Source organism: Pteronotus mesoamericanus, unplaced genomic scaffold (assembly GCF_021234165.1).
Source record: "Pteronotus mesoamericanus isolate MK-2021 breed Mesoamerican mustached bat unplaced genomic scaffold, CSHL_Meso_final contig_256, whole genome shotgun sequence".
Classification (NCBI taxonomy): domain Eukaryota; kingdom Metazoa; phylum Chordata; class Mammalia; order Chiroptera; family Mormoopidae; genus Pteronotus; species Pteronotus mesoamericanus.
In genome coordinates this window covers 1,569,298-1,713,476 of record NW_026555108.1, presented here as the reverse complement: position 1 = coordinate 1,713,476, position 144,179 = coordinate 1,569,298, and the positions used below count along the sequence as shown (strand labels likewise).

Genomic DNA, 144,179 nt, shown 5'->3' with positions numbered 1-144,179 from the left:
GATCTACCTAGCTATATACTGTCATCAAAAAAAAAATTCTGTTGCTTTAAAATCTACTTCAGATTAATTTTCTCTACCCCCATGTCACTGTAGCACCCAAGCACAAGGGGTTGAAGACATAAAATCCTAATAACATTGAAACCAGTAGTTTTTGGTAATGATATTAAAATAACTGCCTATGGCTAATATTGCTTGAAGTGTACTCTGCGCTGGTTATTAAAAGACAGTGTAATATAAGAAACTGAAAATACCATGTGATTCCATTGAAACAGATGTGATGCCCAAAAGATAATTATGACTACTTTCCTTTTGCGATGCTAGGGAGGTATCAGCTGTTGCTATTGTTGTGCCTGCTTGTCTGAACCGCTACCACCACTGAAGTTAGTAGCCAGAGAGACATATGAGACATGTGTTCGAACCCTGGCTATGTCACTTACTGGTTGGGTGAACTTGGACGAGTCATTTCTTATTCTTAAGTCTCTCCTCATCTCTCAGATGGAGATAATAATACTTAGAAAGTTGCTGTGAGAACTAAGTGAGATTGTATTATATACAACTCCTAGCACCAGACTTCACACAAATTAGGTACTCTAATATTAGTTCCCTCTTGTCTTGTCCACTAAAACATCTACCCCATTTCAGTGAATGAATTTAGGTGCAAATATGAACACTCTCAGTGTGTAATTGACTGGATCCTAAGGTATTGTAGCATTCTTAGTTTCAAAATGATGTGGTCCTCAATCCTTATTTAAATTCACTCAATCAGGGCTCAGCAAACTATGGCCTGCCAGGCCATATCCAGCTCTGTGCCTGTTTTGGTATGGCTTATGTCCTAAAAATGGTTTGCAAATGTTTAAAGATTTGTACAAGAAAGAAGAAGAGGAGGAAGTAAAAGAGACAGCATATGGCCCACAAAGCCTAAAAACAGTTACTCTCTTTGGCCCTTGGCACAAAGGTTTGCCTAACCCTGCACTAGACCCTAATGCAGTGGGAAAAGCACATATAGTGGTTAGTCTGAGGGATTTACTTTTTTTCCTGCCCTTTCTTATCCCTCTTCTTCTGGTATCAGTTTCTCCCTATTCTGGGTGAGCATGTGATCCAGGCCTGTCCAAACAAAATATTTCACTTCTTCTGGCAACAGTGACTGGTCCAGTCCAAACAGGGTTAGTCTGTATCCTTCTTTGAAATATGTGGATGTTAGGAGAAATAAGCTGTTTTTCCACTGAAGTTGCTAAACCTAGGTTATTGACAGTCATGTTTTTTACCAAGTGGACAAGTGAGAGGATATGAAATCAACTTGCATAAAGAAACAAAGATGAGAGAAGCAGAGTAACAGTGTCCTAAAAGCTTTGATTCCCTAGTTGCAGTCACCAAAGACTTGCTTCTGACAGCTCTTTCTTTGATTCTGAGTTATCCTAGTACTTCCTAGATTATCCCAGTAATTTCCTCCCAGAAGAAAGCCAATAAATACATTATTTGTTTAGTTGGGGTTTTTTTCCTGTAATCTAGACTGAGTTGGGTTTCTGCACTTTTATAACTAAAATAATCCTGCTCCAATATACAACACGGGTTTGAAACTGAGTACACCTAGAATTAAATCATTATCCTATGGATCTTTTCCTATGAATGTGACCTTTGACAATTTATATCATTCGCTCAGAACTTCAGTCTTCTTCCTTGTAAAACTGGGATAATAATACTTCTATAGTAGATTTTGTGAGAAAAATAAGATAGATGTATACAATAGAAGTCACAGTGCATGGTGCAATAGATACCAGTTGATGTGAGCTCCCTTACCCAATAAGATTCAAAAGGCCAGCTTACCTGCAAACAGGGAAAAGTCTCTTGATTCCTAACTTCTCATACATTTTGGGTGACTCTTAAGCATAATAAGCATTTCAAACATCCACCCTATAAATTAAATCCTGGACCAAACAGTCAGTATGGCAGGTATAGTTTAGCAGTTTGTGATTAACAAGCCACTGAAACTCCTCCAATCCCTCTTCAGACAAGTCATTCTCCTCTTGCTGCAACTATTCAGCATCCTGAACTACACTCTGTAGCCCTCCCAGGTTTTCCAATGTGTGAAATATGCTGACTTCCAATTAAGATGAAAGGATGTATTGGCCAATCTGACTGGGAAAAAATCCAAGATCAGCAAACCTGTCCAAGGGAGGAGTTTCATTAATCTTAAGAAACTCTGTTAGCCTTAAGAGACAGCTAGGTGGAGGGAGAGTAAGCAGTGGCCTCAGGTTTCTCACTTGCCCCAAGATAAGTCTGATATACCAGAAGGGAGCTGAATCTGTCTACCCTGCTCTCAGGCCAGGCTCCCATTGATTAGGTGGGGTCAGAGAAACCCTTTTCCTTGTACTACCTGGCTGGAACCTGAGAGAAGGAACTCTGCTGGCTGTGAGTGTAAGGAAGGTAGAGGGATCCACAAGGGACAAGCAAATCCAGCCTCAAATCTGCCAACAACAACAAAAAAATGAACTCTCTTACACAGGAGACAAGACCATGAACAGTAGTCCTTTTATGCTCCCCTCATTTCCACTGAGGAGCATTTACACCCAGGAGATTACTGAAAGGTACAGCTGAAAAGAGGGAGTAAACAACAACAACAACAAAAAAAAAAAACAAGGCCTTTTCCTGGTAAAACTTCTGAGCCTGCAACACCACATATGGGCACATAAGACTGTTTAGTGAACAAGTCCTAGCTGACATCCCAAGGAATGAGACAGACTTCCATGGGAAATGGTTCACTGATTTAGTTTTTGTGCCACTGGCACAATATAAAAAGCAAATCAAGAAAGACATTATAAGAAAACAATACTACAGAAAAAGTAGAACCTCTGGCCAAGATGGAGTCATAGGTAGATACACTTTGCCACCTTGCACAACCAAAAGAAGGACAACAACAAATGTAAAAACAAAAAACAACCAGAACTTCCAGAAAATTGAACCGTATGAAAGTCTGACAACCAAGGAGTTAAAGAAGAAACATTCATTCAGACTGGTAAGAAGGATAGAGAGGGGCAGTCAGGTAAGAGAAGACGTGTGGCAAGGTGGCAGCTGGAGGACTGGGTGGTCCCACATTTGTGTGCAGATAAATCAGGAGGAACAACTGGGGATCAAGACAGATTGAACAACCCACAGTTCCAACACAGGAAAAGAAAGCCTCAAAACCTCTCTCTGTAAAAACCTTTTGGGTCTGCATTGGCGGGAGAAACTCCCAGCCTCACAGGAGAGTCCTTTGGAGAGACCCATAGGGTCCTAGAATGTACACAAACCCATACACCCAGGAGGCAGCACCAGAAGGGCCCAATTTGCTTGTGGGCAGTGGAGGAAGTAACTGAAACAGGGCAAGAGCTGAACAAGCAGCATAGTTCCCTCTCTGACACCTCCCCCATGTATAGTGCCACAATGAACCAATGTAGGTTGCCCTGCCCTGGCAAATACCTCAGAGTCCACCCCTTACAATGTAAGAAGAGTGCCAAAACATAGAAATATGGCCCAAATGAAAGAACAGATCAAACTCAATAAAAAATACAACTAAGCGATGAAGAGATAGCCAGCCTATCAGATGCAGAGTTAAAAAACGCTGGTAATCAGGTTGCTCACAGAAATGGTGGAGTATGGTTGCAAAATGAAGGAAAAAGTGAAGGCCATACAAAGTGAAATAAAAAAAATATATACAGGGAACCAACAGTAAAGAGAAGGAAGCCAGGACTCAAATCAACAATTTGGAGCAGAAAGAAGACATAAACATTCAACCAGAACAGAATGAAGAAACAAGAATTCAAAAAAATGAGGAGAAGCTTAGGAATGCCTGGGACAACTTTAAATGTTCCAGCATCTGAATTATAAGGGTGCTAGAAGGAGAAGAGGAAGAACAAGAAAATGAAAACTTATTTGAAAAAATAATGAAGCAGAGATTCCCCAATCGGCCCAAGGAAATAGACTTCCAGGAAGCCCAAGAAGCTCAGAGAGTCCCAAAGAAGTTGGACCCAAGGAAGCACACATCAAGTCATATCATAACTGCATTACCCAAGATTAAAGATAAAGAGAGCATCTTTACTTTTTTATTGTTCAAATACATTTGTCTCCACCTTCCTGCCACCACTTTCCCCAGCCCTCCTTCCCCATCTCCCTCCCTAAAATCTTTCCCACTTTGTCTTTGTCCATGTGTCCTACATACATGTTCCTTGACTTGACCCTTACCTTCTCTTTCCCTGCACCCCACTCCTTCCTTCACTATTGATTTTGTTGGTTTCTTCTTTCTTTCAATGTTACTGGTTATATTTTCCTTGCTTGTTTAGTTCGATAGGTTCCCCTTATAGGTGAGATCATGTGTTGTGTGTGTCTTTCGCCCTCTGGCTTATTTCACTTAGCATAATGCTCTCTAGTTACATCCATGCTGTCATGAAACATGGTAGCTCTTTCTTTCTATCTGCTGCCTGGTATTCCATTGTGTAAATGTACCATAGTTTTTTGATCCACTCATTCACTGATGGGCACTTAAGTTGTTTCCAACACTTGGCTATTGTCAATTGTGCTGCTATGAAAATTGGGGTGCGTAGGTTCTTTTGAATTGGTGTTTCAAGATTCTTAGGGTATAGTCCCAGCAGTGGAATCACTGGGTCAAAAGTCAGTTCCATTTTTAGCTTTCTGAGGAAATTCCAAACTGTTTTCCACAGTGGCTGCACCTGTCAGCATTCCCACTAACAGTGTACTAGGGTTCCCTTTTCTCCACAGCTTCGCCAGCACCCGTTGTTTGTTTATCTGTTTATGATGGTCATTCTGATTGGTGTGAAGTGGTATTTCACTGTGGTTTTAATTTAAATTTCTCTGATAGCTAGTGATGCTGAACATCCTTTCATATGTCTCTGCTCTCTTTGAATCTCTTCCTTGGAGAAGTATCTGTTCAGGTCCTTTGCCCATTTCTTAATTGGATTGTTTGTCTTGGAGTGGAGTCAGGTGAGTTTTTTATATATTTTGGAGATCAAACCACTATCTGATGTATCATTGGCAAATATATTTTCCCATACGGTTGGTTCCCTTTTCATTTTGCTGATGTTTTCTTTAGCCATGTAGAAGCTTCTTATTTTGATGAGGTCCCACTTGTTTATTCTTTCTTTTATGTCCCTTGCTTTAGGGGACATATTGGTTAAAATATTGCTGCATGAGATATCTGAGAGTTTCCTGTCTATGTTCTCCTCTAGGACTTTTATAGTGTCGCAACTTATATTTACATCTTTTATCCATCTTGAGTTTATTTTTGCATATAGTAGCAGTTGGTGATCAAATTTCAGTTTTTTCCATGTAGCTGCCCAGCTCTCCCAAAACTATTTGTCGAAGAGGCTATTTTTACTACAGTTTATGCTTCTGCCCCTTTGTCAAATAATAATTGACCATAGAGACATGGGTTTATTTCTGGGCTTTCTAATCTGTTCCACTGATCTGTGTGTTTGTTCTTGTGCCAGTACCAGACTGTTTTGATTACAGTGGCCTTGAAATATAGTTTTATGTCCAGTATTGTGATCCCTCCTGCTTTGTTTTTCTTTCTCAAAATTGCAGCGGGTATTCACGGTCATTTATGGTTCCATATAAATTTTTGAAATGTCTGTTCTATGTGAAATGCATGATTGGTATTTTAATAGGGATTTCATTGTATCTATAAATTGCTTTGGGTAGTATGGGCATTTTGATGATGTTAATTCTTCCAATCCATGAACGCGGTATATGCTCCTATTTATTTATGTCTTCCTTAATTTCTTTCTTCATTGTTGTACAGTTTTCTGCGTACAGGTCTCTTACCTAAAGATAAGGAGAGAATCTTAACACCATCAAAAAAAAAAAGTAAGAAAGAGACAGTTACCTACAAAGGAGCTCCCATAAGACTATCAGCTGATTTATCAAAAGGAACCTTGCAGGCAAGAAGAGGCTGGAAAGAAGTATTTGAAGCCATGAAAAGCAATGACCTCCATCCAAGATTATCTTATTCAGCAAAGATTCCTTTAAAATAGAAGAGCAGATAAGGTATTTCCCAGATAAGGTGAAGTTAAAGGAGTTCATCATCACTAAGCCCTTATTATATGAAATGTTAAAAGGATGTATCTAAGAAAAAGAAGAAGCTCCAAACTATGAACAGTAAAATGACAACAAACTCACAACTATCAAAAACTGAACCAAAAACCAACAACTAAGCAAACAACTAGAATAGGAATGGAAACACAGAAATGGAGATCACATGGAGCATTATCAGTGGGGAGGGAGAGGGGGAGCATGACAGAAAAGGAACAGGGAATAAGAAGGATAATGGTGGGTACAAAATAGACAGGGGGACGTTAAGAATAGTTTGGAAATGGAGAAGCCAAATAACTTTTATGTACAACCCATGCATATGAACTAAGGGGAAGGGGATGTTGGTGGGAGGGGGGTAGAAGACAGAGGAGAATAAAGGGGAGAAAATAATAGAACAACTGTAATAGGATAATCAATAAAATATACTTAAGAAATAAAAATTAAAAAAAGAAAACAAAACTGCAGAACAGTCTCAGAAAGATGAATACAAAAATACTAAGCAAAACATTGTTAAATTAAACCCAACTTCATATAACATAAAATGTGGAGGAGACTTCAAGATGGTGGAGGAGTGAGTGGAAGTCATAGTGACTTTCTCCCAGGACCAACCTGGAATTACAACTAAATTCTGGTGAAATCACCTGGAAAACAACTGAACAATAACAAGAGAGGAGCCTTAAAACCTTGGACAGACAAAAGAATCGGCTTTAGCACAACATAACTCGTAAGGAGTGCAGTAGAGGTTCGAGAACCTGAGCTAGCCACCCACGGGTGGCAGTGCCAGAGGGATATTGAAATGGTCAAGTAGATCCCCCTGAGAAGAGCAGGGTCTAAACCATAAGCAGGGATCACTAGCCTTTAGCACCAGAGCCCAAAAAGCACACAGACAACAGCCAGCTACAAAAAGCAGCAGGGTTGCTCTCTGCCAGAGACAGGTGGCTGGAGATGCAAAGAGATGCTGAAAGGGCCAAACAAAAATTTGTAGTGGCAGCAAATTACCCTGGACTCCAGCAAAGGCAGGGACAGAGTGGGCTGGAGCTGCCTGAAGAGAGACTGGGGAAGGAGGCTTTGAGAAGAGGACTGAGAAAGTTGCCGGTGGGTCCCAGTGCTGACTTTCCCACCCCTTATGCAGCTGCCATCTCGCTTAGGCAGACCACTCCCCTGAGCAGTAGCAGCATGAAAGGACACAATGGTCCTGCCCCCAGGAGGGCCTGTGCCCTTGCCCAGTGTTGTGCAGGTCCAGGTGCTGAGTGCAGAATGGAAGTACCAGATAGTAGATCCCTGGCTAAAGGGCACACAGAGGGGTCTGGAGACACTTTGGGAAAGTCTGGCGACATAGGCATTGGGGACAGAAGTAAGGGAGTAGCTGAGGGGAACCCAGTGCTCACTCCTCCCCCATATGAAAGCAGTCATATTGCTCAAGTAGACTTCTCCCATGAGTGGCAGGAGCATTAAAGGACATAATAGCCCCACCCACAAGAGAGACTCTACCCTGCCCTGACTATTGAGGACAGAGTCACTAGATTAACAACTGGAGGAAACAGACATAGAGAGTATATTCCTGAAAGTCTCTTAAAGACTGCCTAAGGTCAGAAGGGGTGAACAGTTCACATCATCAGAGGCAGATCCAGAAAAAAAGGGAAAAAAAGCAGTCTACTACCAGAGAAGTTGACACCACAAAGTCAGGAAGTCAAGACCGATCAATTTCAGAAGCAGAAGGAAAAAAGAAGAGTCTCACAAATAATGGGAAGTAAAAGAAACACCCCCCAATCAAAAGGAAAGGAGAAACCCCCAGAAATAGAACTAATTGAAATAGAGGAAACTATCAGATATTGTGTTCAAAACAACAGTTCTAAGGGAGCTTTGTGAGCTCAATGAGCTCAAAGAGAATTACCAAAAACTACAGCGAAACTATGAGGAACTTATTGCAAACTATATCAGCATGAAAAAAGACATACAGACTACAAGTAAGAAGCAAGAGGAAATGAAGGATAGAATTGTGAGTTGAAGAACACAGTAGAAGGAATCAAAAGCAGGCTGGATGAAGCAGAGGATTGAATCAGTGACCTAGAGGACAAGATAGAAAAAAGCTCCCAGAAAGAGCAAAAACATGAAAAAAAGGCTAAAAAAAAAATGAAGAGGCATTCAGAGAAATGCAAGATAACCTGAAATGTAATAACATCTGTCTAATAGGGATACAAGAAGGACAAGAGGAACAAGGGATAGAGAACCTGTTTAAACCTATAAGTGGAACCTAACCAACAAAAAAAAAAAAAAGCAAGGAAAATATAACCAGCAACATAGAAAAAAAAACCAACAGAATCAAGAGGGAAGAAGGGGGTGGACATGGAACAGGAAGGGAAAGGTTAAGTCAAGTAATATGTGTGGAGGACCCATGGACAAAGTCACAGTGCGAAAGACTTGAGGGAAGGAGGTGGGGGAGGGGGGCAGGGGAAAGTGATAGTGGAAAGATGGAGACAAATGTATCTGAACAATAAAAAAAAAAACAAATAAACTAATGATGGAAAACTTCCCTAATTTGAGGAGAGAAAAAGTTATGCAAGTCCAAGAAGAACAGAAGAATCCATTCAAGAGAAACCCAATGAGGTGCACTCCAAGACACATCATCATTACAATGGCAAATATCAAAGACAAACAAGAAATCCTAAAGGACACAAGGGAGAAACAGGTAATAGCATATAAGGGAGCCCCACAGAGCTAGCAGCTGACTTCTCAACAGAAACACTACAAGCCAGAAAGGAATGACAAGAAATATGCCAAGTAATGAAAAGCAAGCACCAGAAGCCAATATTAGTCTACCTATCAAGGATCTCAATTAAAATGGAAGACAGAATAAGGACTTTCCCAGACAAAAGAAGGCTCAGAGAACACACCTCCAACAAACCAGCACTGCAAAATATAATAAAGGGACAGCTTTAAGAATATGAAGAAAAATTGTGAGAAAGGGAGGAACACAGGTACTAAGGGAAAAAATTAATAAGTACCTATCAATAATAACTTTAAATTTAAATAGATTAAATGCTTCAATAAAAAAAAATAGGGTAGCTGAATGGGTAAGAAAACATGACCTGTACATATGCTGTCTACAAGAGACCCACCCCAGAACAAAGGATCTACACAAACTGAATGTAAAAGGATGGAAAAATATATTCCAAGCAAATGGACAGGAGAAAAAAAAGTCAGGGTAGCAATACTTATATCAGACAAAATAGATTTCAAACAAAGGCCATAAAAAGAGACCCATAATACTCAAAGGAAGAATCCATCCAGAAGACATAAACATTGTAAACCTATATGTACCCAACATAGGAGCACCCAAATACATAAGGAAAATCTTGGAAGACTTCAAGAAAGATATAGGCAGTAACACACTGATAGTAGGGGATTTTAACATACCACTGTCAACAATGGATAGATCTTCCAAACGAAACATCAGCAAAGATATTGTGGAACTGAACCACACATTAAATCATGTGGACTTAACTGACATACACAGAAACTTTCATCGCAAAGAAGAAAAATACAGATTCTTTTCAAATGCACATGGAACATTTTCAAAGATAGACCACATGATAGGACACAAAACAAGCCTCAACTAATTCAGGAAAATTGAAATCATAACAAGCATTTTCTCGGACCACAAGGGCTTGAATCTTGAAACCAACCTCAAGGAAAAAACACAAAAACATTCAAACTCATGGAAACTGAACAGCATGCTGTCAAACAGTGAATGGGTCAATAATGAGATCAAAGAAGAAATCAAAAAGTTTCTGGAAACAAATGAAAATGAACACACAACAGTCCAAAACCTATGGGACACAGTGAAGGCAGTCCTGAGAGGGAAGTTCATAGCAATACAGGCCTCCCTGAAAAACATAGAAGCATTTCAAATAAACAACCTAACCCTACATCTTCAAGAAATGGAGAAACAACAAGGAAAGCCCAGAGCAAATAGAAGAAAGGAAATAATGAAGATCAGAGCAGAACTTAATGACATGGAAACTAAAAGAACAATTCAAAGCATCAATAAATTCAGGAGCTGGTTCTTTGAAAAGATAAACAAAATAAACAAGCCTTTAAGCAGACTCATCAAGAAAAAGAGGGAGATGACCCAAATAAATATCAGAAATGAAAGAGGAGAAGTAACAACTGATACCACAGAAATACAAAGGACTGTAAAAAATTACTATGAACAATTATATGCCAAGAAATTTGAAAACCACGATGAAATGGACAAATTTCTAGAAAAATATAACCCTCCAACACTGGATGAAGAAGAAGCGGAAAGCCTGAACAGACCAATAACAGCTGGTGAAATTGAAGCAGTAATAAAGAAAACCTCCCAGCACTCAAAAGCCATGGACCGGATAGTTTCACAGGAGAATTTCACAAAACATTTAAGGAAGAGCCAACCCCTGTCCTTCCCAGACCATTCCAAAAAATCCAAGAAGAGAGAAGACTCCTAAATTCTTTTTATGAGGCCAACATCATCCTAATCCCAAATCCAGACAAAGACACAACCAAGAAAGAAAACTACAGGCCAATATCACAGAGACACTAAAATCCTCAACAAAATATTGCTGCACATCACCGCATCCAGCAATACATTAAAAAGATTATTCACCATGATCAAGTATGATTCATCCTGGGGATGCAAGGATGCTTCAATATTCACAAATCAATAAACATGAATACATCACATAAACAAAAGAGAGACAGAAACCACATGATCATATCAATAGTTGTGGGGAAAGCATTTGATAATGTATCGCACCGATTTATGATAAAAATGCTCAGCAAAGTGGGAGTAAGGGGTGCATATCTCAACATAATAAAGGCCATACATGAAACACCTACAGCCAACCTCATACTTAATGGACAAAAACTGAAAGCTTTCCCACTAAGATCAGGAACAAGACAAGGATGTTCACTTTTACCACTTCTATTCAACATAGTATTGGAAGTCCTAGCCACAGTGATCAGACAAGAAAAAGAAATAAAAAGCATCCAAGTTGGAAAGGAGGAACTAAAACTGTCATTGTTCGCAGATGACATGATAGTGTTCATAGAAAACCCTATAGACTCCACCAGAAAACTGCTTGACCTAATAAGTGAATTTGGCAAAGCAGTGGGATACAAGGTCAATATTCAGAAATCGAAGGCATTTTTGTACATCAAAAATGAAATATCAGAAGCAGAAATCAGGGGAAAAAAACCCTTTGCTATAGCAACAAGAAAAATCAATTACCTAGGAATAAACTTAACCAAGGAGGTAAAAGACCTGTATGCAGAAATCTACACAACGCTGATGAAATAAATTAAGGAAGACACAAATAAATTAAAGCATATACCATATTCATAGATTGGGAGAATTAACATCATCAAAGTGTCCATACTACCCAAAGTAATTTATAGATTCAATGCAATCCCTATTAAAATACCAATGATAGATTTCACAGACATAGAACAAACATTTCAAAAATTTATATGGAACCATAAATGACCCAGAATAGCTGCAGCAATTTTGAGGAAGAAAAACAAAGTAGGAAGGATCACAATACCTGACATCAAACTATATTAGAAGGCCAGTGTAATCAAAACAGTCTGGTACTCACATAAGAACAGACACATAGATTAATGGAACAGAATAGAGAGCGCAGAAATAAACCCATGTCTCTATGGTCAATTAATATTTGACAAAGGAAGCAGAAGCATAAAATGGAGTAAAAATAGCCTCTTCAACAAATGGTTTTGGGAGATCTGGACAGCTACATGCCAAAAATTGAAATTCGACCACCAACTTACACCATACGCAAAAATAAACTCAAGATGGATAAAAGACTTAACTATAAGTTGGGACATCTTAAAGTCCTAGAGGAGAACATAGGCAGGAAACTCTCAGATATTCCATGCAGCAATATTTTCACCGATATGTCCCCTAGAGCAAGAGACATAAAGGAAAGAATAAACAAATGGGGATTCATCTGAATAAGAAGCTTCTGCATGGCTAAAGAAAACATCAGCAGAATGAAAAGGGAGCCAACCCTATGGGAAAAATATATTTGCCAATGATTCTTCAGACAAGGGTTTGATCTCCAAAATATATAAAGAACTCACACGACTCCACTCCAGGAAGACAAACAATCCAATTTAAAAACGGGCAAAGGACCTGAACAGACACTTCTCCAAGGAGGACATACAGAGGGCCCAGAGACACAGGAAAGGATGCTCAGCATCACTAGCCATCAGAAAAATGCAAATTAAAACCACAATGAGATACCACTTCACACCGGTCAGAATGGCCATCATAAACAGATCAACAAACGATGGGTGCTGGCGACACTGTGGAGAAGGGAACCCTAGTACCCTGTTGGTGGGAATGCAGACTGGTGCAGCCACTGTGGAAAACAGTTTGGAATTTCCTCAGAAAGCTAAAGATGGAACTGACTTTTGACCCAGTGATTCCACTGCTGGGATTATACCCTAAGAATCCCAATGAACCAATTCAAAAGAACCTATGCATCCCTGTGTTGATAGCAGCACAATTGACAATAGCCAAGTGTTGGAAACAACTTAAGTGCCCATCAGTAAATGAGTGGATCAAAAAACTATGGCACATTAACACAATGGAATACCATGCAGCAGAAAGAAAGAAAGAGCTACTACCCTTCATGACAGCATGGATGGAACTGGAGAATATTATCTTAAGTAAAATAAGCCAGGGGGTGAAAGACAAATACCATGTGATCTCACCTATAAGCGGAACCTATCCAACAAAACGAGCAAGGAAAATATGACCAGCAACATTGAAAGAAAAAAAAAACAATTCAACAGTAACGAGAGGGGAGGAGAGAGAGGTTAACAGAGAAAAGAGGGGAAAGGTCTAATATAGGAACATGTATAAAGGACCCACGGACAAAGCCAAAGTGGAGAAGGTTGAAGGGGGGATGTGGGGGTGGGTGAGTCAGGGGAAAGTGGTGGTGGGAAAATGGAGACAATTGTATTTGTACAAAAATAAAATACAATAAATTAAAAAATAAAAATAAACCCTAAGACATATGAGACTCTGAAGATTTGGTTGTATAACTTAGTATGTCATTGCGATTGTTGATAACTATCTGTGCAGCTTCAAATATATTTTAATATATTTACATGTATTAATGCTTAATATCATATGCTTTATATGGTAAACATTGTTAAATATGAATTTTATCATTTGCAACTGAAAATTGGGCAACTGTGTCCACGTCCTGAATTAAAATATTTCCCTTTGAAAAAGAAAGAAAAATATAACCAGTAATACTGAAAGAAAAAACAAACTGAGAGTAACGAGAGGGGAGGAGGGAGGAGGGTAATGGGAAAAAAAAAAAGAGGAAGGGTCAAGGAACACGAATAAAGGACCCATGGACAAAGCCAAAGTGGGGAAGGATTGAGGGTGGGAGGGTGAGGGTAAGAATTTAAAAATTCTTAAATATGTCTTTTAATGAGTACATATACCCATTTCTGTTGGCTATATACCTAGGAGTAGGATATGACTATGTTCAATTTTAGCAGATGCTATAAGTTTTTCCAAGTGTTTGTACCAATTTTCACTCCCACTAATAGTATATGAAAGTTTCAGCTGTTCCCTATCTTCACCCAAACATAGTATTTTCTTTCTTTTTTATTTGCCATTCTGGTAAATATTCAGTGTTATTTTACTATAGTTTCAATTTGTATTTAACTGATATCTAATAAAATTGGGTACTTTTTGTATACTTATTGATAATTTGGATATCATTTTTGTTAAGGGTCTTCAAGTCTTTTCCTTATTTTTCTAAAAGGTTGCCATTTTCCCGCCACCACTTTCCCCTGCCCCACCCACCGCTACCTCCCACCCTCAATCCTTCCCCACTTTGGCTTTGTCCATGGGTCCTTTATTCGTGTTCCTTGACCCTTCCTCTTTTTTTTTTTCCCATTACCCTCCTCCCTCCTCCCCTCTCGTTACTCTCAGTTTGTTTTTTCTTTCAGTATTACTGGTTATATTTTTCTTTCTTTTTCAAAGGGAAATATTTTAATTCAGGACGTGGACACAGTTGCCCAATTTTCAGTTGCAAATGATAAAATTCATATTTAACAATGTTTACCATATAAAGCATATGATATTAAGCATTAATACATGTAAATATATTAAAATATATTTGAAGCTGCACAGATAGTTATCAACAATCGCAATGACATACTAAGTTATACAACCAAATCTTCAGAGTCTCATATGTCTTAGGGTTTATTTTTATTTTTTAATTTATTGTATTTTATTTTTGTACAAATACAATTGTCTCCATTTTCCCACCACCACTTTCCCCTGACTCACCCACCCCCACATCCCCCCTTCAACCTTCTCCACTTTGGCTTTGTCCGTGGGTCCTTTATACATGTTCCTATATTAGACCTTTCCCCTCTTTTCTCTGTTAACCTCTCTCTCCTCCCCTCTCGTTACTGTTGAATTGTTTTTTTTTCTTTCAATGTTGCTGGTCATATTTTCCTTGCTCGTTTTGTTGGATAGGTTCCGCTTATAGGTGAGATCACATGGTATTTGTCTTTCACCCCCTGGCTTATTTTACTTAAGATAATATTCTCCAGTTCCATCCATGCTGTCATGAAGGGTAGTAGCTCTTTCTTTCTTTCTGCTGCATGGTATTCCATTGTGTTAATGTGCCATAGTTTTTTGATCCACTCATTTACTGATGGGCACTTAAGTTGTTTCCAACACTTGGCTATTGTCAATTGTGCTGCTATCAACACAGGGATGCATAGGTTCTTTTGAATTGGTTCATTGGGATTCTTAGGGTATAATCCCAGCAGTGGAATCACTGGGTCAAAAGTCAGTTCCATCTTTAGCTTTCTGAGGAAATTCCAAACTGTTTTCCACAGTGGCTGCACCAGTCTGCATTCCCACCAACAGGGTACTAGGGTTCCCTTCTCCACAGTGTCGCCAGCACCCATCGTTTGTTGATCTGTTTATGATGGCCATTCTGACCGGTGTGAAGTGGTATCTCATTGTGGTTTTAATTTGCATTTTTCTGATGGCTAGTGATGCTGAGCATCCTTTCCTGTGTCTCTGGGCCCTCTGTATGTCCTCCTTGGAGAAGTGTCTGTTCAGGTCCTTTGCCCGTTTTTAAATTGGATTGTTTGTCTTCCTGGAGTGGAGTCGTGTGAGTTCTTTATATATTTTGGAGATCAAACCCTTGTCTGAAGAATCATTGGCAAATATATTTTTCCCATAGGGTTGGCTCCCTTTTCATTCTGCTGATGTTTTCTTTAGCCATGCAGAAGCTTCTTATTCAGATGAATCCCCATTTGTTTATTCTTTCCTTTATGTCTCTTGCTCTAGGGGACATATCGGTGAAAATATTGCTGCATGGAATATCTGAGAGTTTCCTGCCTATGTTCTCCTCTAGGACTTTAAGATGTCCCAACTTATAGTTAAGTCTTTTATCCATCTTGAGTTTATTTTTGCGTATGGTGTAAGTTGGTGGTCGAATTTCAATTTTTGGCATGTAGCTGTCCAGATCTCCCAAAACCATTTGTTGAAGAGGCTATTTTTACTCCATTTTATGCTTCTGCTTCCTTTGTCAAATATTAATTGACCATAGAGACATGGGTTTATTTCTGCGCTCTCTATTCTGTTCCATTAATCTATGTGTCTGTTCTTATGTGAGTACCAGACTGTTTTGATTACACTGGCCTTCTAATATAGTTTGATGTCAGGTATTGTGATCCTTCCTACTTTGTTTTTCTTCCTCAAAATTGCTGCAGCTATTCTGGGTCATTTATGGTTCCATATAAATTTTTGAAATGTTTGTTCTATGTCTGTGAAATCTATCATTGGTATTTTAATAGGGATTGCATTGAATCTATAAATTACTTTGGGTAGTATGGACACTTTGATGATGTTAATTCTCCCAATCTATGAATATGGTATATGCTTTAATTTATTTGTGTCTTCCTTAATTTATTTCATCAGCGTTGTGTAGATTTCTGCATACAGGTCTTTTACCTCCTTGGTTAAGTTTATTCCTAGGTAATTGATTTTTCTTGTTGCTATAGCAAAGGGTTTTTTTTCCCCCTGATTTCTGCTTCTGATATTTCATTTTTGATGTACAAAAATGCCTTCGATTTCTGAATATTGACCTTGTATCCCACTGCTTTGCCAAATTCACTTATTAGGTCAAGCAGTTTTCTGGTGGAGTCTATAGGGTTTTCTATGAACACTATCATGTCATCTGCGAACAATGACAGTTTTAGTTCCTCCTTTCCAACTTGGATGCTTTTTATTTCTTTTTCTTGTCTGATCACTGTGGCTAGGACTTCCAATACTATGTTGAATAGAAGTGGTAAAAGTGAACATCCTTGTCTTGTTCCTGATCTTAGTGGGAAAGCTTTCAGTTTTTGTCCATTAAGTATGAGGTTGGCTGTAGGTGTTTCATGTATGGCCTTTATTATGTTGAGATATGCACCCCTTACTCCCACTTTGCTGAGCATTTTTATCATAAATCGGTGCGATACATTATCAAATGCTTTCCCCACAACTATTGATATGATCATGTGGTTTCTGTCTCTCTTTTGTTTATGTGATGTATTCATGTTTATTGATTTGTGAATATTGAAGCATCCTTGCATCCCCAGGATGAATCATACTTGATCATGGTGAATAATCTTTTTAATGTATTGCTGGATGCGGTGATGTGCAGCAATATTTTGTTGAGGATTTTAGTGTCTCTGTGATATTGGCCTGTAGTTTTCTTTCTTGGTTGTGTCTTTGTCTGGATTTGGGATTAGGATGATGTTGGCCTCATAAAAAGAATTTAGGAGTCTTCTCTCTTCTTGGATTTTTTGGAATGGTCTGGGAAGGACAGGGGTTGGCTCTTCCTTAAATGTTTTGTGAAATTCTCCTGTGAAACTATCCGGTCCATGGCTTTTGAGTGCTGGGAGGTTTTCTTTATTACTGCTTCAATTTCACCAGCTGTTATTGGTCTGTTCAGGCTTTCCGCTTCTTCTTCATCCAGTGTTGGAGGGTTATATTTTTCTAGAAATTTGTCCATTTCATCGTGGTTTTCAAATTTCTTGGCATATAATTGTTCATAGTAATTTTTTACAGTCCTTTGTATTTCTGTGGTATCAGTTGTTACTTCTCCTCTTTCATTTCTGATATTTATTTGGGTCATCTCCCTCTTTTTCTTGATGAGTCTGCTTAAAGGCTTGTTTATTTTGTTTATCTTTTCAAAGAACCAGCTCCTGAATTTATTGATGCTTTGAATTGTTCTTTTAGTTTCCATGTCATTAAGTTCTGCTCTGATCTTCATTATTTCCTTTCTTCTATTTGCTCTGGGCTTTCCTTGTTGTTTCTCCATTTCTTGAAGATGTAGGGTTAGGTTGTTTATTTGAAATGCTTCTATGTTTTTCAGGGAGGCCTGTATTGCTATGAACTTCCCTCTCAGGACTGCCTTCACTGTGTCCCATAGGTTTTGGACTGTTGTGTGTTCATTTTCATTTGTTTCCAGAAACTTTTTGATTTCTTCTTTGATCTCATTATTGACCCATTCACTGTTTGACAGCATGCTGTTCAGTTTCCATGAGTTTGAATGTTTTTGTGTTTTTTCCTTGAGGTTGGTTTCAAGATTCAAGCCCTTGTGGTCCGAGAAAATGCTTGTTATGATTTCAATTTTCCTGAATTAGTTGAGGCTTGTTTTGTGTCCTATCATGTGGTCTATCTTTGAAAATGTTCCATGTGCATTTGAAAAGAATCTGTATTTTTCTTCTTTGCGATGAAAGTTTCTGTGTATGTCAGTTAAGTCCACATGATTTAATGTGTGGTTCAGTTCCACAATATCTTTGCTGATGTTTCGTTTGGAAGATCTATCCATTGTTGACAGTGGTATGTTAAAATCCCCTACTATCAGTGTGTTACTGCCTATATCTTTCTTGAAGTCTTCCAAGATTTTCCTTATGTATTTGGGTGCTCCTATGTTGGGTACATATAGGTTTACAATGTTTATGTCTTCTGGATGGATTCTTCCTTTGAGTATTATGGGTCTCTTTTTATGGCCTTTGTTTGAAATCTATTTTGTCTGATATAAGTATTGCTACCCTGACTTTTTTTTCTCCTGTCCATTTGCTTGGAATATATTTTTCCATCCTTTTACATTCAGTTTGTGTAGATCCTTTGTTCTGGGGTGGGTCTCTTGTAGACAGCATATGTACAGGTCATGTTTTCTTACCCATTCAGCTACCCTATTTTTTTTTATTGAAGCATTTAATCTATTTAAATTTAAAGTTATTATTGATAGGTACTTATTAATTTTTTCCCTTAGTACCTGTGTTCCTCCCTTTCTCACAATTTTTCTTCATATTCTTAAAGCTGTCCTTTTAGCATATCTTTCAGTGTTGTTTTGGTCAATAATGCCATTCTCGAAGGTGTCTTCATGCTCATATTTGTAAGGGTATTTTGCTCAATGTATTGGTATTAATTATTGTGCAGAAGAACTGTTGTTGGCAGAATAGGATGAGCCAGAATGGTTGTATCTGTTAAGGAAAATATGACATTATTGAAAAGGTCCTTAGAATAACTGAAGTTCTGGTTCATGACCGACTTAGGTGCATGCAAATATCATTACAAATGAGCCATATAGCTACAAAGTTATTCCCCTAGCCAAGAGACAGTGACACCTGAACCTAAGTTCACTTTGTTCTCTTCATTCTGATATTTCCCCTTGGTGGTTGATAGGAATCTTGAACCTAACATTGTGAAAACACAATACTCACCCAAAACAGTCCTTCTCTCATTTTTACTGATTTCAGTATTCGGCATACACTTCCAACGAGCTTCTCAAGTCCAAAACCTAACAGTCATATTTGACTTGTGTTTTACCACATACATTCAATTGGCATGTCAAGTCAATTTTACCTCTAAAATAAAGTGTCTTCTGAATTGAACTCCTGATACTATGTACCGCTACTGCTACCAACCTGATCCAGGCTTCTTTTATGTCTGATCTGGATTATAGCAGCAATCTCCTAACCAGTCTTCTGATTTCTACTTTTGCCTGTACAATCTATTACACAGACACCAGAGTGATCTATTTTAAATACAATATGTTACAGGATCATGAAAGTGAATTTTCCTGTTGATCTGATTGTTATAATGTATGTCTAAAGAAAAAGAACAAAGAAAAGAGTAAGAGCTGAGGCTCTGCACAGTGACCTGGGAAGGGATGAAACACAGAAATGCATTTTTTGTTGGGCAGTCAGCATTCCAGAGAGAGAAACAAAGCCACAGGACCTGGCCGCTCATTAACCTCGCAGAACTCCCCTCCCTTCACCTTCCATGCAGAACACACTATCTGCAAACTTGAGAACTGGTACTACAGAATAACTTTTACCATGAGCAACAATCGCACTCTGTGATTTATCCCAGGTTCAGGTAGAGGTGCAAGGCAGATGCTGTGGAGGGTCACTGGTTGCCATTGCCAGGAGGCCAAAACAAAAGAGATGGCCAGGTTGCTCCACTGTACTGCATCCCCATGCATCACTGCTACACTGCTGGTGGCATTTGCATGCTGAGGGAAGCACTGAGATTTCATGGATTTGGATCCACATTGCTCACCACATTCCCTGGGATGAAGGTGACCTGATCACAAGGGAGGTACCCACCATCCTGAGTAGCACAGTCCATTTTCTATCACTCCACAGAGATCCAAAAAGCCAGAAAAGTGCAAGAGCTAAAAAATATTCTAATTCAGCATCACCTTCTGAAGAACAATAGAAAGACTTCTTATTAGTTTTTTTTTTAACTAAGAGAAATACTTCTTAACAGTCTACTAGACAAGTACCACTCATACATAATTGCCTACACAGAGAAGGATCCATCAAATACCATAAATAACCAAGGTAATGAGGCAGCTCAGAAACAAAATTTTAAAATCTTCAGAAAATACACTTAAATACATGGAAATATGTGATTTAAATGACAGAGAATTCAAGATTGTGGTTATGTAAAAAAGCTGTAAAAAAAGGTGCAAGAAAACACAGGAAATTTAATGAACTCAGAGAACAAACCAATGAACAAAATGAGTACTTCACCAAAGTGACTGACATTTTTTAAAAGAACCAAACAAATTCTGTAAATGAAAAACTCAATAAAAGAGATAGTGAGCATAGGAAATAGAGGTGACCAGATGGAGGAAAGAATTAAGGATATCAAAGACAGAAATCTAGGAATGATACAGAGGGAAGAAGAGAGAAACTGAAATGTAAAAGAAAAATTAAAGAGCTCTTGGAGAACCATCTGGCTCCATCAAAAAGAGGAATATAAGAATAATAGGTGTACTAGAAGAAGAGAGGGACAAGGGAACAGAGAGCCTATTCAAACAAATAGTTGATGAGAAATTCCCACATCTATGGAAAGAGCTAGGTCCTCAAATCCAAGAAGTAAACAGAACACCTAGTTACCTAAAGTCAAAGACACCTTCTCCAAGGCACATTGTATTAAAACTATCAAAAAATAATGGCAAAGAAAGAATTCTCAACACACCCAGGGAAAAGAAGTGAAGTAACCAGAAGAAAGTAGCCAATAAAGGAAAGCCCATTAGGTTAACATTGGATTTCTCAGCAGAAAATCTACAAGCCAGAAAAGAGTGGAGCCAAATATTCAAACTACTAAAAAAGAAAAATTAACATACAAGAATAATATATCCAGAAAAGTTATGCTTTAGATATGAAGGAGAAATAAAGACTATTTCATATATACAGAAGCTAAGGGAATTTATCATCGGAAGACCTCTATTGCAAGAAATACTCAAGCGTATTATTCTATTTGAAACAAAGAACAAAAGGTCACAAAATTATGAGTAAGATCATCAACCAACTTACAGAATAAATGGGATAATTTGTAACAGCAAAAATATAAAAGGGGAGTAGGTAAAGTTCTGAATTTGCAAAGTAGGATGGAGATCGGATACATTAAAAAGAGGACTACTGTGTATGAAACATTCTTTTTTGTAAACCTAATGGTAATCACACACACAAAAAGAAGAAGAAACCCTGAAACTGAAACACATAGCTTAAAAAAAGGAAACAGAAGAAAAAAGTATGGAATACCACCAAAAAAAACAACAGACAGAAATACAAGGGAAAGGAACCAATAGAGACACAGAGCTAACAGAAAACAAAATACAAATTGGCTATAGGAAATCCACATATTTCAATAATCACCATAAATGTAAATAGACTGAATTCATTAATAAAGAGGAACAGGGACCTCTGGCCAAGATGGAGGCATAGGTAGGCATAGGTAGATACTCTATGCCTCCTTGTACAACCAAAAAAAGGACAACAACCAATTTAAAAACAATAAATAATGAGAACTGCTAGAAAATAGAACTGTATAGAAGTCCAACAAACAAGAAGTTAAAAAAGAAACATTCATCCATACCATACCAGGAGGAGGGGTGGAGATGGACAGCCGGGGTTGAGAGGGTGCACAGCAAGGTGGTGGCTGGAGAACTGGGTGAGTGTGGTGGTGGCTGGTGGACCAGACAGTCCCACATTTGTGTGCAGATAAAACAAGAGGACCAGCTGGGGAGGGAAACCGACCACTCATCCCATCGTTCCAGCTCAGGGAAAAAAAAGCCTTGAAACCTCTGGAGGTAAAAACCTGTGGGGGTTGCAGCAGCAGGATAAACTCCCAGCCTCACAGGAGAGTCTGTTGGAGAGACCAATGGGGCCCTAGAACATACACATACCCACCCACCTGGGAATCGGCACCAGAAGGGCCCAATTTGCTTGTGGGTAATGGTGGAAGCGACTGAAATCCACCTGAGAGCCAAGCAAGCAGCATTGATCCCTCTCAGGCCTCCCCCCACACACAACGTCACAACGCAGAGACCTGGGTTGCCCTACCCTACTGAATACCTAAGGCTCTGCCCCTTCTAATGTAACAGGCACAATGAGACAAAGAAATATGGCCCAAATGAAAGAACATATCAAAGCTCCAAAAATAGAATTAAACAATGAACAGATAGCCAACCTATCAGATGCACTGTTCAAAACACTGGTAATCAGGATGCTCACTGAATTAGTTGAGTATGGTTGCAAAATGGAGGAAATAGTGAAGCCTATGCAAAGGGAAATAAAGAAAAATATACAGGGAATCAACAGTAAAGGGAAGGAAACTGAGACTCAAATCAACGATTGGGAGCAGAAGGAAGAGGTAAACATTCAACCAGAACAGAATGAAGAAACAGGAATTCAAAAATATGAGGAGTGGCCTAGGAACCTCTGGGACAACTTTAAACATTCCAACATCTATATCATAAGGGTGCTAGAAGGAGAAGAGGAAGAGGAAGAAATTGAAAAATTACTTGAAAAAAAAATGAAGAACTTCCACCAATCTGGTGAAAGAAATAGACTTCCAGGAGATCCAGGAAGCTCAGAGAGTCTCAAAGAAGTTGGACCCAAGGAAGCACACACCAAAGCACATCATAATTACATTACCCAAGATTAAAGACAAGGAATCTTAAAATCAGCAAAAGGAGACAGTTACCTGCAAAGGAGTTCCCATAAGACTGTCAGTCGATATCTCAAAAGAAACCTTGCAGGCAAGAAGGGGCTGGAAAAAAGTATTCAAAGTCATGAAAGACAAGAACCTCCATCCATGATTACTCTACCCAGCAAAGCTATCATTTAGAATGGAAGGGCAGATAAAGTGCTTCCCAGATAAGGTGAAGTAAAAGGAGTTCATCCTACCCAAGCCCTTTTTACATGAACTGTTAAAGGGATTTATCTAAGAAAAAGATCAAAAACTATGAACGTTAAATTACAACTATCAACAACTGAACCTAAAAAAAAAAAAACTAAACAAACAACTAGAACAGGAACAGAATCATAGAAATGGAGATCAGACGAGAGGAGGAGGGGGAAGAATGGGGGAAAAGGTACAGGGAATAAGCAGCATAAATAGTAGGGACAAAGTAGACAGGGAGAGGTTAAGAATAGTATAGGAAATGGAGAAGCCAAAGAACTTATATGTATGACCCATGGACATGAACTAAGTGGAGGGGGGAATGCTAGTTGGAGGGGGGTGCCAAGTAGAGGGGAATAAAGGGGAAAAATGAGACAACTGTAATAGCATAATCAATAAAATATATATTTTTTAAAAAGAGGAACAGACTAGCAGATTGAGTCAAAAAGCAAAATCCAACCATATGTGGCCTTCAGTAGACACATCTAAGCTGCAAAGACACAAACAGATTCAAAAGGAAAGGGTAGAAGATGATTCTCCAAGCAAATAGCATCCACCAAAAAGCAAGTGTAGCCACACTTATATCTGACAAAATAGATGTTGAGATAACAAAGGTAACAAGAAGGAAAGATGAACATTTTATAGTGATAAAGGGGACACTACATGAAGAAGACATACTGGTCAGAATGGCTATCAGAAACAAATCAACAAACAAGTGCTGCCAAAGCTGTGGAGAAAACGGAACCCTAGTACATTGGTGTTGAGATTGCAGACTGGTGCAGCTACTGTGGAAAACAATTTGGAATTTCCTCAAAAAATTATAAATGGAACTGCCTTTTGACCTGGCAATTCCATTGCTGGGATTATACCCTAAGAATCTTGAAACACGAGTTCAAAAGAACCAATGCACCCCAATGTTCATAGCAGCACAATTTAGAATACCCATGTGCTGGAAACAGCCTATGTGCCCATCAGTAAATGAGTGGATCAAAAAACCGTGCTACATTTAGGGAGATCAAGATGGCGGAGGAGTGAGTGGAAGTTACACTGACCTCCTGCCAGGACCAACCTGGAATTACAACTACATTGTGGAGAAATCACCTGGAACAAACAACTGAACAATAGCGAGAGAGGAGCCTTGTAACCTCGGAGACAGAAGAATCGGCTTTAGCGCAATCTAACTGGTAAGGAGTGCGGTACAGACCTGAGAAGGCAGGTGGGGCGCCCACGGGTGGCAGCACCAGAAGGATATTGAAATGGCCAGTGGGATCCCCCTGAGAAGAGTGGAGTCTAAACCAAAAGTGGGGATCTCTAGCCCACAGCACCAGAGCCCAAAAAGTACATAGAAAACAGCCAGCTGCGAAAAGCAGCAGGGTTGCTCTCTGCCAGAGACAGACAGCTGGAGACACAAAGAGCATTCTAAAGGGCCAACACAGGATTTCTGTTTGCAGCCACTTACCCTGGTCTCCAGCAAAGGTCGGGGAAGAGTGGGCTAGGACACCTGAGGAGAGATTGGGGAAGGAGGCTTTGGGGAGATAATTGAAAGAGTAGCCGGCAGGATCTTGGTGCTGACTCATCCCCCATGCGGCAGCAGCCATCCTGTTCAGGCAGAGACCACTCCCTCTGAGTGGCACCAGCGTCAAAGAACCCCATAGCCCCGCCCCCAGGTGGGATTCCACCCCACCCTGTGCTGTCTGAGCTGCATACTGAGTACAGAGTGGCAGCCACAGATGGTAGATCCCTGGCTAAAGAGGGCACAGAGAGGTCTGGAGACACTTGAGGAAAGACTGGGTATGGAGGCTTTGGGGAGAGAATGCAGAGAGTAGCCGGTGGGATCCCAGTGCAGACTCTTCCCCCATATGGCAGCAGCATGAGAAGACCCAATAACCATGTCCCCAGGAGGGACTCCACCCCACCCAGAGCTGTCTAAGGCACCCTGCTGAGTGCAGAGTGAATAGATTAACAGCTGAAGGAGAGAGCCACAAACAGGAGATTACTGGAAGTCTCAAACAGACTGTCTAAGGTCAGACAGGGTCAACATGTGACATCATCAGAGGCAGATCCAGAAAGTAAAAACAGCAGTCTCCAACCATAGAAGTTCACACCACAAAGTCAGGAAATCAAGACAGATCAACTGAAGAAGCAGAAGCAAAAGAGAAGAGTCTCACAAATAATGGGAAGACAAAGAAATATGCCCCACTCCAAGGGAAAGGAGCTATCCCCACAAAGAGAACTAAATGAAATAGAGGCAAGTAAACTATCTGATTCTGAGTTCCAAACAACGGCTCTAAGGAACCTCAATGAGCTCAGTCACCTCAGAGAGAATTACCAAAAACTACAGGGAAACTATGGGGGACTTACTGCAAACTATATCAGCATAAAAAGGACATAGAAACTGTCAATAAGAGACAAGAGGAAATGAAGAATACAATTTCTGAATTGAAGAACACAGTAGAAGGAGTCAAAGGCATGTTAAATTAAGCTGAGGACCAAATCACGAAGCTGGAGGACAAGGTAGATAAAAGCTCCCAGAAAGCAAGAAAATGAAAAAAAAAAACTCAAAAAGAACGAAGAGGCATTTAGGGAAATACAGGACATTTATTATAATTATAATAATACATACATACACACATATATGTGAATACACACAAACACACACATATAACATACTGTTTCTCAGTACATATGCACCTAATCAAGGAGCACCAAAATATATAAAGCAACTGCCAATACAGCTAAAGGGAGAAACTGACAAAAACTCAATTTGACACTCAAGGTTTTTGTAGGCTTAGTATCAAAGTTACTATGGTGATTCCTAAGAACACAAATTCAGATCCTTTCCCCAATTGGGACTTTCATCTTGTGAATACACTTCTCAGTGTATGGCATTTTATATCTGATGCAATACCCTGATTAGGAAGTTAGAATAAGTTGGATATGCTTTGGACTTCTATGTATTGATATTGATGTCTCTTTCTAATATGGTAATGAAGATCGGCCAGTACTATTGATATACCAGAGCTCTAGGTTGGCGAAAGCACAGGGCTGATAGGAGGGAATGATGTGAATAGTAGGGAAGACACATTTAATGGAAACAGAGTAGTAAGGGGCCAACATGTGAATTTAGCAGAATTATTTTTTCAAGTGATGAAAATGGATAGCTTCAAAGCCTAGAGTGAATTTATTATCTTTATCACTGAAAGTGATTAAAAAGAGGCTGGATTAATTTGTATGGATGATAAAGATGAGATTCCAGCATCAAATGGCAAATGGCAACAGAGGGCCTTTAATTTTCCTGTGAGTTTTAATGTTTTTACTTGATGGTTCTATCATTTGCCATTCTAGTACTCTTTTCTCTTTTTTCTCTAAGGGTCATATCAGTCAACTTATGATTATCTGGGGATTCTCATTTCTTTGACTCTTGCTTCTGTCTGACCCCAGTTAGTCAGTGGGCATGGCTTCTGAATCAGTGTATGCTTCTAGGAAATTGAATAGGCAGATTAAAATTTAATACATGGAAAACTACACACTTGAACTTCTAGCCTCATAAAATTTGCCCCTCTCCTGGTATCTCATCTGAATAAATGGCATTACCATTCATCCACTTGCTCAGGACTAAAACTTAAGAATCATTCTTGATTCCTATTGTTCTGTCACTCTCCATGCCAAATCCAGTAGCAAATTAGTAGCAAATTCTAAATCTTACCTCCAATGCAATTGTAGAATTCAACTATCTTTTTTTAAAACTTTAATCCAAGTCCAAACCAATATTATCTCTTGCCTGGGCTAATGTTATAGCCACCTAACATTTGTCCTCATATCTACTATGGAGGTCTGTTTTCCACAGAGAAAACAGTCATCCTTTTAACATGGAATTCACATCATGTCTCTTCTCATACAAATACGCTCCAGTGGCTTCTCATCACACTTAAAATAAAATCCAAACACCTCATCATGGCCTATACAAGGCCCTAAATGATCTGCCACCTGAAAATATCTTGACCCATATTTCTAAGATTGGCATCCTTATTATTATTTGAACATCTCTATGCTTTTGCATTGGCTTTCAGTCATCCTGAAATACTCTTTCTTCAGACCTTTTTATGGTTTGATTTCCTGTGTGGTTCAGGTCTCTGCTCAGATGGCCCTGGCTCAGAGAGGCCTGCTCTGACAATTTTATCTGAAATAGATATTCCTCATCATATTCTTCCTATCTATATTTTATTTTTATTGCCAGTGCTTATCAGTACTTAAATTGTGTTGTATATTTGTCATTTGTTTATTTCTATATCTATTCAAAATAATAATAGGTATACTTTGATCTGTCAGAGATATATGACAGATCTCAAGATGAGATTAGGCTCCACTGTCTTTTCTCCTATCAAGGAAAATACATGGGGATCAGAAAAAATCTATTTCAAGCCAATGACACACACATTGAATGTGTCTAAAATAGGGCTCTTTACAACTCATTCTGTAAGGTAGACCCAGAAGAGACAACGATTACAGGATTATTATTTCACAAAAACTGCAAGGACGAGGTCATATGAACAGAGAATATATGCTTTCCTCATGTGGGACTAGACTGCGTCCTGGGAAAAATTAATGTTCTGGTTGATAAGATGTGCTTACTTCTTTGGTAACTAATTATGAAATTATCTGTGGCTTTTACTGGTGGTATGAATCAATTGGAATTATAACACCTATCACTCAGACACAGGATCAAAGCCCACTTCTTTTCCTTTAAACTAGATAAAGAGCAGAAAAATAGTTTTTATTATGAACAAGCCAAAGCCTGAAAAACAAGAATTTCAGGACAGTACACCGGCATGAGCTGTGTATTGGGTAGGGAACCAGAACTATAGATATTGAAAAAGAGGACTCTAAAAGCAATAGGAGAAGAATGATTGGAGAGAAAGTGAGGTCAGAAGAGAAGAGACAGCTACTTGGGGCATGTGCTCGAACGCATAAGTGGTAAGGCTTTTGCCCATTGAATGGTGCAAGGAAACCAGAAGGTTGCTCAATAAAAGCACACTGTAGCCCTTCTGTACTCTGTGGAGTCCAGTGCATTTACCTTTTTCATTGTCAAATGTATGTTTGGTCAAGGGAAAATGAGCAAGGCAGGACATATTGGTGAGGGGATGGTTGCTCTAGAAGAGCATTCAGACCATACTCAGGAATATTCAGTGGCATCACCACTGAGTATCTGTAGCTGTGGAGGGGCCCATGAACCAGTAGCTGTAGAGAAACAACTGACCAAGTGATGAAATTCTCTAACCACCCATCAGCCCCCACCAAACAGCTCATCACTGTCTAATGAAATCACTGTCTAATAATGTAGTATGTGTTTTGCCATATTCACTTTGAACATAGTAGTAGGACTAGCTGTCATTTATGAAGAACTTTATTTTTTTTCAAGTTCATTAATTTGTAAAGAATTTCCATTTCAGCCACCATTTCTCAACTACTAGACAATGATCAAAAACTTTAACTATAACTGTGTTGGTAAGTGTATGGGGAAATAGGCAATATCATATTGTTAGTGTGAATTGGATCAACCTCTGCAAAATGCAATTTGCAATATATATCAGGCAATCTACTCCTTTTTTTTTCTTATTATTTTTATTGTTGTTTAAGCACAGTTGTCTCTTTCTTGTTGCTACCACTTTCCCCCACCCCACTTACCCCCACCTCCCACCTTCAATCCTACCCCCATTTGGGTTTGTCCATGGGTCATTTATACATATTGCTTGATGACCTTACCCCTTCTTTCTCCTGTTGTCCCCCTCTCCCCTCCCCTCTGTCAGTTTGTTCTTTATTTCCAAGTCTCCAGTCCTATTTTGCTCATTTGTTTGTTTTGTTGATTAGGTTCCACTTATAGGTGAGATCATATGGTATTTGTCTTTCGCCCCCTGGCTTATTTCACTTAGCATAATGCTCTCCAGTTCCATCCGTACTGTAGCAAAGGGTAGGAGCTCCTTCTTTCTTTCTGCTGCATAGTGTTCCATTGTGTAAATGTACCCTAGTTTTTTGATCCATTCATTTACTGATGGGCACTTAGGTTGCTTTCAGCACTTGTCTATTGTAAATTGTGCTGCTATGAACATTGGGGTGCATAGGTTCTTTTGAATTGGTGTTTTAGGATTCTTAGGGTATAATCTCAGCAGTGGAATTGCTGTATCAAAAGGCAGTTCCATTTTTAGCTTTCTGAGAAAATTCCATACTGTTTTCCACAGTGGTATAGAGAACTTTATGTGTGCCCTATGCTACGTTTAGTCCTTTCCATGCATTATTCCATTTAATACAATTACACGGTGAGACAGATCCCATATTATTATTTCATGAATCATACAACTAGGACTTGACTTGGGAAGTGACAGGACTAAGACCAATAGGCTAGAGATTACATAAAGCTGAGCTTGGAACCAGGTGTTTCTGACTGAAAAACCTTTGTTCTTTCAAGTGCGGCATCTTGGCTCTTATTGATCAATAATGAGATGGTATTAGAATACAGTAAAAAGGGCAAGAGTCTTTACTGAGCAGATTCCTGAGTTCAAACACTCAGTTGCCCACCTACTGTGTGAGTTTCATCATTTCTTCATCTGAAACATATTATAAGAACTAAGTTCTAGAGGTTTTTGATAATCACATGTGTTTGTAAATGCTCAATAACTGTGACTATCTATTGCTTATCTCTTAAACTATTACCTTTCTACCTCATAAATTTCTTATTGGGTGAAGTAAAGTCCCTTATTTAGATTTCTTAGGGATTCTTCCTGCTACCTATAGCAGGAAGTCTGTTAAAGAGGTTATGTTTAAATCTTGAAGTTGATACCACTTAATTGCATATTGTTAGATAAGTCATTTAACCTCTCAGAATCTGAATTTGATTATTTTTAAATAAGGCTTGAAAACAAATTAAATAAAGAAATAAATAAACCTTTGGATAGTTATACCTCGATTCCCTTCAGCCTCGTATAATTCAGTTAAAGTACTTAATATAGTCCTAGGCAATCAGTTGATCAAAAATATAGCTATTGCTGTTATTGTCAGTACAATGCATTTAAATACTTCAGAGTTTTTGCCACATGCAGTGGAAAGCTGCCATACAAGTACTTGGGGAAAATGATGGTAAAGGAAGTGGGTGAATGCTTAATTTCAAATCTTAAGTATATAGGTCCACCGCAGGGGCAACATGACAACTAGTGTCTTGGTGTTGAAGAGTGGTTTCTAGATGGGTCTGGAGGGGCCTCTGATCTTAGCGAAGACAGTTTTTCGTAGGTTGAGGCAGGGGTGAGTGAGATGAGGTTGTCAGAGGGAAATGGTTGGGTGGAGGCATATATAGGGTTATTGCTGGAGAATATTAAAGTCTCTTGAAATAAATCTAGAGACATAATAATTCCAGGAATCAAAGTAGAAGAAAGCCCCCACCTACTGTACAAAGAATTCAAACATAGTTGTGAGTAGAAGGGCTGGACACAAAAGGGGAAGTCAGAGTGGGGTAAAAACTAAAGCATGATCCATAGGGGGCAGGGGACAGGGAGGAAGCTCATGCTCTTTTCTCCTCCAAGATGAAAGGCCAGGGTGGGTGGAAAGAAAATTATAGGTGTAAGGGAAAGAAGTGAAAGGACTTTATGCCCATCAGCATCTCTTTTCTTGATGGTATGGAGAAGAGTTGGTTTTTATGGACTGATAAAGTTCAAAAGTAGGGACTTTTGAAAAGAGTAAAAGTGTAGAATAGCTGTGAATGGAGGATGGAAGAACCTTTGACTGGTAAGGAGAGAAAAGATTTCACTTAAAGAGTGCTTTATAACAATGATATTCAAACTTGAATTAGCATAAGAATCGCCCTGGAGAGCATGTTAAACCACAATTTTTTGGGCCTACCTCTGGAAATATATGATTCATTACATTTGGGGTGGGAATAGAGAATTTGCATTTCAAATAAGTTTTCAAGTAATGGTGGTTCTGCGGGTTGAAGACCTGAATGAAGTTCTTGAATCTATTCTTGTTTTCTGGCAGCATGACCGTGAACAAGCTCCTTGGTCTCTTTGTATCTTGGTTTTTCATCTGAAAGATAAGGATGATAAATATTACCTATTTCATAAGGCTGTTGTGAAAGTTAAATTAGGGAAGATACATAAAACACTTAGAATGGTCTGATAGTAGTTTGGCAGCAGGTTGAGGACTCAAGAACGGTTGGAAATACAAAAAGACTAGACAGTTATTTTTTTCTGGCAACCTCTCCTCTCTGCCCGACCTCTATCTCTAAATTCAGACCCCAAGACTGCCTTCACTCCTCTCCTAGGTGCTGGCACATTTCTTTTCTATTGAATTTATTGGGTGACATTGGTTAATAAAATTATATAGGTTTAACGTATACAGTTCTATAATGTATCAGCTATATAATGTACTGTGTGTTCACCACCCCAAGTCCTATCTATTTCCATAACCATTTATTCCCCCTTTACCCTCTCCTGCCTTTCCCCACTTCCATTTCCCTCTGGTAGTCACCATACTCTTCCAACTAGTTTCTCGGGATATCTCTGGAGAGGCCTGCTCCCTAAAGCTCAGGAGTAACTCTGCCAGTAGCTTCTATACCTAAATTGTCTGCATCCACTGATTCATTAGATCAGCCATTAAAATTTCCCCAGAGCAGACTGAAAGCCCCAGCCTGCCTAGTTAACCTTCACTTTCACATGAAGGGCCAACTTGCACCTCACTGAGTGAAGATACAGCCAAGTCCCACAAAGCCATTTGAGGAGAGGCCTTGAGAGGTGGTTGGAGGGAAATATTAGGTCTAAACTCTCCCCTGGAGTGATCAATCACTTTAATTTCAGACAGTCTGGAGGTATACACTAAGGAGAATGACCCTGGATGCCCAACTGCAGGCTGTTAATATTATTTTAGTGAAAATAAATGGAAGATACTGTTATCTGGAGCCCTGGAGACTAATCTGACCCTTCACTGTAATTATTTGAAAATCATTGCTTATATTGAGCACAAATATCTCTGCCTGTACATTCTACCCCCTGAAGATGTGCCCCTTATGTTTACAAATCTTGTCCATTTTTTCTACCCTGTGACAGCTCTTTAGATTGGCAGAAAGTGACAAAGTCCTCCTGAGTCTTCCTAAATCAGACACAATTTTAGAGAGGTAGGTGTGCAGTGGGTGTCTGGATGTCTTACCAATTCTAAAGGTAATAAGAATTTTAGAACCTGTCGTCTGAACACTAGATAAATCTCTTATATGCCTATGAATCTTTTTTAATGATTATATATTCCTTAATGTTGCCACTCACCACAGTAACTTTCCCCCTTCAGAATTCAGAACCACTCTACTGCTTTACCATGTTCTTACTCACTGGAGCAAGACAAGGATAATGTAGCATGCTGAGAATCAGGTCCTGGTTATAGTTTTGAATTAATGTTGTATTTGTTGTGTGTCCTTAAGCAATCCAGTTAACTTCTCTTCTCTGATCCTGAGTTTTCACATGTGTACAAAAAATAAAATGATATCTAATTCAAAGGATTGTTCAATGAGATAAATTAGATTCTGTGTTTAAAGTGTTGTGAGGGTCCCAGCCTCACTAATGTCATGGAGTGGGATAAGGGAGAATATCTAATAATGCAATGTGAGAAAGAAGGATTAGATAAATGCAGGTAAAGCAGGAGAAAGTGGTGTTTCCAACACAAGAAAAAAACATTTCCCAAAGAAAAGAGTGGCCAGTGTTGGGGGGTGGAAATCTAAATGAATAAGAAAACTATTTAAAATATTCCCTACAATATGGCAGTAAAGACATCATATGTGACTTCAGGGAGAGACCATTGGACTAAAAGCCATTTTATAATAGATTAGGAAGCTAATGGAAAGTGAAGACATGGAAATATTGAGTGCAGATTACTCTGGCCAAAAGTTTGGCTGAGAAAGAAAGAGATATTAGGCTGTTATTTGAGGAGGAGGTGTTGTGGAAGGTTTGATTTTGTGTTTAATTTGGAGGAATTTAAATATGTTTGGGGGTAGAGAGGGTGGACACAAGAAGGAAGGTGAATATTACAGATATCAGTGAGAAGCAGGTTAACAAATGAAGCGTGGTCCATAGTGGGCAGGGGAGGAAGGAGAGGCTTCTGCTCTCCTCTTCCCCTTCTATAGGAAAAGCCAAAAATGGGTGAAGGGATAGAGAGAACATTATAGACATAAGGGAACAATTTAGAGGAAATTCATGCCTAAATTTCGTAATTTTTAAGGGAGCTCCTTAAAGAAGAATGAATTCAAAGGTGAGCATTTTTCTTCATGAATCCACCCATTCAGTTATTTATTCATTCATTTACTCAACAAAGACATATTGAGTACTCAGTATGTTTTATTACACACACACACACACACATACACACATATTATTGACTATGCTATTACAGTTGTCCCATTTTTTTCTCCCCTTTATTCCCCTATACCCTGTACCCTGTGCCCACTATCATCTCCCCTCCTTAGTCCATGTCCATGGGTTGTACATATAAGATCTTTGGCTTCTCCATTTCTTATACTATTCTTAACCCCCCCCCCCCGTCTACTTTTTACTTACTATTTATGCTTCTTATGCTCTGTACCTTTTCCCCCATTCTGCCCCCTCCCCCTCCCCGCTGATCTCCATTTCTGTGATTCTGTTCCTGTTCTGGTTGTTTGCTTAGTTTGGTTTTGGTTTTGTTTTTTTTCTTTTATTTTTAGGTTCAGTTGTTGATAGTTGTGAGTTTGTTGTCTTTTACTGTTCATAGTTTTGATCTTCTTTTTCCTAGATAAGTCCCTTTAATTTCATATAATAAAAACTTAGTGATGATGAACTCCTTTAACTTTACCTTATCTTGGAAGCATTTTATCTGCCCTTCCATTCTAAATGATAGCTTTGCTGGGTAGAGTAATCATGGATGGAGGTTCTTGTCTTTCATTACTTTGAATACTTTTTTCCAGCCCCTTCTTGCCTGCAAGGCTTCTTTTGAGATATCAGCTGACAGTCTTATGGGAACTTCTTTGTAGGTAACTGTCTCCTTTTCTGTTGCTGCTTTTAAGATTCTCTCTTTATCTTTAATCTTGGGTAATGTAATTATGATGTGCCTTCACGTGTGCTTCCTTGGGTCCAACTTCTTTGGGACTTTCTGAGCTTCCTGGATCTCCTGGAAGTCTATTTCCTTGCCAGATTGGGGAAGTTCTCCTTCATTTTTTTTCAAGTAATTTTTCAATTTCTTCCTCTTCCTCTTCTCCTTCTGGCACCCCTATGATTCGAATGTTGGAATGTTTAAAGTTGTCCCATAGGTTCCTAAGCTTCTCCTCGTATTTTTGAATTCTTATTTCTTCATTCTGTTCATAAATTGTTGATTTGAGTCCTTATTTCCTTCCCTTCACTGTTGGCCCTGTATAGTTTTCTTTATTTTACTTTTCATAGCCTTCACTTTTTCCTGTATTTAGAGTCTCTTAAGGGACCAACACATACATTTTTATTTGCAGGTACTTACCCTGGTCTCCAGCAAAGGCTGGGGCAGTGGGGGCTAGAGATCCCTGAGGAAAGACTGGGGAAGGAGGCTTTGGGGAGAGAACTGAGAGAGTGGCTGGTGAGTTCCCTGTGCAGACTCATTCCCCCATACGGCAGCAGCCATCTTGCTCAGACAGACCACTCCCCTGAGCAGCAACAGGGTGAGAGGTCACAATAGCCCTGCCCCCAGGAGGAACTTTGCCCTGGCCCGGTGGTACTAAAGCCTGACAGATGAGTACAGAGTGGCAACCACTGATAGAGGATCCCTGGATAATGGGGGCACAGAGTCGTCTAGAGACACTTGCGGGGAGACTGGAGACAGAGGCTTTGAGGAGAAAAGAGAGAGAGTACCTGGCGGGATCCCAGTGCTGACTCTTCCCCCATGTGGCAGCAGCATGAGAGGTCCCAATAACACTGCCCCTGGGAGGGACTCTGTCCGCCCTGTGGTGCCTAAGCCTGACTGCTGAGTGTGGAGTGACTAGATTAACAACTGAAGGAGACGGCCATAGACAGTAGATTCCTGGTAGTCTTGAACAGATGGCCTAAGGTCAGACAGGGTCAACAGCTGACATCATCAGAAGCAGATCTAGAAAAGAGAAACAACAGTCTCCTACCATAGAAGTTCACATCACAAAGTCAGGAAATCAAGACAGATCAACTTAAGAAGCAGGAGAAAAAAAGAAGAGCCTCACAAATAATGGGAAGACAAAGAAACACCCCCCAATCAAAGGGAAAGGAGAAATCCCCACAACTAAATGAAATAGAGGAAAGTAAATTCTCAGATACTGAGTTCCAAACAACGGTTCTAAGGAAGGTCAATGAGCTCAGTCACCTCAGAGAGAATTACCAAAAACTACAGGGAAACTACAAACAACTTACTGCAAACTATATCATCATGGAAAAGGACATAGAAACTGTCAATAAGAGACAAGAAGAAATGAAGAATACAATTTCTAAATTGAAGAACACAGTAGAAGGAATCAAAAGCAGGCTTGATGAAGCAGAGGATCGAAATCAGTGAGCTGGAGGATAAGGTAGAAAAAGCTCCCAGAAAGAGCAAGAAAATGCAAAAAGACTCTAAGAGAATGAAGAGGCATTTAGGAAAATGCAGGACAACCTGAAACTTAATAATATCCATATAATAGGGATACCAGAAGAAGAAGAGGATGAGGAAGGGATAGAGAACCTGTTTGAAAAGTAATGATGGAAAACTTCCCTAATTGCAGGAGAGTAAAAGGCACACAAGTCCGGGAAGCACAGAGGGTCCCATTCAAGAGGAACCCAATGAGGCCCACTCCAAGGCGCATCATCATTAAAATGGCAAATATCAAAGACAAACAGAGAATTCTAAAGGCAACAAGGAAAGAACAGGTAATAACATACAAGGGAGCTCTGATATGGCTAGCACCTGACTTCTCAACAGAAACACTGCAAACCAGACGAGAATGGCAATAAATATTCCAAGTCATGAAAAGCAACAGCCTGCAACCAAGACTGCTCTACCCTCCAAGGTTCTCGATTAAAGTGGAAGGCGAAATCAGGAGTTTCCCAAACAAAAGAAGGCAAAAAGAATACACCTCCACTGAACCAGCATTGCAAAATATGCTAACGGGACTGCTTTAAGAAGATGAAGAAGAAGGGGCAAGGGAAAGTGGTGGGGGGTAGGCGGAGACAAATGTATTTGAAAAAATAAATTAATTAATTTTTTAAAAAAAGAAGATGAAGAAAGAGTCTACGAATACCCAGTTCCTTTCACAGTCACCAATACTTGATATTACCAATATTTTTAGTACTTATTAATCTGATTATGACAATGATGTGTTATTTTAATTGTTCCTTGATTATTTCTTGAAACTAAGCCTGTTTTTGTATATTTTTTGCCTATTTCTATTATTTCTAAAAAGCTTTAAATGACTTTTTGGTATTCTTTATCCATTTTTTGATTAAATGTTTGTAGAATTTTTCCCTAAGAACAAAACCTATTAACCTTTTTTTAGATTTATTGCAGATACTTTCCTATTCTATTACTTGTCCTTTAACTTTTTTATATGTATATTACTGTATAGTCTTAAATGTTTAATATAGTCATATTGTCGATATCTTTATAGATTCTGGGTTTGAATATTTTACTTCAGGGTAAGTAAAATATTATTTTGTATTTTCTTCTAAAACTCCTTAGATTTTACATATTGATTTTCAACTCACCTAATTTTTTTTTGTATAATGTATGAAATAAGGCTCTATATTTGTTTATTTCACATAATAGTGGTCCATGCATCTTATTTGTTGAATAAGCCTTATTTTCTCCATTGATGTGAAATATCAATTTAATCATACATTGCACTGTTAGACAGAGACATACATTTGTTTCTAGAATGCTCATTTTATTTCATTGATTTATTTGATTTTTTTTTTGTGCTGGTGTCATGTTTTAATTGCTGAGACTTTATAATGGATTTAAATTTTTTTAATATTTTATAATGTGGATTTTGACATTTTGAAATAAATAAATAAATAAATAAAATCTACATTTTAAAAAGAAAGGAAGAAGGAACTCCTATCTTTTGCGACAACATGGATGGAACTAGAGAATATTATGCTAAGTGAAATTAGCCAGTCAGTGAAAGACAAATACCATATGATCTCACCTATAAGAGGAATCTATTCAACAAAATAAACCACAGGCATGGAAACATGGAGCAGACTGATAGTGACCAGAGGGGATGGGGAAGGAGGACAGTAGTGGAAAGAAGGAGAAGGGACTAGACAAAGAACATGTATGAATGACTCATGGACATGGACAACAGAGTGGGAGTTGACTGTGGGGGGGGGATGTGTGGAGGAGGGCAAAGACGGAAAAATTGACACAACTGTAATAGAATAAACATGATTTTTAAAAAAAGGAATGAAGAGATGGAAGGGAGAATATGATGGTTGTAGAGATCCCTTTCCATAATCTTGGCCCAGAATGCAAAATCAGGGATAGGGGAGACAGCCAGAGAAAGACTGAGTAGATACAACATAAAGCAAAGCAGAGTAAACGGGAAGAGTGGGCAGAGATAAAGAGGTTAATCCAGGACTGCAGGAAACTCTGTAATAAGAGACAAAGATAAGCTTGAAGGTGAGAGAGATCAAAAGTTGTTTAGAATGTTTTAGCCTGGTGAGCTTTTATAGTCCCACTGAAACTGGAGGTAAAGTCATATATTAGGATTTCAGGGTAGGATGTATTCATGTTGGGTGACTGAAAACAAGGAATGAGTTTGAAACAGCTACCTTAGGCAGGTGGAAAGAACGATGATTAAGGATGAGAGAAAAGACTGTTAAACCAAGCTAAAATCCAAGTGAAGTTCGAAAAATCCCAGGATGGGAGTAACTCTTTCTTAATCCCAGCTTTCTAATCCAGAAGATCCAAGCCTGTATAGGCCTTTGCCTTGGAAATACATGGCAGAGGTTGTCCACACACATCCCACGGGCTGACTAAAGGGCACCAGGAGCTGATCTTGGTATTCAGAGACTTTCCTAGAGATGATGGATTCCATAGGGACTGACACACAAGCCTCAGTATTCCCTGGTGCCTCCAATTTGTGCTTCTCTTTGTTCCCAGATTCCAGAAGGTCTCTATTCTGCCTGGATAACACGGAGGCTCTCCTATGAGAGGTCCCTTTACCTCTTTTGAATCCTGAAATTAAAGATTTTCAGGCTCCTCTAAGACACAGCCAAGGCCAATAGTCTCCTGAGTGACCATAGGTGACCTCTGAGAGAGTCATGGTGGTGGCATCAGAGAGCTCTGCATTTTTCACTGGGCTTCAAAAGAATGTCTCTGGCTCCAGAAATAGGTGCGGTGTGGTGGGGAGGCTGACCCTATCTATCAAGCTGTCAGGTCGGGCTAATTCCAGCAGGGAAGTATAATCAGAGGAACACTTTACCTGGGAGTGGGTAGGGAGAGCTCCCACGTAATGAGCTGATTCAACCTCATTTCTAATGCCCTGACACATAAGGCCAGAGTGGCTCTCCCATAGAGAGCAATGCTGAGAGCCTTAACTCTACTGACCCATACATTGTACTTCAGGTCCTTGGGGCTAGTTCTGAGGAAAAGCCAAAATGGCCCTGGTACTCCAATTATCAGGATATTTAGGAGAGTCCTCTCTGATGAGGTGAAATTTAAGCAGAGACATGGAGGAAGTAAAGGAAGGAGACACACAGATATCATGGGGAAGAGCTGCCCAGGATGAAGGGACAGCAAGTGCAAAGACTGAATTTAGAGGATGCTATGAGTGTTCAGAAAAACAGCAAGGATGCCAGTTTGATTGAATATGATGGTCCACTAGTAGTGTGTTAGGAGATGATGTTAGAAGTAAAGGGGTAGGGTGCTTGGAGGTGGGATGGAGCAGACTGGAGTGTAGACTCTTGTTAAAGATTTTGGCTTTTAGTCTGACTAAAAATTCTGCTGGCTTTTGGAATGGTTTAGACAGAGTTGGGGCAATTTACATTTTCAAAGGATTACTTTGGTTGCTGTGCTGAGAATGACTGGAATGGTGTAAAAACAAGAGCAAGAAGACCCATTGGAGACTATGATAATAATCCAGGTGAAAAGTTAATGGTGGTTTGCGATGGAGTGATTGCAGTGAAGGTGGAGAGAAGTTCTGGGATTCATAGTATATTTTGAAGTGATCAGTTTTGCTGATGGATTAGATGTGAAATGTGAGAAAAAGAAGAGACAATGACGATTCCAATGTTTTCAGCTATATTAAGTCTCAGTAAGGATGAGTTTAATTAATCCATGTAAAACACTTGGAAAAGTGTTTAGCAAGTTCTTGTTGAGTTTTAGCCATTAGTATAGTGGCAAGTAGTGGAGGGTAGTAGTTTCATACTTGCTGCTAGAGGTTATTTTCCAAGTAATACAGCAATAGTTTTTGGACTCTGAAGTTTCCCTGGTACCTTTACCTCAGGCTCCTCCTGTCCTAAAGGAAGCATAATGGGTTACAAGGAGCTCCTCCATCTGTAAGATGTGGATAGTAATCCCTATCTCACAGGACTGTTGTAAGCAATGAAGGGGAACATCTGAATGATTTATAAATGCTTATTAAATGTTGTTCTTTCCTACCTTTTCTTCAAAGAAGAATTCTGATGGTGCTGTCCCCTTGCCAATGCACCAACAAATGCCCTTCCAATTTAATTTACTCAGATTAAGTGTTGCCAGTAGCATAGCATGGCTCTCTGTTCTTGCACTCAGATTGCTGAGAAGGATCAAAGGAGGTGAAACAGTGCATCTGAGAGCAGAAAGGATGGGTGAGCCTTTGAGGCTGGGGTTGTTGAAAGGTCTCTAATCCTAGTCTTGAAGGATGTTCCCATGTCAGTTAGAAAGGAATTGTGTTTTAAAAATAAAAGGCAGTGTGGTTGTTCCAGGTGGGAGAGTGTCTCCAGGCTAAAGGGACCTTTTGGCCTCAGTTTACATTTCTTTACCTGCAAAACATTTCATCATGCAGGCTTTCTTGGCAACTAAATTTAACATTCGAAGTCTTCCTGATATTTCCCATTTGGGCCTTTGCACCGTGACCCACTTGTTAATTTGTTTATTCTTTCATCTGTATACCAGAGACTCCTTCCAAACCCTTCCACTTTCTAGTTGTTTGGCATTGGGCAAGTCAGTCTGTGCCTCAGTTTTCTCATCCCTAAATTCTGAATGAAACTAGGGTAGTTACAAGGATTAAATAAGTTAATATGTGTAAAATATTGAGAAGAGTGTCTGGCAGATAGCAAGTGCTTTATAAGTGTTAGCTATTAAGTATTAGCTCATTGTATTTGCTGATTAGTGGAAGGGAAAGAACAGACATTAAACAAGTAATACAATTAATTTATTAAATGATTAAACATTGTAATTGAGTACCAGTAAGGAAATAAACACGGTATAGGGAAAAGAGGGAGGCCTGGATCAGTGAGGCTTATATGAGAAAGTAACTCTGCCATGAAGAAAGAAAGTCCTCCCTTGACACCATATATAGTAACTTCACAATCTTAACTGCACAATCTCTCCCGCTTCCATTCCCTTTTTTCATCATCACAGATCAGTCCCTTATTACCTCTTGCCTTCATCACAGCAGTAATCTACTACTCCATATTTACCACCAGTCTTGACCAACCTATTGCCTACTCTGTAGCCACACCCATCTTCCAGAGCTCTAGGACCTAGAGTATCCTTTGAGCACCTACTGTATTCTACCTGCTTTGTGAACATTAGCTTCTTCCACATTCACAACAACATGAAGAAAGTATTACTGGCTTCTATCTGCAGAGGAGACAACTGAGGCTCAAAGACCATAAGTCCTCTGCTGAAGAGCCAACAGCAAGTAGATGTTATAGCCAGAGCTGGAATAGAGCTCTCTGGATTCTAGAATGTGTATACCTTCCAGCTGTCTCCCTGGACATTTATTTTATTCATCATGTGATGACTATGGACCCAAAAGCATAATGATAGCAGATACTTACATAACATTTGCCATATGCAAGGCACTGTTACATGCATTAGTTCATTTAATCCTCAAAACAACTCTATGAAATAGGTACTACTATAATTTCTATTTTAGATATGAGGAAATTGAGGTACAAAGAAGTTTTAAAACATGCCTAAAGTTGAACAAGGGGTCCAGGGAAATGGCATGACCACTTCCCCCGACTCCTGTGTGCTTAGAATGCATATATAATGATAGACATCATTCTAGGCTGTTGCTACTATAAGTATAGTCTGTGGTCCAGTAGCAAAAGCATCACCTGGAGATTTGTTAGAAAGTCAGAATGTTGGCTCCACGCCAGAGTTACTGAATCAGGATCTAGTCTTTAATGATATCCCTGGATGATTTGTGTGCACATTAATATATGAGAAGCACTGCTGTGGAATTTCAAGGTCATCTAGTTTAACAATCTCTCCAGGGACAGGGCAGAATGAAGAGATACAATAGATTAGCTATTTTCATTTTAGTGTCATAGATCACACAAAGGGCCATAAAAGTGCTTGATGGCATTTATTTATTTATTTATAAATTTATTTAAATTCAATAAACACTTATATGTTAGTATGTCCCAGACACTCTTTTAAGCTTCTTATACATATTATTGCTATTTTGTATATTAACTCATGTAGTCCTCAAAACAACCTTATAATGAAGGGATTATTATTGTTCCCATTTTACAGACGAGATTACTGAATCACAGAGCAGTTAAGTAACTTGCCCAAGGTCACACAGCTTAGCAGAGGAAAACCCAGGATTCCAGCTCAGGCAGTTTTCCCTCCTTCTAGGCCTCAACTCACAGTAAGTGTAAGAGACCACATTCTGGGCCCAAAACTAACCAGGGACCATATGTGGAGTTCACTTGGGACTTATTCAAAATCATCTCAGGGCCTATTCAGCCTCTTCTTCCACCAAAAACTTTGCAGCCTCTGTAGTGAGACTCTACCCTAAACTCCTAGCATACAGCTTTTGTTCATACAGGGTGGGGAGTCTGATCATGGCACATTGCTTGGTCCCCTTCCCCACACCTTGGCTAAAACTCTTCCCCTCTACCCATAATGCTATTTGCTTTTCCATGTTTTTTTTTTGCCCTCCTTCCACCCCCATCTATCAAACAGCATGTCTTGCCTGCATCTTATCATGCCTGCCTACCTCTACATTCTCTCTCTCTTCCTGCTTCCTCACTGCCCTTCTAGCCTGTACCCATAGTTAGCTGCTCATTATTCTATACTGTGTGCTGTTCTTTAACTATGCAGTTTGTCTTATCACCCCAATTCCCCTGTAAGTTCTTCAAGATCAGGGCCTACTAATATTCCAGGACTTCTTTACTGCTGCCTCTGAGACTCATAAATCCCCAGATTATCATTGCTGGAAGAGCCCTTAGGGGCTATCTAGCTCAATTCCTACTTTGTGCAGAGACTCTGGGACCCAGAGAAGGTGATTCAAATCCAATCCTCCTTTATTTTTAGTGGTATTTCCCCTGATTTATGTCTCCTCTCCTCCTCCTGTCTAAATCCTACCTACCCTCTAAAAGGGGTTTGTTTTTTTTTTTTAAAGTCAGGGCCAGACCTGGGACGTGGTTTTTCCACAAGTTGAAAATTGTTAATTTTTCAACACTAATTTTCCCTGTCAAACTCCAGTCCTGCTAAGACCAGTGTACAGAATTTTGAAGAGCTGAGTTTCATCCCACTGTGAAATAGTCACAAGAAGTGGAATCTGCAAGATGCCTCCAACCACTTGACCTTTCCTCTGTTTCCACAGACTAAGCAGGACCTGACTCTCTGCCCATCTACCTTCTCACCCATGCTTCAGTCCTGGAACTTTTCAGTTCCTGCCATAGGAGTGGCTTGGTCACTATTTACCACCTCCCATTTTCCACCCTCCCCACAGTGTTCCTCTCAGGGGCGGCACCTCTTTGTGTAGCCACGCCTAGACACTTGAGTAGTCCAATAGCTGCCTCCTGATCCTCACAGAGGTGGAGAAGTAGGCAGTAACATGAAAGGAAAAGAGGATGGGTTTGGGCTGTTGTTGCTACACGTGGATGTGAACTGACTCAGAGAGGAGCTTTGATTTCAACGGATTTCATCTACTGTGAGTGTGGTATGCAGCCTGGAGACTGAGGGGTGGGGGGTTGGTGGGATGGCTGGCCTGCACTGAAGTATATCTGTCTAGGAATTCTATTGCTCGAGCAAGATCCATCTATCCATCCATTTACCCGGTAAATATGGGAACACCCCCTGGCATGGCAAGGAAGTTTAGACCTGTGAGAAATAAGGGTGGAAGTTGAAGATCAGGTTAGGATGATCCTGTTTAGACACTACAAAGTCAGAATGACTAGGAAAGCATCCCTGGCCATCTGTCAGTCTATCCATCTGTATCCAGAGAGTGCTGTTTCATGTGCCAGGGACCTGGGATAGTGTTCTGATGGCCTTGGCAGCAAGTTCCTTCCTGTGTAAGCTTTTACTGGACTCCTGTGGCTTCTGGGAACATGCCTGGATGTGCCCAACCACCGTGAGCATCTGAAGTTGGGAGATAAAGAAGAGAGGGAGGCTGAGAGCTTAGGAGTGGGAGGGAGGGGTTGGATCAGACATGTGAAACATCCAGAGGGAAGTTGAGCTGCCAGCCCACCCATGTGGCCCCTGGGCAAGTCAGGGCTTGTGGAAAGAGCGCACAGGCTCTATTTGGGGTTTTTCAGTCTTGCCCCTCACCCAGCCAGCTGGATTTCACTTGATCCCTCACTCCTGGAATCTAAGCCCAGGGCAGTGATATTTTGATCCTGCCTTACCCCAAACATTGGCCAAGGCTGAGGCAGCTGTGAGAACTGGGAGACAAGAAGAGACCCGCCAGAAAACAGGCTGGGAAAGCAAAGACATCCAGGTCTGATTTGGACAAGTGTTAGCATGTCATGCAGAGTGACTAAGGCAGGATAGTGAGGGACATCTTCTACATAACTCTCCTGTTCCCTCCTTCATCCCAACATACCTTTAATTCAATATAACAGACTCATTGAACACCTAAACTATGTCATCCTTATGTGAGACAGAGAAATGTTTAAGACATAGGCTGTACTCACTGAGACCTGATAGTCTCAACATGGGTATACGAAAAAATAAACATAACACAAGATAGTCTTTAAAGGTTCAGTCAAAATTATTTGAGATTGTCAAGTAAGGATTATATCAAGTTGAGCCAGGGAAAATCAGAAGGGTTTTTTTTTTTTTACTGTTTTTTGAAATTGTAACACCTTTCAGGGTTCCAGAGCTAGATTACTTAAGTTCATATCTAATTTCTACCTTTTGTAAACTTGTATGACATTGGACAAGTAAAATTACTTCTCCTTCTCTGAACTCTGCTTTACTCTAGGCTCAGATGAAGATAATAATAGAGCTTACTTCATCACATTTTTGTGAGGATTAAATTAGATAATCCATGTAAAATACTTGTACACACTTAGCACAGTAGCTGGACCAAAATAAATACTCAATAAATGTTAACTATTATTATTATTTAAGATGGACCATGAAGCACAGATAGGATTTCAACAGGTGGAGATAAGAAAGAAAGCAGTCTAAGTAGAAAAAACAACAGGAACAACTGTTTGGAGGCAAGGAAGCTCAGGGCACGTGAAAAGAACACTGACTGAATGAGATTTTAAAGTACAATTAGGGAAAAAGTGGAAGTTAAAGTTGCCATGGTTAGATTGAGGCAAACTGGAAAATTTTGGATGCTGTACTTTCTGTTTGATTTGGCAGATAGTGGAAAGGCATTGTAAGTATCTGAGCTAAAGAGTCAAATCTGTGTTTCAGGAAGAATAACCTGGTAAATGTGAGTCAACTGGACTAAAGTAGGGAAACATGAGAGGTGGATACACAAGATGCAGAAAGAGAGTAAGTTCCTGGAACTGAAGTGGTGGCTGTGGGAATAGAAAGGTGGCAGTGAATTTCACAAGGCATCACATAACTTTAATCTACAGAACTTAGAAGTTGATAAATTATATGAGACTGAAAAAGAAGGAATGAAAACTCAAGAGTCTCTTGGGATTGGCTTAGACTTTGAAAGGCTGTGCATTGCAATCACACTTTCATCCACTTCTGTGGATAGTGCAATAGAAAGGATATCCACTTTCAGAATTACACACAGCTTTGTATAAGTCCTGGGTCTGCTGCTTACCTGCTGTTTGTGATCCTAAACATTAATCTTTCTTTCCTGACCAGCATTGCATTCCCATAGGGCATTTAGAAATATGTGTGAAGAGCGTGATTGTTTTTTGCACAAATACTGACGTACTACTGCATTTAGTGCCAATGAGTTTGATGCAACAAAGAGCTATTCCTCCTACCCACTTTACTAGTAGTAAGCCCAGTGAGAAATACTGCACTTCTCTGATCCTCAGTTTTCTATACTGAAAAAGAGGGAGAGTAGTACCCATGTCATAGTGTTGATGGGAGGATTAAATGAAATAATCTCTATAAAGTATCTAGCACAATATCTTACACATAGTAGGCTTTCATGAATCATAATGTCCTTTCACCCTAATTGACTTCACCTTAAAAACACCCTTGATAGTCTCTGCTTTGAACACTCCCAGAGGGAGTGTTACTTACTGATCTCTGAAATCCATTCCCTTTGTGAGAAGCCTTGACTCTTCAAAAGTTCTTCCTTTTGTTAAGGAGAAAACAGTCTTCCTGTGGCTTTTATCCAGAGATCCTAGTCATTCTCCCTGGGGTCACTTATGATAGTTTTTTAAAGATCTAAAGACCAGAGACCACATCTTCCTGAATCCTCCACTCTGAAGTCAAGAAGCCCAGCTCTTCCACCATTTCTCATATGGCATGGTGTCAAGTCAAATAAGACTCTGAGGTTTTGAGCTATATAAGTTGGAGCAATGGTCATGATTTCAAAATGATGACCAACATTGCAAAAGGAGCAGAATGGGTGAATGTGACAAGTTGCTGTGTAATGTACTTTTCTTTTTTTGTAATATACTATTTCTTAAGTCCTACAATGTGCCAGTTTATTTCAAATCCATCTCTCAACTGACTCCTTACCCCAGCTCGGTAAGGTGCAAGTGTTCATGTCTTAACTTTACAGGTGGCAAAACAGGCCCAGAGAAAATGAAATTTGCTGGGGATTGTTTAGCTTAGTAAGTGTCTGAGCCAAAACTGGAAGCCATATTATTCTTACTCCCAGGTCAGTGAGGTTTTTTTCCATTTTCTATGGCTCTTTGGATTTAAGGTGCAGACTGGGCAATTATGCTAACTTTGGCAATAGAGAAGGGACCCACTAATTACCTTACACTGATTATTCCTTCTTTGAAGGAACTCATTTAGAGAAGTTGTTTAAGGGGGACAAAAGACCCTAGTTTCAGAGGAAAGTCAAGCAATACCTCTCTACTTGAGAACACAAGCCAAGCCAAAAAACCCTACTTTAGATGTCTTGAGCTGTCCCTACCTCAATGCCTCCTGCAGAAAGAGAGAGTCATATTTTGTAGCTATTCCTCAGAGTTGAATCTTGATATTAAAGGATAAGCACTTTTTTTCTCTGGAAACCAGTCCCATTTATCAGTTGTCCCTTTGGGTTCTTAACAAGAGGGGTGTGAGTCAATTTTACCATCAGTCAGTAAACTAGAAGGAATATTCTTCTGTGCTCATGTGAGTTATAAGGATGGCTAAAGTTTGTATTGGATTACAATTAACTGTATCTGTTTTATTACAAGACTATGATTTCCTACAGGTAAAGAAGATGATTTATTCAGCTCTTGTTTTTCCTCTTGTCACCAAGTCCCAATAGAATGACTAAAATAAAAGGTTCTTTCCAAGGTTTGTTGTCTTTTTTTTGAGTTCCCATATAGCCATTCTTCCTATCCCGGTGTGACTACAATTATGATATCTCTAAAGTACCCCAAAATACATAATACTATTCTAAAAAGTAAAGGAATTATTGAGTAGCATGTGGGAGAATCAAAAAGTAAGATGTTTTCACTTTTAGGAGGTTGTTAGTCACCATGTACGTTAGCCAAAGGGAGTGGGCAGCACCACTTTCTTTCCATGGGCCACCTCTCCCTGACCCAGCCCGCCCTTTGAAATCATTCCGATTGAGGGTAAAATAAGCCAAGATTAGGCTTTGGAAGTGCAGAAAAAAGAGAGAAGCTAGAGCCATGGCAATATACTCACTGAGTGATCAGTCTTGAACTTGGGCCTACCCTTCTCTTTAATTATTTTTCAGTACACAATCCACTGGGCCCTGAATTTGGAAACTTGGATTCTAGTCCTGGCTCTGTCACTGACTAACTATGGTACTTTAGGAAAATTCTAGCCTTTCTCTGAGCCTCAGTTTCCCCGTCAAGATCATCAAGGAATAAGATTAGGTTATTTTGAAGAAGTCTTTTGGGATTTCATGATAATATGTTTCCAATTATCTGTTGGTTTTTTAAGTTTTAACCAGTTCCTGAAGAGAAGAAAAATAAGCCATTATGAAATGTGTTGTCTTGTGAACTCTGATATGGCAGTTACTGAAAGAGTTCAAGTAGAGCTGAGTGATATTTTATTATTGGACAACAGGAAGCTGGGACTAAGATGAGTTTTCAACTCCCTTCTAATTCCAATATTGTAGGATTTTGTAAATTGCCTTATAGAATATGCACTTATATATGAGACTATAGGTTTTTTATTACATCAGTTTCACCTTTCCCCCACTATCCTGCCAATTATTATAGCTTTCTTTCTTTTTTTTTTTTTTTTTGGTAATCCTAAAAAATAATGCAAGGATTATTTTAGTATCAGTATCCCATCATGTACAGGCAGGCTTCATTCTATGGACTGACTCTCACATTACAGTTGGAAGGATAACTGGTGCTGAGCTATGCTTCCATATGTCCATTCATTTGTGTTCGCTTCTTTAGAATATTTCATTTCCTGGCCCATGAGGAAAAAATGGTGTGCTTGATAGAATTTAGATTGTTATGGGAAGAAAGGCACTGTTCTTACTGACATCTTCAAAGAGATAGAGCTATTCCAGATTGCTTGGTAAATTAGACAGGGTGGAGAAAATGTGGGGCAAGACCAAAAAACTTTAATAGATGTCACAAATTAGTGCTCATGACTGAGTTTTATCCAGTTCCAGCCCTTCAAAAAAAATCATACCATGAATTCAATTTCCAGCTGGGACAACTCAGCCAAAAGCATCTTGGGAAGTCAACTAATATCCACTCCCAGAGCTGCTTGTGGGATAGCTAATTTTTGATGATACCATAATTTTATGGTTCCTTGTCATGCTAGATACATGAATAAGCAAAGCACTTTGGCAAGGGCCACAGAAGAGCAAAGCAAGTGCTTCAGGTATTGTGTGAGTGTTCATCTGGCCTGTGGCTTGTCTCCAATGTCCTTTGCTCCCCTGCTCTGGGTGGGATAATAACATCACATCAACCCGTTACATGTGTAGCACAATCCAGAGTTTCCACAGCACTCTCACATACATTATCTCATTCTTCCCTTGAACATCATCCAGGGGAGTTTCTGTGCCTTTGCTCCCACTAGGGAAGACTGTTTCAGCAATCACTAAAAGAATATTTTTCCATCAAATTCAGCCCAAAGTTTGCTTTTATTAATTATATCACTATAGTCTTGGCTACACAGTGTTTTTTTCTCCTCCCTTTCACAATTCTTCCTAAGCCATTGCCAAGCACTAACCAAATATTTATATACTTGTTAGCTCTTTGTCCTCCTCAATTTAGAGTTTTTTAAGTTATGTTTGTCTCTTTAGGTTTGTACTTTTTTGTTGTGAATGTTTGTGCTCACACATGTTTTGAAGGAGAAAGAATTTAACTCATATGGTTAGCATTTGCTTTTGGCTGAATGCAAATGGCCTGGTTCAGTTGGTTATTATTTGTATCTGTACAGTGAAAACTGCTTTTAATAATTTTTTTTCTTTTTCTACCCCAGCACCTTTATCATTACCTGTTGGCCCTGTACACTCAAATAAAGGACAAGGTAAATAGGTGAAGCTTCTTTAATTTTGCAAAGCCTCCTTCATACTCTTCTGTTGATATAGTAATCCTAATATTACTGGAGCAGATGATGCTATCATTATCATTCAAAATTCTTCAGCCACTTTGGAAATGGAAAGAGAAGGCTGTTGTAAATTGTAATAGCCATCTGTAGTTTCTTTTTCTTTTTTTTAAATTTTATACATTTAAAATTTATTTTTTATTAAATCATTTTTATTGTTAGTCTATTAAATTTGTCCCAATTTTTCCCCCTTTGCCCTCCTCTGCCCATCCCAGCCCCACCCACTCTCATAGTCAATTCCCACACTGTTGTCCATGTCAATGGGTCATTCATACATGCTCTTTCTCTAGTCCCTTCTCCTTCTTTCCACCATTATGCCCCTCCCCCTCCCCTCTGGTCACAGCGATTCCACTGCTGGGATTATACCCTAAGAATCCTGAATCACCAATTCAAAAGAACCTATGTACCCCTATGTTCATAGCAGCTCTATTTATAATAGCCAAGTGCTGGAAACAGCCTAAGTGCCCATCCATAAATGAGTGGATCAAAAACTGTGGCACATTTACACAATTGAATACTCCACAGCAAAAATAAAGAAGGAGCTCCTACCTTTTACAACAGCATGGATGGAACTGGAGAGCATTATGTTAAGTGGAATAAGCCAGGTGGTGAAAGATAAATACCATGTGATCTCACCTTTAAGTGGAACCTGATGAACAAAATAGAACCACAGGCATGGAAACATGGAATAGACTGACAGTGGTAAGAGAGATGGGAGTAAGGGGGCAATAGTAGAAAGAAGAGTAATGGACTAAACAAAGAACATATATGAATGACCCATGGACATGGTCAACAGTGTGGGAATTGACTGGGAGCAGGGTGGAGGTGGAATGGGCAGAAGAGGGCAAAGGGGAAAAATTGGGACATCTGTGGTTTCAGAATTGTTTGTATTCCATGAACATATAATATATGTGAACATTAAAAGACAGTCTACTTTTAGTAGATGCCTACAGAGCAAAATCAAAATAATGCATCCTTAACCTTGATGCTATTTCACCTCCCTGTACCAACAACTGACAGTGTTGATGCTCACCCCCTTCTTTTTAATTAATTAATTTATTTTTTCAAATACATTTGTCTCTGCCTACCCCCCACCACTTTCCTGTGCCCCCTCCCTCCCTCAATTCTTCCCCTTTGGTTTTGTCCATGAGTCCTTGCTATATGTTCCTTGACTTTCCCCTTCCCTTCCTTTTCCCCCACCCTCCCTCCATCCTTCCTTCTTGTCTCTGCTCGTTTCTTTTCCTTTCAGTGTTGCTGGTCTTATTTTCCTTGCATCTCTGTATTGTTGCTTAGGTTCCACTTATAGGTGAGATCATATGGTATTTGTCTTTCGCCCCCTGGCTTATTTCGCTTACCATAATGCTCTCCAGTTCCATCCATGCTGTCGCGAAGTTTAGTAGTTCTTTTTTTCTTTCTGCTGCATAGTATTCCATTCTGTATATGTACCATGGATTTTTGATCCAATCATCTACTGATGGGCATTTAGGTTGCTTCCAACACTTGGCCATTGTCAATTGTGCTGCTATGAACATTGGGGTGCATAGGTTCTTTTGAATTGGCGTTTTGGAATTCTTAGGGTACAGTCCCAGCAGGGGAATCACTGGATCAAAAGGCAGTTCCATTTTCAGCTTTTTGAGGAAATTCCACACTGCTTTCCACAATGGCTGCACCAGTCTGCATTCCCACCACAGTGGACTAGGGTTCCCTTTTCTCCACAGCCTCGCCAGCACCTGTTGTTTGTGGATCTGTTTATGATGGCCATTCTGACCGGTGTGAGGTGGTGCCTCATGGTGGTTTTGATCTGCATTTCTCTGATGGCTAGTGATGCTGAGCATCCTTTCAAATGTCTCTGGGCCCTCTGCATCTCCTCCTTGGAAAAGCGTCTGCCCAGGTCCTTTGCCCATTTTTTGATTGGATCATTTGTCTTCTTGGAGTGGAGTCGAGTGAGTTCTTTATATATCTTGGAGATCAAAACTCTATCTGATGTATCATTAGCGAATATATTTTCCCATAGGGTTGGCTCCTTTTTCATTTTCCTGATGTTTTCTTTTGCCGTGCAGAAGCTTCTTATTTTGATGAGGTCCCACTTGTTTATTCTTTCCTTTAGGTCCCTTGCTTTAGGAGACATATCAGTGAAAAAATTGCTGCGTGGGATATCTGAGAGTTTCCTGCCAATGTTCTCCTCTAGGACTTTGATGGTGCTGTGACTTATATTTAAGTCTTTTACCCATCTTGAGTTTATTTTTGTGTATGGTGTCAGCTGATGATCCAATTTCAATTTTTGGCATGTAGCCGTCCAGCTCTGCCAACACCATTTGTTGAAGAGGCCATTATTGCTCCATTTTATGCTTCTGCCCCCTTTGACAAATATTAGATGCCCATAGAGACCTGCGCTTATTTCTGGGCTTTCTATTCTGTTCCACTGGTCTATGGGTCTGTTCTTGTGCCAGTACCGGATTGTTTTGAGTATAGTGGCTTTGTAGTAGAGTTTGATGTCCAGTATTGTGATCCCTCCTACTTTGTGTTTCTTTCTCAAAATTGCTGCGGCTATTCGGGGTTGTTCATGGTTCCATATAAATTTTTGAAATGTCTGTTCTATTTATGTGAAATATGTCATTGGTATCTTAATAGGGATTGTGTTGAATCTATAAATTGCTTTGGGTAGTATGGACATTTTGATGATATTAATTCTTCCAATCCATGAGCACAGTATATGCTTCCATTTATTTGTGTCTTCCTTAATTTCTTTCTTCAATGTTGTATAGTTTTCTGTGTACAGGTCTTTTATCTCTTTGGTTAAATTTATTCCTACGTACTTTATTTTTCCTCTTGCTATATCAAATGGTATTTTTTTCTGATTTCTTCTTTTTCTATTGCATTGCTGGTATACAAAAATGCCTTTGATTTCTGAATATTGACTTTGTATCCTGCTGTTCTGCCAAATTCACTTATTAGGTTGAGGAGTTTTTTGGTAGAGTCTACAGGGTTTTCTATGTACACTATCACGTCATCTGCAAACAATGATAGATTTACTTCCTCCTTTCCCATTTTGATGCCTTTTATTTCTTTTTCTTGTCTGATCACTGTGGCTAGGACTTCCAATACTATGTTGAATTAAAGTGTTGAAAGGAGACATCCTTGTCTTTCCTGATCTTAGTGGGAAAGCTTTCAGTTTTTGTCCATTGAGTATGATGTTGGCTGTAGGTTTTTCATATATGGCCTTTATTACATTGAGGAATACCCCATTTATTCCCATTTGGCTGAATGTTTTGATGATAAATGGGTGCTGTATCTTATTGAATGCTTTTTCTACATTTATTGAGATGATCATGTGGTTTTTGTATTTTCTTTTATTTATGTGATTTATTACATTTATTGACTTACATATATTGAACCATCCCTGCATCCCTGGGATGAATCCCACTTGATCGTGGCGGATAATCTTTTTAATGTATTGCTGGATGCGGTTTGCCAATATTTTGTTGAGGATTTTAGCATCTATGTTCATCAGTGAAATTGGCCTGTAGTTTTCTTTCTCTGTAGGGTCTTTATCTGGTTTTGGGATTAGTCACCCCCGTTTTTTTTTTAAATCAAGGACATGGCTTTATATAACCACAATACAAATGTGTCAAAATCAGATAATTAACATTGATAAAAGCAGTTATCCAACCCACAGACATTATTCAGATTTCACCCATTGTCCTACTTGTCTTCTATAGTAAGAATATTTCAGGTCCAGGATCCAGTCCAAGATTACCTATTACATTTTAGTTGCCATGTAGCCTTCCTTCATCTGGATCAGTCTTAGACTTTTTTTTTTTTGTTCTCTCAACTTTGACATTTTGACGAGAGGGGCCAGTTATTTTGTCGAATGTATCTGAGTTTGGGTTTGTCAGATGCTTCATTAGATTCAGATTATGCACAAATGGCTGGAGTACTCCAGAAGTGATGTGATGTTTTTCTCATTGATCCTATCAGGTGGCAGGAGATTGTGACTTGTTCCCATATTGGTGATGTCAACTTTGGTTGCCAAATCCTAGACATGTCCTCCAAGTTTCTCTAATGTAAAGTTACTATTTTCTACTTTATATTAAATAACTAACCTGCGGGGAGATTACTTGAAGTTATGTGAATATCATGTTCCTTATGGTAATTGATGGCTCATGACTGAATCAAATAATGATTGCCAAATGGTGATTTATAAAGTATATTATTCCTCCTGCATTTATTGTTGACATTTCACTGTAGAAGTCTTTTCTTCTCCCTTATTTATTTACCTCTGTCACTACAGATCTGTAGATTCTGATTTTATTCAATGTATTATAATCCTCTACTATCATTACTTATTTTGATACTCAGATTGTCCCGGATTTGGACAGCTAGAGCTCCTTCAGGCTGGCTCCTGTGCCTGCCATTCTTGAGCACATTCTTACTTCTGGCACATGATGGTCCAAGCTCACTTTCCCAGCCCCAGCCCTCGAGACTCAGCCATTTTGCTAAGTACCCCAGGGTCTTTTTAATGGGGAGTGATGTTAGAATCGAAGATCTGGAAACTAAGTATGCTAATTGCCACTGAAGTGTCATGTCCTTCCAGTGAGCAGATTGGGGAAAATAGCTATTTCATATTATCTTTGTTTTTCACCATTTTATATTTATAGCCCTTTTCTCTTACCGCAAGAAGTCTGACTCTCAAGAAAATCAATATATTTACTCCTTTGCTCAGTTCTACAATATACATAAACTTGTTTCAGAATTACTACACCCACACTACTATTAACAATAAACCTACTCAGCTGTTAAGTCAAATTGAAGTTTTCTTTGCAGTTCTTTTGGTCCTTTTATCTTCAAACTGAGAGAAGTGAAAGTACTATAGCTAAACGTCACTCAGATTCTTTTCCACTTTTTAAAATATGGTTGTTACCCACTTGGTATATAGTTAAGTTTATTTGTTTCTGTTGTTTTCAACTTTGAAGTTAAGAAATCCTTGTTGATTTAACCTTTGGCATTTTTATTATGATGTGTCTTGGTGTGGGCCTCTTTGGGTTCATCTTGTTTGGGACTCTCTGTGCTTCCTGGACCTGGATATCTGTTTCCTTTACCAGGTTAGGGAGGTTTTCAGCCATTATTCCTTTAGATAGGTTTTCTATCTCTTTCTCTCTTCTCCTTCTGAGCTCCCTGTTATTTGAACATTGTTACTCTTGATGTTGTTCTAGAGGTCCTTTAAACTCTCCTCATTTTTTAAATTCTTTTTCTTTTTGCTGTTTCAATTGGGTGTTTTATAATACCTTGTATTCCAAATTGCTAATTGGATCCTCTGCTTCATCTAATCTGGTGTTGATTCCATCTAATGTATTTTTTATTTCAGTTAGTGTATTCTTCATTTCTGACTGGTCCTTTTTTATGTTTCCTATCTCCTGTTTTGTTTCCTATCTCTTTGTTGCAGTTCTCACTGAGGTCATTGAGCATCCTTGTAACTAGTGTTTTCAACTATTTATCTGATAGATTCCTTGTCTCTGTTTAACTTAGTTCTTTTTCTAGGGTTTTGTCCTGGTGTTTCATTTGTAACATATTTTTTTGTCTGCTCATTTTGGCTGTCTCTCTGTTTCTATGAATTAGGCAAAACAGCAACCTTTCCCAGTCTTGAATAAGTGACCTTGTATAGGAGCTACACCTTTGTAGACTGCTTGTGTCAGGTGTCTTTGGCAGGCCAGCTGAAGTGTGCATGGGCCGCAGGAAGTGGGGAGGGGGGTCCAAGGCTTACTAGGGCCTAGTGCTGTGGGTAGAATGGGCTCAGGTTTCAGGTAATCCCAGGGGCAAGCCACACCAGGATCTGGAACCAAAGATGGAGCAGGTGCAAGCTCTAGGGATTCCTAGAGGTAAGCTGCTGGGGAAGTAGCCGACATGGATTTTATCTGCAGGAAGTCCTGAGGACCAGCCACACCTGAGTGGAAGCTTAGGTAGGGCAGATATGAGCTGAGGGGAGACCCAGGGGCAAGTCACTTGGCTGGAAGGTAGAGCTGAAGCAGCCTACAGAGAGACCTGTTTCTGTGTGATCTCTTTCTATCTCTCTTTCTCTCTTTCTCTCTCTCTCTCCCCTCCCCCTCCTTTATTGTGCAAAAGCTATTAAGTCAGCCTTCAGTTCTTCTTCAGGGGGAATTGCTCTGTCTATAAGTGTAAATTTGATGTGTTCCTGGGAGGAGCTGAGTTCAGAGTCTTCTCGTGCTACCATCTTCAACAACAAGCTAAGCAGTGAAGAAATGTGCTCCCAGTGTTGACCTCTCCACTCTAAGATAAGTTTAGATGGACATATGCCTTGGGAGACTCAGATGGGCCTCGCCCCTTAATTCTTAAAATGTTGTCTTGTATTACCCTATTCAAGTTCTATTATGTCTTTCTTGGGTTACCCTTCTTGGTTGCTGCTGCTTATTCTTTCTCTTCTAACTTCAAATATGTATGTCCCTCAATGTTTTGCTTTTGGCATTTTTTGTGCTCTAGGCCAGCAGTTTTCAGGTAGTGTGCCACAAGAATTTTTAAAACATACAAGAACTGACTATTTAGTCAGGGGCACTGACCTTTATTTCCCTAGATTGTCAAATAAAAAAATGACTATAGCTAACACAACAGTAGCTGTCAGGTGTGAATTTATCAAAATTATACCTATTTTATTTTTGTAGAATTGGCAAATATATATATATATATATATATATATATATATATATATATATATATATATGGTGCGCTACGGAATTTTAGTAATTATGTGTAGCATGAGATGAAAAAGGTTGAAAATTGCTACTGTAGGCCAGTGGTTCTCAATTTCCCAGAGGTTTTGGTTTAATGTGTCTTAGGATATAAGTATTATTTTAAAGTTCCCCAGATGATTCTGATGTACACCCATGACCTAGTCTTTGTATGCATTTGACTTATCTCTAGCCCTAACCTATGTTCTATGTATTTTAATTGCCTGCTGGGCACCAGCACTGACATGCTCCTCTGCCGCCTCTAATGCCACATACTTAAAATAATTTCAAAAACTGAGTCTCTTGTCTTTTAACAAGCAACTTCTCTTTTATACTCTTCATAGCCCTGAGGTTCTCCTGGTTTTCTGAGCAAAAAATTCTCAGAATCTTCTCTGACTCATGTCTTTCCCTTGGCTCTCACACCCATAGAATTGCAAGGTCTTATTGACTTTGTAAGGTCTATATCTCCCATCATCACTTCCTTTCTATTCCTATCACTACCTTTGTCCTGGCCTTTATTTCTTAAGGCTTGGACAGTTACTCTGCATAGGCATTATTTAAAGCATACTCAGATTAATGTTCAGAAAATACTTTTTTTCCAACTTAAAATATTACTGATGAAAAATTAAAAATTTTAAGATTTTATTTATTTATTTTTAGAGAGAGAGGGAGAGAAATGTCAATGTGACAGAAACATCAATTGGTTGCCCCTCATAAGCGTGCCGACCAGGGACCGAACCGGCAACCCAGGCGTGTGTCCTGACGAGGAACTGAACCGGTGGCTTTTCAATTTTGCTGGATGACACCCATCCAACTGAGCCACACCAGTCAGGATGACAAGTTAAATTTCAATGACAGGCTAGGAGGACCTCCATTCCCTATTTCAGGGTTCACTGCTACCTTGGAAATCACATTAAACTCATGGATCTTTTTTCTTTAAACATTTTATTTATTTACTTCTGTTAGAGAGGGGGAGGGAGGGACAAAGAGAGGAAGATAAACATCAATATGTGAGAGATACATCAATTAGTTGTCTCTCGCGTGCATGCCCCCAACTGGGGAACCTGGCCCACAACCCACTCCTGTACCCTGACTGGGAATTGAGCCTGCAACCTTTTGGTTCACAGGCCAGTACTCAATCCACTGAGCCACACCAGCCAGGGCTAAACTCATGGATCTTAAATTACCTTTGTTTATTACTAGTTAAATAAATTTAAGGGAATGTTTTCTCTTCAAGCTTTTTTTTTTTTAAATCTATTAAGTGGTGCTAATAATCTCTGGTTTACTCTTAGGGTTATTCTAAGTATCTACTGTGCGAACTGATGTGAAACCCTTTAAAATATGTGAAACCTTTCACTCAAGCAGAAGATTGTTACCACTATTTTGCATATTTTCACCATCTACTCATCCAATGTATGTTTACTTAGTGCCTATTATGTGTCAGGCACTGTTCTAAACAGGAAAGATAAAGTAGTGAGCACTACATAATAGTTGGCAGAGGAACCAGCGACAAAGAAGTAAATATGATATGTTATGTCACATTGTCATAAGTGCTACTGAGAAGAATGAAATAGGAACAAGAGATAGGGAATATGGAGGGCAATTGCAGTTTTATTTTTCCTACTTTATTTTTTATGATTTATTCTATTACAGTTGTCCAAATTTTTGTCCCTTTTGCCTCCCACCACTTAGCCCACCCCTCTTTCCCACAGCCAATCCCCTGTCTGTTGTCCATGCTTATGAGTCATTCACACATCTTTTTTGACTAATACTTTCCTCTTCCTTCTGCCATTCTCCCATCCCCCTTTTCTGCAGGCATCAGTCTGTTCCTTGTTTCCACGTCTCAGCTTCTATTGTCCTTGTTAGTTTATTTTGTTCATTAGATTCCAGTTATAAGTGAAGTCATATGGTATTTGTCTTTCACCACCTGGCTTATTTCACTTAGCATAATGCTCTCCAGTTCCATTCACACTGTTGCGAAGGGTTGGAGTTCCTTCTTTCTTTCTGCTGGGTAGTATTCCATTGTATAAGTGTACCACATGTTTTAAATCCACTCATGTATCAATGGGTACTTGGGCTGCAGTTGCAGTTTTAAAAGACTGGTTAGAGAAGCCTCACTAAGACAATGGTATGATAACAAGTACTGAAGAAGATGAGGGGGGTAACCATATGGATATCTGGAGAAAAAACATACCTGACTGAGGGAATAGCAGATGTGAAGGCTTAAAGTGGGAGCATTCTTGGTTAAGTTTGAGGAATAGCAAAAAGGTCAACATGACTGGAGTTGGAGAGAATAGAGGAAAAGTAGTAGATCATGAGGTCAAAGAGGTAATGGGTTAAGAGGAGGTAGGCAGATCATATAAGGCCTCATTGGTCATTATAAGATTTCTTTTTAACTGACCTTCTGGATTTATGTAACAGTCTCAAGAGTATGGTTAATAGATTTTCCCCTGGGGCACAGATTAGCTCCTGGTGTGCTGCCTGCAAAGTTGATAGCTAGGGCATGGACCTGGATGAATTCACAAGTCACCCCATGGGGTTCCTTGGAGACTGACTGCTGGCTTTATAAGATCTTTAGTGTTATTGAGTGATGTGGAGAGCCATCAATGGACTTTGAGGTTGGAAATTATATGATCTAACATGTTTTAGAAAAACCACTTCACCCTTAGCACCTTTATCACCCATTCTTTCTAGAAGAAAAATGGAGGTGCCCCAGGTTACTTCCCCACCAAGTTCCCTCTGAATTTGGGGAAACAGAAAAATGTTTTTCTGATTGTACCTTGCATTCAGACAAAATAAACAAGAGCCAAAAAGAACCCTCAAAATAGTGACTTTCAAAGTTCCCTGCCCATGAGAATAACGAATTTTAAGATTCCAGAGTTTCAGGTTACACCTCTAATTACGTCGGAATCTCGGTAATATGTCCCAAGTATCAGTATTTTTGAAGCTCTCAATGTGCAGCCTATACTGAGAATTAGTAGTCAATGAGATTGGCCAAATCCTCATGGTACAAATGGGAACCTTGAGTCCACCACTGAGGAGGAACATGCTTCCAATGGCAGAATTGTGCCTGGGACCACTCACCATACTGAGGAATGCAAAATTTACAAATACTGGGGCATAGAGAAGGTAGGTTGTTTCATAGTTTGGAAGTAGATTATGGGCAAGAGAAATCCTTCCAGATCTAGGCCAGGAAAGGGAAATCTGAGAACAAGCACCAAATGAAATAGCAACATTTGGATTGTAGGCCAAACATCTATAAATGATGAGGGCACTGCACAGATTGGAAGCCTGATTCTGAAATAAAGTAGCATTTTCAAGACAAGGCTAAGCAACTGCTTTGATTTGTGCCAGCCCTGTACACGTGGGAAATTGAATAGGCTCACAGGAGAGGAATGGACAAGGCTTGGACCAGCCACCGTCTTCCTCACCCTCTTTAATCCTGTACCTCCTGTATTGCCCAGGCAAAGCAAATATCTTCGCTGAAGGCCTAAATTCTTAATTTAGCCCTGTCGTCCTGCTCTGTCCACCCGTCCTAGATAGAGATAGCATGTTTCATCCCACTGGCATGTGCAAATTGAGAAGAGCAGCAGCCGCAAGCTGCGGCCAGAGGCAGCTGCACCAGCAGCAGCCTAAGTACCTTACATCCAGCAGAAACTTGGCCAACATTGATTATTCAGGGCAGAGTGAGCTAATGTGGGGATTATTATTAAGGTCAGCCTCATTGCTTTTCCTCTTCCCTGTCTACTTGCATTCTTACTCTTCTAGGTTATTTTTTTTTTTTTTGAGTGAATCAGGACAGATGGATGGGCAGGGAGAGCTGCAACATGACAGAGATAAATGAAATGAGCAGACACTAGTAATTTTGCCATTTGTCAGCCTCTTTGGTTAAACCCAATCAGAATACCCAAATAGCACTTACTAGCATCCATGTTATAGCATGTATTGAAACTTCATTTCTTTTTCTTGTTGAATTATATTTCATTCTATGGAAATACCACATTTTGTTTATCCATTTATTAGTTGATGGATATTTGGGTTGTTTCAACTTTTTGGCTATTATGAATAATGCTGCAAGGAATGTTCATGTACAATTTTTTGTGTGGATATATATTTTCAATTCTTTTGGGTATACACTTAAAAAGGAAATTGCTGGGTCACATGGTAACATTTTCAGGAACTGTAAGACCATTTTCCAAACTGTAAACCACTCTACAGTTTCACCAGCAATATATAAGGGCCCCAATTTTTCCACATGCTTGTTAAAACTTAACCACCCCCCCTTTTTACTATAGCCACTCTAGTGGGTGTGAAGTAGGATTTTATTGTGATTTTGATTTGCATTTCCCTAATCACTTACTAATGATATTGAGCATCCTTTCATGTGTACTGGCCAATTATTTAACTTTTGGGGGTAATATATATTCACTTTGGCCATTTTTAATTGGGTTGTGTCTTTTTTATTGTTGAGTGGTAAAATTTCTGTATATATTTTTTCTCCCATTATGTGGATTGTCTTTTTTTTATAGTATCCTCTGAAATGCAAAAGTTTTAAATTTTGATTAAGTATAATTTATCTATTTTTTCTTTTGTTGTTTATGCTTTTTGTGTTGTATCTTTTTAAAAAGGATTATGTAATCTGAGGTCACAAAGATTTAAACCTACATTTTCTTATCAGAAAAAATCTAAAATGTATGAAGACTTTAGTTTTCTTATAATAACATTCATAGGAAATTTAACACTTAGAGGTTTGTTCCATTTTGAGTTAATTTTGTATATAGTGTGACATAAAGGTCCAATTTGATTCTTTTTTTTTTTAATGTGGATAGCCAGTTGTCACAATATCTTTTTTTTTTTTTTGAAAAGCCTATTCTTCCTCCATTGTAGTGTCTTGGCACACTTTTTGAAAATCAATTGAGCATAACATAGCAACTTTTTTTATAATGGCCACAAGTTGGAAATAGCCCAATATCCATTAACCAAAAAAAATGTATAAATATATTATGGAATATCCATAGAATAGGCTAGCTACATGGCAATGGAAAAGAACAAATGTTACTACACACAGAATGGATAAATCTCACAGATGTTACATTGAGCAAAGAAAGCCAGAAACAAAAGTATGCTCTTATATGGATCCAATTTATATGAAGTTTAAGGACAGTTAAAACTAATAATGGCTATAGAAGCCATTAGAAGAATAGAAATTACTTGGGAGAATGTGATGGCATTGATTGGGAAGGGTCATGAGAGGTCTTTCTGAGGTAATGGAAAGGTTTTTATATCTTTATCTGGATGGGGATTATATGGCTGTAAACAAAAAGCTTGCCTATATTAGTGACTTATCCAGCAGTTTAAAGGATTCAGCCATATCTCTGTGACACTATAGATGATTACCTAGCTGCAGTTATGAGACATCTCGGAGTAACTCTGGTTTTCTTAAAACTTAATTATTCTCCTAAAATAAAAGGCAGTAATCTGCCAAAGCACACTGCTGACCACAGGAGAGAATTTTGCATAAATTCTAAGATTGTCCCTGAATAATGACATTTAACCATTATCAGACAATTCTACCCATATGCCAGATTTCTTGAGAACCAGAATCTATGTGATTTTGTTCTCTTTAATAAAGGTAATTTGTTAAGCTTATAATGACAGACAACTTAATTTGTTTGCTTTAGATCAACTGTTTGACAAAAAAGAGAGAGATAAGCCCTCTGTTCATTTCCTGGGTCATGATACAGGGATTTGGCAATAAGCCTACCTTGCTTAGATATAGGTCTCAAAGCCAGGGATAAAAGGAATGTGTTAAGATTCATGCCACATGATGTTTATTAGATGGATGGGGCTCTGGAAACCAAACAAAATAGGGTGTCTCAGACACCCAAAGGCCAGAAGCAGCTGCTATGGAGATTTCAAATACCTATGTCAGGAGCTTATCTCAAGGGCAGGGCTGCACTTTGGCTTCTGTCAATGTTTTTCTGTTTTTTTGTGGGCAAGAAAAGAATACAGGGGAGTTGTTCAGACCAGTATGCTGGACCTGTGCCCATGACACTTAATTCCCTTGTCATGAAGGCTATCAGACCACTGATGGTTTTGTTCCTTAATAAGAAGGGTGGTTAGGGAGGGGAACATGCCTACTGAGGCTAATAGTACAAGCCAGTAGTCAGAACAACACAGGAGAAAGCATATTCAGCTTGTGAAGAATGGGTTGTATACTCTACTTTCTTCTGAATAAAGAATGGGAAAGAATGGCTCTGTTGAGGATGGGAAGAGGTTCAAGCTTGCCAGACAGGATGACATACTCCATTGCCATTGGGGAGTTTTGAGGGGAGGAGTGATGGCTTCAAAAGGTCTGCATGCACACTATCCTGTGTCCTGACTGGAAGTACACACTTAGGATGTTCGTAATTTGAGAAGCCACCTGAGGTTCACCTTGGTATGAGGTTAAGGAGTGAGCAAAAAAACCTCACCCCAACTTCTTCTTTGAGCAGTGCAAACCCTTTGTATAAATTACTTGAGTCTTCTTCATTAAAATTCATCATTGTAGAGATCTATCTCTCTGCATACTTAACTCAGTCTTATTTTGCATAGTTTTTCAAAGACTTCAGAATGGTTTGATGGACCTAAGATCATTTGATTCTCCCAAGAGCTATATAAGTTAGGTGAGAAACATATTGTTCTCTTTATTCAGATTAATTGAAGCCAGAATAAATTAAGTAACTCATGCAAGGTTATAGTTTGAAAGAAGAAAAGCTAGGTAAGTTGACCAAACATTCCCAGGTTGCCAAATACTGTCCCACTTTTAGCACTGAAATTCCTACATCCTGGGCCATTTATTCCTGTGCAAACCTGGATGATTGGTTCCCCCTATAGCCAGGATTAGAACCCATATCTCCCAACTCTCAGACCAATGCTAGTGCTACTGCCCTATGGGGGAACTCCAGCCCACGAAGTCCCCATTTTGCCACGGATGAAAGAATGAGTCATTCCAGACGCTATTTGCCTGTCAAGGAAAGGGGAAGGTGATTCTCTCTAAAGGAGAATGCTCTGAGCCCCCGTGCTCAATGGCTTTTATTGAAAGGGTTACAAGCCAGGGATAGGTAGCAGGAACATATAGGTAATCTAATTATATCAGTAACTTAAGCTTACAGAGAATAGGTGTCGTTTAAAGAAGACAATGGCAGGAACACACTGAACTTCTCGGGTCTGAGATGAGCAAACATTATGGCACCAGGTGGGATTTGGGTCATGGTCCAGAAATTTTGTAAATTTCTTTCCCAGCCTTAAGCTTGTTATCTGGTAGAACTTGAGGGAGAAACAAAGCGTGCTTCAAGGAGTGTAATTTACTTCTAGGCCTGATTTCTCCCAGGGGCCCTCAGGGTTATTGTCTAATCTTGCCTAGCAACCACATTACCAGTGTTCCGGCCAAGTCTTATGGGTCCTTTCCCAGATCCCAGCTTGCCGGGACTACAGGTCCCGATACCACTCAAAACGGCCCCCTACACTGCCCTATGCCGTCTATATTCCAAGAACTGTTATCTGAGTAGTGTTTCCCTTCCTCTACATCCTAGTGCACCTGGACATTTATTCATGCTGGGTCTTTTTCCCTTTCTATTCTGCCTAGGACAGAAGCAATAGCAGTTAGATGTCCTCAAGGCACTTCACACAATTTTGATGAAAGAATCATGCTTCAGCTCTCTCAGGCACAAATGAAAGATAATAACCCTTATATTGCTTGGAACAAATAATATTGAATGCAAAAGTGCTTTCTAAACTGTTGATAGCTAGTGACATGTGAGAGATTGTGGTTATTTTCTGCTCCCCTCCAGGCAGAAGCTAGCTTCTTGTTTTATCATTCTCTTTCCAGTTAAGCAAATGATATAGCCACCAACTATGAGAACTTTGGCCAGTTCTTTGGCCTCTGTGCTTCAGTTCCCTCATATTGAAAGTGGGGTTAATAATCATCCCTGCTATGGTTGTTTTAAAGATTTAATTAATTATTACACATAAAGCATTTAAAAAGGTTGCTGACATGTGGTTAGAACTATATAAGCATTAGCTGTTTTAGGTTGTCTTCCCCAACCTTTCTACCTCAGAGACAGAGACAAGATTAAGAGGACACTTAAATCAAGTGACATGGAAGTTACTACTTATCTTGAAATCTCTTTCTAGTAGCTCCCTAGTTTTTGTGTTCTGTACCCACAGTCCTCCCATCATGGATTGCCAAGAAAATGAGTACTGGGACCAATGGGGACGGTGTGTCACTTGCCAACTCTGTGGGCCTGGACAAGAGCTTTCCAAGGTAAGTCCCATGGCCAGAATATTCTTTTTTCTGTTACATCTTAGAAACCATTTGGCAATTGAGAGTCCAAGATTAGGAGAGCCCCACCTGTGGCTAATACAGTTCAATGGGCAAAATTTGGAATCCAAGGATTATGACAATAGAAGTCACAGCTCCAACAGGAAGTCACCCTGGCAAGCTGAGGGTCAGAGGATGGCTCCATGAGATAATGGGATACCTCAAGAGGAGATGTGAAATTCAGAGGTCTAGGAAGAATGTTTGGCGTTAGGAAAATCTGTCAACTAAAGCAGGGCCCACCAACTTGAGGTTCAGGAGCCAGATATCAGGGCTTGGGAATGAGAGAGAACTAAGAAGGCTGAGGAAGTTGTTCAAAGGAGGATTAAGGAGTGGGGAAGTAGGGATGGTCTATAATCTCAATTGGAAGAAAGGGTCAGAACAAAACAACTACCAAATTGGGCACCTTTTGCTCAGCCCTAGCTTGCAAAGATGGAACTGTTGTTTGTTTGTTTTTTTGTAGGGGGGGCAGGGCTCAGGTCTCTGTTGGTCCCATAACATGGAGGTGATGTTAGGCTGCAGTTGAGCCAAAAAGTGTGGAAGTAGACATCCAGCAGATGTTGTCTTCACACACATCTTTTTATATATTTTTATTGAATTTATTGGGGTTATATTGGTTAATAAAATTATACAGTTATCAAGTGTACAATTCTATGAGAGATAATCTGTACAGAGTGGGGACAAAGTATGTTTACAGCTGTTCACATGGAAAATGATTCAATAATGAATAAATAATAAGAATAAACTCTGTTTTACATACAGCTGTAGACCCACCTTTGTCCCTCCCTGTATATTGTATTGTCTGTTCACCACCCAAAGTCTAGTCTCTTTTTGTCACTATTTATTCCCCCTTTACTCCTTCTACCCCACCCTCCTTCTCTCTGGTAATTACCATACTGATGTCTTTCATGCTCACATCTTATTTTTTGCAGTTGTTCAAAATTCGGCCATCATGTATTGAACACCTTCCAAGTAGCACACATGATTGTAGGCACAGTACATATGGTAAAACAGATTCAAACCTTTGCCCTCATGGACCTTACCTTTTACTTAGTGAAACAAACAGTGAATGAGACACATTTATAAATAAATGAAGGATTTAAATATGGAGGTACAATGAGAATTAAATTGGGGTGATGTGATACAGAATGACTTGATGCCTCCTTTAGATGTAGTGGCAGGGGAAGGCCCCTTTAAGGAGGTGCCTTCTAGGGAAAGGATATAGCTAATGTAGAATCCCAAGATGAGAATGAACTAGACATGCTGAAGGAAAAGGAAGATTAGTGCAACTGATGAGTGAGAGGTAAGTTAGGTAGAGAGTGGTAATAATGAGATCGCAGAGGGAGATGTGGACCAAACCATGTATAGTATTAAAGTCAATGATTAGAATTTTTTGTTTTCTTCTACGTGTGTGAGGAAAGCTTTGAAATGTTTGGAGTAGGAAAGTGGCATACTCTTCTAGTTGAAGGAAAATATAACTATTATTTAGCCCACCTCATTCTACCTACGTATTTCACAAATGAAGATGCTGATGCTTAGGGATGTCAACAGATACAAGCACTAACTCTATACTTTACCCCTTTACACATAACATTCTGTACCATGGTGGTGTGTCTAAATGATTGAAAATGGATCCCAGGACCAAGGAAAGATCATCAGAGGTTAGGTCATGCTGGACATTAGGATGGACCTGATGAAATCTTTTATTTTTTTTTTGCTTTAACTTTATAATTTTAAAATGTTTTTAAAGCTTTCCCCATAAGGTCAGGAACAAGATAAGGGTGTCCGCTTTCACCACTCTTATTCAACATATTACTGGAAGTTCTAGCCACAGCGATCAGAAAAGAAAAAGAAATAAAAGGCAGACAACTTGGAAAGGAGGAAGTAAAACTGTCATTGTTCTCACAAGACATGCTAGTGTACTTAGAAAACCCTATAATCTCCACCAAAACCTATTCAATCTATGTTTTTCAATTACAGTTTACATTCAATATTATCTTGTATTACTTTCAGATGTACAACATAGTAGCCAGACAATCATGTACTTTACGAAGTACTTCTCCTGATATTTTCAGTACTCACCTGGCACTATACATAGTTATTATAATATTATTGACTATATTCCCTATGCTGTATTTTATATTCCCATGACTATTCTGTAACAACCAGTCTGTAGTTCTCAATCCCTTCATCTTTTTCACCTAACTCCACCATACCCCCTCCTCTGGCAACTATCATTCTTGTTATCTGCATCTACGAGTCTTATTCTGTTTGATTTGTTTATATAGTTCTTTAAATTCCACATATATAAGTGAAATCATATGGTATTTGTTTTTTCTCATACTGACATTTCATGTAGGATACTACCTTCTAGGTCCATTTATGCTATTGCAAATGGTATTATTTCATTCTTTTGTATGGCTAATATACAATTGTATGTATGTACCAACACTTTCTTATCCACTTTAGTGTCTATAGATGGGCACCTGGGTGCCCATCTATATTGTGGCTGTTGGAAATAAAGCTGCAATGAACATGGGGCTGCATATAGTCTTTCAAATTAGCATTTTGAGTTCCTTCAGGTATATACCCAGAAGTGTAACCACTGGGTCATAAGGCCACTCCATTTTTAATTTTTTGAGAAACTTCCACAGTTTTCCATAGTGGCGGCAAAAACCTGCATTCCCAGCAACAATGTATAAATGTTCCCTTTTCTCTACATCCTTGCCAACACTTATAATTCACTGACTTATTAATGATAGCCAGTCTGACAGATGTGAGGTGATACTTTTTTGTGGTTTTAATGTGCATTTCTCTAATGATTAGTGACATTGAGCATCTTTTCATACATCTATTGTCCATGTGTATGTCCTCTTTGGAGAAATGTGTATTCAGGTATTTTGCCCATTTTTAATTGGATTGTTTTTGTTGTTGAGTTGTGTAAGTTCTTTACAAATTTGGGGTATTAAACTTTTATGAGATGTATCACCAGTGAATACGTTCTCCCATACAGTGGGTTGTCTTTTCATTTTATTGATGGTTTCTTTTACCATACAAAATATTTTTAGTTTGATGCAGTGCCATTTGTTTAGTTTTTCTTTTTTCCCTTGCCAAGGAGATATATCAGAATAATATCGCTATGAGAAATGTTCGATATTTTAGTTCCTGTTTTCTTCTAGGAGTTTTATGGCTTTGAGACTTACTCTCCTAAAGATTTAAGTCTTTAATTCATTTTGAATTTATTCTTTTATATGATGTATGAAAGTGATCTGGATTCTTATTTTTGCATGTATCTGTCCTATTTTTCAAACACAAATTATCGAATACACTATCATTACCCCATTGTATGTTCTTGCCTCCTTTATCAAAAGTTAATTGACCATATAGGCAAGTGATTATTTCAGGGCTGTATATATCCTGTTCCATTGAATTATGTCTCTGTTTTTATACCAGTGCCATATTGTTTTGATTACTGCAGCCTTGTAGCATAGTTTGACATAGTTAGAGAGAGAGGAAGGGAGAGAGAAAAATCAATGTGTGATGTCTCCAACATAGTTATTTCTAAATATTGCTGTGTCTATTATAGGTCTTTTGTGGTTCCATATAAATTTTTGGATTATTTGTTCTAGTTCTGCAATATACACTATTTGTATTTTGACAAGAATTGCATTGAATCTATAGCTTGCTTTGGGTACTGTGGACATTTTAATGATATTAATTTTTGTATCCATGAGCATGGTATATATTTGTATTTATTGGTATTGTCTTCAATTTCTTCACTGTCTTATAATTTCTCAAGTACAGGTTTTTTAAAAAAGATTTTATCTATTTATTTTCAGAGAGAAGGGAAGGGAGGGAAAAAGAGGGACAGAAACATCAATGTGTAAAGAGAAACATTGATTGGTTGCATGCCTCCAACTGGGGACCTGGTCCACAACCCAAGCAAGTGCCCTGAAGGTAATCAAGCCAGTGACTTTTTTGTTTGCAGACCAGCACTTCATCCACTGAACCATACCAGCCAGGACTCAAGTACAGGCTTTTTACATCTCTGGTTAAATTTATTCCTAGGCATATTATTTTATTTTATTTACCCTCACCAAAGGACATTTTTTCATTGCTTTTTTTTCCCTTAGAGACAGAGGAATGGAAAGAGGAAGGGAGAGAGAGAGAAAAAAATCAGTATGAGAGAGAAACGCTGATTGGTTGCCTTCCCATATGCACCTGGACCTGAGATTTTATGTGCTGGGATTGGGACCAAAGCCACAACCTAGGTATGTGCCCTGACTGGGAATGGAACTCACCCCCATTTGGTTATGAGACAATGCTACAACCAACTGAGCCACGCCAGCCAGGGCTTAATTTTATTTTCTTTGATACAATTGTAAATGGGATAGCTTTTTATTTTGCCTTTCTGATAGTTCATTTTTTAGTATAAAAATGCAACCATTTGTTTATTTTCTGCTTTGTTTCTGGTGCCTCAGGAGATATATTGGCAAAAATATGCCTATGTTCAATATCTGAGATGTTATTCCCATGTTTTCTTCTAGAATTTTTATGGTTTTGTGACTTCCATTTAAGTCTTTTATCCATTTTGAGGGTGTGTGTGTGTGTGTGTGTGTGTGTGTGTGTGTGTGTGTGTGTATGGTGTAAGTTGTTTGTCTAGTTTCATTTCTTCACATGTATCAATCCAGTTTTCCAACCCCATTTATTAAAGAGATGGTCTTTGCTCCATTGTATGGTATGACCACCTTTGTCAAATATCAATTGCTCATACAGGTATGGGTTTATTCCTGGGCTCTCTGTTCTATATCATTGATCTGTATGTCTGTTCTTGTGCCAATACCAGGCTCTTTTTATTACAGTGGCCTTACACAAGTTCTGTCCAGAAGGTCTACAGCCATGTAATATGGAAAATTGGGACATTTACTGAAAAAAGATACAAGATACAGGAAACATTGTACATAGGACAATGACGCCTCAGTCCCCTTCAAAGTAGGCACCTTGGGACCTCACACAGTTCTCTCCTAATTGCCATCAGCTGCCCTGTTGTATTTCCTGAATCTCATTGACAGTCTGAAATCTCTTCCTTTTCAAAGGTTATTTTAGTCTTGGGAAAATTCAGAAGCTGCAGGGTGCCAAATCTGGGCTAAAGCCGGTGGCGGGGGAGGGAAGAAATAATGCATGAGAGGGCACATTGTCATGATGAAACTGCCAATCACCAGTTGCCCATAGTTGCAGTCTTCTGAATGAGCCAAATAGTTTCCACAGAGGAACGTTCAAGCTAAAGGCAAAATTTGATGCAGATTCGTCACTCTACTCACACAGTCATTTTGAATGTGATGGCCACAGAATTCATGTGCTCACTCAGCAGCACCTACTGCCCCAACTGACTAGTAGAGTGAAGTCATCATTGTTCACACATGCACATTCCAGTCCACAGTTCTTGGCTGCCAGGTTACATTGAAGTCATGCAAACCATTCTCATTATATATTAACAATGGCTGGACTTTTTCCGGACATACCTCATAATATAGTTTGATATCAGGAGTTATGATACCTCCAGCTTTGTTCTTTCATAAGATTGCTGAGCCTATTCGGGGTATTTTTTGGTCTGTATACATTTTTGAAGTATTTGTTCTACACGCATGCCTTTGGTATTCTAATAGGAATTGTACTGAATGTATAGATTGCTTAGGGTAGAATAGCCATTTTAATGATTTTAATTATTCCAATCCATGAATATTGTGTATGCTTCCACTTATTTGTATCTTACTTGATTTCTTTCTTCATTGCGCTATGGTTTTCAGAGTATGTCTTTTACCTCCTTGTTTAAATTTATTCATAGATATCTTTTTCTGTTGTTGTTGCAATAATGAATGGAATTGTTTGCTTAGTTTCTCTTTCTGATAATTCATTATTGGTATATAAAAATGCCATCGATTTCTGGGTATTAATTATGGATCCTGCTACTTTTCCAAATTCATTTATTAGGCCTAGTAGTTTTTTGGTGGAGTTTTTGGGGTTTTCTATGTACAATATCATGTCATCTGTGAATAATGACAACTTTACTTCCTCCTTTTCAATTTGGATGCCTTTTATTTCTTCTTGTCTGACCACTGTGATTAACAGTTCCAAAACTATAATAGGACTACATGAGATTAAGTTTCTATGCCTTAACTGGTGTGGCTCAGAGGGTTTTCCTGCATACCAAAGGTTCACAATTTTGATTCCCCTTCAGGGTACATGCCTGGGTTGCGGACCAGGTCCATGGTTGGGGGTGTGCAAGAGGCAACCAATCAATGTTTCACTCATACATCAATATTTCTCTGTTTCCATACCTTCCCCACTCTCTAAAAGTAAATAAATAAAATCTTTAAGAAAACATCTGTACAGCTAAAGAAACCATCAGCCAGACAAATAGTGAACCCACTCTATGGGAGAACATGCTATCAATGATACGTCTGACAAGGGTTTAATCTCCAAAATGTATAAAGAACTAATACAACTCAATGCCAGAAAAACAAACAACTCAACTAAGAAATGGACAAAAGACCTAAATAGCCACTTCTCCAAAGAGTACATACAGACAGCCCATAGATATATGAAAGAATGCATCGCTAGCCATCAGAGAGATACAAATTAAAACCACAATAAGATATCACCTCACACCTCTCTGAATGACTATCATCGATAAATTAACAAACAACAGGTGTTCACAAGGTTGTGTAGAAAAGGGAACCCTAATGCACTGTTGGTGGGAATGCAGTCTGGTGTAGCCATTATGGAAAATAATATGGAGTATCCTTAAAAAATTAAAAACAGAACTCTATTTTGGCCCAGCAATTCCACACCAGGGAATATACCCCAAGGATCCTGAAACACCAATACAGAAAAATACATACACCCTTATATTTACAGCAGCGTTATTTACAACAGTCAAGATTTGCAAACAGCATACGTGCCCATCAGTAGATGAGCAGATAATAAAGCTATGGTACCTTTGTGTAATGGAATACTCTGCAGCAGTGAAAAAGAAGAAACTCTTACATTTTGCAACAGCATGGATGGTTTGGAGAAAATTATGCTAAATGAATTAAGTTACTCAGTGAAAGAAAAATACCACATGATCTCATTTTTATGTAAAAACTAATGAACACAATAAACCAAGGAACAAAATAGTAATGGAAGCTTAGATACATAAGACAGACTGACAACTTCCAGAAAGGAGGGGCTGGGATGGTTGAAAGACTGTGAAGTGATTAGCCAAAGAACGTGCATGCACAACCCATAAACACAGACAGTAATATGGGGATTGACTTGGGGTGGGGCTGGGTGGAGGTAGGGAAATAGAGGAAAAGCAGAAAACAACTGTAACAGCTTCCAAAATAAAAATACAACAAAATTCTGGATATTTGTTTTGTATCCTGCTACTTTACTTAATTTATCAGTTCCAGTAGTTTTTTGTTGGAATCTTTAGGGTTCTCTATATACAGTATGATGTCATCTGCAAATAATGACAATTTTAGTTCTTCCTTTCAAATTTGAATGCCTTCTATTTTTCTTCTTGTATGATTGCTGTGGCTAGGATTTCCAGTAATATGTTGAATAAAAGTGGTGTAATTTGACATCCTTGTCTTGTTACTGATCTTGTTACTGATGCTTGTAGTTTTTGCCCATTGAGTATGATGTCAACTATGGGTTTGTCATATATGGCCTTTATTACACTGAGGTATGTTCCCTCTATTCACGCTTTGCTGAGTGTTTTTATCATAAATGGGTGCTGGATTTTGTCAAATGTTTTTTCTTGATCTGTTGATATAAGTTTTATCCTTCTTTTTTTTTACGTGGTATGTCATGGTTTTTGATTTGCGGATGTTGTACCAACCATGCATCCTAGGAATAAATCCCACTTAGCATGGTGTATGATCGTTTTAATGTATTGCTGGATTTAGTTTGCTAATATTTTTTTGAGAATTTTAGCATCTAAGTTCATCAGGAGTACTGGTTGGTGATTCTTTGTAGTATTTTTATCTTGTTATAGATTGAGGATAATGCTGGCTTAATAAAATGAGCTTGGAAGTCTTTCTCCCTCCTGACTCTTGTAGTTGTTTCAATATGATAGGTGTTCATTCTTCTTTGAATATTTAATCCGTGAAGCCATCTGGTCCTAGACTTTTGTTGGTTGGGAGTTTTTTGATTACTGCTTTGATTTCATTACTTGTAATCAGTCTGTTCAAATTTTGCATTTTTTCCTGATTCAGTTTTGGAAGAATGTATACTTATAGGAATTGGTCCATTTCATCCAGATCACCAATTTGTAGGCATATAATTGTAATATTTTCTCATAATCCTTTGTATTTCTGTGGTGTCAGGTTTTACTTCTCTTTTATATCTGACTTATTTATGTGGGTCCTCTCTCTTTTATTCATGATGAGTCTGGTTAAAGTTTTATCAGTCCTCTTAATCTTTTCAAGAACAAGCTCTTGATTTCATTGATGTTTTGTGTTGTTTTGTCTGACACTATTTTGTTTATTTCTGCATTGATTTTTATTATTTCCTTTCTTTTACTCACTCTAGGCTTTGTCTGTTGTTATTTTTTCTAGTTCCTTTAGGTGTAAAGTTACAGTTTGAGTTTTTTTTCTTTTTTTTTCATTCTTTTTAAAATTTTATTTATTTTTATTTTTTATTTATAAATCATGTTTATTCTATTACAGTTGTCTCAAATTCCCCCCATTACCCCCCTCCACCCATCCCACCCCCACCCCCAGCTCCCACAGTAAATTACAACCCTGTTGTCCCTGTCCATGGGTCATTCATATGTGTTTTTTGTCTAGTCCCTTCCCCTTATTTCCACCATTGTCCTCCTTTCCCATCCCCTCTGGTCACTCTCAGTCTGCTCCATGTTTCCGTGCCTGTGGTTTATTTTGTTCATTAGTTTATTTTGTTGAATAGAGTCCACTTATAGGTGAGATCATATGGTAATTTCATCAACTGGCTTATTTCACTTAGCCTAATATTCTCCAGTTCCATCCATGTTGTCACAAAGGGTAGGACTTCCATCTCTCTCTCTCTCTCTCTCTCTTTCTTAAATGCAGATTGATTTTATTTATTTTTCAAATGTGAAAGTTAATTATAAAATATTTTTAAAAAATTAAAATCATTATAAAGTGTCAGCAATTAAACCAACATGACACCAGCACAGAAATAATCAAGTAGATAAATGAAATATAATAAGAATTCTAGAGACAAACGTATATATCTGCCTAACAATATAATGTATGAATAAGTTGATATTTCAAATCAATGGGTAAAATAAGGCTTATTCAACAAATAAAGTGAATGGACCATTATTACTTGAAATAAAACAAATATAGAGCCCTATTTCACACATTATACAAGAAATATTCAGGTGAGTTAAAAATCAATATGTAGAATCTAAGAAGTTTTAGAAGAAAATAGAACTAATATTTCTCATGACTTGAAGTAAAATATTCAAACCCAGAAGCTATAAAGTAAAATATTGACAGTATGACTATATTAAACATTTAAATATATAGTAATATACATATAAAAAAGTTAAAGGACAAGGAATAGAATAGGAAAATATTAGTAACACATCTAAAACATAGTTAAGTTTTTTGGGTTTTTTTAGGGAAAAAAATTTCTACAAACCTTCAATCAATAAATGGATAAAGAATACCAAAAAGTCATTTAAAGCTTTTTTTCCTTAAAAATATAATAGAAATAGGCAAGACATATACTAAAACAGGTTTAGTTTCAACAAATAGTAAAGGAAAATTAAAATAACATCATTGTCACAATCAGATTAATGAGTATTAAAAATATTGGTAATATTAAGTATTGGCAACTCTAAAAGGAACTGGGTATTCATAGAAACTTTGTCTCCATCTTAAAGCAGTTTCTTTAGCATATTTGGCAGTGCTGGTTTGGTGGAGGTGTATTCTTCTAGCTTTCTTTTGTTTGGGAAACTTCTTATTTTGCCTTCTGTTTTAATGCAGAGCCTTGCTGAGTAGAGCAGTCTTGGTTGCAGGCCTTTGCTTATTATTACTTAGAATATTTCTTGCCATTTCATTCTGGCTTGCAGTGTTTCTGTTGAGAAGTCAGCTGCTAGCCGTGTTGGGGCTCCCTTATATGTTACTACCTCTTTCTCCCTTGCTGCCCTTAGGATTCTCTGTTTGTTTTTAATATTTGCCATTTTAATGATGATATGTCTTGGAGTGGGCCTCATTGGGTTCCTCTTGAATGGGACCCTCTGTGCTTCCTGGACTTGTGTGACCTTTTCTCTCCTCCAATTAGGAAAGTTTTCCATCATTACCTTTTCAAACAGGTTCTCTCTCCCTTCCTCAGCCTCTTCTCCTTCTGGTATCCCTATTATACGGATATTATTATGTTTCAGGTTGTCCTGTATTTCCCTCAATGCGTCTTCATTCTTTTTGAGTCTTCTTTCATTTTCTTGCTCTTTCTGGGAGCTTTTTTCTACCTTGTCCTCCAGCTCTCTGATTCGGTCCTCAGCTTTATCTAACCTGCTTTTGATTCTTTTCTATTGTGTTCTTCCAGTCAGAAATTGTATTCTTCATTTCCTCTTGTCTCTTATTGATAGTTTCTATGTACTTTTTCATGCTGATATAGTTTGCAGTAAGTTTCTCGCAGTTTCCCTGTAGTTTCTGGTAATTCTCTCTGAGCTCACTGAGCTCATTGAGGTTCCTTAGAACCATTTTTTGGAACTCAATATCTGAGAGTTTACTTGCCTCTATTTCATTTAATTCTCTTTGCAGAGATTTCTCCTTTCCCTTAGATTGGGGTGTATTTCCTTGTCTTCCCATTATTTGTGAGACTCTTCTCTTTTGCTTCTGCTTCTTAAGTTGATCTTTCTTGACTTCCTGACTTTGTGGTATGGGCTTCTATGGTTGGAGACTGCTGTTTTTACTTTCTGGATATGCCTCTGATGATGTCACATATTGACCCTGTCTGACCTTAGACAGTCTGTTCAAGACTTCCAGTAATCTCCTGTTTGTGGCTGTCTCCTTCAGCTGTTAATCTATTCATTCTGCACTCAGCAGGGCACCTTAGGCAGTTCAGGGTGGGGCGGAGTCCCTCCTGGGGGTGGGGTTATTGGGTCTTTTCATGCTGCTGTCATATGGGGGAGGAGTCTGCACTGGGATCCCACTGGCTACTCTCTCCATTCTCCCTCCAAAACCTCCATTGCCAGTCTCTCCTCAAGTGTCGCCAGACCTCTCTGCTCCCCCTTTAGCCAGGGCTCTGCTGTCTGTGGCTGCCACCCTGCACTCAGCAGACAGCTTAGACAGCACTGGGCAGTGTGGAATCCCACCTGGAGGCAGGGCTATTGGGTCCTTAGATGTTGGAACCGCTCAGGGGGAGTGGTCTCTTCCCGAGCAAGATGGCTGCTGCTGCATGGGGGATGAGTCAGCCCTGAGATCCCATTGGCTACTCAGTTCTCTCCCCAAAGCCTCCTTCCCTAGTCTTTCCTCAGGCATTTCTAGCCCATTCTGCCCCTGCCTTTGCCGGAGACCAGGGTAAGTAGCTGCAAACAGGAATCCTGTGTTGGCCCTTTAGAAGGCTGTTTTCATCTCCAGCTGCCTGTCTCTGGCAGAGAGCAATCCTGTCACTTTTCACAGCTGGCTATTTTCTGTGCACTTTTTGGGCTCTGGTGCTGTGGGCTAGAAATCCCTGCTTTTGGTTTAGACCCCACTCTTCTCAGGGGGATCCAACTGGCCATGTCAATATCCTTCTGGTGCTGCTGCCCGTGGGCACCCCGCCCACCTTCTCGAGTCTCTACTGCACTCCTTACCAGTTAGGTTGTGCTAATGCCAATTCTTCTGTGTCAGAGGTTACAAGGCTCCTCTCTCACTACTGTTCAATTGTTTGTTTCAGGTGATTTCTCCCCAATTTAGTTGTAATTCCAGGTTGGTCCTGGGAGGAGGTCAGTGTGACTTCCACTCACTCTTCCGCCATCTTGATCTCTGAGTTTTTCTTTTTTTAATTTATATCTTGATGTAGGCCTTTATGCAATGAATTTTCCTCTTAGGACTTCTTTTACTATGTCTCATAGATTCTGATCTCATTATGCTTTCTTCAGTAAATTGTTGGTTATAAGACTTCTGTCTAGCTAGTCTTCACTTGGTTATTCAGGTTGATTTTTCTATATTTCTGTTGTAATTACAGTTTTGTCCTGAGAGGTGGTGAATGTAACTTCCACTTATTCCTCACCCATCTTGGATCTCTGACAAAATCTATTTTAAATATTACATTGATCTTTATGATAAAAATTATCTAACTCCCATAAGAACAATCTCTTTCAAATGTTTCTGACATGTACATGGTCATTACCTGTTAAGGTATCTGAGCTTCTCCAAGGGAGAAAAATAAGTTTTTCTATCTGTCAGACTGCTATTATCAGACTCTCCAAAAGTGCTCCATGATGAAATGTACCTTTTCCTAAGCAACTGTGTGGTTCCCATTTTTTTCTGCATCACTAGAAAACTCAGAGAAAAGTAATGATTTGCAATATTGTTCTCCTTTATATATAAACAGGTTATACTTACATACAATCTATACCTTTTAAAGAACTTTAATGTGCATTATCTCATTAGGCTCTCAGTCCTACCAAAAAGGTATTATCAGCCTCACAGGTTTTAGATGACAAAACTAAGACTCAAAGAGAATAAGTGACTTGCTGAAAGTCACAATGGTGAGTAAAAATAAATATGAGCCAGATACACATGGATTTGAGTCTCAGGTTTGCTATGGGCAAATAACTCAGTTAGAATGTACTAAGTTAAAAGCAACATAAAAAAAAAAACTTAATAACTTGGACCAAAGCACATTTATTTATATAATGAAGTTTGGAGACAGGGAGCATTGTGGTTGGTTGGGCAGATCCACAACTTTGTTAGGGACCCAGGCTCTTTTTATCCTTAATCTTGAGCACCTTGCTATTTTATCCTTATGCTTGTGGCCTCTTGATTGCCACAACTCCAAGCATGACACCTTCACATTACAGTCAAAGTCAGGAAAAACATTCAGGGAGAAAGTAGCTTGACTTATATTAAGGAAGAAAGGTTTTTCTACGAGCTTACAGAATATTTCCCTTTATATCTTATTGGCCAGAACTGAGTGTTGTATCTTTACACTGCAAGGGAGACTAGTATATGAATATCTGCCAAACAGAAATGGGATTTCCACAATTGACTAAGACCAATCAGGAATCAGTTCTTGAGGTTGGTGACCTTGTCATCCAGAATGAAATCAATGTTCTCTTAATAAGAAAAAATGGGCAATGACTTTTGAATAAGCAGCTAATAGCATCTGACACAACCTTGCTTTTTATAGTCATTTTTATTTAGTTTTAAAGTACACTCATATGACTTGTAAATATAAAAGTAAATCATTCTTTACAGAAAAAAGAACACTATTTCTTCAAGACATATTTCTGGCAGTATATAATTACCAAGCTAAATAATGTATATAGTTTTAAGATTCTTGAAATATATTGGCAGATAACACTTCTGAGTTTTTACTAATTTCCATTGCATTTACATTTATATTCAACTGGGCATAGAATTCTTAAATCCCAGAAACTTAACCACACATGAATAATGCATTTTTGGTCATCTGTTAATTTTATGCCTCATAAATTAAATTACTAATTTATGAAGGCTTTATGAAATTTTTAAAACTTTTTGATAGAGAAAAATCCCAACATTTTTATGCTTGTCTAGTTGCATTTTCAACTCTGTGAAATGTTTCTGATTGCTTGCTTTTCCGCTTTTCTCAGTTTTTATAGTTCATTCGTGACTCATTTTAGGCACCTGGATAGAAAGACATGAGGCAAAATAAAAGAGTATATTTTAAATAATTTATACAATATATAAGAATTTTTTAAATCAGTTATGGTTTTGTATTTTATTCCATTTTATCATTTTTGACTATTTAATACATTTTCCATTTGACACATTAATTTGATGACATATATTACTACATTCCAAAAATTAAAATATAGTCCCAGGATACAACATTTTTATTATAATTTGAGATAAATACACTTTTATGTTTTATAAATTAATATTTTTATTATAAATACTCATAGCACTATACAAATCAAAATTTGTATCAGAATTGTGCTAACATGGTAAAATTAACTAAGATTAATGTTTTTCTGGTTAAAAACTGGTTACTAGCAAAAGAATTTTGGGGGCTTTGATTATTTGGGAGAATTGCCATTGTCTCCTAGTTAGGAAAGAGGATTCCCAATATAACATTTTCATGATAATTGGTTCATTTTTTAATTTTTTAAAGAAATAATTCATCTATTTATTCAAATAATTATTGAGGACAACTTGTTGCTGTTTATTTTATCCAACATGCAAATCTCTGCTTTTAATTGTCTACATAGACCATTTTTTAAAGATTTATTTTTTTTTTTGAGAGAGGGGAAGGGAGCAAGAGAGAGGGAGAGAAACATCAATGTGTGGTTGTCTCTCATGCACCCCCTACTGGGAACCTGGCCCACAACCCAGGTATGTGCCCTGACTGGGAATCGAACTGGCAACCCTTTGGTTTGCAGGCTGGCACTCAATCCACTGAGCCACACCACCCAGGGCTGACCATTTATATTTAAAGGCAAATATTAATATAGTAAAGCTTATTTCTGCTATTTTATTGTTTTATTTTGTTTTTTTGCTTGTCTTTTCTTTCTTTTCTTTTTTTTAAAGATTTATTTATTTTTAGAAGGAGAGGAAGAGAAAGAAAGAGGGAGAGAAACATCAGTGTGTGGTTGTCTTTTATACACCCCCTACTGGGGACCTGGCCCACAACCCAGGCATGTGCTGGGACTGGAAATCGAATCAGTGACCCTTTGGTTCCCAAGCCTGCACTCAATCCACTGAGCCACACCAGCCAGGACTGTTTGTCTTTTCTTGACTTCCTGCAGTATACATGAACATTTTTTTTTAAGATTCCACCTTGATTTATTTGTAGTGTTTTTCTATAGCATTCTTTTAAAGTGGTAATTAATATTCTTATTTCTATTATATCATTTATTTTATTTTTATTCATGTTTTTTCATTTTTACTGAATTTATTGGGGTGGCATTAGTTAACAAAAATTACATGGTTTCAAGTGTACGGTTCTATAATACATCATCTTTACATTGTATTGTGTGTTCACCACTCCAAGACAAGTCTCCTTCCAATACCATTTATCCCCCTTTAACGTCTATTACCTGCCCCTACCCACTTTCCCCCCTGGTAATCACTATACTGTTTTCTGTGTCCAGAGTTTTTTTTTTTCTAGTCCCTTTACTTATTTCACTCAATACCCAACCGTCCTCCACCTGAGAGCTGTCAGTCTGTTCTCTGAATCTATGAGTCTGTTTCTATTTTCTTTGTTTCTTTATTTTGTCATTAGATTCCACATATAGGTGAAATCATACGGCATTTGCCTTTCTCTGAATCATATATTTTTGTGTGTTTCTTGTTCATTAATTTGTTGCTTTCAATTTTATATTTCACATATATGTGAAAGCACATGGTTCTTAACTTTTTCTGTCTGGCTCACTTCACTTAGCATGATATTCTCAAGGTCCATCCTATTGCCCAAAGTGACAATATTTCATTTTTTCCTGTAGCTGAGTAGTAATATCTGTTGTATAGATGTACCACATCTTCTTTATCCACTCATCTATTGAGGGATACTCCAGTTGTTTTCATGTCTTGGCCACTGTTAATAATGCTGCAATGAACATAGGGATGCATATATCTTTGCAAATAAATGTTTCCAAATTTTTTGGAACGATAACCAGAAGAGGAGTTTCTGGTCATATGGTGACTCTATGCTTAATTTTTTGACATATCACAAATGAAGCCAGTGGTATTAAATTCCCTGACTTCAAATTATACCACAAAGAAACAATAATCAAAAAGCATAATATTGGAGATCCAAGATGGCAGAGAAGTACATGAAAGCTACACTAACCTCCTCCCAGGACCAAATTGGAATTACAACTAAATTATAGAAAAAATCACCTGAATTACCAACTGAAGACTTGCTGAAGAGAGGTCTTATAACCAAGGACTTACAGAAGAAACAACATCACCACATCGAGACTAATAAAGATTTCAGAGGTGAAAGAGGGCCAACTAGACTCCCATGAAAGGCAGCTGAAGTTCCACAGGGATATTTCAGCGGCTGGGGAGTTCTCCATGAAGTGTGGGGCATAAGCCCCAAGTTGGGCTCCTCATCCTAGAACACCAGAAGCTGAAAAGTTGCCCACATAACATCTGGCTGTGAAAAGTAACAGGGTTTCAGTCCACGAGGGAGAGACAGGTATAGGCACAGCCACACTCGTAAAGGGCCAAGACACAAAATTTCATTTACAGCCACTTACCCTGGGATCCAATGGAGGAAGGGCAGAGCAGACTAGAGCCACGTGTACAGCTGGAGACTCTTTCAGTGACTAGGCATAGCAGGCATCCTGTAGGTGGAGATAAATCTCTAGGTTTTTTTGACACTTTACCTGGTCCTCCACCAGGCCAGGTGCTAGAAAAAGTCAGCCTTAGTATGCAGCTTGGTTCTTTCCACACACACCCAGGCCCAGCAGAGGGAGCCACAAGCTGTGGATCACTGATAGGTCCAAACAGGTTTCCTAGGGCCAGTCACAGGCAGCATCTGACATAGTTCTACACCAGGGTCTTTACAGATCTACCTAATACATAGATACAAAAACAAAAAGGAAGCCAATATGTGAAAACAAAGAAGCAATCCCCAAATAAAAGAACAAGAGAATCTTCCACAAGAAAAGCTAGATGAACTGGAGGCAAGCAATCTATCAGATGCAGAGTTCAAAACACTGGCTATAAGGATGCTCAAGGAACTTAATGAGGACCTCAGCAGCATAAAAAAGATCCAGTCAGAAATGCAGGATACACTAATTGAAATAAAGAACAATTTACAGAGAAACAACAGTGGAGTGGATGAAGCTGAAAATCATATCAATGATTTGGAACATAAAGAATCAAAAGGCAACCACATAGAACAAGAAGAAGAAAAAAGGAATTTTAAAAAATGAGTATATATCAGCAGCCTCTGGAAGAACTTCAAGAGGTCCAACATTCACATCATAGGGGTGCCAGAAAGAGAAGAGAAAAGGCAAGAAATTGGAAGTCTATCTGAAAAAAATAATGAAAGAAAACATCCTTAATTTGGTGAAAGAAATAAACCTGCAAGTTCAGGAAACAGTGTCCCAAACCAGATGGATGCAAAGAGGCCCACTCCAAGACACATCATAATTAAAATGCCAAAGGTTAAAGATAAAGAGAGAATATTAAAAGCAGCAAGACAAAAGAAGTTAGTTAATGGATGGTTGCCAGATGGGAGGAGGTGGGGGAGAATGAGTGGAGAGGTGAGGGGATTAAGAAGTACAAATAGGTAGTTAAAGAATAGCCATGGGGATGTAAAGTACAGTATAAGAAATGTAGTAGTCAAAGAACTTACACTCATGACCCATGGACATGAACAATGATTGGGGGATTGCCTGAGGGAGTAGGTGGTACAGGGTGGATGGGGGAAAAGGGGAGAAATTAGGACAACTGTAATAGCATAATCAATAAAATATAAAATAATTATGCACACAACAGAGGAGCACCCAAATATGTAAGGCAAATCTTGTTGGCCATAGAAGGAGAGTCTGACAGAAAAACAGCCATAGTAGGATATTTCAACACTCCATTGACATCAATGGCTAGCTATATCTTCAAGACAGAAAATAAACAAGGAGACAATGGCCTTAAATGACATACTAGATCAAATGGATTTAATTGATATCTTCAGAGCATTTCACCCCAAAGAAGCAAAATGTATATACTTTTCAAGTGCACATGGAACATTTTCTAGGATAGACCACATGTTAGGACACAAATCAAATCTCAATAAATTTAAGAATATTGAAATCATAGCAAGCATCTTCTCTGACCATAATGCTGTGAAACTAGAAATCAACCACAAGAAGAAAATTAAAATACACAAAGACATGGAAGCTAAATAACATTTTATTTAACAATGAATGGGTTTACAATGAGATCCAGAAGAAATTTAAAAACCCTTAAAACAAATGAAAATAAGAACACAGCAACCCCAAATCTGTGGGACACATGGAAAGTAGTCCAAAGAGTGAAATTCATATCGTTACAGGCTTATCTCAAAAAAAAAAAAACAAGAAAAAATTCAAATAAACAATCTAACTTCACACTTAAAGGAACTTGGAGGAAAAAAAAAGTCCAAAGTGAGTAGAATAAAGGGAATAATAAAGATCAGACATAAATGAAATAGAATCTAGGAAAAAAAACAATGCAAAAGATAATGAAACTAAGAGCTGGTTATTTGAAAAGATAAACAAGATAGGTGAACTTTTATACAGACATCAAAAAAAAATAAAGAGAGAGGATTCAAATAAATTAAATCAGAAATACAAAAGAAGTAACAACTAACACCAAAGAAATACAAAGGATTGTAAGAAAATATTATGAAGAACTCACTATATGTCAAAAAATGGATAAATTCCTAGAAACAACCAATCTTCAAAAACTGAATCAGGAAGAATCAGAAAATCTCAATACACAGATTACAACTAATGAAGTTGAAGCTGTAATCAAAAAACTCCAAACAAGCAAAGGCACTGGACCTGATAGCTTCACAGGTGAATTTTACTGGACATTCTGAGAACTAAAACTCCTTCTCATACTGTTCCAAAAAACTCAAGAGGTGGTGAGACTCCCATGCTTATTTTATTTATTTTGAAGATTTTATTTATTTATTTTTAGAGAGGGAGAAGAAGGGAGGGAGAAAGCAAGGGAGGGAAACATCAATGTGTGGTTGCCTCACACACATCCCTTACTGGGGACCTGTCCCACAACCTAGTCATGTGCCCTAACTGGGAATTGAAACAGTGACCCTTTGGCTCACAGGCTGGCACTCAATCCACTGAGCCATGCAAGCCAGGATCCCATGTTCATTTCATAAGGCCAGCATTATTCTAATTCCAAAACCAGATAAAGACACCACAAAGAAAAAAAATTACAAGCCAATATCCTTGATGAACATGGATACTAAAATCCTCAATAAAGTATTAGCAAACTAAATATAACAATACATCAAAAAGATCACACACAACATGATCAAGTTGGTTTTATTCCACAGATGCAAGTTTGATACAATATCTGCAAATCAATAAATGTGATACACCACATAAACAAAATGAAGGATAAAAACAACATGATCATATCAATATATGTGGAAAAGCATTTGATAAAATCCAACACCCATTTATTATAAAAGGTCTCAGCAAATTACAGAGAACATACCTGAATGTAATAAAAGCCATATATGACAAGGCAACTGCCAACATTATATTCATTGGCAAAAACTAAAAACATCCCCCTTAAGATTGGGAAGAAGGCAGGGATATCCATTTTCACCACCCTTACTTAACATAGTACTGGAACTCCTAGCCACATCAATCAGACAAGAAGAAGGAATAAAAGGAACCCAAATTGGAAAGTTAGAAGTACAACTATCATTATTTACAAATGACATGATATTGTATATAGAGAATCCTAAAGATTCCATCAAGAAACTACTAGAACTGATCAATGAATTCATTAAAGTAGCAGGAGACAAAATTAATATCCAGAAATCAATTACATTTTTGTAAACCAATAATGAACTATCAGAAAGTGAATTTAATAAAACAATCCCATTCACAATCACTTCAAAAGCTATAAAATACCTAGGAATAAACTTAACTAAGAATATGAAAGACCTGTACTTAGGTAATTATAAGACACTGAAGAAATAAATTGAAGAAGATACAAATAAGTAGAAGAACATACCACGTTCATAGATATGACAAATTAATATCATTAAACTGTTTATCATATCCAAAGCAACCTATAGATTCAAAACAATTACTATAAAGATATCAATGATGTATTTTACAGAACTAGAACAAATATTCAAAAAATTTATATGGAATCATAAAAGACCTCCCAAAGCAACAGCAATCCGGACACAGAAGAACAAAGTTGGAGGACTCATGCTACCTAATATAAAACTATACTAGCGATAGTAATCAAAACAACATGGTTTGAGGACTTCCAAGATGGTGGATGAGTGAGTGGGAGTCACACTGACCTCCTCCCAGGACCAATCTGGAATTACAACCAAATTGTGGAGAATTCACCTGGAACAAACAACTGAACAATAACGAGAGAGGATCCTCAAAACCTCAGACAGACAAAGGTATCAGCTTTAGCACAACCTAACCGGTAAGGAGTGTGGTAGAGGCTCAAGAAGGTGGACTAGGTGCCCACGGGTGGCAGCACCAGAGGGATATTGAAATGGCCAGTTGGATCCCTCGAGAAGAGCAGGGTCTAAACCATAAGCGGGGATCTCCAGGCTATAGCACAAGAGCCCAAAAAGCACACAGACAACAGGCAGCTGCTAAAAGCATAGGAGTGCTCTCTGCCAGAGAGAGGTGGCTGGAGACACAAAGAGCCATTTAAAGGGCCGATGCAAAACTTTGTAGTGGCAGAAAATTACCCTAGGCTCCAGCAAAAGTGGGGACAGAGTGGGCAGAATGAGGGAAGGATGCTTTGGAGGAAGAACTGAGAAAGTGGCAAGCAGGATCCCGGTGCTGACTCACCCCCCATTCTACAACTGCCATCTTGCTCAGGCAGACCACTCCCCTGAGCAACAGTATTGTGAAAGGACACAATACCCTGGCCCCTAGGAGGCTCTACCCTAGCCAGGCATTGCACAGGCCTGGGTACTGCGTACAGAGCGGCAGTCACAGGTAGAAAAACCCTGGCTAAAAGGGATGCAGAGTGATCTAGAGACCCTTGAGGAAAGTCTGGAGACTGAAGCATTGGGGAAAACTGAAGGAGTATCCAGGGGGATCCTGGTGGTGATTCCTCCCCAACATGGCAGCAGCCATCTTTCTAAGGAAGACTACTCCCCTGAGTGGCAGCAGCAAGAAAGCACACAATAACCCTGCCCACAGGAGGGACTCTTGCCAGCCTTGTGGTGCCTAAGCCTGACTGCTGTGGGTAGAGTGAATAGATTAATAACTGGAGGAGACAGACATAGACAGTATATTCTTGAAAGTCTCTTAAAGACTGCCTAAGGTCAGACAGGGTGAACAGTTCACATCATCAGAGGCAGATCCAGAAACAAAGGGGGAAAAAACCAGTCTCCTACCAGAGAAGTTGTGACACCACAAAGTCAGGAAGTCAAGACAGATCAATTTCAGAAGCAGAAGCCAAAAAGAAGAGTCTCACAAATAATGGGAAGACAAAGAAACAGCCGCCAATCGAAGAGAAAGGAGGAATCCCCACAAAGAGAAGAAAATGAAATAGAGGCAAATAAACTATCAGATATTGAGTTCAAAACAAAGGTTCTAAGGGAGCTCAATGAACTCAGTGAGCTGAGAGAGAATTACTGAAAACTACAGGGAAACTATGAGGAACTTACTGCAAACTCTATCAGCATGAAAAAAGACATAAAAACTATCAAAAAGAGGCAAAAGTAAATGAAGAAAACAATTTCTGAATTGAAAAACACTGTAGAAGGAATCAAAAGCAGGTTCAATGAAGCCACGGATCTAATGTGTCAGTTGGAGGACAAGGTAGAAAAAAGCTCCCAGAACGAGCAAGAAAATGAAAAAAAAAAAAAAGACTCAAAAAGAATTAAGAGACATTTAGGGAAATTCAGGACAATCTGAAACATTATAACATCACAATAATAGGGATACCAGAAAGAGAAGAAGAACAAGGGATAGAGAACCTGTTTGAAAAATTAATGATGGAAAACTTCCCTCATTTGAGGAGACAAAAAGTCATGGAAGTCCAAGAAGCACAGAGGGTTCCATTCAAGAGGAACCCAATGAGGCCCACTTCAAGACACATCGTCATTAAAATGGCAAATAGCAAAGACAAACAGAGAATCTTAAACGCAGCAAGGGAGAAACAGGTAGTAATATACAAAGGAGTCCCAATATGGCTAGCAGCTGACTTCCCAACAGAGACACTACAAGCCAGAAGGGAATGGCAAGAAACATGCCAAGCAATGAAAACTAAGGGCCAGAAGCCAGTACTGCACTACCCAGCAAGGCTCTCAATTAAAATGGAAGGCGAAATCAGGAGTTTCCCAGACCAGAGAAGGCTAAAAGAATACACTTCCACCAAACCAGCACTACAAGATATACTAAAGGGACAGCTTTAAGAAGATGAAGAAAAGAGAGAGGATCACAAGTACTAAAGGAAAAAATGAATAAGTACCTATCAATAATAACTTTAAATGTAAATGGATTAAATGCCCAAATTCAAAGACATAGATAGCTGAATGGATAACAAAACATTACCCAGACATATGCTGCCTACAAGAAACCCACCTCAGAACAAAGGACCTACACAGACTGAAAGTAAAGGGATGGAAAAAAAAATTCCAAGCAAATGGACAGGAAATAAATTCAGGGGTAGCAATACTTATATCAGACAAAGTAGATTTCAAAACAAAGGCCATAAAAAGAGACCCAGAAGGACACTTTATAATAGTCAAAGGAAGAATCCATCAAGAAGACATAAACATTGTAAACATATATGCACCCAACATAGGAGCACCCCAATATATAAGCAAAATCATGGAGGATGTCAAGAAAGATATAGACAGTAACACACTGATAGTAGGTAATTTTAACACTGTCAACAATGAACAGATCTTCAAACAAAACATCAACAAGGATATTGTGGAACTGAACCATGCATTAGATCAATTGGACTTAACTGACATACACAGAACCTTTCATCCCAAAGGAGAAAAATGCACATTGTTTTCAAATGTACATGGAACATTTTCAAAGACAGACCATGTGATAGGACACAAAACAAGCCTCAACTAATTTAGGAAAACTGAAATCATACACAAGCATTTTCTGGAACCATAAAGGCTTGTAACTAGAAACCAACCTCAAGGAAAAACCTCAAAAACATTCAAACTCATGGAGACTGAATAGCACACTATTAACCAATGAATGAGTCAATAATAAAATCAAAGAAAAAAACCAAAAAGTTTCAGGAAACAAATGAAAATGAACTCACAACAGTCCAAAACCTATTGGACACAGTGAAGGCAATCCTGAGAGGGAAGTTCATAACAATACAGGCCTACCTCAAAAAGATAGAAACATTTCAAATAAAAGACCTAACACTACAACTTCAAGAACTGGAGAAACAACAACAAACAAAGCCCAGAGTGAGTAAAAGAAAGGAAATAATCAAGATCAGAGAAGAATTGAATGACTTAGAAACTAAAAGAAGAATCCAAAGCATCAATAAATCTAGGATCTGGTTCTTTGAAAAGATAAATATCAACAAGGCTTTAAGTAGACTCATCAAGAAAAAAAGGGAGAGGAACCAAAAAATAATATCAGAAATGAAAGAGGAGAAAGAACAACTGATACCACAGAAATACAAAGGATTGTAAGAAATTACTGTGAACATTATGCCAAGAAATTTGAAAACTTTGGTGAAATGCACAAATTTCTAGAAAAATATAACCTTCCAACGCTGAATGAAGAAGAAGCAGAAAGCCGGAACAGACCAATAACAGCTGGTGAAATTGAAGCAATAATCAAAAAACTCCCAGCACACAAAAACCCTGGACTGCACGGTTTCACGGGAGAATTTTAGAAAACATTTAAGGAAGAGCTAACCCCATCCTTCTCAGACTATTCCAAAAAATCCAAAACGAAGGAAGAATACCAAACTCTTTTGATGAGGCGAGCATCATCCTAATCCCAAAACCTGATAAAGACACAACAAAGAAAGAAAATTACAGGCCAATATTGCTGATGAACATAGACGCTAAAATCCTCAACACAATGTTGGCAAACCACAATGGAATACTATGAAGCAGAAATAAAGAAAGAGCTGCTACCCTTCATGAAAGCATGGATGGAATGGGAGAGCATTATGGTAAGTGAAATAATCCAGGGGACAAAAGACAAATATCATATGATCTCACCTATAAGTGGAACCTAACCAACAAAACAAACAAGCAAGGAAAATATAACCAGCAACATTGAAAGAAAAACAAAACAAAATCAAGAGGGAAGCAGTGGCGGGGGGGGGGGGGAAGGGAAGCGTCAAGTCAAGGAAGATGTGTGGAGGACCTATGGACAAAGCCAAAGTGGGAAAGGATTAAGGGAAGGAGGTAGGGGAGAGGGGCAGGGGAAAGTGGTGGCGGGAAGGTGGAGACAAATGTATTTGAACACTAAAAGGAAATAATTAAATAAAAAGATCATCCACCATGATCAAGTGGGATTCATCCCATGGATGCAAGGATGGTTCAATGTTTGCAAATCAATAAATGTAATACATTACATAAACAACAGACAAAAACCACATGATAATATCAATAGATGCGGAAAAAGCATTTGACAAGGTACAGCACCCATTTGTGATAAAGACAGTCAGCAAAGTCAGAATAAAGGGGGCATCCTTTTTTTTTTTTTCACTTCTTGCAAGGATTACTATCAAACTCCACTCATGGCGCCAGAGACCCTTGTGCTATTTGCGAAAACTTGCCCCTTGTGTAGCACACTACCTACACTTGTGAGTTCATCAGGCACCAGCGGCCTCAACTCCAAGCTCTAACAACGTACATAAAGGGGACATACTTCAACATAATAAAGGCCATGTATGAAAAACCTATGGCCCACCTCATATTAAATGAACCAAAAATAAAAGCTTTCCCACTAAGATCAGAAACAAGACAAGGATGTCTGCCTTCACCACTTCTATGTAACATATTACTGGAAGTCCTAGTTACAGTCGTCAGACAAGAAAAAGAAATAAAAGGCATCCAAATTGGAAAGAAGGATGTAAAACTATCATTGTTTGCACATGACACAATGGTGTACATAGAAAGTCCCATAGACTCAGTAAAAAATCTACTCAACCTAAGAAGTGATTTTGGCAAAACAGCAGGATACAAAGTGAATATTCTAAAATCGAAGGCATTTTTGTACACCAACAATAAAATGTCAGAAGCAGAAATCAGGGGGAAAAAAAAAAACCTTTACTATAGCAATAAGAAAACTCAAGTACCTAGGAATAAACTTAACCAAGGAGGTAAAATACCTGTACGCAGAAAACTATACAACACTGAAGAAAGAAATTAAGGAAGACACAAATAAGTGGAAGCGTATACCGTGTTCATGGATTGGAAGAATTAACATCATCAAAATGTCCATACTTTCCAAAGCAATTTGTACATTCAATGCAATCCTTATTAAAATACCAATGATGTATTTCACAGACATAGAACAAATATTTAAAAAATTTATATGGAACCATGAATGTCCCCAAACAGGTGCAGCAATTTTGAGAAAGAAAAACAAAGTAGGAGGGATCACAATACCTGACATCAAACTATATTACAAGGTCTCTGTAATCAAAACAGTCTGATACTCACATAAGAACAGACACATAGATTAATGGAACAGAATAGAGAGCGCAGAAATAAACCCTTGTCTCTATAGTCAATTAATATTTGCCAAAGGAAACAGAAGCATAAAATGCAGTAAAAAATGCATCTTCAACACATGGTGTTGGAAGAGCTGGACAGCTACATGCAAAAAATTGAAATTCAATCAACAACTTACAACATACACTAAAATAAAATCAAAATGGATAAAAGACTTAAATGTAAGTTGGGACACCATAAAAGTCCTAGAGGAGAACATAAGCAGGAAACTCTCAGATATCCCACACAGCAATATATTCACCGATATGTCCCCTAGAGAAAGGCACATAAAAGAAAGAATAAACAAATGGGAATTCATATGAATAAGAAACTTCCACATGGCTAAAGAAAACATCAGCGAAATGAAAAGGGAGCCAACCCTATGGGAAAATATATTTGCCAATGATACCTCAGACAGGGGTTTGATCTCCAAAATATATAAAGAACTCACATGACTCCACTTCAGGAAGACAAATAATCCAATTTAAAAACGGGAAAGGACCTGAACAGACACTTCTCCAAGGAGGACATACACAGGGCCCAGAGACATATGAAAGGATGTTCAGCATCACTAGCCATCAGAGAGATGCAAATTAAAATCACAATGAGATACCACGTCACACCAGTCAGAATGGCCTTCATAAACAGATCAGCAAACAACAGGTGCTGGTGAGGCTGTGGAGAAAAGGAAACCCTAGTACCCTGTTGGTGGGAATGCAGATTGGTGCAGCCACTGTGGAAAACAGTTTGGAATTTCCTCAAAAGCTAAAAATGGAACTTCCTGTTGACCCAGTGTTTCCACTGCCAAGACTATACCCTGGGAATCCCAAAACACCAATTCAAAAGAACTTATGCACCCCTATGTTCATAGCAGCACAATTTACAATAGCCAACTTCTGGATGCAACCTACGTACCCATCAGTAAATGAGTGGATCAAAAAATTATGGTACATTTTCAAAATGGAATACTATGCAGCAAAAAGAAAGGAAAGAAAGAAAGGAAGAAAGAAAGAAAGGAAGAAAGAAAGAAAGAAAGAAAGAAAGAAAGAAAGAAAGAAAGAAAGAAAGAAAGAAAGAAAGAAAGAAAGAAAGAAAGAAAGAAAGAAAGAAAGAAAGAAAGAAAGAAAGAAAGAAAGAAAGAAAGAAAGAAAGAAAGAAAGAAAGAAAGAAAGAAAGAAAGGAAGGAAGGAAGGAAGGAAGGAAGGAAGGAAGGAAGGAAGGAAGGAAGGAAGGAAGGAAGGAAGGAAGGAAGGAAGGAAGGAAAAGAAAGAAAGAGCTACTACCCTTTGCGACAGCAGGGATGGAACTTAAGAACATTATGTTAAGTGATATAAGCCAGGCGGTGAAAGATAAATACCATGTGATCTCACCTATAAGTAGAACCTAATCAGCAAAGGAAGTAGGCAAGGAAAATATGACCAGCAGCATTGAAATAAAGAAGAAACTGACAGGGATGGGAGTAGCAGGGAGGGGAAGAGGAAGGGTCAGGTCTAGGAACAGGTGTGAAGGACACATGGATGAAGCCAAGGTGGGGAAGGACTGAGGGGGGGAGGTAAGGGTGGGTTCAGCAGGGGAAAGTGGTGGCAGATAAATGGAGACAAATGTATTTGAACAATTAAAAATATTTTAAATACATTTATATGAAAGAAAAAAAAGTTCTGGCATTAAAACAGATATATAGATCAGTGGAAAAGAATATAGAGGCCAGAAACAACCTACACATATAGTCAGCTAACATTTGTTAGAGGAGACGTAAACATACAATGATCTAAAGATAGTTTATTCACTAAATGGTATTGGGAATACAGGACAAATACGTGCAAAAAAATGAAACCTGACCACTGTCTTACACCACACACAAGAATAAACTCAAAATGAGTTTTGGCTGCTGTGGCCCAGTGGATTGCATACTGGCCTAAGAACCAAAGATCTGCCGGTTCGATTCCTGTTCTGGGCACATGCTTTGGTTGATGACCCAGTTGGGGTCATGTGAGAGGCAGCCAATTGATGTATCTCTTACACATCTATGTTTTTCTCCCTCTCTTTCTTGCTACCTTCCCATCTCTCTAAAAATAAATAAACAAAACCTTTTTTTAAAAAAAGAATGAACTCAAAATGGATTAAAGACTTAAATGTTAGTCTCAAAACAATAAAAATCCTAGGAGAAAACATATTCAGTAAAATATTAGACATTTCTCATAGCAATATTTTATCTGATATAGCTCTTCAGGCAAGGGAAACACAAGAAAAAATAAACAAATGGGACTACATCAAGCTAAAAATTTTTTTCACAGCAGAGGAACCATCAACAAAATGAAAAGACAACCCACTGAGTGGTAGAACATATTCAACAATACTTCTGGTAAAGGGTTAATATCCCAAATTTATAAAGAACTTTTAAAAAACAAACAATCTAATTTAAAAATGGGCAAAAAGACCTGAATAGACCATTCAAAGATGACACACGGATGCCCAATAAACATATGAAAAGATGCTGAATGTCATGATTTGTCAGAGAAATGCAAATTAACACCACAATAAAATATCGCCTCACACCAGTCAGAATGGCCATCATCAGTAAATCAACAAGCAAGTGTTGGCAACGATGTGTAGAAAGGGGAACACTCGTGCACTGTTGGTAGAAATACAGATTGGCTCAGCCACTGTGGAAAACCTGATGGAGTTAACTCAAAAAATTAAAAATGGAACTGCCTAGTGACCCAGTGATTCCTCTTCTGGGAATTTATTTGTAGAAACTGGAAACATTCATCTGAAATAATATATACATCCTTATCCTATGTTCATTACAGCTTTATTTACAATAGCCAAGATCCAGAATCAGTCCAAGTGTCCATCAGTATACAAGTGTATAAAACAGTGAGGGTATATTTACACAATTGAATACTATTCAGCCATAAAAAAGAAAATTTTATTCTTTGGCACAGTGTGGATAGAACTGGAGATCACTATGCCAAGTGAAATAAATCATTCAGAGGAAGACAAGTGCCATATGATTTCACTCATATGTGAAGATTAATGAGCAAACTGAACTAATTAACAAAATAGAGGCCCTCACTGGTGTGGCTTAGTGGACTGAGTACCAGCCTGCAAACCAAAGGGTTGCTGGTTCGATTCCCAGTCGGGGCACATGCCTGGGTTGTAGGTCAGGTCCCCAGCAGGGAGCGCACGAGAGGGAACCACACATTGATGTTTCTCTCCCTCTCTTTCCCCCTCCCTTCCCCTCTCTAAAAAAATAAATAAATAAAACCTTTAAAAAAATAAAATAGAGACAGACTCAGAGAGCAGGCTGACAGTTCTGGAAGGGGGTTGACATGGTGGGGGGATCAAACAAAAAAGAAAATTAACTCATGGACACATACAACAGTGTGGTGCTTGTAGAGGGGTGGGATGGGTGGAGGTGTGAAAGGCTATAGGAGGATAAATAATAATGGAAAAAATACATCAATTGATCTATTAAAAAAACATGGACAACAGTGTGGTGATTGCTGGGGACAGGGGGGTATAAGGAGACTAAATGGTATATTTTTTTAAATGCATGGTATTGACAGAAAAACAGACACACAGTCTAATAGAACAGAACTGAGAACCCAGAAATAAACTCACATGTATATGGGGAAATTATTTTTCACAAAGGAGCCAAAAACATACAATGGAGAAAAGAAAGCCTCTTCAATATAAGATGCTGGAAAAATTGGAAAACCACATGCAAGAGAATAAAATTAGTCTACTTCATTCCCCATATATAAAAATTAACTCAAAATGGACAAAAATCTAAATATAATACCTGAAACAATAAATTACATAGGAGAAAATAGGTACTAAATTTATGGATCTTGGTCTTAGAAGTTTATGAGCTTTACCCCAAAGGCATGGGAAGTAAAAATAAAAATAAATGAATGGGACTATATCAAACTAAAAAGTTACTGCACAGCAAAAGAAACTACTAATAAAACAAAAATGCAACAAATCATTTTGGATTTGATTTGCATTTCCCTAATGACTAATGATTTAGAGCATCCTTTCGGGTACTTATTGGTCATTTGCATAGCTTCTCTGCAGGAATTTCTATTCACTGTTTTGTCCATTTTTAATTGAGTCATGTATCTTTTGTTTTAAGTTTTAAGAGATCTTTATACATTTTGGATTAAGCACTTATAAGATATATGATTTACAAACATTTTTCTCCCAGTCTATGGATCTTTTTATTCTTAATAATGCTCTTTGATGCACAAAAGTTCTTTTTTTATGAACTCCAATATAACTATTTTTTTCTTTTGTTGCTTATGCTTTTGGTAGCATTTCTAAAAAGCATTGCCAAATCCAAGATCATGGAGATTTATTTCTATTTTCTTCTAAGATTTTTGTGGTTTTAGTTCTTATAACTAGGCCATTTATTTATTTTTATTCTAATCTTTTGCATCTAGAAATGCAATTGTCCCTGCACTGTTAATCAAAGAGACTGTTCTATCTCATTAAAAGGAATCTGCAAAAAATTGATTGACCATCGATATCTGGGTTTAGTGCAGGACTCTCAATTATATTCCATTGGTCTATAGGTCCAATATACTGCTACAAAACTTTTGACTAATGTAACTTTGTGGTAATTTTTGAAATACAAAAGTGTGAGTCCTCCAAATTTTGTCTTTTTTTTCCCAAGATTGTTTTGACTACTTGGGGCCCCTTGCAATTCTCTATGAATTTCACATTCAGATTTTTGATTTCTGCTTGGATGGAATTTCTGCCAAGATTCTGTTGAATCTACAAGCATTTTCATCAATGTTGATATCTTAGCAATATTAAGTCTACCCATAAATGAACACAGGATATCGTTCCATTTATTTAGGTCATATTTAATTTTTTTCAAAAAGATTTTTGTAATATTCAGTGCACAATTGTCACATGCCCTTGGTTGTATTTATTCCCAGGGTTTTCTTTTTTCATTTAAATGCTATGAAATGTAATTGCTTTCTAATTTTTTTTGGTGTAAATGAATTAAATGCTCCAATCCAAATACATAGGATAGCTGGATGGATAAAGAAACATGACCCATATATATGCTGTCTACAAGAGACCCACCTTAGAACAAAAAATACACACAGACTGAAAGTGAAGGATGAAAAAATATTGTATGCAAATGGAATATAAAAAAAAGCTGGTATAGCAATACTTATATCAGAAAAAATAAACTTCAAACCAAAGACCATAACAAGAGACAAAGAAGACCATTACATAATACTAAACGGATTGGTCCAGCAATAGGATATAACCCCTGTAAACATATATGCACCAAACACTGGAGCACCTAAATATTTATGAGAGGAACCAAAAAAACCCAGAATTATCTTTTGGAGGGCAGGCCCCTTGTAGTACAGACTTTCCACGCCAGGTGAGTGTTCTAGGAACTCATCTATATCAGTGTACCAGCTGGTGGTGTTGTGAGAGGCTGTGTTCATCTTCAGTGAATTTTTTTGAAGACTTTTTCATAACCATTTCATGATTGTTGATTTGTAAGTGTACCAGACCACATCATGCTGAGTGTACAACAGTTTTTTTGACCCAAAATAGCATGACTCTCATACCCCAACCTTCCTTTTCAGTTGATCTCACCCCAAGCAACTTTCTTTGGTTTCTTCAGATGAAGAAAAAAAATCTGTCAAAGGGAAACATTTTGCAGATGTGGAAGAGACGAAACAAAAAATAGCAAAAGCACACTAAAAGTCATCAAAATTGACAGGTTCAAAAACTGTTTTGAGCAGTGGAAAAAAATGTCTCAATAGATGTATTGCATTACATGGAGAGTACTTTGAAGGTGAATGAAGTTTAAACATGTAAGAATAGACACCCAGTGCAGGCACGCACACTTGCGCCAAGTAACCAGCAAGGGTTGGCCAGCGTGTGTGTGACCCGTGCGGGCTGGCGAATGCTTGCACCGGCGGGAAAGGCCTCCCACAGATTGGCACCGATTGGGCCTGCGAGGGAGTGCACAGAGCGGCAAGGGCAGGCGTAAATTGACCTGCCCTCCCCCGATTGCGGAGCGGCTCACAAAACTAGTAGATCCCCAGCCAAAGGGGTCACAGAGCTGCCCAGAATCCCTGGAGAAGAGACCCTCCTTGATCTCTGGGTAGAGGTGGCAGCAGGGTGGGCTGGTGCCTGGGAAAAGACTGGTGAGGAAAACTTTGTGAAGAGAACTGACACCACGGCCGGCCGGTGGAGCCCCGGTGATGGCACGCCTCCCACTCTGCAGCTACCATCTCGCTCAGGCATAAGGGAATCAATGAACCTGCCTTTTGTGCGCTCTGCACACAGCTTGTACGAGTGTGAGCTGTGGTGCTGAGTGCAGACTGGCTGGGAGAGCCTTGAGGAGAGACTGGAGACAGAGGCATTGGGGAAAGAATTGGAGGAGGAACTGGGGAGTCCCAACCCCCTCCCCGTTCTGTAGTCTCCATTATGGGCTGGAAAGGTGCGACCCCAAAGAGGCAGAAGCAGGGCGCGCATCAACAAGACTGCCTGCAATTGAAATGCAGTTGGTGCACGGGGTGGATCCTTGGCCGAAGGGGTCACAGAGCTTCCAAGAGACCCCTGAGGAGAGACTAGAAACGGAGGCATTGGAGAAAGAACGGGAGGAGGAACCAGGGAGTCTCGACTCCTTCTCCTTGCCGTTGTCTCCATTGCGCAGGAAGAGGCAACACCCCCAAAGAGCCAAAAGCCGAAAAGCACACATAGACACCCCTAAAACACCCAGTGCAGGCGTGCACCCTTGCGCCCAGTGACCAGCGAGGGTTGGAGAGCGTGTGTGTGACCTGCGCGGGCTAGCGAACAGTTACACCGGCCGGCAAGGCCTCCCACAGATTGGCACTTATACGGCCTGCGAGGGAGTGCACAGACTAGCAATGGCAGGCAAAAATTGACCCGCCCTCCACTGATTGCGGAGTGGCCCACAAAATTAGTAGAGCTGCCCAGAGTCCCTAGAGGAGAGACCAGAGACAGGATTAACCGGAGAGTCCTGGAACTGACTTCCTCTCATTTCCGTAGTCCCCATTTGGCGAGGGCAAGCAACACACCCAAAGAGCCAAAAGCGGGGAAAATACACAATTGAAGACCCTAAACTGACCAGTGCCATGGAGCTCGCCGGCCAGGGGGGCCGGATGAGTACGCGAGGTCGCGAATAAGCCCCCTGGTCTGGGGCAAGCACATGCGAGCCCAGGCAGGCAGCGGATCCTGCCGCGCTGGGAGCGCGCTCAAGGAGCCAGGGTGAGAGTGCAGAGAGATCCAAAAAAATAGCCCAGCCCTGACCAAAGGGGTCACAGAGCTGCTCCAAGCAGGAGTCAGACACAGACATTAGACTCCTGGAAGGCTCAAACAAACAACCCAAGGCCCTATAGGGTCAAAAACTGACATCATCAGAGGCAGGCCGAGAAAGAAAAGGACAAAAATACTTAACAGACTCTCACAAAAATGGGAAGAAAAAGAAGTACCCCAAAAGAGTGGAAAAGGGGACTCCCCACAGAGAGCTAAATGAAATAGAGGGAGGGAACTATCAGATACTGAATTCAAAACAATGGTTCTAAGGAAGCTCAATGAGCTCACCCAGCTCAAAGAAAACTATGAGAAACTGAAGAGAAACTATCAGGATCTTACAGCAAACTATATCAGCCTGGAAAAGGACATAGAAACTATCAAGGAGACACAAGAAGATATGAAGAATACCATTTCTGAATTGAAGAACACAGTAGAAGGAATCCAAAGCAGGCTGGACGAAGCCGAGGATAAAATCAGTGAGATGGAGGATAAGATAGAAAGAAGCTCCCAGAAAGAACAAGAAATGGAAAAATCACTCAAAAAGAATGAAGAGGCATTTAGGGACATGCAGGACAACATGAAATACAATAATATCCGTATAATAGGGATGCCAGAAGGAGAAGAAGAGGAGCAAGGGATAGAGAACCTCCTCGAAAAAGTAATGATGGAAAATTTCCCAAATTTGAGGAGAGAAAGGCTCTCATGGATCGAGGAGGCACAGAGGAGCCCCCTCAAAAGGGACTCAAAGAGGTCCACTCCAAGACACATCATCATTAAAATGGCAAATTTCAAAGACAAAGAGAGAATCCTCAAGACAGCAAGGGAGAAGGAGAAAGTAACATACAAGGTGGGTCCGATACGCCTAGGAGCTGACTTCTCAACAGAAACACTACAAGCCAGAAGGGAATGGGAACAAATATTCCAAGCCATGAAAAGCAAGGGCCTACAGCCAAAGCTGCTCTACCCAGCTAGGCTCTCCATTAAAATACAAGGGGAAATACAGAGTTTCCCAGACAAGAGAAGGCTAAAAGAATACATCTCTACCAAACCAGCACTCCAAGATATGCTCAGGGGACTGCTTTAAGCAGATGAAGGAAAAGAATGAGAGAGAGAGGAACACAGGTACAAAGAGAAAAGATGAGTAAGTTTCTATGAGTAATATCTCTCAATGTGAATGGACTAAATGCCCCAATCAGAAGACACAGGGTAGCTGAATGGATAAGAAAACATGACCCACACATATGCTGCCTACAAGAGACCCACCACAGAGCAAGAGACCTACACAGATTGAAAGTAAAGGGATGGAAAAAAATATTCCAAGAAAATGGGCAAGAGAGAAAGGCTGGGGTTGCCATACTTGTATCAGACAAAGTAGATTTCAAAACAAAGGCCATAAAGAGAGACCCAGAGGAGCACTTTATAATACTTAAAGGAAGAATCTATCAAGAAGACATCAACATTGTAAACATATATGCTCCCAATATAGGAGCCCCCAAGATTATAAGGAAATTGTAGGATGACTTCAAAAAAGATATAGACAGCAACACACTGATCGTAGGGGATTTCAACACCCCACTGTCAAAAATAGACAGATCTTCCAAACAAAACATCAATAAGGATATTGAGGCGCTGAAGGACACACTGAATCAAAGAGACTTAACTGACATATATAGAACCTTACATCCCAAAGAAGAAAAATACACATTCTTTTCAAATGCTCATGGCAGTTTTTCAAAGATAGACCACATGTAGGACAAAACGCAACGTCATCAAATTCAGGAAAATTGAAATAATACCAAACTTTTTCTCAGACGACAAGGGATTGAAACTGGAAATCAACCTCAAAGAGAAACTTCAAAAACTTGCAAACTCATGGAGACCGAACAGTGGACTATTAAACAATGAATAGGTCAATAATGAGATAAGAGAAGAAATCAAAAAATTTCTGGAAACAAATGAAAATGAACAGACAACCGTCCAAAACCTATGGGACACAGCAAAGGTGGTCCTGAGAGGGAAGTTCATAGCAATACAGGCTTACCTAAAAAAGATAGAAACATTTCAAATAAAAGACCTAACACTACAACTTCAAGAACTGGAGAAACAACAACAAATAAATCCCAGAGCAAGTAGAAAGAAGGAAATAGTCAAGATGAGAGCAGAACTGAGTGACATAGAGACAAAAAGAACAATTCAGAGGATCAACCAATCCAGAAGCTGATTCTTTGAAAAGGTAAATAAAATTGACAAGCATTTAAGCAGACTCATCAAGAAAAAAAGGGAGAGGACCCAAATAAATAATATCAGAAATGAAAGAGGAGAAATAACAACGGATACCACAGAAATACAAAGGATTGTCAGAAACTACTATGAACAAGTACATGCCAAGAAATTTGAAAATCTTGATGAAATGGAAAATTTTTAGAAAAGTATACTCTTCCAACACTGAAGAAGGAAGAAACAGAAAGCTTGAACAGACTGATAACAGCTGGGGAAATTGAAGCAGTCATCAAGAAACTCGTGGCACACAAAAGCCCAAGGCTGGACGGCTTCATAGGAGAATTTTACAAAACATTTAAGGAAGAGCTAACCCCTGTCCTTCTCAGACTATTCAAAAAAACCCAAGAGGAGGGAAGACTCCCAGACTCTTTCTATGTGGCCAGCATCACCCGAATCCCAAAACCAGATAAAGACCCTACAAAGAAAGAAAACTACAGGCCAATTTCGCTGATGAACATAGATGCTAAAATCCTGAACAAAATATTGTCAAATTGCATCCAGCAATACATTAAGATTATCCACCATGATCAAGTGGGATTCATCCCAGGCATGCAGGTATGGTTCAATATACGCATATCAGTAAATGTGATACATCACATAAATAAAAGAAAAGACAAAAACCACATGATCATCTCAATAGATGCAGAAAAAGCATTTGATTAGGTACAGCACCCATTTATGATCGAAACACTCAACAAAATGGGAATAAATGGGGCATTTCTCAACATAATAAAGGCAATAATGAAAAACCTACAGCCAGTATCATACACAACGGGTAAAAACTGAAAGTGTTCGCACTAAGATTGGGAACACAACAAGGATGTCCACTCTCACCGCTTCTTTTCAACATCGTATTGGAAGTTCTAGCCACAGCGGTCAGACAAGAGAAAGAGATAAAAGGCATCCAAATAGGAAAGGAGGAAGTAAAGCTATCATTGTTTGCACATGACATGATAGTGTACATAGAGAACCCTGTAGACTCTACCAAACAACTCCTCAACCTAATAAGTGAATTTGGCAAAACAGCAGGATACAAAGTCAGCATTCAGAAATCAAAGGCATTTTTTTACACCAGCAATGCAATAGAAAAAGAAGAAATCAGAAAAAAAAATACCACTCGATATAGCAAGAAGAAAAACAAAGTACCTAGGCATAAATTTAACCAAAGACATAAAAGACATGTACGCAGAAAACTATACAACATTGAAAAAAGAAATTAAGGAAGACACAAATAAATGGAAGCATATACCATGCTCATGGATTAGAAGAATTAATATCATCAAAATGTCCACACTACCCAAAGCAATTTATAGATTCAACACAACCCCTATTAAGATACCAATGACGTATTTCACAGAAATATAACAGACATTTCAAAAATTTATATGGAACCATAAATGACCCCGAATAGCCTCAGCAATTTTGAGAAAGAAATACAAAGTAGGAGGGATCAAAATACCGGACATCAAACTCTACTACAAAGCCACTATACTCAAAACAATCTGGTACTGGTACAAGAAAAGACTCATAGACCAGTGGAACAGAATAGAAAGCCCAGAAATAAGCCCAGGTCTCTATGGGCAACTAATATTTGACAAAGGGGGCAGAAGCATACAATGGAGCAATAATAGCCTCTTCAACAAATGGTGTTGGGAGAGCTGGACGGCTACATGCAAAAAATTGGAATTGGATCATCAGCTGACACCATACACAAAAATAAACTCAAGATGGGTAAAAGACTTAAATATAAGTCGCAACACCATAAAACTCCTAGAGGAGAACATTGGCAGGAAACTCTCAGATATCCCACGCAGCAATTTTTTCACTGATATGTCTCCTAAAGCAAGGGATATAAAGGAAAGAATAAAGAAGTGGGACCTCATCAAAATAAGAAGCTTCTGCATGGCAAAAGAAAACATCAGCAAAATGAAAAGGGAGCCAACCCTATGGGAAAATATAGTCGCTAATGATACATCAGATAGAGGTTTGATCTCCAAGATATATAAAGAACTCACTCGACTCCACTCCAAGAAGACAAACGATCCAATCAAAAAATGGGCAAAGGACCTGGGCAGATGCTTTTCCAAGGAAGATATACAGAGGGCCCGGAGACATTTGAAAGGATGCTCAGCATCACTAGCCATCAGAGAAATGCAGATCAAAACCACCATGAGGCACCACCTCACACCGGTCAGAATGGCCATCATAAACAGATCTACAAACAACAGGTGCTGGCGAGGCTGTGGAGAAAAGGGAACCCTAGTCCACTGTGGTGGGAATGCAGATTGGTGCAGCCATTGTGGAAAGCAGTGTGGAATTTCCTCAAAAAGCTGAAAATGGAACTGCCTTTTGATCCAGTGATTCCCCTGCTGGGACTGTACCCTAAGAATTCCAAAACGCCAATTCAAAAGAACCTATGCACCCCAATGTGAATAGCAGCACAATTGACAATAGCCAAGTGTTGGAAGCATCCTAAATGCCCATCAGTAGATGATTGGATCAAAAATCCATGGTACATATACACAATGGAATACTACGCAGCAGAAAGAAGAAAAGAACTACTAAACTTCATGATAGCATCGGTGGAACTGGAGAGCATTATGCTAAGTGAAATAAGCCAGGGGGCGAAAGACAAATACTATATGATCTCACCAATAAGTGGAACTTAACCAACAATACAAAAATGCAAGGGAAATAAGAGCAGCAACTTGCAAGGAAAAGCAATCAACAGAGACAAGAGGGAAGCGGGGGCAGGGAAAAGGAAGGGAAGGGGAAAGTCAAGGAACATATAGCAAGGACTCATGGACAAAACCAAAGGGGAAGAGCTGAGGGAGGGAAGGAGGGAGGGGGCAAGGGAAAGTGGCCAGGGGGTAGGCAGAGACAAATGTATTTGAAAAAATAAATTAAAATAAAATTTAAAAGAACATAAAATTTTACACTTTTTATTTATGCAGTTTATTATATGTCAATTACACATGAACAGCACTATTTTAAATGGTAACCATTGTCATCACACACATTTAGCATGTTATTGTTACCAATACCAAGATTACATTCAGCATCTATCAAAAGAAACTCATTTTTCAAAAAAAAAAAAACATGTTAGAATAAATACACAGTATTTTTTAAATAACTTCTGGGGTTTTTGGGACCCCCTCATAAGTGGTGGGCATTAAGGGAAAGACTGACTGCAATACAGTCATAGGAGGGGATTGTAACACCCCGCTAACATGAATGTATCAGTCTTTCAGACCAAAAAAAAAAAAAAAATCAACAACGCAACGGTGACCTCAAATGACACACTGGATTGGATGGATTTAACTATGTTTACATAGCATTTTATCCCAAAACAGCAAAATATACATTCATCTCAAGCGCACATAGAATATTCTGAAATATAGATCACATGTTAGGATACCAAATACATCTTAACAAATTCAAAAAGATTGAAATCATATCAAGCATCTTTTCTGACCACAAGAGTATGCAACTAGAAATCAATAAAATCAAAAAACTGAAAAATATTCAAACACATAGAGGCTAAATAACATGTTATGAAACAATGGGTTAACAATGAGATCAGAAACAAACCAAAACTAACCTGGAAGCATGTTAAAATGAATACACAACAACCCAAAATTTATGGGACACAGTGAAAGCAGTCTTGAGAAAGAAGTTTATAGCATTACGGGCCTACCTGAAGAAGCAAGAAAATTCTCAAATAAACAATTTAACATGACATCTAAAAGAACTAGAAAAAGAACAACAAACAAAGTCCAGAGGAAGTAGAAGGAAAGAAATAAATGACATAAAGACTTAAAAAGTATAAAAGATCAATAAAACCAGTAGTTGTTTTTTTTTTTAAAGAATAACAAGATTGATGAAACTTTACCCAGACTCATCAAAAGAGTGAAAGAGAGAGAAAGAGAGAACTCAAATTAAATGAAAGATGAGAAGTAACAACTGACACCACAGAAATTCAAAGGATTGTAAGAAAATGCCATGAACAACTATATGCCAAAAAATTTGGACAACTGGGCAAATTGCATTAATTCCTAAGAACATACAATCTTCCAAAATTGAATCAAGAAGAATCAGAAAACCTGAATAGACCAATAGTTAAACTAATGAAACTGAAGCAGTAATCAAAATACTCCCACCAAACCAAAGTCCTGGACTGGATGGCTTCACAGGCAAATTTTACCAAACATTCAAAGAATAACATCTATCCTCTTCAAAATATTCCAAAATATTCAAGAGGAAGGAAGACTTCAAGTCTCTTTTTATGAGACCAGCGTTATTCTAATTCCAAAACTTGATAAAGAAATAAAACTATAAAGAAAGAAAACTATAGGCCAGTACCCACAAAATATTAGCAAACTGGATCCAGCAATACATTAAAAAGATCATATACTATAATCAAGTGGAATTTATTCTGGGAATGCAAGTTTGATACAATACCTACAAATCAATAAACGTGATACACCACATAAAATGAAGAATATAAGTCACATGATCATATCACTAGAAAAAGCATTTGATAAAATCCAGCATTCATTTGTGATAAAAGCTCTCAGCAATGTGGGAATACAGGAAACATTTCTCAATGTAATAAATGCCATGTATGAAAAACCCACAGCCATCATCATACTCAACAGGCAAAAACTTCAAATGTTTCCCTTAAGATCAGGAAGAAGACAGGGATGACTGCTTTCACCACTCTTATTCAACATAGTACTGGAAATCCTAGCCACAGCAGTTAGACAAGAAGAAATAAAAAGCATACATATGGGAAAGATGGAAAACTGTCATTACTTGCAGATGATATGATACTGTATATAGAGAACCCAAAAGAGTCCACCAAAAACTACTAGAACTGACCGATGAATTCTGTAAAGTAGCAAGATACAAAATAAATATCCAGAAATCAGTTGCATTTTATACACCAATAATTAAATATCATAAAGGGAAACTAAGAAAACAATCTTATTTACAATTATATCAAAAAATAAAATATCTAGGAATAAAATAACCAAGGGTGGTTATTTTACTGAGAAAATTATAAGACATCGAGGAAAGAAATTGAAGATGATGAAAATAAATAGAAGTATGTACAATGTTCATGGATAGGAAGAATTAACATTAAAATGTCTATGTTACCCAAAACAATCTATAGATTCAATACTATTCCTATCAAGTTACCAATGGCATATTTCACAGAATTAGATCAAGTATTCTAAAAATGTATATGGAACCACAAAGGACCCTGAATAGCCACAGCAATTTTGAGAAAGAACAAAGTGGGAGGAATCATACTACCTGATATCAAACTACATTATAAGGCCATAGCAATCAAGACAGCATGGTATTGGCATTAAAATAAACATATAATCAATAAAACAGAATAGAGATCCAAGAAATAAACCCATGCCTTTATGTACAATTAATATTTGACAAAGAAATTAAGAACATACCATGGCGGGGTAAAGATAGTCTACTCAATAAATGGTGTTGGGAAAATTGGACAGACAAGTGCCAAAAAATGAAACTGAACAACCTTATTGTACCATACACAAGAATAAACTCAAAAATGGATTAAAGACAAATGTTAGACTCAAAGTAACAAAATAGAGACAAACTCGGTAGAATAGACAGTTTTCAGAGGGGAGTGAGGTTGTGTGGTTGGGTTATAAAGGTAAAGAGATTAACAAAACCAAAAACCTTATCAACACAGACAACTGCATGGGGATTATGTGAGGGGAAGGGCTTTGTGGGGATGTAAAAGAGTGTAAAGGAGGGATAAATGGTGATGGAAAGGAGACTTGACTTGGGGTGATGAACATACAATATACAGATCATATATTATAGATTCATACACCTGAAACCTATATAATTTTATTAGTGAATGTCATCCCAATATTCATGTAAAAAGAAAGTAGAGGAAAATTTTAAAAAATGCTTGCACTTGGAAAAATAAATAAAATTAATTGAGACGTTTTGTAACCTTTTGTAGCCTATCCTAGATTGCTATGTGCAGTTGAGAAGAACATGTATTCTTTTGTTGCGTATAGTGTTCTATATGTGCCAGGTACGTTAGTTGGTTTACAGTTTTTAAAACCCTCTCTATGCCCTGGCTGGTGTGGCTTAATGGATTGAGCACCGGCCTGTGAGCCACAGGGTTACTGGTTTGATTCCCAGTGTAGGGCACATGCCTGGTTGCATGGCAGGTCCCCAGGAAGGGGCGCAAGGGATGGAGCCACACATTGATGTTTCTCTCCCTCTCTTCCCTTCTCTAAAAATTAATAAATAAAATCTTAAAAAAAATAAAACCCTCTCTAGATATTCAATCCATTATTGAAAGTAGGATATTGAAGTCTACAACTAGTTTTGTAGAATTTTTATTGCTGACTTAAGTTCTGTCAAGGCTTGCTTCATAGATTTGGGGGCTCTGTTATTGGTGCATATGTTTTTATATATTTTTTCATATTTCTTGGTGTATTGACCCTTTATTAATATATAATGTCTGTCCTTGCCTCTTGTAGAAGTTTTTACTTAAAGTCTATTTTGTCTCACATTAATATAGACACTCCAGCTCGCTTTTTGGTAGTTGGCATGGAATATGTTTTTCACCCTTTTACTTTCAACCTATCTGTGTCTTTGGATCTAAAGTGACTATTTTCTAGACAGTATATAGGTGAATCATGCCTCTTTTAAAATTTCAGTCTGCCAATTTGCCTTTGTGGAGCTTTATGTATTGGCATTAAAAATAATACTATAAAAGAATACTTCTGACATTTTATTATTTGTTTTATATATGTCATATCATATTATATCTTTTATTTTTTACGTCATTGCATTTTTTGTTAGTTTACTTTTTTGCAGTGAGAAGTATTAATTTCTCTATCATTGCTATTGTGTATATTTTAGATATTTTCCTTGTGGTTACATGTGGATTCCATTTAGCATCCTAAATTTTAACAATGTAGTTTGAACTAATACCAGCTCCAATAACACGCAAAAACTATACTCTTATTCAGCTTTTTCTCACCTCCCTTAATATTATTGTTGTCACTTTTTTTGTTATCTTAATCCTTATGTGCCCCATAACAAATTTATAACTATTTTTTTTATTTTAAATCATATAGGAAATAAAACATGAATTTAAAAACAAAATCTACAATAATGCTACCTCCTATATTTGTCTATGTATTTACCATTACCAGAGATATTTCTTATTTTGTATGGCTTTGAGTTACTATCTGTTAATAACCAGAAAACTGCCTTTAGCAAATCTTGTAGAACACATGTAGTGGTATCAAACTCCCTCACCTTTTATCTAAGAATGTTTTAATTTCTCCATTTTTAAATGATATTTTTGCTGGGCATAAAACTTTTGGTTAACAATTTATATTTTTTTACTTAAATATGTCACATTATTGCCTTCTAGTCTCCACAGTTTCTGAAGAAAAATTGACCTTTTTACCTTATTGAGGATCTTTTGTACTTAACAAGTTGTTTCTCTCTTGCTACTTAAAGGTATTGTCTTTGTCTTTAGTTAACAATGTTTTGTTTATGTCTCAGTATGAGTCTCTATGACTCCTACTTGAAGTTCATTGAGCATTGTGGATGTGTTTATGTATTTCAGCAAATTTAGGAAATTTTCAGCATTATTTTTTCAAATATTATTTCTTCTCTTGTGTCCCTCTATTTCTCTTTTTCCTCTGGGACTCCTGTAATGTGTATGTTAATACACATAACAATGTCTCTTACACTTGTTTATTTATTATTGTTTTGATCGTCTTCACAACTTTCTTGCCTCCTAGTTTGCTCATTCCTTGTTCTGCCTTCTCAGATATACTGTTGAATAAATCCAGTGAATTTTTAAAGATTTTATACATTTATTTTTAGAGAGAAGGGAAGGGGGGGAGAAAGAAAAGGGAGAAACATAAATGTGAGAGAAAACCATTGATCTGTTGCCTCGTCTACACACCTCAATGAGGGACCATGCCCCAACTGGAGACCGAACCTGCAACCCAAGCATGTACCCTGATTAGGAATTAAACTGGCAATCTTTCATTTTGTGGGATGAGGGCCAACCAAATGAACCATACCAGTCAGGGCAGTCTTGTGAATTTTTAATTTCAGTTCTTTTATTTTTCATCTCCTGTATTTCTGTTTCGTTTCTTTCTATATTTTCTTCTTTATTTATATTCCCATTATGTTTATACATATATTTCCTGATTGTCTTTAGTCTTTGTACACTTTTTTTATCATATTTAAGACAGCACTTTTAGTCATTGTCTAGTAATTTCAATATTTTAACATCTCCAAGAAGAGTTTTTGTCAATTGTATTTGTTTCTTCAAATGAGCTATATATTTATTCCTGCTTATTTTATGACTTGCTTTTGTTATTCTTGACAACTAGTCATATTTTATTCTAATTTGGTAACTCTGGAAATCAGATTCTCCTTCTCCCTCACATTTAGCTGTTTTAAAATAACTTTATTTGTTATTGGCTATAGTAGTCCATTTGTTGAGGTGTTTTCCGAAGGTATTGTTGCAAAGACTGCCATATGTGGTCACTTAAGTCTGTGTTGCTTTAGACTGTGTTCAGTTAATATTTTGAGAGATTTCCTTGAGTTCCTAGAGTTAAAAAAATAACAACAACAACAAAAGAACACACACACACATGCACCCCTTTCCCAGTTTTTGCAGATTGGCTCTGTGCTGAAACACTCCTTCAACACTTTGCAAAACTTGGACTTAATTGATGTATCAGCCCAGTGTGTAAACTTTGAGTCTTCCCTGGTCTTTTCTCAGAATGTGTCTTGCCCTACACATGCATGAGCTTTTCTAAATCATCCCATATATATGGGCACTTGTAAATGTCTTAATTTCCTAAAGGATTTCTTCCAACTTTAGCTCCCAAGATTAGACACACTATCGTGTGTCTTCACCCATTATTTATTTTCCCAGGTATCTGTACTTTATTACTTTGCTTAGTAACATTTTTTAAACAAATGCCCACCCTTTTTTCAGCCTGCATTCTGAATCAAGTAAAACAGAAGTAAGCACCATGTATCAGCCCTTCAGGTAACCCACAGACAGGTTAAACCACACATACACAGTAGTTTGCAAATAAGTTTTGCTAAGCTCACTGGGAAACTAGGGATAAGGATCTCACACTAGAAACATGGTTTGATGCCACTTAAAGACTGCCTCCACTTTAACTGGTACTGCTATGGGGAGAAGTCTGTGTTAAGAGCAAGTAAAAATGGCACAAAATGTTCCTAGAATTCACATGACTCTATTCTACGAAGACAACCCAATTAAAAAATGGGCAAAGAACCTGAACAGACACTTCAAGGAGGACATACAGAGGGTCCAAAGACATATGAAAGGGGAGATCGAGATGGCGGAGGAGTGAGTGAAAGTCACACTGACATCCTCCAAGGAACAACCTGGAATAACAATTAAATTGTGGAGAAATCACCTGGAACAAACAACTGAACAATAGCGAGAGAAGAGCCCTGTAACACTGGAAACAAGAGAATGGGCTTTAGCGCAATCTAACTGATAAGGAGTGTGGTAGAGACTCAAGAAGGGGGGTGGGGTACCCATGGGCAACAACACCAGAAGGATATTGAAATGGCCAGCTGGATCCCCCTGAGAAGAGGGAGTCTAAACCAAAAGTGGGGATCTCTAGCCCACAGCACCAGAGCCCAAAAGGTACCCAGAAAACAGCCAGCTGCAAAAAGCAGCAGCGTTGCTCTCTGCAAGCCACAGGTGGCTGGAGATGCAAAGAACTGTTTAAAGGGCCAACACAAAATTTTTATTTGCAGCCACTTACCCTTGTTTCTGGCAAAGGTTGGGGCAGAGTGGGCTAGAGACACCCAAGGAGAGACTGAGGAAGGAGACTTTGGGGAGAGAACTGAGAGAGTAGCCGGCGGGATCTCGGTGCTGCCTCATCCCCAACGCGGCAGCAGCCATCTTGCTCAGGCAGAGACCACTGCCGCTGAGCAACACCAGTGACAGAGGACCCAATAGCCCGGGCCCAGGTGGGATTCTACCCCACCCTGCGTGATCTAAGCCACCTGCTGAGTGCAGAGTGGCAGCTACAGACAGTAGATCCCTGGCTAAAGGGGGCACACAGAAGTTGGAGAAACTTAAGGAGAGACTGGGGATGAAGGCTTTGAGGAGAGAATGGAGAGAGTAGCCGGCAGGATCCCAGTGCTGAAACCCCGCCCCCAGGAAGGACTCCGCCCCACCCTGAGCTGTCTAAGGTGCCCTGCTGAGTGTAGAGTAAATGGATTAGCAACTGAAGGAAACTGCCATAAACAGTATATTACTGGAAGTCTCGAACAGACTGTCAAAGGTCAGACAGGGACGACATCTGACATCATCAGAGCCAGATCCAGAAAGTAAAAACAGCGGTTTTTTACCATAGAAGTTCACACCACAAAGTCAGGAAATCAAGAAGGATCAATGTAAGAAGCAGAAGCAAAAAAGAAGAGTCTCACAAATAATGGGAAGACAAAGGAACACCCCCCCCAAAGGAAGGGAAAGGAGGAATCCCCAGAAAGAGAACAAAATGAAATAGAGGCAAGTAAACTCTCAGATATTGAGTCCCAAACAACAGTTCTAAGGAAGCTCAATGAGCTCAGTCACCTCAGAGACAATTACCAAAAACTACACGGAAACTATGAGGAACATACTGAAAACTATATCAGCATTAAAAAGGAAATAGAAACTGTCAATAACAGACAAGAGGAAATGAAGAATACAATTTCAGACTCAAAGAACACAGTGGAAGGAATCAAAAGCAGGCTAGATGAAGCTGAGGACTGAATCAGCAAGCTAGAGGACATGGTAAAAAAAAAAAAAGCTCCCAGAAAGAGGAAGAAAATGAAAACAGACTCAAAAAGAATGAAGAGGCATTGAGGGAAATGCAGGACAATCTGAAACAAAATAATATCCGTGTAATAGGAATACCAGAAGGAGAAGAGGATGAGGAAGAGATAGAGAACCTGTTTGAAAAGTAATGATGGAAAACTTCTCTAATTGGAGGAGAGAAAAAGACACACAAGTCCAGGAAGCACAGAGGGTCCCATTCAAGAGGAACCCAATGAGGCCCACTCCAAGACACATCATCATTAAAATGGCAAATATCAAAGAGAAACAGAGAATCCTGAAGGCAGCAAGGGAGAAACAGGTGGTAACATATAAGGGAACCCCAATACAGGTAGCATCTGACTTCTCAACAGAAACACTGCAAGCCAGAAGGGACTGGCAAGAAATATCCCAAGTAATAAAAGCAACAGCCTGCAACCAAGACTGCTCTACCCAGCAAGGCTCTCCATTAAAATGGAGGGTGAAATAAGGAGTTTTCCAGACAAAAGAAGGCTAAAGGAATACACCTCCACCAAACCAGCACTGCCTAATATGCTAAAGGGACTGCTTTTAGGTGAAGAAAAAGTTTCTATGAATACCCAGTTCCTTTCACAGTTGCCAATACTTGATATTACCAATATTTTTAATATGTATTAATCAGATTGTGACAATGATATGTTATTTTAATTATTCCTGTATTATTTATTGAAACTAAACCTGTTTTGTATATTTCCTGTCTATTTCTATTATTTTAAGAAGCTTTAAATGACTATTTGGTATTCTTTATCTAATCTTTTATTAAATGTTTGGAGAATTTTTTCCCTAAAAATGCAAACAAACCATTAACCCTTTTTTAGATGTGTTGCAAATACTACCCTATTCTATTACTTGTCCTTTAACTTTTTTTATATGTATATTACAGTACAGTCTGAAATGTTTAATATACTCATATTGTCAATATTTTATTTTATAGTTTCTGGGTTTGACTATTTTAGTTCAAGGTAAGAAAATTATAACTTTGTTTTTTATCCTAAACCTCTTAGATTCTACCTACATATTGATTTTTAACTCCCCTGAATATTTCTTGTATAATGTGTGAAATAGGGCTCTGTATTTTTTTATTTCAAGTAATGGTGGTCCATGTACCTTATTCATTGAATAACCTTATTTTATCCAGTGATGTGTAATATCAACTTAATCATATATTCCATTGTTAGGCAGATATATATATTTGTCTCTAGAATGCTCATTATATTTAATTGATCTGATTGATTATTTCTGTGCTGATGTCATGTTGGTTTAATTACTGAGACTTTATAATGGTTTTAAATTTTTTAACACTGTATAATTAACTTTGACATTTAAAAAAATAGACAAAATCAATCTGCATTTAAGAAAGAGAGAGAGAGAGAGAGAGAGAGAGAGAGAGATGGAACTCCTACCTTTTGTGATAACATGGATGGAACTGGAGAATATTAAGCTAAGTGAAATAAGCCAGTTGATGAAAAACAAATACTATATGATCTCTCCTATAATTGGACACTATTCAACAAAATAAACTAACGAACAGAATAACCACAGGCACGGAAACATGGAGCTGACTGAAAGTGACCAGAGGGGAGGGGGAAAGAGGACAATGGTGGAAAGAAGGGGAAGGGCCTAGACAAAGAACACGTACGAATGACCCATGGACATGGACAACAGAGTGGGAATTGACTGTGGGAGTGGGTGGTGGTGGTGGTGGGATGGGTGGAGGGGGCTAAATGGGGAAAAATAGAAACAACTGTAATAGAATAAACATGATTTATAAATTTAAAAAACTACTAAAATAATAAAAAGTAAATTTAAAAAGCCATATGAAAGTATGTTCAGCATCACTAACCATCAGAGAGATGCAAATTAATGCCACAATGAGATACAACTTCACATTGATCAGAATGGCCATAATAAAGAAATCAATAAACAACAAGTGCTGGTGAGGATGCAGAGAAAAGGGAACCCTAGTACAATGTTGGAGGGAATGCAGACTGGTGCAGCCACTGTGGAAAGCAGTGTGGAATCTCCTCAAAAAGCTAAAAATGGAACTGCCTTTTGACCCAGAGATTACACTGCTGGGATTATACCCTGAGAATCCTGAAACACCAATTCAAAAGAACCTATGCACCCCAACGTTCATAGCAACACAATTTACAATAGCCAAGTGTTGGAAACAGCCTAAATGTCCATCACTAAATGAGTGGATCAAAAATCTATGGTACAGTTACAAAGTGGAATACTATGCAGAAAAAAGAAAGAAAGAGCTCCTACCTTTTGCAACAGCATGGATGGAGCTGGAGAGCATTATGCTAAGTAAATAAGCCAGGTGGTGAAAGATAAATACCATATGATCTCATCTATAAATGGAACCTAATCAACAAAACAAACAAGCAATTAAAATATAACCAGAGACATGGAAATAAAGAGCAACCTGAGAGTAACCAGAGGGGAGGGGATAACATGGGAAAGAAGGGGAAGGTTTGTCAATGAACATGTATAAAGGACCCATGGACAAAGCCGAAGGGGAGTAGGATTGAGGGTGGGAGGTGGGGGTGAGAAGGGAGGGGCGGAGTGGGGGGAAATGGAGACTACTGTACTTGAACAACAATAAAGTATCATTTATAATTTGCCTTTTTCTTGATTCAGCATTTGCTTCATTGCATAAACCTTTGACTGTTTCCAGGAGCTATCACAACGTTGATTCTGACAGTTTCTGCTTGCTTTTGTATGTTCCTATTAGGGAATGAAAAAGCTTGGAACTGCTGTCTCTTCCTTTGTCCTGACATCCTTTGTTATTTTTAATATATGGATTTCAACATCGTTCAACATTTATATTTTCTACAAGAATATCAAAGTATAAAGGAAATTAAGGATATTTTAATTATAAAATAAATATAAAGCCAAAAACAAGTATTTGAGGTGGCTGGCCTGGGAGATACACACATTATTTTAATCCATTGGCTAGAATGTAGGCATATGGCCCCAACTAACTGCAGTAGGCATAGAGAAAGTTGGCTATGATATTCCCAAAGAGAAAGAAGAATGAGTTTCATGAACAATCAGCCAGCTTCTGCCAGAACTATCAAATAGTTCATTTCCATTTATAACTAGAGTTCTGTCTTTGAGAAAGAACTATGACACACCAAGCTGGAGCCTTTTTCTTAGATTAAAATGCTATAGCGAGAAGAATATTTATGGATCATCTATTTCAATCTCTTTTGATTCTCAAAAACTGAGAGGGGCTAGCCAGAGCAACCCTGAGTCAATACTACACCTGAGCCAAGAGCCAGCTGGATAATTCGTCTCTCCTCTATACCATTGTCATTCAAACATTTTTTAACATTACCAAGAGTAAGAAATAAATTTCTCTGGAGAATCAAGATAACGGAGGAGTGAGTGGAAGTCAGACTGACCTCCTCCCAGGACCTACCTGGAATTACAACTAAATTGAAGAGAAATCACCTGGCACAAACAACTGAACAAGAGCAAGAGAGGAGCCTTGTAACCTCCGACACAGAAGAATTGGCTTTAGGGCAATGTGATAAGGAGTGCGGTACAGACCTGAGAAGGCGGGCGGGGTGCCCACGGGCGGCAGCACCAGAAGGATATTGAAACGGTCAGTGGGATCCCCCTGAGAAGAGGGAGTCTAAACCAAAAGTGGGGATCTGTAGCCCACAGCACCAGAGCTCAAAAGGCACCCAGAAAACAGCCAGCTGCAAAAAGCGGCAGGATTGCTCTCTGCCAGAGACAGGAGGCTGGAATCGCAAAGAACTGTTTAAAGGGCCAACGCATAAATTTTTATTTGCAGTCACTTACCCTGGTCTCCAGTAAAGGTTGGGGCAGAGTGGGCTAGAGATGCCGGAGGAGAGACTGGGGAAGGAGGCTTTGGGGAGAGAACTGAGAAAAAAGCCGCCAGGATCTCGGTGCTGACTCATCCCCCATGCGGCAGCAGCCATCTTGCTCAGGCGGAGACCACCTCCCTGAGTGGTTTCAGAGACAAAGGACCCAATAGCCCTGCCCCCAGATGGGGTTCCAACCTGCCCTGTGCTGTCTAAGCTGCCTGCTGAGTGCAGAGTGGCAGCCACAGACAGTAGATCTCTGGCTAAAGGGGGCACACAGAGGTCTAGAGACACTTGAGAGATGGAGACAGAGGCTTTGGGAAGAGAACAAAGAGAGTAACTGGCGGGATCCCAGTGCGGACCCCTCCCCCATAGGGCTGCAGCTGGAGAGGACCCAATAACCCCGCCCCCAGAAGGGACTCCGCCCTGCCCTGAGCCGTATAAGGCGCCCTGCTGAGTGCAGAGTAAATAGATTAACAGCCAAAGGAGAAAGCAACGAACAGTAGTTTACTAAAGCCTCGAAGAGACTAGCTAAAGTCAGACAGGGATGACATCTGACATCAGAGGCAGATCCAGAGAGAAAAAACAGTGGTCTCCAACCATAGAAGTTCACACCACAAAGTCAGGAAATCAAGAAGGATCAACTTAAGAAGCAGAAGCAAAAGAGAAGAATCTCACAAATAATGAGAAGACAAAGAAGTATGCCCCACTCAAAGGGAAATGAGGAATCCCCAGAAAGAGAACAAAATGAAATAGAGGCAAGTAAACTCTCAGATATTGAGTTCCAAACAACAGTTCTAAGGAAGCTCAATGAGCTCAGTCACCTCAGAGACAATTACCAAAAACTACATGGAAACTATGAGGAACATACTGCAAACTATATCAGCATGAAAAAGGACATAGAAGCTGTCAATAAGAGACAAGAGGAAATGAAGAATACAATTTCAGACTCGAAGAACACAGTAGAAGGAATCAAAAGCAGGCTAGATGAAGGTGAGGACAGAATCAGGGAGCTGGAAGACAAGGTAGAAAAAAGCTCCCAGAAAGAGGAAGAAAATGAAAAAAGACTAAAAAGAATGAAGAGGCATTGAGGGAAATGCAGGACAACCTGAGATGAAATAATATCCATGCAATAAGGATACCAGAAGGAGAAGAGGATGAGGAAGAGATAGAGAACCTGTTTGAAAAGTAATGATGGAAAACTTCTCTAATTGGAGGAGAGAAAAAGACACACAAGTAACATATAAGGGAGCCCCAATACAGGTAGCATCTGACTTCTCAACAGAAACACTGCAAGCCAGAAGGGACTGGCAAGAAATATTCCAAGTAATAAAAGCAACAGCCTGCAACCAAGACTGCTCTACCCAGCAAGGCTCTCCATTAAAATGGAGGGTGAAATAAGGAGTTTTCCAGACAAAAGAAGGCTAAAGGAATACACCTCCACCAAACCAGCACTGCCTAATATGCTAAAGGGACTGCTTTTAGGTGAAGAAAAAGTTTCTATGAATACCCAGTTCCTTTCACAGTTGCCAATACTTGATATTACCAGTATTTTTAATACTTATTATTCTGTTTATGACAATGATGTCATTTTAATTGTTTCTTTACTATTTGTTTAAACTAAACCTGTTTTAGTATATTTCTTGCCTATTTCCATTTTATTTTTAATGAAAAAAAGCTTTAAATGACTTTTTGGTATTCCTTATCCATTTATTGATTAAAGGTTTGTAGAACTTTTTTTCCTTAAATACAAAAACAAAAAGAAAAAAAATACTGTTAACCATGTTTTAGATGTGTTGAAAATACTTTTCTATTGTATTCCTAGTCTTTTAACTTTTGTTATATGTATATTACTATATAGTTAAATGTTTAATATAGTCATATTGTCAATATTTACTTTATAGCTTCTGGGGTTGAATATTTTACTTCAAGTCATGAAAAATATTCCTTCTATTTTCTTCTAAAACTCCTTAGATTCTACATATTGATTTTTAACTCCCCTGAATATTTTTTGTATAATATGTGAAATAGAGCTCTATATTTGTTTTATTTTATTTTTATTTTTTTTTTTTTTTGGTTTCATGGGTGTTTATTCAAATTAAACATCATCAAACTGTACACTTTAAATACATGCCATTTATTATATATCAGTGTAATACTGTTTTTAGAAATGCTGTCTTGGCCCACTTTGAGGCCCTGGCTAAAGGCCAGTCAGTTCCCTTTTTTGAGCAGCTAATTAAGTCCATACCCCAATCACCTCTACTGGGGACTCTCAGACTCTGGGCCACTGTCCACCATTCTAATTATCCTGAACTAGGTACAAGACAATGTGAAATAGAGCTCTATATTTGTTTTATTTCAAGTAATAGTGGTCCATGCACTTTATTTGTTGAATAATCCTTATTTTACCCATTGATTTGTAATATCAACTTATTCATATGGTACATTGTTAGACAGATATATACATTTGTCTCCAGAATGCTCATTATATTTCATTGATCTACTTGATATTTCTGTGCTGGTGTCATGTTGGTTTAATTACTGAGACTTTATAATGGTTTTAAATTTTTTAAATATTTTATAATTAACTATGACATTAAAAATATAAATAAAATCAATCTGCATTTAAGAAATAAAGAGAGAGATGGAACTCCTACCTTTTGTGATAACATGGATGGAACTGGAGAATATTAAGCTAAGTGAAATAAGCCAGTTGATGAAAAACAAATACTATATGATCTCACCTATAAGTGACAAAATAAACTAACTCTATTCAACAAAATAAACTAACGAACAAAATAAACCACTGACACAGAAACATGGAGCACACTGAAAGTGACCAGAGGGGAGGGGGAAAGAGGACAATGGTGGAAAGGTGGGAAAGGGCCTAGACAAAGAACATGTATGAATGACTCATGGTCATGGACAACAGAGTGGGAATTGACTGTGGGAGTTGGGGGTGGGGGCGGTGGGATGGGTGGAGGGGGCTAAATGGGGAAAAATAGAAACAACTGTAATAGAATGAACATGATTTATAAATTTTAAAAAATGAAATTTTTCATTATAACCCAATACATACCTACATATGTTTTATCTGTAAAAGTTTTATAAAGCAATACTGAGGTAAATTGTGAATACAACTATATGTTAAATCTCTGTAGCTCCCCACTTTCTAGAACATTGTAGAATTTCACTTTCTTTTACTTTCATAGTTACTAATGATCGGGTGATATGTGTGGTTCAGGATATGTGAGCAGGATGAAATGGGAAGAGCCAGTACACAATTCACAATGTTCTCTTTTCCCTAATGCTTCTAATCATGGCAGCACAAAGATGAAGACTCTGTAATCCTGGGGAACTAATTAAAGATAATATAAAGTAGAGCCCCCAGAAAACCTTTGGTAGGCAAATAGTGTGAGTAAGAAATAAACTTTTTTTTTAAGACATCGAGATTGTAGTTTGTTTTTTGCCGTAGCATAGCTTAGTGTACACTGACTGATATAAGCACCTAGCTTTAATACCTACTATGCACTCTGGCATTTAATATCATTATTTTATTTTGTCTTATTTCAATTTTCAGTGCTGGCTGCAATGCAGTAAATTAATTTCATGACTTGGTAATGGGTTTCAACGTGCAGTTTGTAAGCTCTATAAAATGCGCACTTATCCCAAAGCTGATCTTCTATCCAAGTTCCTATACAGCAAGGTTAATGACTCCCATTTCTCTGCAGGATTGTGGTTATGGAGAAGGGGGAGATGCATACTGCACAGCCTGCCCTCCCCGCAGATACAAAAGCAGCTGGGGCCATCATAGATGTCAAATTTGCATCACCTGTGCTGTCATCAATCGTGTTCAGAAGGCCAACTGCACAGCTACCTCTAATGCTGTCTGTGGGGACTGTCTACCCAGGTGAGCCTGCTGTATGGAACCAAGCTGTTCTGGGCCTTCTCCAGCCCTTGGAAGTCTCTCTTAACATTATCTTTCAAAGCCTAGTTGAAATGTTCTAACTGTCCATATCATGATGACTTCATGTTCCCACTAGGGAGAAGCAGTACACTGCCAAGATCCCCCTGTAAAGTGCTTAGCCCATGGTCAGCCACAGATGAGTACTTAACAACTTTATTATCATACTAGCATGCTTAGCCCAGGCCCAAGATTCAAGATGTATCTCACTTTAGACTTAAAAGAGATTACAAAGAACTTGGTATCAAAGCAGAGCTCCCCTCTCTTGTGATACTAGTTACCCTTTTGGTACAAGGTGTGGTGAATGGGGGAATAGGCTTAGTATCTGGAACTCTGAGTCAGAATCAGACATAGAGACAGAGAACTCACAAGGGATGGTGGTGGGTACTGGCTTCCAGGAGGGCAAGACTTCTAAAAGCTGCCTATGGTCCCAGGAAGGATCAATTCAACGGCATTGATTGTTTGATCACCTTGCAATTGCTTATTGCTCTGACCACAGGTTCTACCAAAAGACACGCATTGGAGGCCTGCAGGACCAAGAGTGCATCCCGTGCACGAAACAGACCCCCACCTCTGAGGTTCAATGTTTGTATCCAGTTCTCTTTTTTTTAATTCCCCAACCCATTGGGTGGCAGTAAGACAAGGTAGTAAAGACTTCTACTACCTGCTCATACTCTTTCCTGTAGGGGAGATTGGCAAGGGAATCAGATTTGAATCCTGGTTTCATAATGTATTATCTGTGTAACCCTCTGCAAATCATTGAAATTTATTGACTCTCATTTTCCTCACCTGAAAAAAATGAGTCATGATACTCGTTGTTTTTCACGCCTTATGGGATGGCTGTGTAAGTTTAATGAAATAATAGATTTAGAAGCAGCTTATAAATTATAACATGTGTATACTTGTGGATGATGATGAAGATGATGATAATGATGATATGAGGTTTATAGGAGTCCCTTTACTAGTGCTTAGGACTAATAAAGGTTGAATGAAGTACCAGGATCTAGTCTATGCCTATATCACTATTAATTTATCTGTCCATCTGTTTATCATTTTTATCTATCTACCACCTATATATCTGCTCGTGTTCTTTTTAAAATATTGATATCTTTTTAAATCATAAAATATTTAAAATATATAGAAATATTTAAATGCACAAAATATAAAATAAAAATGCTCAATAACAAACATCCACAATTAACAAATCTTAACATTTTGTGTATTTGCTTAAGATTTTTTAAAAAAAGAATGAAGACTCTGGAGAACATTATGCTGAGTGAAATAAGCCAGTCAGAGTAAGACAAATACCATATGATTTCACTTATATGTGGAAACTAATAAACAAACTAAGCTAACAAGCAAAATAGAGACAGACTCATTTATAGAGAGCAGGATGGCAGCTAAGGGGAGGCAGGTTAGGGGGTGGGAGGATTGAGCAAAAATTAAAGAGGACTCATGGATATGAACAATGGTGTGATGATTGCAGAGGGGAGAGATGTTTAAGGGGGCTAAATGGTAATGGAAAAAATACAATAAAAATAAAATAATTAAAAAAACAAAACCAGAAAAATAAAATAAACAAACAAACAAATGAAGATTCTACGGGTTTAATGGAATTCCCTGTTTCATCCTCTCTGAGTCCCATTCTCTTTCTACCTCCCCAGAGGAAACCACTATCATGAAATTATATGAATCTTGTTGATAGACTATGTCACAGTAACAAACCCCAAAATCTCAGTGACTTAATGCAATATGTTTGTTTTTCACTATGCAAAGGCCTTCCTCCATCTTATGACTATACTATTTAGATCATGTGGCTTCCAGGTTAATGGGACATGGAAAGAGATAGAGCAGCCCTACTGGCTTTTAACTACTTCAGTCTGCAGGTGACATACATTACTTCTACTTACAGTTCATTGGCTAGAAGTACTCTGATGGCCTTATTATGAAAGTGTATGGGAAATGCAGGGAAGCATGTGAATAATTGGTGAGCATTAAGACGCTGCCATTTCTCTACCCATGTTTTAATACTTATATTTTTTGTGACATATGTATATATTTATAGGCAATATATGCTGTTATTTATATTTTATAATGTTTTATATAAATGATATCAAGCTATATACTCTCTTTTTGCAATTTGTTTCCCCCTCTATATTATTTTAAGTGCTATATAATATATCATAAGACTAATAATGATTTATCCTGTGTCCTACAGATGAACACTTTAGTTTTTTTCTATTTTTCTAGGTTATATAACTAGCAGTGACATGGAAAGATCATAGAATATGTGCATCTTCAAATAATTGTAGTAATGTATACCATATTAGCAGTTTATGCCAGTTTCTCTGCTTTGTTCTTTATACTTTTTCTTGATCTACAGAGAAGTAAAACCAGTTTAGCAACCCTAATTGGAGAAGGCCCTAGGAGAGAGTGATGATCTGAGGAAGTTCAGGACCAGTGGCAGGGTGACTATTGACTGCCCACATTGACTAACCTCCTATAATTTCTTGTCTCACAGGCGCCTTCCAGTTGAGCTTAGTGAAAGCAGATGTACCCACAGTGCCCCCTCAGGAGGCCACACTTGTACTGGTGAGCAGTCTGCTCGTGATGTTTACCCTGGCCTTCCTGGGGCTCTTCTTCCTTTACTGCAAGCAGTTCTTCAACAGATATTGCCGCCATGGTAAGTGTAGCTGCTTCACGTATTGCATAAATCAAGAACAAGGCTATGATTAGCAGAAAAGAGGAATTTGGGGGTCTGAGAACTAATAGGCCTTCCATACAGTGCTAGAAAACCCCAGAGGTGGACTGCCTGGAATAGAAAGCATGGGACTTCAGAGATGCCTGAGGCTAACCCCTCCTATTCATGGGGCTTGTTTCATTAAGATATAGGGGTTCTTTAAGGAACAAAAAATCATGGAAAAACCCTTGGAAATAAAATCTGCAGACTTAAGTTTTAAATCTACTTCCAAATCACTTTGTAACTTTATTCACAAACTTCTACATCATCTAACTTCTTTGGGCCTCTTTCTCCCTAATCTTTAAAATGACAGGCAGAGTTAGATTAGTTGGTTTTGTTCTTTTACAAATTTTCATTTCTACTAATAGGTATAGATTTGGTAATATGTCAAACATGAAAGCAGGCTGGCTGGATTTGAGATATAACTGTAATAAAAGTGGGTGAAGTCTTGGGTAACTTATTGGTATAGTAATAACCCAAATGTGAGTAACTGAGAGCCCAGTGTCCAGAAGAGCTAGCAAACCTAGACTTTTTCCCCAGACAATAATGATATCCACAAAGGTTTGCCATCCAGTAGGAGATAGCCATGTGAAATTCCAGATGGAAGGTCATATTTAAATCAGGAGTAACATTGTGATCTGTTTTCAGCACAACTCCAGCCCCAGCCATCAACAAAAATGGGGGACAAAATGTCCATATTGCTGAGGGCAAAGATGGAGGAGGTGAGATGGTGGCTGGCCAGGACCAGGCAGGGTGTTAAAACTCCAGCCAAGGGTACTGAGGCTCAGTAAAACTTAAGGATCACCAAGGGAACTGAAAGCTATATAGAGATACCAAAGTAGGAACACAGGCTAAGTGGTGTTGATTTAATAAGGAAGGGTGAAAATAAAGTTCACAGGATACCAGGGTGCTTCAGACTCCTCCTTAGCCCACTGGATACAAGAGCCAAAGCAATACAACTTTTACCTGTCTCTATATGAGAAGATCCTCTTATGTGGACTTACCTTGGTCAGTTTGGCTCTAAGGCCTGCCAGATGATCTTCAGAAAGCCTAACAGATATGTTTGGCTACATCCAGGGCTTAACTGGAGATTAATCTAGCATTTCATGAGCTTCAGGGACACAAGGGGAACACTGTTGCCCCTTTATGACCCTTATCAAACTCTATTTCTCTCTCCTTTACTCTCTGGAAATTGTGGTTCAGGGTAGACCATCCTGTATTTGACTTTGGAGGTTAGTTTCTCAGATAGGAGCTGTTGCCCAGTCCTTGGGCATTGGTATAAAACAGGGATAATGAAGCATTTGGGCCACAGGGCCCAGAAAGTTGAAGTACCATCTGAGAGCTGCCTATCTCCCTTTTCCTGACTCAGAGAAAAGAACAGGTAATTTTTATATGCTTTTTCTGTCATCAACATCATAATGTAGTATCCTTCTGAGGAAATATGAGGGCAGGCAGCTCCCTTTGGGGTCTCAATAGGAGAAAGAGAGTTAGACATGTTTTCCATTGGGGAAGGTATTTATCAGGAGTCACTGATTTACGCACATACTGTGGTTGTATAGAAGAGATTTGTGTGTGAATTAGATCCAATATTAAGTCAATACAGAGTAGTAGGGACTGTGCCAAACTAAAGAATTCATCTCCTGTCTAAGGGGAATTTACTAGTTAGTTCCAGTTGTTTGTTACCATGAGGGAATATTCCATGTTTCAAGATCTCCTGGATTTTCAAGAGAAGCCAAAAATATGAATTTTTGTTTGAAATGGTTTTAAGCTCTGATGAGTTCTAATAAAAAATAAAACCACAACCACAATATGCAGGTCAAGAAAACACATGTAGGCTCTCAGTATGTCACATGATGTCAAATCAGACTTAAGCATAAATTACCACAAATTCAATGGCTTCAAATGACACCCATTTACAATGCCACTATTTTCATAGATCAGAAGTTTGTAGGCTCAACTGAATCTCTGTTTAGAGTCTCACAAGGCTGAAGTCAAGTAGGGTTGTGTTCCTTTCTGGAAGCTCCAGAGAAGAGTCCATTTCCTTGATTATTCAGGAGGATGGAAGAATTCAGTTCCTTGCATTTATAGAGCTGAGGTCCCATTTATCTGTTGACTGTCAGCGGAGGGTCTTTACCAGTTCCTAGATGACACCCACATTCTCTAGCTTATGACCCCATTTCTTTTTCAAAATGAGCAATGATGAATTGAGTCTTTTTTTAAAGATTTTATTTATTTTTAGAGAGGGGAGGGGAGGGAGAGAAACATCTATGTGTGGTTGCCTCTCGCACACCCCCTACTGGGGACCTGGCCCACAACCCAGGCATGTGTCCTGGGAATCAAACCAGCAATACTTTGGTTCACAGGTCAGTGCTCAGTCCTCTGAGCCTCACCAGCCAGGGCTGAATTGAGTCTTTTTGATGACTCATCTTTCTGATACTCTCTCTGATCCTTCTGCCCCCTTGTACTTTTAAGGACACATGTGATTACATTGGGCTCACTTGGGTAATCCAGGGTAATCTCCCTATTTTAAGTTCCACGATCAATACTATCTGAAAGTGCCTTTGCTATATAACATGCACACAGGCATAACACCATAGGGTTGGAAGTCATGGGGTTGGGTGTCAAAATCTTACTTCCCACAGAGGGTTATTCTTTCCTTGAAGAAATTTACTCTTTTCCCTGCTTTACCACCAGGTAGCCTCAATATAAAACCCCACTTTAAGTGTGGTTCTCAACTGTGTGACTTCAGCCTGGTGCTAGGTGCTCTGGTTCCCAGGATGAAAATGGCTAGTGCAAGCTCCCAGTCCCTTCCCTATTTTGTACTCAGGACCAAGTGCCCTGCTGAAAGGAGACCCTGCCTTTGGGTGACCCAGTGGCTTTCTGCTTCGAGTTGCAGGAGGTTCGCTGCAGTTTGAGGCTGACGAGGCAGCGGAGGAGGAATCTCTCTTCCCCATGCCACCTGGCCAGGAGACCAGTCCTGAGTCTCCACTGAGTGAAAACATCTTTGAGACCCAGCCACTTAACCCCATCCTGGATGACGACTGCAGCTCGACTCGTGGCTTCCCTACCCAGGAGTCTTTTACCATGGCCTCCTGCGCCTCAGAGAGCCACTCCCACTGGGTCCACACTCCCATCGAATGCACAGAGCTGGACCTGCAAAAGTTTTCCAGCTCTGCCTCCTATACTGGAGCTGAGACGTTGGGGGGGAATACAGCTGAAAGCTCTGGAGAGAGCCTGGAACTCAATGTGCCCTTTGAAGTCCCCACCCCTTAACTCTACTGAGGTGAGCTGGAAAGGTGGGGAAGACCAGAAATTGGAGACCACTACAAAGAAATCCTTCTCTGGAGTACCATTGTTTAGTAGGGCTAGCAGTAGAGAAACAGTAAGCTAGAATCACTGACGGATGTTAGAACAGTGGTAATGCTAATCTTTTGAGCCAGTCAGATATCACATTTCTGGGCCTTTAAGGAACTGGCTAGGTTCATGAACACCAATATCTGTATACTGGCCTTTTGCAAGGTCTCTCAGGGTCCCACTATCTACTACTTAATTATTTAGTTATCTCCCCTCATGTATATAAGCACCATGACAGCAGAGAAATATATAGATCTTGACATCGACATCGGGGAGCCTTGTGTTGCAAATCTACTTCCACTCATTAATAGCTATGCGAACCTTGTGTAAATCCCTTTATCTCTCTGAGCTTCAGGCTCTTAATCTGTAAAATGTAGAAAGCACTATTCACCTCATCAGTTCTTGTGAGGGTTGAATGAGAAGTGCATGTGCAAGTGCTTTTTATACTATCTGATACATTAGAGATGTTTAGACTATATTAGTTTTTCTTTCCTTCCTTCACCCCCAGTCACAATTTATACATTCCTTCATATCCACTACACTCATATCATAATGTACCTTTGTGGTAAGCAGATCAAGGTTTGTTAGCAGGAACTGAGACACAGAAAGGGAAAGTGATTTGCTCAAAGTCAGTCACAGAGCAAATCAGTGGCAGAATTAAGCTCGAGCCAACGTTTTGGGGCTCCAATCCAGAGGTTTCCCAACTCTATCAATGCAACTATTCCATAGGCAATGTTGCTTTCTCAAAGGCTTAAATAGTGTGAGGCAGTATGAGGCAGGTGGGTGGGTAGATTCTTACTTTTCAAATAATCAGCTACCTTTCGCCACCCATTTCTGTATTTCACCAGCTGAGATATTGTCCAGTTCCTTCAATGACATACTCTTACCTACATCTTACCTGAGAAAATGTGACTATATGGATGAATTCCAAGACTGCTATCAAAGCAGTCAACTCCAACCTACTACCCTCCAAGTCCTCCAATACAAGTTTGGGTCCCTTTTATAACATCCCACCAAGTTTCTGTGTCATTCTTGCTCACATACTTGCAGTGTCAGTAAGCTCACCACTGCTCAATGTGTATTGCCACTATGATTAATGGATTTGAACTCAAACTAAAGAAAAACTTTCTGTCTCCCTTTAGTAACCACCATTGAGCCCTGGCTCTGTTCCTTGGCCCACACAGACCTCATCTGCTTCCTCTGCCTTGTGATGGCCCTGAAGAAGCCTGAAGATAGCAATTCCTATCTGAAAAGTACTTTTGGTTCCTCTAAAGTATTTGGAGCCTAGAACTGAACACAGTTTCATGAGGAATGGTCTCACCAGTCTAGAATAGGGTAGAACTATCACCTCTTTAGCTAGGTGATGTATTTCTGCTATTGCATCTTAAACCATTGGTCTAAACCATGTTAGTTAGCTTTTAGTTTTGAGGCATGGGGATAAGAGGGAGCTAGCAAGATTGTGCTGACAGTTTTCTAACTTGCTCTGCTCCCTCCCTAGGTCTCTTGGGCTCCTGGCAGCCTTGCTCAGTCATTCTCCCTGGACTCTCCTGCCTTGTTTCTATACCACAACAGCAGCAGAGGCCTGGGATGTGGTGTCCTCAACAGCCACTACTCTACGATGGGGCACAACCTATCCCATCCCACCAGAGAATTGATTCTTCATCACTTTCCCAAGCCTGATCTGCAGCATTTCTTGCTTAACCATTCTAGCTAGCCTGGAGAGCTGGATTCACCAGCCATGGGACTGCCAAACAGGTTCCTAGCTTAGCTTGATTATAGAAAAAAAGGGGAGGAGATGACAAGTAGTGGGGAACACTTTTACTGTGTACATCTTTGATCAGGTGAACCTGAAGGAATGATCTCTCGGTACTCTATTGATACATCTATCTAGCCTTTTAAGGACAAAATCAAACCCTTCAACCTTTAGATCCTCTGCACTGCCCCTCTTCCTAACACACACATACACATGCACACACACATCTACACATATCTTCGGAGAAGCCTGACATCTTGATTCCCCATTCATCCCCTAGACTTCTTTCACTGTGACAGCTCTGGAGCTAGCCAATTTACCAGGGTCTTCCTCCCCACTTATAGGTCTCTACCATTCTTTAGTGGGAAGTTAACTCAACTCAGTGTCTTTTTAATATTTAAAATGATAGTTTCTTTTATTTTTATTTCTCAAATCTTGCCTCTTTTGTCCCTTCTTGGTGACTAGTTTCCTAAAACCTAAGGTTGAGTTTCTAGATTCTCAGGACCAAACTCAGAGATCAGAACTTTGGTTTTTGGGGTTACAGTGAAGTTCCTAAGATCTAGGGGAAGGGCATTGAAAACCTAAGGTTCTCAATGAGGCCCTACTCCAGGGCAGCTCAAAGACTATTGGTGCTTTCTTGCTTTAGAGAAAAAAAAAACAGTCAATTTCTAATCCCTCACCATCAGTTTTACATGCTTCTGAGAATGAAATAATGGAACTTCTTTTTTCATGACTGATTTCACAGAGAACCTCAGGGCTCAGATGTAAGCATCATAGATTGTTTTTAGGTCTACCTTATGTCCATAATGGAATATTGGGCTGATGCCCAGTCCCTCACAGTGGGTCAGATTTAGAAGGAAAAAGTGTTCAATTGAATAGAGCAACCACCTCTTTTCCTTGGGAGCAGACTATGTAGTCCAGAACACTGAATGTGACTTAATTTGTAAAAAACATCACTGGAGAAAGAGGACTGTCATCTTGGGATTGGAAGGCTGCAATTTACTACATATGTGGATGCTGCATTTTTACAGTTTGCAATGTGCTTTCACAGCCATCACCTCATTGAATCTTTACACAGACCCTAAAGTGGTCATGGCAAGGGTTACAATCCCCAGTTTATAGGTTGGAGATGGAAAATAACTGGCCTTAAGCTACTTAGTGATATGGGGATAAATAGCATGGCTAGGGGCTCTCCAAATCTGAAATCTTTATTTTCTGGAAGACAATGTTCTGAAGTAGGAGTACTTTCATTTTCTGGCATCTCTGTTCCAGAAAACAACTCCCTTGGAAGGAAAAATGGTGGAGACAAATAAGGTTATTATGCCTGGATATGAATGAGGCAATGTCCTTTTCCATCATACCAAACTTATCCTTTCCTCTCCCCACACCAGTTTCCCCACCCCATCTTGCAGCCAACCTGGATGTTCATTCTCTGTGACATCTAATCCCAATGGGAAGCTAAGACAGTTTCCATTCAGCAATGATTCTCAAGAGATCAAAAAGAAGGGCTGCAAGGTTAGACATGACTCTTTCTATTTGTCTATTATTCTCCTTTTGCCCTTGTGGTATGAAAAGAAAAGATAAAGGCTGGAACCATTAGGAGCATTCATCCACTTGGCCCTTACCCCTGTATATTCCTCAGTTCAATTTAAAAGTCTCTGATATTAGTTTGGAGAAGACTTGAGACTTTAACTTTATTTAGAGGTAGGCAGGGAACAATTATCCCATCTCTAAAAGCTTTTTCCAGGCAATATTTGAGCAAATATGTCAGTTATAATCTTTCAGTGCTTTACAGTCTAGAAAAGTTTATTCATACATTTTGCCTATTTTAAAGGTGAGGATCGCTTCTCAGCTTTTTGGTTAAGATCCAGTGTAAATATGAAGAAACTGAGGTCCAGGCAGGGGTGGTAATTTAACCAAAGCAGTTCATATTTAGGAAAGGCAGTCTCCTCCACATATCCACCCCCAGAATCAAGTGTGGATCCCATAGCTGATAGTAGAGGCCAGGAAAGGGAAAGTAGAGCAGAAACTGCTCTTGATATGGCAGAGGGACATGGAGGGGTGTTGGAAGGCACTGGTTATTTTTCTCCACTGCCTCATAACCCTTAAAAAGTCACTGAGGAACATAGAAAAGAACAGGAAAGACACTTAGGAGATTGATTAAGACAGTTTATACCACTACCAGGAAAAGCAGCCAGCTCCATAATCAAGTGTTATTGAAGTCTTCCATTGAAAGATAGCACATGATGTCATCTACATCCAAGATGGAAAGGGCTTTGTTTGTTTTTGTTTTAGTTTGTTTAATTTTTGCTTTTCTCTCCTTGTAACTCTTACCTTCTATGATCTATAAGGTTTCTTCTGCCTTCTTCCAAGACCTTCTAGGCTCACTGCACTCCGTAGGTCAGCTAGAAGAACTTACATATGTTTGAAGAGGTCTTGCATTGCAGCATAGGGTAGAGCAAGCAATTTCCTTGTGGATCCCCTGGGCCTCAACCCTTTATTTAAGGTGCTATATCTCTCTACCTCCAGCAGAGAGCAGGGCTGGGGTTTGCTCTCTTGAAACCTTACAGAGCACTTCTGAGCCAAAGTGACCTTCCCACTGGGGCTTGATTTCCACAAACTACCTTTCAGAAGTCCCCCAAAGATACTACCTAATCCATTTAGGGACAGCTGAGTGGGGCGAAGAAAGGAGCCATACTTTCTCTTTCTATGAACATGTTAATTGGATCCTTGCTCTCCCCTACCACCTTTCAATTCACTCTTTCTTAAGGGTTTTGGCTTCAGCTCGTACCTATACATCCCAATACCAGGGGGAACAAGCTCTATGGAGGGTATTCTTTATTATTTGATTATTTTTCTGAAGCCTGTACAGCTAGTTCCTGCCCCACAAGTACCTGTTGGTTAATTAAGTACATGAACCATTACAATGTCATAGTCCTGGAAAAGGAAGCTCTCTACAGAAAGACCTCTGCTTTCACAATCATAATAAATGCATCTTTGGGGACAGTCTCTATATAAAGGCTGATTAAGGGCCCTTGAGGAAACCCATTGATCAAGGGTGCTAAAAGCACCCTGAGAGAAAGTTGAAAGGCCCCACTGTACTTGACTGAGAATTAGAAACAATTGAATAACAAGTCTGCATCAAGCAGCCTGGCCTTACACATGTATTAGCAAATATGTGTCAGCCAAGGGTTTAGGCCTTGGCCTTTGAGTTCTCTGTTCCTTTCTTTCTGGGACACTTTATTCTTATCTCACTGGCTTTAATTAGTCATTTCTACACCTTCTGGTAGGGTAAGAACTAGTATCCAAACAGATGATTCAGCTTGAGCGGGCTTTGGGTGTTGAAAGGTCACAATGTTCCTGGCAGTGGTTTAAGTCCAAATCTAACACTGCTGCTCTGTAGGAAAAATAGTGATTGTAACACAGTAATAATGACAATAATATAATGATAAACTGACACAGTCAGCCTCCCCTCTTCACTGCCTGCTGTAGACTTTATAATTTAAAAACCCTTTGACACTCATACTCTCATTTCATCCTCACAAATCTCTGAATTGGAGATTATTATATCGCTTTAAAGAAGAGGAAACCAGCTCATATTAGATACATGACTTGTCAGGCTAGAGGTCAGTCTGGCCCAGGTCTCCTGGTTTCTAGTTCAGGACTTTCCCCACTGCTCAAGGCTTCCCCTTAACAACTATTTTAAGATAGTACAGTTATCATAGTGGCAATGAGAGCCTCATTGCAGAAAAGCCAGCAGTCAGGTAGCAAAATACCCCAAGAGAGTGTGCATAAGCACCATCACTACAAAATTCAGTGTGAGTCCCACCCAAAACAGCAAACTTCCTGGCCAGAATACCCAGGCCTAAATAGCTTCTTAGCACTGACTTTTGCTGAACAATGAAGATATCAGCCTTGGTTTCTGAGGCTACCTCAGTCCACAGTTGTGCCAGCCAGGAATAATACCTTTATGTATGAGCATTGTGTGGCCATTCCAAACCACAACCAGAATCATCTTGGTTCTAACTTTCTTGCTGAAGTTCCAAAGTTTGAGTGGGTAATTAGAATATGGAAATAAAGTTTTATTTGCTTTTTAACATATCTTGGGTAGTGGCAAGGTAAAGTATGTATTTCTTCTTTAAAATTGCTCTTCAGCCATGGCAAATATCACACTCAAGTGTTTGCTCCTGGAGAGTGTTTTTAAAGATTTCTTTCCATTGCTTTTAAAGTGTGGGCATCTTTGTTTCAACACTTGCTTTTATGTGTGTTTTCTACTTGGAAGTTATTGGTCAGTGGAAACACAAAAGGCACTTAATAGAAATGTTTTGAACATACCCCTGAGCCTCGATAATAGTTAAGTTGTCTATATTTGAACTAGCAAAAGAAAGGTGTTTTTGTTTGTAAGGGAGTGGAAGTGTTTCCTGGGGATGAGTTTGTTTTGGTTTTGGTTTTGGTTTTGGTTTTGGTTCACTATTTTTCCTTCATTTGGATTCTGACAGGGATAAGTCTAGGAGAGAATCTTTCTCCTCCAAGGTTCTCAGACCCAGGCTAGGTAAGAGTGTCAATGCTGGAGCACTCTCTCTTCAACATACCATCCTACTACACTGGGAATATAATCTCTCATGCCCCTAAGTCCCTGCCTGCCTCACTAACAAGGTCTTTGGTGTTTTACATTGAATGTAGATAAATCTTAATTATTCTTCCCTTGTAAATTGGATACTTACAGAGACATTGTCGAATCTTGAATCATATGCATGTGTAGCTACTGACAGAGTTGTGTTTTGTTTCTGATGCTCTGGAAATATTAGCCAATAAACAGAAATATATCCAAATACTGTGTTTAATCCTCTACTTTCAAATAATAAAGGCCCCTCATTTAGCTGGTGTGTCTTTGCTCAGTGAGTAGAGTAAGGAAGTGTGCTTATTGTCAGTGGATACAGCACAAGAAGTGGGATCCACTGACGTGTCACCCAAGAGATCTGGGCTATATCCAAGCTCTCCTTCTATATATTTTAATTGTTTATGACATTTATCTTCTCGTCTGGGCTACAGATATACTAGAAATTTTTTGTGTTGTAAACTACTATCTCTTTTTTTAATTTTAGCTATTTCATTTCAGAGAGAAGAGAAGGGAGGGAGACAGAGAGGGAAAGAAATATCAGTGTGCCAGAGAAGCAGCAATCAGTTGCCTCTCACATGCCCCCAACTGGGGACTTGGCCTGCAACCTATGCATGTGCCCTGACTGGGAATCAAACCAGGGACCTTTTGCTTTGTGGGAGGACGCTCAACCTTCGGAGATACACTGGTCAGGACTCAACTGCTACCTCTTAAACCGAGTTTCATGACCTAAAGAGGACTGTGTACATGTCTTCCAAGGTCTGTAGAATCTGTAGAAATTAGTGCATGGGTATGTTTTCATTTGCATCATCATATTCTTCAAAATATAATCATATTCTAACCTGGAGGGTTATTACAAAGAGTCTCCCTACGAGTTTCTAAGTATCACATAGTAGTATAAAATTATTATCAGCCCTGGCTGGTGTGGCTCCGTGGACTGAGGGCCAGCCTGTGAACCAAAGGGTCGCAGGTTCAATTCCCAGTCATGGCACGTGTCTGGGTTGTGGGCTGGGTCCTCAACACGGGGTATGCAAGAGACAACCACACACACATGTTTCCCTCCCTTTCTTTCTCCCTCCCTTCCCCTCTGTCTAAAAAATAAAATCTTTGGGACAAAAAGTACAAAAAAAAGATAAAATCTTTGGGAAGAAAGTACAAAAAAAGATTTTATTTATTTTTCAAATATTTTATTTATTTTATTTTTTAGACAGAGAAGAAGGGAGGGAGAAAGCGAAGGAGAGAAACATCAATGTGTGGTTGCCTCTCACATACCCCCTACTGGGGACCTGGCCTGCAACACAGGCATGTTCCTTGGCAGGGAATCGAACCAGCAACCCTTTGGTTCACAGGCCAGTGCTCAATCCACTGAGCCACACCAGCCAGGGCAATAAATAAAATCTTTAAAAAAATTATCAGCTCATTATATAATAATCATTCCCATATAACAAGAATAACCACATTAATTATGCTATCTCCTTATCCACAATGACATCTCTGATGGAACACAGTGAAGATCTGAGTTCTTATTCAATATTTTACCTCCATCATTCATTAGCTGGCATAAGACCTTTCCCCTTTTTTGTCGACCCCAGTACTCCCTTTGGTGCATAAAGGAGATTGGATTCAGTGATCTCTAAGAGCCTTCCAACACTGATGTGCAATACACATGCAAGGCCTAACTTTATTGGAAATTCACTCTTGATGCAGGAGACATCAGAGAAGAGAAAGAGCAGAGAACATAACCAGAAATGGTGACTAGAACACAACTGAGTGAATAACAATGGCTTGTTTACTTTTTTTAACCTATGTACTTTGTTAATGTTTTCTACCACTTTTGGAATCAGTTCTTTTTAATCCCCTGCCAGTTTAACTAAATTTTGACTAAATGTACCTCTAGTAATTATTTTCATATTCCCTACCTGCATCTGAGAAAGTAAGCTCCTACGTAAAAACAAAGAGACATAGGTCACAGTGCACTTTTCTGCTCATTAGCTCTATTGGTTAAATAAATTAGTAACAATATTAAACAATATTATATTATATTGAACAACACATATAGACAATGACTAAAATACCTGGGCTTGATTAGAAACTCTTTTTCTGTGAAGCCATAGTTGTTGACAAACACTGATTAGTCTCTTTTTAATTATACCTCCACAATGTCTTATATAGTAGATGTTTCTTATTCACATTAATTGAACCTTCCTACTCTAGTCAAAAACTTCTATAGCAGTGATTCTTAACCTTGGCTTTAAACTTGAATTGCCTGAGGAGCTATAAAAACACCGATAAATAGACCTCATCCTTGGAGATTTTGATGTAATTGTTCTAGAGTCCAGCCTGAACATAGGATTTTAAATATCTCCCCAAGTGATACTAATGAGTAGTCAGGATTGAGAATCTCTTCCATATGGAAAAATTCTCCTAGTAATGGCTTTCCTTATCATAGTCACAGATAATCTATTCACTCTGCTAAATTGCCCTTTAAAAACTCCCCAACTGCCTATATCCTGTCTCTCCATCTGTAAGCAGAAGCCAAGAGATGAGCCTCCATAGGACTATCGGTTCTCCTTTTCTTAAATTTAACTCTTTTCCCTTTGAGGTTGAAACTGGTGTTCTTCCTAATCTGTATTAAATTATCTCCTACTAATTATTCCAGTTACAGATTTAGGTATAAAATTATACTCAAATATGCTTCCTGGGCAGAGCTGGCAAGCTGTGAAATCAAGTCACATTCTTAGAAAAAATAAAGGCTTAAAGTTCCAGATCAAGGAGAAATAGCTGCATTTCTCTAGATCTATTAGATCTATCAGAAGTATCTATCTCTCCCATTAAATACAGCTAATATCCCTGATATATATATATATATATACACACACACACACACACACACACACAAATATTCACATACTATATATATATATATATATACAAAATATACATATATACACACAAAATATATATAAAATGTAAAAAAAAAATGTATAAAATGAGAAGGCCCTGAGTTGTGGAGAGAAGAATTCAAAGAATTCAGACCATCTAGGGGTTATATAACCTGATGAACAATACCATAGTAAATTCTTTGGGTTTTCTTATTGTTGCATATATCTCAGACTGAGTGACCGAAAAGCCAGAAACACAGAAACACCAGTAAGCACAGACCAATAAATCACCCCGCCCCCGCATCCTGCTCCCTCTATCCAAAACAAGGAAAGAGGCCACCTAGCAAGACAGAAATTTTCTAGATAATAACTGCTCTACATCATGGACATCACTGTGGTCCATACCCATTCTTGTCAGTAAAGGCACTGTGGGGAGCAAAGACTTCTGCCTTTACAACCTGCTCTAAATAGGCCAGAGTGGTATCAGAGAATATTAAATGGAGACTGGGGACTTTTATCAATGCCTTGTGGTAATAAGCATTCCCCTACAGTATAAGCAGAGGCCTAGTGAAGGGAGACTAGAATTATCTTATTATTTTACTCAGCATAACACCCTCTACATCCATCCTTGTTATTGCAAAAGGCAATATTTCATTCCTTTTTATTGCTGTGTAACATTCCATTGTTTATATGCAACACATCTTTTTTTGTAGTTGCTAGTATCTTCTCTTTAATTTTATCTTTTTAGTGAATTTATTGGGGTGACATTGGTTCACAAAATCAAACTGGTTTTGCCCTGACCAGTGTGGCTCAGTGGGTTGTGCCACATCCTGCAAAGCAAAAGGTCACCAGTTGATCCCCAGTCAGGGCACATGCCTTAGTTGTAGGTTTGGTCCCTGGTTGGGCCATGTACAAGAGGCAACCAATTGATTTTTCCCTCTCACATTATTGTTTCTCTCCCTCTCTCTCTCCCCCTTCTCCTCTCTCTAAAAATAAATAAATAAGATATTTTTAAAAATCAAACAGATTTCAAGTGTACAGCTCAACAAAGTATCTGCACACTGTATTGTGCACACATCACCCCACACAAAGTCTCTTTTCACTCCATATTCTCCACTTTTATCTACCTCTACATAATGCCCAGAGAGAGCATGTAGCTGTCATGTAGCACATTAGTGGTTTTCTTCATGAAATCTAATCCCCTTGACAATGGGAACCATGCTTCCCCTTACATTTCTTATATTCAATGTTTTCTGCTTAATCTATTCACCTTCTTTTATCCAGCCTCCTGCCCAACCCCTCCCCTCAATAGTTTTCAGTCTGTTTCATATATCTATGCCTCTGTTTCTACTTTGTCAATTTATTTTTGTTCATTAGATTCCCCATGTAATTGAGATCATACAGTACTTGTATTTCTCTGACTAACTTATTTCACTTAACATAATGCTCTCCAGGTCCTTCCATGCTATCACAAAAAGTAAGATTTCCTTCTTTTACACAGCCACATAGTATTCCATTGTGTGAATGTACCACAACTTTTTTATGCACTCATCTACTGATGGACACCTGGGCTGTTTCCAGATCTTGACTATTGTAAATAATGCTGCAATGAACATAGGGGTGTGTATATTTTTTCAAATTACTGTTTCAGGTTTCTTCAGATATATTTCCAGAAGTGCAATTGCTGGAGAAAAAGGCAGTTCTATTTTTAATTTTTTGAGGAAACTCTGTACTGTTTTCCAGTGGCTGCACCATTCTGCACTTCCATCAACAGTCCATGAGGTTTCCCCTTTTTTCCACATCCTCACCAGCACTTGCTTGTTGATTTATTGATAGCCATGTGACAGGTGTGAGGTGATATCTCATTGTGGCTTTAATTTGCATCTCTCTGATAATAGTGATGTTGAACATTTTTTCACATGAGTATAACCCATCTGTATGTCCTTTTTGAAAAACCATCTATTCAGGTCCTTTGCCCATTTTATAATTGGGTTGATTGTCTTCTCTGGTGTTGAGTAGTATAAGTTCTCTATATATTTTGAAAATTTACTCTTCATCAGCTGTATCATGGGTGAATATGTTCTCCCATATGGAGGGTTCCCTCTTCATTTGATAGTTTCTTTTGCTGGGCAGAAGCTTTTTAGTTTTATGTAGTCTCATTTGTTTATTTTTCCCATGTTTCCCTTGCCCTAGCAGACATATCAGCAAAAATATTGCTCCAAGAGATGTCTGGGATTGTATTCATATGTTTTTTTCTAGGATTTTTATGGTTCTGCAACTTACATCTAAGTCTTTTTATCCATTTTGGGTTAATTCTTGAGTATTGTATAAGTTGGCGGTTTAGTTGAATTTTTTGCATGTATGTACCTGTCCAATTTTTCCAACACCATTTATTGAACAGATTGTTTTTACTCCACTGTATGCTTTTTTCTCCCTTGTCAAATATTAATTAACCATAACAGCATGGGTTTACCTCTGGGTTCTCTGTTCTATTCCATTTATCTATATGCCTGTTATTGTGTCAGTACCATGCTCTTTTGATTACAGTGGCCTTGTAGTATAGTTTAATATCTGGTATTGTGATCCCTCCAATTTTGTTCTTCTTTATCCAGATTGCTGAGGTTATCAGGGTCTTTTTTTGTTTCATATCAAATTTTGGAATATTTGTTCTAGATCTGTGAAATATGCCATTGATATTTTAATAGAAATTGCATTGAATCAATAGGTTGCTTTAGGTAGTGTAGTATAGACACTTTAATGATGTTAATTCTTCCATTCCATGAACATAGTATACGCTTCTACTTATTTGTATCTTTCTTAGTTTCTTTCTTTAATGTCCTATAGTTTTCTGATGCAGGTCGTTAACCTCCTCAGCTAAGTTTATCCCTAAGTAACTTATTTTTTATTGTTTCAAGAGAAAATGAGATTTTTTTTCTTAGTTTATTTTTCTGAGAATTCATTATTGGTGTATAAAATGTGACTGATTTTTGGATAGTAATTTTATATCCTGCTACTTTGCTGAATACATTTATTAAATTTAATAGGTTTTTCATGGAGCCTTTAGGGTTTTCTATGTATAATACCATGTAATCTGCAAATAATGATAGTTTTACTTGCTTCTTTCCAATTTGGATGCCCATTATTTTTCCTTTTTGTCTGATCACTGTGGCTAAGACTTCCCATACTATGTTGACTAAGAGTGATAAAAGCAGATATCTCTGTCTTGTTCCTGATCTTCAGGGAAATGCAAAGTTTTTGCACAATGAATATCCATATATGGCCTTTATTATGTTGAGGTACGATCACTCTATTTCCACTTTGCTGAGAGTTTTTATCATAAGTGAGTGCTGGATTTTATCGAATGCTTTTTCTGCATCTATTTATATGATCATGTGATTTTTAATTTTCATTTTGTTTATGTGATATATCACATTTATTTATTTGTAGATAGTGTACCAACCTTGCATCCCCAAAATAAATCCCACTTGGTCATGGTGTATGACCTTTTTAATGTATTGTTGGATTTGGTTTACTAATATTTTGTTGAGGATTTTAGCATTTATCTTCTTTAGGGATATTGGCCTATAATTTTCTTTCTTTGTAGTGTCTTTACCTGGTTTAGGAATTTGAATAATGCTGGTGTCATACAAGGAGCTTGGAAGTCTTCCCTCCTCTTTAATTTTATGGAATAGTTTAAGGAGGTTAGGTATTACTTTTTCTTGGAATGTTTGATAAAGTTTTCCTGTGAAGCCATCCAATCCAAGACTTTTGTTTTCTGGGAGTTTTTAAATTACTGCTTCAATTTCATTACATGTTATCCCTCTATTTCAGGTTCCTGATTCTTCCTGATTCGGTTTTGGTAGTTTTTGTGTTTCTAGAAAGTTGTCCATTTCAGCCAGGTTGTCCAATATTTGGCATATAATTGTTGATCATATTTTCTTACACTACTTTGTATTTCTATAATGTCAGTTGTTACTTCTCCTCTTTCATTTATGATTTTATTTATGTGGGTCCTTTCTCTATTTGTTTCTTGATGAGTCTGGCTAAAGGTTCATAATATTGTTTATTTTTTCAAAGAATCAGCTCTTGGATGTATTGATCTATTGTATTATGTTTTTTTTTTCATTTAGTCCCACTCTGATCTTTATTCTTTCTTCCTTTCTTCTTACTCTGGGCCTTTGTCGTTATTGCTGTTTTTCTTTTTAGATGTAGGGTTAGATAATTTATATGAGGTTGTTCTTGCTTCTTGAGTTAGGCCTGTCCCATAGATTTTGAGCTGTTGTGTGTTCATTTCTGATTGTTTCCAGAAAATTTTTATTTCTCCTTTGATCTCATTGGTAACCTACTCATTGCTTAATAATATGCTATTTAACCTGAATGTGTCTGAATATTTTTGGGGGTATTTTTAATTGTACTTGATTTTTAGTTTCATGCCATTGTGATCCAGGAAGATACTTGATATGATTTCATTCTTGAATTTATCAAGACTTATTCTGTGTCCTAACATGTGGTCTATCTATGAGAATGTTCCATGTGCACTTAAGAATGTATATTCTGCTGCTTTGAGATGAAATATTCTGTAAATATCAATTAAATCTATCTGATCTAGCATGTATAAGGTCTCTGTTGCCTTATTGATTTTTTATTTGGAAGATCTTTCCAGTGATGACAATATGGTGTTAAAATCACCTATTATGACTGTACTGTTGTTGATCTCTCCCTTAAAGTCCACGAAGAGGTTTGTTGATTTTTTTATAAATATTCAGGTGATCCTATATTGGATGTATATATATTTACATGGGTTATATCCTCTTGTTGGATCAGTACATTTAATATTCTGTAGTGACCTTTTGTCTCCTGTTATGGCCTTTGTTTTGAAGTCCATTTAGTCAGGTATAAGTATTGGTACCCCAGCTTTTTTCCATTTTCATTTGCATGGAATATTTTTTCCATCCATTCACTTTCATTCTGTGTGTATCTTTGGTTCTGAGGTAGGTCTCTTGTACACAGCATATATATGTATCATGTTTTTTATACATTCAGCTACTCTGTGTCTTTATTTTGGAGCATTTTATCCACTTACATTTAAGGTTATTATTGACAGGAAGTTATTTGTTGCCATTTTTATTGTACCTATATTACTCTCTCTATATATTTCTTCTTCTAAAAGCAGTCCCTTTAACATTTCTTGCAATGCTGGTTTGGTGCTAGTGTATTCCTTTAGACTTTTTTTGTTTGTTTGTTTGGGAAGCTCTTTATTTCATGTAAATTTTTAAATAATAGCTTTGCTGGATAGAATAGTCTTGGTTTTCATTATTTTGAATACTTCATGCCAATTCTTTATGGCCTGGAGTTTTCTGTTGATAAATTAGATGACAGCCTTATAGGAACTCCCTCATAGGTAACTGTTTCTCTCTTGCTGCCTTTAAGATTCTCTCTTTATCTTTAATCTTTGCCATTTTAATTATAATTTCTCTCTGTGTGAGTCTCTTTGGGTTCATCTTGATTGGGACTCTATGTGCTTCCTGAACTTGTGTGACTTTTTTCCTTCACCAAATTAGGGAAGTTTTTCTACCCCTCATTTAATTTCCTCTCTTTCTGGTACCCCGATTATGTTGATACTGTTATGTTTTATGTTGCCCAGAATTCCCTTAAACTATCTTTTTAAAGCCTGTTTTCTTTTTGTTGTTCTTATTGGGTGTTTTCGTCTACGTTGTCTTCCAAATCACTGATTCAATTCTCTATTTCATCCAGCCTACTTTTAATTTTTTTCCTAGTGTATTCTTCATTTACAACTGGTTCTTATTCATGGCTTCTATGTCCTTTTTCATGTTGAAGTAGTTCCCATTAAGTCCCTCATAGTTCTATTAAATTCCTTGTAGTTTTCACTGTTTCTTGAGCATCCTTATAACCATTACTTTGAACCTTGTGTCTGACAAATTGCTTACCTCATTTAATTTTGCTCCTTCTCTGGAGATTCTTTCTTTTCTTTCTTTGAGGGTTGTTTCTTTGTCTCCCCATTTTATCAGACTCTTGTGTTTGCTTCTATGTATTACATAGAACTGCTATGATTCCCAGTCTCTGTGCGATGACCTTACAGAGTGGGTGTTGTGAGTGACCCAGTGGTGAAATCTTCTTGATTTCTTCAGATTGTTACTTTAATAGTACCCCTTTTGTGCATTGCGTGGGCCTTCCTGTTGTAATTTATTCTTAATTGTTTTTGGCCAGTTCATGGGTGAAATTTCCCCTTAGACTGGCAGACTGAGAGGCTACACCTTGACCACATCATGCAAGCTGTTTTACAGGTGCTGACAAGAAAAAAAAAACAATAAAACCCAACAAAAACAACAGCAAAATGAAATGAATATGAAAAGAAAAAGAAAAAAATTATTTGAAAGGTAAGAAGGAAGAGAAAAATAAAACAATAGGAAAAGGAAAAAAGAAAAGGAAAAATAAGAAAAGGATAGAAAAAGAAAATATATAATAAAACAAGAAAGAAGAAAATTAAGAGACATGAAAAATTATGGGATAAATGAAAAATATAAAAAATAATTAAAAGCAATAAAAATAAAGAAAATAATGAAAAAGAACAATGCAGTTTGTCTTAGCCAAGTTTAACACCGAGCAGCTGGGAACCCCCTTTAACTCCTGCTCCAATGTTGTCTAAAGCTGACCACTTTTTATGTCAATTTTGGGCCTCTTGGGAAGTCCTCTGGTGCAAGCCAATGTCAGATGCTGTCAATATCTGGCCCTCAGCAACATGTTCAAAGCAGTCTCGAGGTGGTGTCTGCCTCTCCTTGGTTTAAAGTCTTCTCTTCAGATAATCTTCAGTTGGTAATTCAGGGTGAATGTTCCCCAATTTGGTTTTATTTGAAGTTTCATTTTGGGAGAATGTGCAAGAAAGATCCACCTATTCTGCCAGCATCTTAAAACTCCCTCTTTGTAGGGTTTTTATCTGGTTTTGGAATTAAGATAATCCTGGCCTCATAAAAGGAACTTGGAAATATTCCCTTATGTTAACTTTTTGGAATATTTTGAGAAGGATAGATGTTAGTTCTTCCTTGAAAGTTTGATAAAAAACATGGGAAGCCATCCAGTCCAGGACTCTTGTTTGCTGTAAGTTTGTTTTTATTACTCCTTCAATTTCATTAGTTGTAATCTTTTTTATTAAGATTTCCTGTTTCTAAATCAACAAACATCAAGTGCTGGGGAGGTTGTGGAGAAAAGGCCCTAATACACTGTTAGTGGGAATGCAGACTGGTGCAGTCACTGTGGAAAACAGTATAGAATTTCCTCAAAAAAATAAAAATGGAACTGCCTTTTGATCTGACAACTCCACTGCTGGGATTATACCCTAAGAATCCTGAAACACCAATTCAAAACATCTATGCACCCCAATGTTCATAGCAGCATTATTTACAATAGCCAAATGCTGTAAACAGCCTAAATGCCCATCAATAAGTGAGTGGATCAAAAAACTGTGGTACAGTTACTCAATGGAATACTATGCAGCAAAAAGAAAGAAGGAATTCTTTCCCTTCACGACAGCATGGATGGAACTGGAGAATATTACGCTAAGTGAAATAAGCAAGGGGGTGAAAGACAAATACCATATGATCTCACCTATAAGTGAAACATAATCAGCAAAACAAACAAGTGAACAAAACATAACCAGAGACATGGAAATAAAGAATAAGAATAAACTGGCAGTGACCAGAGAGGGGGTAGAGGAATAACGGGGGAAAGAAAGGGAAGGGTCAAGACAAGGAACATGTACAAAGGACCCATGGACAAGGACAATGGAGGAGGATTGAATGTGGGAATGGGGGCTTGGGTAGGGCAAGGGAGAATATTGGGGGGGGGAATGGAGACAACTGTAATTGAACAAGAATAAAAAATTTTTAAAAAGATTTTCTGTTTCTTCCTGATTTAGTTTTGGAAGAGTGTATGTTTTTAGAAATTGATTTTTTCTTCCAGATTGTCCAGTTTGTTGGCATATAGTTGTTCATAATATTTTCTTACAATGCATTGTAAATCTTTGATGCCAGCTGGTACTACTCCTCTTTTACTTCTGATTTTATTTATTTGGGTCCTCTCATTTTGTTTATTGATGAGTCTGATTAAAGGTTTGTCAATCTTGTTTACCTTTTCAAAGAACCAGCTCTTGGTTTTGTTATCCTTTTATATTGTTTTTTTAGCCTCTATATCATATATTACCACTCTGATCTTTATTATTTCCTTATATCTACTTATCCTACTCATCCTGGGCTTTCTTCTTTGGTCTTTTTCTAGTTCTCTTAGGTGTCATTTTAAATTGTTTGTTTTCACATTTTATTTATTTTTAGAGAGAGAGGAAGGGTGGAAGAGAGGGAGAGAAATATCAATGTGTGGCTGCCTCTTGTGTGCCCCCTACTGGGGACCTGGCCCACAACGCAGGCATGTGCCCTGACTGAGAATCGAACTGGTGACCCTTTGATTCACAGGCTAGCACTCAATCCACTGAGACATACCAGCCAGGTCTTTTTATTTTTATTATTATATTTTATTGATTATGCTATTACAGTTGTCCTAATTTTTCCCCACTTGTCCCCATCCACCCAGCACAACCCACTCCCTCAGATAATTTCCCCACCATTGTCCCTGTCCATGGGTCATGTGTGTAAGTGCTTTGGCTACTCCATTTCTTATACTGTTCTTAACATCCAACTGTCTATTTTGTACCTACCAATTTGTACTTTTTAATCCACGCACCTTTCCCCCCATTCTTCCCCTTTCCCCTCCAAGCTGATAACCATCCAAATGATCTTCATGTCTATGATTCTGTTCCTGTTCTGCTTGTTTGTTTAGTTTGTTTTTTAGATTCAATTGTTGATAGCCATGTATTTATTGCTGTTTTAATGTTCGTAGTTTCAATCTTCTTTTTCTTAAATAAGTCCATTCAACATTTCATATAATAATGTATTGGTGATGATGAACTCCTTCAGTTTTTTCTTGTTTGGGAAGACATTTATCTGCCTTTCAATTCTAAATTATGTATTTGCTGAGTAGAGCAATCTTGGCTGTAGGTCCCTGCTGTTCACGACTTTGAATATTTCTTGCTAATCCCTTCTACTCTGCAAAGTTTCTTTTGAGAAATCAGCTGACAATCTTATGGGAACTCCCCTGTAGATAACTAATTTCTTTTCTCTTGCTGCTTTTAAGATTCTCTCTTTACCTTTAACTTTTGTCATTTTGATTATGATGTGTCTTGGCATGGGTATCTTTGCATCCATCTTGTTTGGGACTCTGTGCTTCCTGGACTTGCATGTCTATTTCCTTCACCTATTAGGGAAGTTTTCTTTCACTGTTTTTTGAAATAGATTTCCAATTTCTTTCTCTTTCACTTCTCCTTCTGGCACCCCTATGATGTGAACGTTGGATCTCTTGAAGTTGTCTCAGGGGCTGCTTACACTATCCTCATTTTTTTGGATTCTTTTTTGTTCTCGTTGTTCTGATTGGATGTTTTTTGCCTCCTTATATTCCAAATAATTTATTTGATTCTCAGCTTCATCCACTCTACAGTTGTTTCTCTGTAAATTGTTCTTTACTTCAATCTGTGTATCTTTCATTTCTGACTGGATATTTTTTATGCTGCTGAGGTCCTCACAAGGTTCCTTAAGCATCCTTATAACCAGTGTTTTGAACTCTGCATCTGATAGATTGCTTATCTCCATTTTGTTTAGCTCTTTTTCTGGTGTTTTCATCTGTTCTTTCATTTGGGCCATGTTCCTTTGTCTCCTCATTTTGGCAGCCTCCCTTTGTTTGTTTCTATGTATTAGGCAGAGCTGTTTTGACTCCGTGTCTTGGTCATGTGGCCAAATGTAGTAGGGGTCCTGTAGGGTCCAGTGGCATAGACTCCCCTATCCCTTAAGCTGGGTACTCGAGGTGTGCTTTTCATGTGGGCTGTGTACACCCTCTTCGGTAGTTGAACCTTGGTTGTTATTGGTAGATCAATAGGAGGGCTTTGCTCAGGCCAGTCAGCTGCAAGGATTGGCTGTGTCCACTTACCACCAACCTCTGCCCTTCATAGAGGGTCAGCTGAGCAACAGCAGGGTGGTAGTGCTCCACCATGGTCTATAGCTGTCCATTGAATGTGCTGGCCCTGGGGTTTCCTGTCTGGATGGATGTGGTTTCTCTAATTCTGTAGTTGTTAAACTTCCATTCACCTTGTTTTCTTATGGTTTTGAGTGATTGTTGTCTATATTTTAGTTGTAATTTTGATGAGGTTGTGTGAAAAGGTCAACAGCATCAGGCTATATTGCTATCTTGACCAGAAATCCCTTAAAAATTGATTATTTGAGATGTTTCTTGCTTCTTGAGATAGTCCTTTAATGCTATTAACTTCTGTCTCAGGATTGCTCTTGCTGTGTCTCATAAACTTGGGATTGTTGTATGTTCATTTTCATTTGTTTCCAAGTAATTTTTGATTTCTTCCTTGATCTCATTGTTATCCCATTCATTTTTTAATAAAATGTTATTTAGCCTTCATGTGTTTGGATGTTTTTCATTTTTTTAATTAACTGATTTCTATTTTCATACCATTTTGATCAGAGTAGATGCTTGATATGATTTCAATCTTCTTGAATTTATTAAGGCTTATTTTGTGTCCTAACATGTGGTTTATCTTTGAGAATTTCCATGTGCACTTGAGAAGAATGTGTAGTCTGCTGTTTTGGGATAAAATGTTCTGTAAATATCAATTAAATCCATCTGATCCAGTGTGTTGTTTAAGGTCGCCGTTGCTTTGTTGATTATTTTTTTGTCTGGA

At 38.6% G+C, this 144,179-nt stretch overlaps 1 protein-coding gene and 1 non-coding gene across 2 annotated transcripts; one reads left to right on the top strand and one right to left on the bottom strand.

Moving 5' to 3' along the window:
• The first annotated feature begins 42,943 nt into the window (after positions 1-42,943).
• On the top strand, positions 42,944-124,057 carry EDA2R (ectodysplasin A2 receptor). The gene is made up of 6 exons (XM_054574200.1): positions 42,944-43,004; positions 63,928-64,024; positions 117,793-117,971; positions 118,525-118,610; positions 120,547-120,708; positions 123,662-124,057. Exons 2-6 carry the CDS (start codon positions 63,938-63,940, stop codon positions 124,036-124,038), a joined length of 891 nt encoding a protein of 296 aa, XP_054430175.1. The 5' UTR covers positions 42,944-43,004; positions 63,928-63,937; the 3' UTR covers positions 124,039-124,057.
• Positions 88,684-88,835, bottom strand: LOC129071146 (small nucleolar RNA SNORA62/SNORA6 family). Its single transcript, XR_008529214.1, has one exon. It is a non-coding gene; the product is annotated as a small nucleolar RNA SNORA62/SNORA6 family (small nucleolar RNA).
• Positions 124,058-144,179: the final 20,122 nt, after the last annotated feature.

Excerpts from the sequence above, each read along its gene's own strand:
- EDA2R (XM_054574200.1), top strand. The coding sequence starts at position 63,938 with ATGGATTGCCAAGAAAATGAGTACTGGGACCAATGGGGACGGTGTGTC. Across the intron at positions 64,025-117,792 it reads CTGGACAAGAGCTTTCCAAG|GATTGTGGTTATGGAGAAGG; the intron begins GTAAGTCCCATG and ends ATTTCTCTGCAG. Across the intron at positions 118,611-120,546 it reads CCCCACCTCTGAGGTTCAAT|GCGCCTTCCAGTTGAGCTTA; the intron begins GTTTGTATCCAG and ends CTTGTCTCACAG.